This window comes from Oreochromis aureus, linkage group 6, assembly GCF_013358895.1.
Source record: "Oreochromis aureus strain Israel breed Guangdong linkage group 6, ZZ_aureus, whole genome shotgun sequence".
Lineage (NCBI taxonomy): Eukaryota > Metazoa > Chordata > Actinopteri > Cichliformes > Cichlidae > Oreochromis > Oreochromis aureus.
The window spans coordinates 33,416,229-33,560,003 of record NC_052947.1 but is presented as its reverse complement, the minus strand read 5'-3'; the positions used below and the strand labels follow the sequence as shown (position 1 = coordinate 33,560,003).

Below are 143,775 nucleotides of genomic sequence, written 5' to 3'. Positions count from 1 at the left end.
GTATCTTTCTGATTTTATTCTCACATCTGACTTCCATATCAGTCAGCCTACGCTAGCTAAACTGTTAGCTTAGCCAAAGGAGACAAGCAGAAACAACTAAATTGGCTACGTGTCTTTTGAAATTAGCCGTGCCAGGAAATAGTTATTACATTAATGTGTGTGTTTTAGAGAGATGACTTGTGACTTCATTCCATCCTCCCGTGACCAGTAGCTAAGCTAATCATCTCGTGGATCTATTTTTATAAAAATAAGACTCATGTCAAGCTTCCAATCTAGACAGTGCATCTGCAAGCATTTCAACATGTCTAAGACTCCCTCTAAACCAATTACATTTTCATTGTGGGTATCTAAAAACAATAGCATTAAAAAAAACACCCTGGCTGATTTCTGACCTGGAACTAATGCAGGGTTTTTCTAAAAAATTTTTTTTACATTAATCTAAGACTATAAAACATATTTATAAAGTTTCAACAACAGATACCAAGGTCTAGAAAAACAATACAAATGAAAGTTGGAGATGAAAGGTTTAGTTGATCCTAAGTCCTGAGCTACGAGCATGAGACGATACCCTGAGCCTGCTCACATGTTTCTGTGGGGCTGGAACACATGACTGCACCGCGGCAAATTCAACATCCAAGGAACATAATGGATTAAGAGCTACAGCGTATCAATGACATGGTGAGGTAGCTACATAAGCCCACATGACCCCATATGACAATTTATTTATTCAGTTGGAGTGTTATGTTCAAATGGGTTATTTAACCACTGAGAATCAAATTTCATACAGTGTTTAACCATAAAGGGAATATTTGAGTTCTCACAAAAAGCATGGAAGCAAATGAAATCACAAAACCAGGAGTCTTATTATGTAGACGACGATGATAATACCTGTGCAGGAGAGTTGACGACGGCCAAGTTATAGCCATAGAGCATAGAGCTGCCAAATGAGGCCAGGAAAGCCACTGCCAGCAGAGGCTTTGTAAGATGCTGTGGAAAAGACAAAGCAACACATGAGGGGAAAACCAAGCTGCAAACTGCAAACAGAGTTTACTGTCTAGTTCAGGGATGTCTAACTCATTTGACATTGTGGGACACATACAGTCCACTTTGATGTGAAGTGGACCAGACCAGTGAAACTCCCCTTTCTGTCAGTGTAAAGCAGTTTAACTATTCATTCCATTCAATTCAATTTTATTTATACAGCACCAAATCACAACAACTTTGCCTCAAGGCCCTTTATATTGTAAGGTAAAGATCCTACAATAATACTAGAGAAACCTCCAACAAATATTTGGTGACAGTGGGAAGGAAAAACTCCTTTTATGCCTTTTATAACAGGAAGAAATCTCCAGCAGAACCAGGCTAAATCCCAACTGGTCAAGGTTGGGGGTTAGTGAGGGAAGCCATTTCAATTTCAACAGCTTGTCTGTTTTTGTACATGATGAAGAAATGCTGTAGTGAATGAAAAATTGTAAGGAAGTGTATATGCAAGGAATAAAGGTGTAAAATCACATTAATTACATTAAAAGGTCTGCTATTCTCTCTCTCTCATATATATATATATATATATATATATATATATATATATATATATATATATATATATATATATATATATATATATATATATATATATATATATATATATATATATATATATATATATATATATATATATATATATATATATATATATATATATATATATATATATATATATATATATATATATATATATATGTATATATTGAGAGGAATAGAAATATTTTCCTGCTATTATTTGCTGCTATTTTTATAATCATCATTACCATTTCATGTGATGTTGCATTCAGATGCACTCAGATGTTCAAAATATATTGGTATTATATTAGTCTTTATTACAGGTTCAGTTATAATCAGTTGAATCTATAATTTAAAGGTTTTCGAATGTTTTATATTCTTACACATAGTCTTCAGTGGGGGAGAAAACTGAGTTGCAGGCTGACAGGAAACGGTGTGCTTTTGCAGAAGGTAGGGCAGAAATGCAGAAGTTGTGCCTGTATGAGTGACATTTTCTACAGGAAGTGCACTTGATGTTCCAGGGAGATAAGCGACAGCGAAGGCGGGCTAACAGGAAGCATCAGCCGTCGACACGAAGATGATGTTCTATGTTAAAAGTCATTGTGGTTTTGGTGTGACGTAAATCTGCCTAGTAACAGAAAAGGGGGCTGTACAATTCTTAACCCCATAAAACAGTTGTCTGAATATGAGAAAGACAGTTCAACACTGATTGGGTTGTTGAACTCACACATGTGTTCATTAAAATGCCGTCTAAATTGCACACGCCTGGATCTGTGGTTTTATGGATTCTTCTCTCAACATTGAACCCTAACAATATATATTTATATATATATATATATATATATATATATATATATATATATATATATACATGTATATATATATATACATTTTATCTAAACTCTAAAACCTATTTAAAACACAATTAAAAGTCAAAAACTAATGTGCTCTTTCACATTTTCTAAAGCCATTCAGTGTCAGATTGGAGTCTTTGCTTGACTGATTCTGGCCCAAAACTAAACAAACTGGAAGTGTAAACAATTACCCTAAATGAATATGTTAAAGCAGCTGACTACATTTTACAGTTAGTGATGTGTATTGAAAAATCAGCTAAATGATGTTTAGTTTTAAAAAGTCACCATGATCAACGGTACCTGACTTCATTTAGAATTTAAAGCTGTACAACAACAATCAGTCATAACAGATAAGACTCATAGTCTGACTAAAGCTAGTCAACAGCTCCTCTGAGCCATTGTCAGTCCTTGTAAATATAGTTCACAGGAGACATTGAACCCCACTCAGCAACAATTTATTCTGATTAAATATCTTATGTGGAGCTGCTCACATGTCACACCACTTTAAAATGAGACACGAGTAACTTCTCATTTGCCGTTTAAAAACACACACAGGCTACTTTTGCTTTTAAAGTCTCCTTTAGTCTTTTTTAACCTGATTTGTGGTAAATTGAACGATGCTTGGAATGTCATATGACGTGGTGACTGGTGCTATTGTACGAGTTTAGTGTGTCATGATGAGTTTTCCAAGGAACCCAGTAAGCATCTTATATGAACCATGACCTTGAACCAACGTTGTACAATGAGATTAGGAGGCATTCGCGGCATAATTCCAAAATCATGTGACTAATAAAAAGCGATCACTGGAAACGACCACACCGCCCAGGAATTAGATCTAAATTGGTCAAAATGCTTACACTTACCGAGGTGAGTTTTTCATTGTTTCCCTGTAACAGTTCCTCCGCCATTTAAGTCATAAATGATTATTCCCCTTGTGTGATTTCTTCGTCATCTGCAAAACTTTTCAAAACTCTTCTCACTGCATCCCCATTTGTAGAGTTTGAGCCGTGGTCGTGTACCGGAGAGGAGGCGTGTCGTGTTGATGGGCGGAATTTCCACGGTCGCTAAACCGCCTGCAAAGCAGGCCCATCCCATATTTTAATCGTTTTCCTTTCCTCAACAAAGATCGCGAGTGTCATCCTGCACCCTGGGATGATTAGAATAATCAGGATTACACAAAATCTACCCGGTTACATTTCGTGGAATTTGGTGAAGAAATTGATTGTATAAGAAAAGACTATTAATGACATAATGCATCAGATACCTACAGTTTTAAGATTTTATTTTTCCTTATGCACCTGGAGGTCTGTTGTTTAAATCTAACCTTGAACTGATTTTAAAGTTGCACTGAACTTTGCATTTTTTTCTGTTTAAATTCGGTTATCTTTTAAGTTTCATCTCCCCAACACTTACATGAAACAATCCAACTAATTAGAAGTGATTAAAAAAAAATCCAGTCATTGGTGCTTACAGCACTTGGTAGTCAAGTGGTAGCTGCACGATTTTACAGAACTCTATAAGTGCAGCTTTTCACTTCTGGTTAAGTAAGAAGCTTTCCATGCTGACGGGTTTAACAAAGTTATGAATAAATGTTGCTTTCTGTAACTTCCTTTAATGGAAATAGTTTGAAAAGAGTTTAAGTTTAATTTTGGACTTTTCTCTTACCTTTACTGTTTAATTAAAATACTTGGAGTAAGACTTGCATTTTTTGTGCTTCCCTTTTGGCTTTTAATTTGAAATGTTCTATAAGAATAATTATTCTACTGAGAAATGACAACACAAAGCCTACATTTCCAGGTGTAGACATCATTTTTTTTTTTTTTTTTTTTTACATCTACTCACAGTTTTGTCTTCTGCACACAAAACGCAAATAAATAATGTCAGTTAATGTTCACCAAAGTGATATGCTCAGCATCAGATCTTCACATGACTGTCTTGGATGAAGACCTGTTTGGCTGCCTTTTAATTGCCTTTAGTCACAGTACCATCTGCTTTACATATGATTCTTGAACAAAATGTCTTTATAAGCGGTGTCCAACTCCAGGCCTCAAGGGCCGGTGTCCTGCAGGTTTTAGATGTGTTCTTGATCCAACGCAGCTGATTTAAGTGGCTAAATTACCTCCTCAACATGTCTTGAATTTCTCCAGAGGCCTGGTTGTGAACTAATCATTTGATTCAAGTGTGTTGTCACAGGGTGATATCTAAAACCTGCAGGACACCAGCCCTTGAAGCCTGGAGTTGGACACCCCTGGTCTATGGTGATTTCACGATGAGATAATGGAGTTCCTTGCAAAAATGCAAAAGCCTTGAGCCACCCCTCATTTTTTAAATACATTTTCTATTACTAATTTAGTAAAAACATATGTATGTATGTATAACCATGCATGTGACAAATAATGAATCTTGAATCTTGGATCTTGAATATATATATGGCATATATATATATGGCATATATAACATGTAAATACAGAACAGTTTGTGTTTAGAAACTAAAAGCTGAGATTTGAAGAGAAGAAATCTGAATCTTTTACAAAATATGTAAAATACAGCTAAATCAGATGAAGTATATTGTGCACTGTGAGAAGTTTTAATTAAATAATAATAATACAGGGATATGTGAGTTGAAGTGGAGAATTTAGTCAGCAATGGACTACATAAAGTGGCACGAGATTTTATTTTATTTTTTCTTGGGGAGGGGGTGATGGCGACTTCACCGCCCTTACACCCTTTTGCTACCTCCATCAGATTTCTCCCTGCTGATATTTCCTGGTATGATATAGTATATTCCTTACATAGATTCCTCCAGTACACAACCAATGACCCTTTAAACATATGCTCCTAACTTTAAACCAACGAGCCAAGTTGAGACCATCATGCAGGTCAAATGACTTGTGTCATATGACTTCTAGAGCTGTGAAATTTATGCGGCATCATGCTGTTTTTGTGTATAAAATCAATTATGCTGGGAACAGGGACATAACTCACTGGGCTGACACCATAAAAGAAGAAAAGAACAAATGTGTAATGAAATGAAATATTATGAGGAGAAGGTGTGTGCTGACACTAAAAAACACTTGGTAAGACTTAAAAGTTTACTACGCAACACAAACTTGATATTTGGCATACATGTTCACACATATACATACACCAACTTAAAAATGACTGGGAAGCATAATTTTTGGTCTTTTTGTACAGTTTGACTTTTAATTATGCCACGTGTAAAACATTTGTGGGATTAGAACACAAACGCAAGTGTCTGAGCTCTTGTCTTTTCCCGTCCATCCATCCATCCATCCATCCATCCATCCATCCATCCACCCATCCATCCATCCTCTTCCACCAATTCAATCCAAGGTCACAGGGGGCTGGAACCTATCCCAGCTGAGAGCGGTGAGAGGCCAAGGACACCCTGTACAGGTCACCAATCTGTAGCAGAGCTCCTCCTTTTTTCAGTCACGTTTCAAGTGTCACCTACCAGCTCCTGCTCGCCTCCAGGTCCACAAAATTAATAGATCATTAATGTTACGTTCTTTGTCTAGGCGTGTATGAACGCAACATGGAGTTGGCCCACTCACACACCACCCAAGTAAATACACAAACAACAATATCTTCTAAAAGTGCTAGGCAGCCATTTATTTGCTTCAGCTGTGAGCAGTGCCAAAAATAACAAACAAAACTCCCTACTGGTCCCTGTGCTTTCCTACACAAAAATAAAAACCAACCAAAAGACAATCCACTTACCTAACTTTCTAACAAAAAACAGGAGAAAACCTAATCAACAAAAAATGGCTTCTCACGCCTACTAGGCTGCTGCAGTGAAGAATATATACAAGGTGAACAAAATACACGATTGCTACTTGACAAGACTATTTACAAAACTAAGATACTAACACCAGACACACGAGTGGAACATGGTGGATACACAGACGGACCAGCAACTACAAAGACCGAGGACGCGACTTAAATACACACAGAGAAACACAGGGAGATTACACACAGGTGGGGAACACAGCTGGGAATAATCAACAAGACGAGACAGAGGTAAAACTGAATACACTCACATGAGACGCAGACCTTCACAATAAAACAGGAAACGAGAACACTACACCAAGACGCAGACCTGACACTGAGTGACAGACAGACAGAATGACACATGGAACCTAAACTAAACTAAACGTGAGATACCACCGATAACAAATCCTTAAACAATAATAATCATCATTATAATAATAATACTCACAGCGCCCAAAACCACAACAATCCTCTGGTGGGAGGAGTCACGCATAAAACAAAACATTAGATCATAACTTTAAATAAATTTGTAATACCTTTTTTCATTATGAGAACAGAAAAAACTATTGCAAAAACAATTGAGGGTCCATAAAGGCAAAAATTTGGGTTTTGGACACTTATGAACAGTACAAATAAGTTAAAAAAGTTTGTTGTAGTTTGTTGTAGTCAGTCATGGCAAACCCTGCCATGTAAAAGGTAATTAGCTGACCTAATAGTTAATTAAAATATTGATTAGCGCAGCTTTAAATGTTTGCTGGTGATCCTGGTCAGCTGACTGCAGCAAATGAGCTACAGAGTAAGGAAAGTCACAGTTGCAGTGTTTTTATTTCTTTTTCTCTAAGTTGACTTACAAGATCCTCTGGCCTGTAGTAATTCACCAAAATGAAGTCCTAAATGCATCAAAACACATATTATAGAGCAACATTAGTTGGTCTGTTGTGCTATAAAGAGCAACACTTGATTACAGTAAACAATGAACAAATCTTTGCTTTTATAATAAGTAAATTTGGAGACTGAGGTCTGTGTCTCTTGATGGGTCTTGATCAATATCAGGTCTGTTTGTTTGTTGCTCATCAGGCTTCTTGGATCAAGGTCAAGAGTTCACGTTGAGGAACACAGATAAAATGTGAGACACTGATCAGAGTTCACGTGTTCATCTTTTTACGTTGTTTAGGCTCATGTGACTCGGAGGTTTATGCTGGTCATTTTTCTACTTAGGATAAGAACAAGTGGAATACTTGAACACATGAAAAGTGCACACCACAGCATCATATCGCAAAGACATTTTTTTCTCATCTAATGCCATTCTCAACATCTGATTGTGTCTGCTCATTAACACAATGATTAGGAGAAAAACCAGATAGAGACTCAGATGCTGACAAATAAAAAGCAGTGAAAAGAAATTAACATCTCCCTTACATAATTTACAATAGGGACATTTCATGATCATAATCAGGATGTGGAACTACATGATTTAATTTCCTCCCAGCAGTGAATAAGATGTCATTTGATAAATTACCCATCAATAGCAGACAGTAGGGGATGCTGTGCTGGGAAATGCAGCATGTGCATGTGCCTGTATGTGCCTCTGTGTGTGGTTGTGAGTGAGTTTTGTGTGAACGTGCACAGCCATGTTGTCACAATGAGGATGCTCAGTGTGTGTGTGTGTGTGTGTGTTGCAGGAAGCTCGGAATAACCTCACATTAGCAGCCCATTATTTCAATAAACCTCCTCTTGCATCCAGTTGACAGATCATCTGCCTAGAAAAGCAGATATTGTGGCCTTTAATCAGTCAGCCCCCTCTGAGCCTCCGTAGTCTCTTGTGCAGTATTTAAATTCCTCATTTACTCTGTTGCAGGCGGGACGTGCCTGTCCCCCATTGTTCGCTCTGAATAAACTGAGAAGCTGATCGTGTTAAGTGTGGCCATGATTGATGGCTGCTGATGAAATCTAATATACTCGCCCCATGCCATCGTTTAGCAGAAATAGGATTAGAGAAAAAGACTCCTACACCAGCTGATAAAAGGTGGAAATGTACTTAATGCACTTAATGCTTTTTCAGATTTTTAAAATTGAAGAGTTCTGGCAGTGGTCGAGTAACTCCAAGAGGAGTCTGGGACATTAACTGTTGACTGATGGCTGTGGGTTGTGGGGTGTGTGATGAAACTGAGTTAGTGAAATGAAGTGTGAGTGTGAGTGAGGTCAGGAGGCACAGATTATAAATCTAAAAACCATAAAGCAGAGTGACTGTCATCAGTCGTGTCATGATAATTATTTTCACGATTGTTATCACAGCTATTAAGCCTCCTTGTGTTCGTGGAAAGGTCAGTACACTGCAGTGGCAAATGGCACATGACTCTGTGATATAACTGCTTTAATGTGTTGATGAAATTTTAAGAGATGAGAGCGGAAGTGAGATTTTAGTGACCCCTTGTGGGGTGTGAGCTCCAGTTCATTATGGAGTGATTATCTTTATGAAAAAAGAAACTATAGTCTGTGTACTCTGTGTTAGACAGATTTTTCTTCTGGAAATATAAGTATTTCCAGCTAAAGAACACACAAACACACTGGTATTTAGATAGACAAACTATAATATACACACACAAGCACACGCTTTGCAGCCCAAATAAACCAGTTATAAGTTTAAGCGAAGCCCTGTCATCCTTCCTCTAGTCTCTTTTCTCCTCTGTTTTGTGTTTTACCCCCTTCACAGCTACATTATCACTTTATTTGGGTGTAATGGATCTCCCTCCTCCCCTCCCGACCGTTCCCATTGGCTGTGGCTGGCCTCCAGCCCAGCCCACCTGCTCCACAGCGCTCTCCTTAATGTGACTGGCCGAGGATGATGGATTGCCTACTGTCACTTCCACCTCCTCCTCCAATCAACAACTAGCCATGGAAATTGATTGTTCTAATTTGCTCTCATTATTATTATGATATTAAGCACAATATACAGACACAGCTCACTGTCAGATCTGGGCAACGCCATCATTAGTTACAGAGGCTGGAGAATACGCCTCAGTGCGGTTTTCTCCCACAGACGCCAAGATGTAAAGGAATCAGCGAGCGTTGGAGAAGCATACTGCTTTTTCTTAATAAGATTTGCCATGCAGCACCTCGCTGAGGTGATGTAGCATCTAATTAAGTTCAATTCAGTGCATCTGGGAAAGAGGAAAAAAAAGAAGATATGATTAAGTTCCTCCATGTCAAACGCAGCGTGTTCACGTGCAGCTGCCGGATCAGGGGAAATGGGAGGTGCCAGTGTGAGGAAAACACTCGTCTCTACATCTGCAATGACTGCAAATTGTACAAATCTACAGTTATTAAATGCTGCTCAGAACACGCAGTTAAGATGCAGGACTATACATTTACAATGTGAATGGTACTGAATAACAATGAGAGTGCACAATCTAGGAGCTTTCAGAAAAATCTCCATTTCAGAAAAATACTAAAAATGTACAGTATTTCTGTTTAAAGATAAAGTGTACACTATATGATGACCTTATGCATGACCTTTCTCATTCTTCATCTCATTAAACAGCTTCTGTCCTTCTCATCAGGCTTGAAGTTGAACAACCGAAGATCAGCAGTATCATCATTTTGAGTGCTTTAGGCCTTCTCCCCCCTCTGCTATATTCACAAGCCTGATTTGAGATGGTACAAATGAGACTCCAAAAGGCCAAAGCAAATACCAGAGAAATCTGCTGATCATGATATTACCAGAGCAGCCCCTCCAGCTGTATACGACTCCTGTGTTGCATGGACCAAAGTGTATCCCCAGCCATGCTGTTATCAGCCCAGAGTATATTGGATACTGCTTACATTAACACACAGTGTCTAACAAACCGCTTACGCTCCTTTAATTGGATTACAAGGAGTGCTGCATTCCCATTGGTGAGATTAGAAGGGTCCGGGCACGGAGCCGACTCCCCCTCCTCCGCGTGAGTAAGGTATCTGATTCGTCGTCGTCTCTAACGACCTGCAGATGCCAGATGTTTGATTGGTGGAGTGGTGCTGGCACGGGTGTTTATTGGTCCATGACAGTGTAATAAGGGCTATGCCAAGTCGACTGTCAGGGTGTTAAAGTGTCTACTCTGATCTAGGGGTGATTAATGAGGCTGTTTATTTATTTACTGGCCTTAAATACAGTTTGTGGAGATTCTTTTCTCTAAGTAGACTTAAAGGTCATTCTTGAAATTACCAGACAGGATTTAAGCATGTAAAATATAGCTTTTTATATTAAAAATGTTATGTTTGAAAACAACTTAATTTTACCGGTATTTGAAACTGTGAGGATAGAATAGAATAGCCTTTAGGATCCTGTTTAATGCTGCTGTTGGGACTTTGGGGGAGTTTTGATCCTACAGTTTAAACACTTGGACATTTGTAACACACATCTCACCACAGTTAGATCAAAACAAAATAAAATAGAGGTCCGTATCAATAGTTCCTGATATTAGAGACAAAGTATTGAGATCATTGTTTTAGTGATTTTCAATTTTAAGCATATTTCTATATTTTCTCCATTTGCCATTTTCTGCTTTTCATGTAATAATGATAAAATAATAATAATAGTAACTGGAAAGCATTGTAGGTATGTAAATATATATATATATGTATTTATTTTTACATTTTATGTATTAAATAAGCAGCAATATATTTGTTTGCCAGAAAGACAGAAAGACATCTCATATATGTTATCGTCCATCTGGGGTGAATTAAATCTTTGACATTCATTTTCTGATTTTATAAAGAGTGAGTTATTAAAGCTCCCAAAAAATGTAAGTCGAATGAATTTTTTTTACACTTGTCAAGGTAATTTCCTATCACAGTATGATAAGTACAAATGTACATGAGCTCAGAATTACATTAATTGCACTCATAAAACATACATTTAAGATAAAGCAGCTAAGTCTAAAATGACATCTAAAATAAGAGGTGCTTAACGGTTTCCTCGACATAGTATTAATTTAAACTTACCGGTTAGATTTAGATTTTTGAGCATATTTAATAGCTCAGTAGCAATATGCATGAAAAGCAAGATCATTTTTCTTTTTAACACTGGTGTATAACAGTGAAAACATAGATTTCCAGAATATCTCATTAACTGAAAAATTTATCTTAAGGCTCTGAATCTCAGATTTTAAAAAAAGAGGTCTTTTCATAAACAATATCCATATGCCAAGTCTGTTGACGGTGAACAAGCCTATCTCAGCTAACCGCCTAATAAAAATATTTTGAAGTCAGAATTGTTAAAATGCCTGCAAAAGTCTCCAAGTTATTTACAGGAATAAGAGGAAGTAAGACATATATTTCAGTATAGTTTGAGCTAACAGAACCTTAAATAATACATAAAAATGCATTAGCACGGAAACGGTGAAGCAGGATTCTTTCACATTAGCACAATGAGTGTGTGTCGTGTGTGTCCGAGGAAGCGAAGAGAAGCAAAGAGAAGAGAAAGTGCACCTTGTGACCTTCCACACTCAGACCTCCACCTCCGACCTCCGCTGTAATTCTTGTGGTTTTCAGCCTTTTCTACACACATCACCCGAACCTCTGACCACTAACTTATGTGGAGTCCCCGGTACAAGCTGCTGAAAACCTGGCAGCTGCTGGCCTCCTGTGAAGGAGGACCCTCTCCATCATGGTGGTGACACCTTAACTGTCCAGCTCTCGCTCAGTGAGGAAGGCCCCCTGCCACCACACACACACACTTTCTCTTGTGGTGGTTAAAGGACAAACACAATGACACAAACTGTAGCCAGTCACTTTCTTTTCTTACACAGGTGCAGTTGTGAATGTGTGCACTTGTACACCCGACACAAATATTCACACAGTGACATTCTCACAAACTTTCTTTGAATCCCAATTCCCACACCCCACACTCTCGCTACATGGCCAACAAAACAATTCTCCTTTTGATTCCCACTTTCACACACACACACACGCATACATGAATACACACACTGGAGCTCGACCATTATGCCTTAATGTACTCTGGCCTGTCCCTGCAGGTGACCTGACCCTTACTGTCCTGTCTGTCAGAGGGAGAAGAGCCAATTCAGCCAGATGGCAGTAGAAGCAAACGGCTCTGAACAACAGGCTGAGTTAATATGTAGCTTTAACCATTGTCTCCTCTGTCTGACAATGGGGTGAGCTGGGAGGGAGGAGCACTTGCTTGCGCTGCGGGTAAAGATGGACTCTGTATATTCTTGAAGGAGTTCATAAAAATGGCGCTAAACCCACTTTATTCATCACTGTCTCATTTGGGCAAGAAAGCAAATGGACAGAAGGGGGGGGGGGATACACTGTGCTTCTGCTGTACCTCTGTGGGGAGGTTTTATTATGTAGTCAGCAGTTAAAAGTGCAAAACACTTCAGTTTCTTTGCTTTTACAAGGTATTAAATCCATTTATCAGAGCTTAAACATAAGAAGATTTTTGTTGTTTCTATTTAGCAGCAAATGTCATGAAATATCTATTACAATAAATGCTCTAATTATGCTTCTACTGTCACATTAAATACAGAAACAGAGATCAAAGTGCTTTCTTTCCTCAGTAACCGCTGCAACAACGCCTGCTAACATCCCCATTGTCAGCCTCTGTTCCTTGGCACTATCACTTTCCTAAAGATGAGGGTAATTTTCTATGCAAATGTGGCGCCATCATTGTCCCCGCCTCGTTAATCTGGGCCTGGGCTCCTTTGACAAACCTCTCTCTGATTGATGAGGCCCTGACAGCTCCAATGTGTGCGTGCATTTTCACAGATTGACATCATCATTAAGGAGCGAGAGCAGGGCCTGAATCACAGCAGATTTACCACTGCCACCACCCCCTCTGCTACACGTACACACCTCGCTTTAGCATGCACACGAAAGGGTTGTGCGCATGCAGGAAAATACACACAGACACACAAAAAGCAGCACACCATCCGTCTAACAGCTGAGGTTTCCCTTCTGTACCCACAGAGTCAGGCAGGCGGCAGAATGCAAAGCGCTCACTCATTGGCTGCCTGAATCTGTCATGTTGAAGTTAATTGGTGTAGGCTTTAAGCAAATTTCCAGCATCACCCCCAGTCGCCGCACCACTTGATGGGTGAGTCACTGTCATATGGCACCTATTGATTCACCCAGGGGATGAAATGATTCCCATAAAGCTCGCTATGTCAGTGTCACCCTCTCGGAGAGCGGCCGATAGCCTCTCTCCTCCCTGTCTGTTAATGTAGATGTGAGAGAAGAGTATTTTAAATCATGCTTTATTCATATTCATTCAGTCTAGAGGGGATCTGCGGGCTGGGTTTTTAGTGTTTCAATCGGCTAAAGTCCATTTTGGAGTTCATTTGAAAATGGAAAAATCGTTACCTAATCCTATTGCTTTAGCCCTGAGCTACAACATAAGAAGCATGGAGTGTGCCGGCAGAGCAGGAAAAAAAGAAAAGAAGACAAGAGACACAAACCCTGACTGAGTGGAGGCAGCTGCAGATGAGCAAATAAAGCATTCAATATTTATGACTGAAATTAAAACCAGATAAAGATGTCACATATTACCGTGTCCCCACCCTCCTCTCCTCCCTCCCAGGCCTCTGGCCCCAACTCCGGTGCTCACAACTCTCTACTCTCTCTCAGTGCGAGTGAAAGAGAAGCATTATTCCTTCTCAGCCCAATGTCTTCAAAGACAGTAATGAATGCAATGCAGTGACCCAGAAAATGGACTTTAGAGAAGGAGAGGGAGAAAAAAAAAAAGCAATCTTGCGTTTGTGGCGGAGTATTATCACTTTACTCCCCTCCCCTCATCCTCTCCCCTTCCAGATTGGTGTGTGTGCTTATGGCTGTGTGTGCATGTGTGTGTGTGTGTGTGCACCTGCCATTAAGTGTGTGTCGACAGACCGGTGTGCCTAAGTGCATTCATGTGAATTTGTATGAGCGTGCACGCTTGCTTCTGATCGTGTGTTTGCATATGTGTGTGATTGCGTGTGAGCTGAAGTCTCCATCAAGAGGGAATGGGCACGGGCTGACAGGCAGGCCCATTGTGAGGTTAATTAAACACTTCAGGTTTAACACCCCGTCTCTGTCGTTAACCCAAACACTGGCTCATCACTCATTCCCGCCACACTTCAGTTAGAGAGCAGGGGGGTGCAGGAAGGGTGGGGGACAATGGAGATGTCACAGCGGGTGGGGGTGTGTTGGTGGTTGTATGTGAGGGTATCAGAGATGGTGGAAGTGGTGAATGTTTGTGTGATATATTATAAATGTAAGAAGATAGATGGAAACTAACCAGTATGTAATTCAATTTGCAGGAGAAGTGCCACTTAAAGTGAATCCGTAAGGCACGGGTTGAAACAAGCTTTCCTCCAAAAGACGCCATCGATTTGGTGTTTTGATGATGGTAGTGGACAGCACGTGCAACATTTCAATCTAATATTTATCCCAAGTGTTCAATGAAGTCAACATCTTAGGTGTGCAATTCAACATCTTGAAAAGAAACATCTTCATTCATACAAGCCTGAAAACCAGTTTGTCAATCAGGTTCTTACCAGAAACCACAGTGAGAACACTCATCAGAAAAGTTAAGCAGAATTTAAACCTCTGGCAATATGATGATGCTTGTGAAGCTGATAGGTCACACCCACATAAGAAACAGATTAGGGGATATATAAATATTTAACCTCCTGGACTTCTCAGGGCATATTTCTTTCAAAGAATTTAATATTTGAGAAATATACAAGTTTTTAATGGATGTACTGTTTGAAAAAAAGTCCCTGGAACTTGTAACATCCAGATACAACTTTCACACATTAAGAAAATAAGCAGTATATTTTGTTTAAATAAGACTAGTGCAGGTAACTCTGGTCATCTGCAAAAGAACCTACTGGCGCCTGCAGTGTAATGGATCCTCACACCACTAGATAGCAGTAGTTTACACTTCTGACAACTTAACCAGTCCACTCAGTTACCGCAGAGAAACTCATGGAGCCACTGAACAAGTGAAGGAGTGAATAAATGATAAGATGAATGTGTGAAGGGACTAATCCTGTCTTACTCATCAGCTGCTGAAGTCCACATAAAATTTAAGTTTTTGTAATTTGGTGTATTACAATTGTTGTATGTATGTATGTAGAAAGTATGAAAACGAGGAAACTTTCTTCATCTCAATCATTTGAGAGTCTCAATCAACCTTATAGATTACAAAAAGGTGTTTCTGTTATGCTTACTTTTATTTGCAAAAAAATTAAATAACAAATTACACGCCTGTAATCAATGTGATTTAACCTGCAATTAAACATATAAATAAATACATAAGCACGCAGACAGTCTGCAGACTTGTTCTAAACTAACTTTAAAAAGTTGTAATTTTTTGTGACTGGTATAAAAGTTTTGAATATATGCATTAAAAAGCCTTTTTTAACCATGCAGAATAATCCCTCTTATTCCATTTACGTCTTAGCAATGAAACATAAGCTGCTATCATCTTTGTACAATCACAGATACAAAATGTTTTTATCTCAGAAATAAAATCAAAGACGCTTTTATCTTTATATAAAGTTGTAAATGGCAGTGAATTACAGGACTGCAGGAATAATTTTTTTCAGTGGAGTATCTACATCTTCAGCAACGATTGTACACTCTGTGTGCCGTGATTGAAGTTTATGATGTTAAAAGGCTAAATGATGATTAGAAATAAACATTTTCCAAATATAGTGGCACAGCTGATTACTGCTGATCTGGCAAAGAAGATATAAATTTGGCTAGCTAAGTGTTGGGCGCGTGTTAGGCTGTGTGGGTTTCAAAATGGCTAAAGTAAATCTTTCTTCAGCAACTCATCTGAATATTCTTGAAATGAAAGCTATTCCAGTTTTCAAACGCTCAACATTTCATACTAGTTTATGAATTACTACAAGAGGACATCGGAATCTCTGGTTAAAGTAAAAGGACACATCATTGCTCCTACTTTGGCAGCTTCGTTAAATGGTATCCACAAAATAGTCCAACTTCTGTCACCATTAAAGAGAAGCCTGCTGGACGATGGTGTTTTGGTCAGAATATATGTGAAACTGGCCAAAAAGCAAAAGAACACAGATATTGAAAAACGGACAAAAAATAATGTGGAGAAAGGTGGTGTTTACGGGGGGAAAGGGACATTTGTGGAACACCGAACAAATTAAAATATACTGAGACAGAGCATTCAAACATTGCTTTGGTAGTAAAGTGAGAAATTTGTTGAGAACAAAATGGAACAAGTGAGGCTATCGCTCCATTTCTTAGCACCAACCCGTACCCTGTGGATGCTGCGTGAATGGAGCCAATTACTTCCTGCAACAGGACAATGACCCAAAGCACAGCCCCAATCTATGCACGAACTATTTAGAGAAGAAGCAGTCAGCTGGTATTCTGTCTGAAGTGGCAGTCAACCCATTTGAGCTGTTGTTGTAACAGCTTGACCATATGGTATGTAAGAAGTTCTCATCAAACAAGTCCAACCTGTGGATGGCGCTTCGGGAAGCATGGGGTGAAGTTTTTCCAGATTACCTCAACAAAATGACAGTGCGAATGCCAAAGCTCTGCAAGACTGCAATTGCTGCAAAGCCAAAAGCCAAGTTTGAAGGATAAAATAAGTTTTTCAATTAAGAATCAGTGCTTCTTATCTTACCAGTGTCTTGACTACATGACCTATTAACTTTATTATTCAAACTTTTTAGCAGAAGTGAGATGGATGTATTTTTGCATGGGTTTTTTTTCCAGCTAATGAAAAAAATAATTAGTTAAATTGCAGATTTAAGCAAGTAAATGAATCAAATGAACCACATTTCAGTGCTGTTTTGATTTTTTCTTACATAATTAAAACTGGCCGGGCAGATGTTAGCGAAACAGGTTTATACGACTAACTCTGGTATTCCCAGGGATTCATTAATGATAACGTGTTTTTTGTTACCATTTTGTCGTGTGTTTCTGTTATTGTGGAGGTTTGGCGTGACAGAGCCCACGCCCATGATGCAGCCTTTCCATTAGCCATTAGCCCATTAGCCCGTTAGCGCTCAGGCTGTTGGAACAGCTTGAATGTGTGATGCTAATGCTTCAGGGATCCAACCCAAACTGGAGCCTTGGCAAAGGGCCAAATAGGAGGAATGGTGCAACAATTTCCTGTACCTATTCTTCTCCTCTCTCTCAAATTATCAACTCACATTGTTGTTTCGGTGTTGTTGTTTTTTTCTTATTTGTCTGCTCTGAATTCTTTTAAGATGCAGGGTGCTTTAGCATCTTTAAGCTACACTTTTCATTGGAGGAGCAGCTCTTTTTCATCCCTGTGCCATATGTTAGTAAACAAGACTGATGAACATGTCTATCCAAATGTGGTGGAAACATTTTTCTCCTTCAATTCACTCGCCGTTGCCCACTGCAGTTTATCCCCGGTTTGTTTTCCAAGCATTTCTCATAAAAGTGATTTATCAAAAACACTTAATACCGAACTGCCGATGTTTCATCCTGAATGATTCCAAAGGCTGCTGAAGCTGGTGGTTTTTATGGCTCGGGCTGAAAAGGGTACCTCTCGGGGGCATGTTGTGTTAGCTTCTTGTAAAGTGGTAAGACACATACACACACATGCTCTCTAACACTATTGGTGTTGACTGGGGATGGGCGGCGGGGAAATGTCAGGAGGGATAGAGGTCATTGCCTTCCAAAGGGATAAACACACATTCCACATGGCTCCCTACTGCGTTATCATTTACTGCCCTATCGGACACATTTTGCCGCCTCTGAATGTATTTATATTTATAAACATATTCTTTATTTATTTTCTCTGAGGCCACTGTGCCGAGGAAATGATACTGAAATCTAACATTTGGAGAGCCATCGTGACTGCCAGAATGCAATTTGTGTTCTTTCTCCATGGAAAAAAGGGGGTCGTGATGCCCCGGGGCGGCCATTTCGTTCCCTGCAGTGACATTTTTAACAGGGTGCCTGCAGGACCCTGGGACGCAGCCTGAGCCACGCGCTCTCCGTCATGGCAGACGGCCTGCGCACCGTGGCGTGGACACACTCACTGTCTTTCCAGAGCTCTTTACCTGACTCAATATGTTGAACTGAGATTGGCTGCAAAAGGCTACGAATGCTGCAAAGAATCTCTATGAGAGGAAAGCATTTACAGGTCACTCCGTGTGCCGGTGCATTTTTGTTGGCGTTGAAAACTTGGGTAAGCGTGTAAAAGTATTGCATGAATGTCAAGCAAATGCTTCAATCATAGAGGCAGGTCAAACACTCAGTGAATACACAACAAAAGAACACTTTGATCTTCTCAGCAGCTCAGGACGCCGCTCTTTGTCGTCTCACCGTGCTTTCCATCCGCAAAAGCAGACCTACAGCCAGGGAAACTTTAACGACTACAGTTGCTTCTTTTCATTAACAATGATGTATACCAGTTTTGTGTGAGCTCCCTGTTCCTGCCTATATTTATCAAAGCAACATTAGGAGTGTATCAGCATCAATTTGCCATCATGAAGCATGGAGGCTGCATACCACTCATGTGTGACCATTATACTAATGAGGTTAATGGTTCAGCTGTGCTTACCATAAGATGGATGCCCCCCAGTGGAACCTGCCCCTTTGTGTGTGTGTGTGTGTGTGTGTGTGCATCTGCGAGCTCGTTTATGTGAGCCCCTGCTTTTGCGGCGCGCGGAACGAAGAAGCGAAGTGAAAAAGAAAAACTTCTTGTACTTTTTCCAACAAACAGGGTTTTGTCATGACATTTCATCTCCATCAACATTTCCTCACTCACAAACGCATGCTTAGCTGGAGCCTCATTATCAGTCAGAGCTATGTATTGCTCTCTCTCTCCACCGTCCAGAATTATCTTTGAACTTTACAAACTAATGCGATGAACTGATGACTTCTTGTAGGCTATTACGAGAGGGCGAATTACTGGTGTCTATTTTTTGCTAATTACAAATGGTAAAACCAGTGAAGCCTTTTATAAGCTAGGATACTGTTTATGCCGTGCCACATGCTATTCAGTCTAAAAGTGAAACAACCCTCAGGATTGAGATTGCACCATTTCTTTAACAGATGGGAAGCCTCAGCCATCTGTATTGTTTTCTTCTGTTTTTTTTTCCTTGGGATTTAAATGTGTTTTAAGGTTGAGAAATACTCAAACTCCAGCAGTCTACCTGCTAACTCTTCTTCAGCAGCTTTAAAATAACACAGGGAGTTGAGAGATATGAGCCCCACAATTCAAACAAAGCGATTCAACTAATAAAGATCCTTGTTATTGATTTTAACGCCTTCACACAAACAATTATCTGGGTTCAGATTTGTTTGTTTTAGTGCATTTCTAATTTGAATTTCTACATCCACGCCGGTGTTGTGGGCCAATACTTGTTTGCACACAACCCCAAAACCACAGTATTGCTTCTTAATTAGATTTACAGGATATTAAAAACACAGTAGGTGCTCCTAAACGATGATCATTGGAGACAGTGCTGAAATAGCAGGCTATCATACATCTTTTTTTATATTGCTAGTCGAACCGTAACAATATCTGTTTTTGTTTTTATAAATGTATTCAATTACCGCCACCAATCTCAGAAAATATGAAGAATGTCAAATTAAGAGTGCAAATTTGGAAATACATGCTGCTGACTATTATCAATTTTATCATCTTCAGAATGGCGCTTTAATGAACAAATGAAGTTGGCCTCATTTACTGTTAATGCAGTCAAATGCTTTTTCTCAGTGGGTGCTACCCAATAAGCTGAGGAGAGGAAGGGCATCGGGTCTCTGGAGGGGTACAACTTTAATTGGATGATCTGAAAGTCCTTTTTCCCAATTCCAAATGTAAACAAGGCATGTCATGGCACATCTAACACCAAATGAAGAAACCTCCTGAAAATGCCTCTCAGAAGTTTCACAGTTTTCTTCATGTTTAGTGTGTTTTTCTGCATCTTTTTTTAAACTTTCTTTCATGGCATATAGGCAACAAACTGTAAATCAGAACGGCTGCGACTCAAGGCAACACCCAGGGCTCTACACAGAGCCAAATATAACAACGAATCAGCCTTAAAGTAATCTAACTGTGTTGATGTAATTATCTTTTGGGGATGAACCAGTCAGTGAAGTAGATGAAAACGAAAAACTGCACAGAAATTAAGGATTATTATCGTTATTAAATAACTTGTAGGTTTTTTGGAATTACTGAAAATTACTGGGAAAGGAAAACTGCAACTCTCCAGACCCCCAGCTAATGTACCAAGAGTGCTTATTTTGTCTGAACAACCAACATGTTTTATAAAAAGGAGCAAAGTGTAAACTAAAAATTACTTTGATTGACAACATGAACATTAACGACAATACTAATTAGACATAATATGCACATTTAACCTTTATTGATTAACAACAACAACGATATTATTAATAATAATATTAAAATAAAATTTGTACTTTATGCTCAGCTAAAAATTCCAGTTCCACTTCATGTTTATCAGTTTAAAAAAAATCATAATGACAGCAAACTGTGGAAAAAGTACTCATCTACAACTTTTATGTTCATTAAGCAAATGGTATTGATATTTCTTATTTAGATAAGAATGATATTTTGATATTGTGGCATTTTTGATTTCTTATTTAAATAAATACATCATGACATCCATCCATGGTTATCATGACATTAATTGTTAGCATCTGTAATTCTCCATCTCTATACATATATGTAGTTAATATGTGATATCAGCAATGGATGTCATGATCTTTTACTCTGGAGTCTTGATCCAAAGGTAAAATAAACATGAAGTAGCTTAATAAAATACATGTGAAATTGTAAGGCTACAATCACTTGATGATTTTCGTCTGTGTTCTGCATCGAGTCTAAATCTTATATGTATTAACTCGAGTTTCAAGCTTTCATGCAAGTTTTTCCTTCCATAAAAGCTTCTCCAATTTAAAAGCAAATTGCACAGAAATATATCTCAAGCACGAAAGAGAAAAATGTTTGTGCTTTGGGACCGTTTTATGGCCAAGACTACACGCAAGACTAATACGCATTTTGAGGAGTTCAATTTCTTACCATGCAGATTATGAACTTGGAACAACAGAATCTAGTTGTTGTTCAAGGATGTAAATGCAGCGTTTTCTCTTTGCGAAATTCAGAGGTCAGATTTGAAATCGGCGCGATCATCCAGCTTCACAAGCTGTTCTTTTCATTTTGAAGCTTGAAATAGGAGGCATTACAGGTGAGCCAGTGTGACTGGATAAATAACTTACAACAGGCTTGAACGTTTAAAATAGATCAACTTGAAATGGAAAAAAGACCAAAAAAAAAAAAACCTGGCTGAAATACTACGTTAGGTATAATTATTACCTAATAATGGTACAGCAAAAGATCTGTTAGTCTGCAAAAAACACCAGTTACACTGAGGATACCAACAAATGTCTCCTATGCTGTTGTGTTGCACTCCTTGTCTACATATGGGTGATAATATTGGGCCTTTAAGTTTGTTTCCAAGTGCCTCAGCGAATGTGTTGAGGAACTGAGCTAAAGAGTGCTGAGGCAGTGAGTTAGCTTAGCCGACCCTTGGGCCTTTAAAGCTGCTGAGCACAGCACAGCACTTTGTGCACACATGCACACACACACACACACACACACACACACACACACACACACACATTCTCAGCCCTGATAGCACATAAAAAGTTTTCAACCCCTGAAAACACTCGTGTATGCACCGCTCCATCTCAGCTGAGTAATTTAACAAGACTTATATCAACGTCTCAAAGATGTGAAATATGCAATCGACAGACAACCAATTGTACAGGAAGAAAAGTGTTCCATAAAGTTCACGCTGGTGCCTGGTTTATTGGCTCTTTTAGGATCAGTGAAACTCATAGCCAATGGGAGAGCTGGAACACAGACGGCATATTAATTCATCGCTATTCGTTAGGACCGCCGCATGTGCTAAAGATGGTAATCTTAAGTAATTTGTTAGTGCTGCATCGGCGCTTTGACTTTTTAGAGAGCTACTTGACAGCAGCGTTAGCCCCTGGGCTCCCGTCTTGAAAAAAAAAGAAAAGAAACTATGCTCCAATTTGCAATTCATACACATTGGGGGAAATGTTTAATTCCATGGCCGTTATTCAACTCAGTTCATTAATTAAAGAAAAAACGCTACCATTTTCTTCTCTGCTTTCCCGCCATCTTTTTGATGAGCTTTCTTCAGGAGTAATTGAGTCCGTTAATTAGACAGAATTAGGCTCTAATTATTCTAAAGGCCCAGTGCCGGGGGATAGAAGAAACCAAATGTGCCATATTTCACCGTCTTGCCACTCCAACTGCTCTCACTGAATCCCCTTTAACTCTCTTTGATGTCCCCTACACCGCCGGTTTCACAAGAAATGGATTAGATATCAGGCCTCTTAATTCTGCCGCTCTGCTCAACAGGAGAGCTCTTTTGACATTTGTGCTCACTTCTGCCTGATTTCAAGCCTGTGCTGCAGTAAATGCATTTCATTACAATGAGGTGTTTTATTTTCTCCAGCTCAGTCTTTATGTTATATTAAAAGGGACGGGCATCCGTCTTGTTTATGTCCTCCTTCAGCCTCTCAGTCAGTGGCAGTGCTTTGCCATATCACATTTTTACGGCCATACCTTTAAACGTTTCTTTGTCACGCTGAGTCTTGGGTTTAAAGACAATGAATTAATCTTTTGGAGCAATGATTCAAAGGTAAGCTTTCTGTGCACATTACATATCACTGCTGGTGACTCTGTTTCACTTTTGTTTTGTGCTTTGAAAGAGTCACATGCCTGTGCAAATCACATACAAAGGCAAAAAAAAAAAAAAAAAAAAATCAGGGATCTCCAGCTGACTTAATTGCATGTCTTAAAACATGTTTTCATTTTTCCTCTCAGTCGTACAAAATGAGACACCTCTCCGAGGCGATCTCTGTATTCGTGGCCATGTCTGTCCAGAAACCATGAAATATCATCACACGGCCCTTACAGTCAGTCAGCCTTTGCTCATATGTAGTTATTGATTTCCAATATCATAAATCGCAACATATTAGAGAAAAACACAACACTGTGTTCCTCTACACTAAGCGCGCCTCCCTTCCTCCTGTCTTAATACAAGCAATGCTTTATTAATGTTGTAATATTGTCTTTAGTTTGTATCCATTTACAGGCCACCAATACAACCAGGACACACAAACACAGACACAGGAGCAGCACCCCCCCTCTACACAGCTGCTCTGCCGGAGTGTCTCATGCAGATGTTGAATTGGACAGACCACCCTGAAGCGTTGGGGCATACAGTGAGCTTCACTGCCGCCAAACCTGTCGTGATGGATCGGCCCGCTCTAATGCCAACTACGACTTGCTACGAGATGGTTCACTCTCATTGGTCCAACTCCAAGCGTTAATGGTTGTTCCCAGATTGTAGCAAGAAAAGGCCCTTTAGCTGCTCTCATAAATATGGTAAAGAGGTAAAAAAAAAAAAATGAACGAGAGAGAAAGACACTTGCACAAAAAAGCTCAGAATACAACCAGTGGTGATGATGTTAGAAAGAACACAATAATCACAGTGCATAGTAGAGCCACTGTTTTATATTGTTACGATTTTTGATTCAATATCACCTCAAGAATCAGTAAAGCTTATATATCAGCCTGTTATAGCGCTGTGGTTCTCCAAGCTTTCTCTTATGTTCAAGGGTAAAACTGTCTCCCAGTATGAAAACAGCCATAAACCAAGCATTGTTCAGAGGTATTTTCTTCTATTTTCAGATGCCAGATGCTGCATGTTATATGAAATGCCCCCATCGTATTTTTCACAGTGACAGCACCATAGCTTACTCTAAGGGGACTGGGGTTAGTTTATCCTCAACTGGTGTATTACTCTTTGAATGTCTCTAAGTTAAACTGCTGGTGACAGCTTATCAGTCAATGTAATGCACAATGCCTCTATGTGTGCGGAGCAGGGGAGTAATTCAATATCCCTATATGATTCAAGGCAAAAAGAGGGAAAAAGAGATTTATGCCTCCAACGGTGGCAAGGGACATTAATGTTGGTGGAGTCTGAACTTCCCGCAAGAAAAATCTAAGCCAGGCATCAGTCTTCCATTTGTAATTTATTCTAATATTAAATTGTGTTTGCGAGCAAAGACAAATGGAGAACTCAAACACATGCAAATCCGGGAGGGAGCCCGGATATGAAAATAAGGGCAGTAAATAATGTTAATATTTTTACTTTTTTTCCTCATGCTAGATGCAGTTCTTTTCTGTTTTGTCTTAGGTCCTAGTTTGTTGTATTTCAGGATTTTTCTTTACGGACAGACGGAACATACACTTTGTCATTTCTCTGTGATGTCGTTCCTGGTTATTCCTCTGTGTTTGTCCAGGGTTTCCATTTGGGATTCTCTTTGTTTTTGCACCTCTGCGAGGCTGTGCTCTCTCACAAGCGACCCGATCTCTGCCTTAGCCATCAAATCCCAGTGCCGTGACCTCTGCCCTACAACTAAACCCTTTCTCCAACACCAGCCCTGATAATAAACATGAGTATCAGGGAGCAAATCACTGTGGAGTTCACGTGTGCTGATATGTGTGCATGCCTGCACAACTTCACATTTCTTTGTGTGGATTTTCTCTGTTCTGCTGCATGTAATCTGAGTCAAAACTTTGCATGTGCATCCACCAAAAACTGACAACAGACTGAAATGGCACATGTAGGCCAATCGCACATACCGGCACATAGCACGCCAGACTTCTCCATCACTTCCAAACGTGGATGTTTGCCATTTTTTTTAATCCACAGCACTTTAGAGTTTATGAGCTGGGTCAAGACTGTTGGTCTCACAGGAACAACCTCGTCCCCTCTCACGATTTCGGAGTCAGAAGGAGAAGCACTTATAACGTGCTGCACTCATTTGAAAAGCTGCACCTGTTCCACCACATGGATGAACATAAAGGCCTGGTTATCTATTTTTACATGCAACTCCCACATTAGTAGAATAGAGGTGCTGCTGTAAAACATGCAATAGGAGATTCTGTTGATTGGCTGGTAACTGCTTGTTGATAATAAGCTCTTTGATCACTCTGTTTTAGTCATTTATTCACTCATCATTTGGTGAGCTAAAATCCTCATGTAGTGTAAGTGGTTTCATAGAACCAACTTCATGGTTATGGCTGTTTCTCCCTGCTTTATTAATGGTTAACAAATTTATTACAAAGATTGTTTATTATATTTCTGGATACGTTCCAGAAATATCAGAATATATCTCCACAAACTGCTGGTTTTTGGAGAAGCTTTTAACAAAAACAACTTTGGGTTTGACTATTAATCTTCAAAATTGTGATATTTTGCTTTTTTCTAATTGTTAACAAATGCCAAAGAATAACACCAACATGATCCTAATAATATGTTTAATCCAAAGCATGTTACTAAAACCCGATCTTATATCTTATTATCTTATTTGTCATAACATACCATAGAACTACACTTTTGTGTAGCTACATGAACATGTAGCTACATGAACATGGCCACATGCTCCTATAAATAAACAATCCAATAAACAGCCACACTGTAGTTTGAGTCAGTCCCACAGTTCTGCAGATGTGTATTAATCTGCAGCTGTAAATAGATCCTGAACAAATGCACTCTATATTTTGGAGCGAGTAACGTGCATTAAAAGATACAGGATATCTCAATATCGAGCAATAGAGTCTCTGAAATCTGCACTGGAAGGAGATTTGGAAATGCAGAGCACTGGATGGAAGCACTGAAAGAGGTACTTGCTGCCTCAGTTTGTGCTACACATGGCCTTATTTAGTGTAAGGCCACGTGTAGCTGTTGCATCATGTTCATTTTTCCATAGTTAAACTTTCTATAATGTCTAAAGTCACAGATCCAACATGTGACACATGCAGATTGGCTGCAAGCTCTTACTGGCAATGCCCTAATTTATTATTGTATCAGAGTTCAAACTTTAAAATGCTGTCAGACATTTTTGAAATGATGATTCAGATTATTCAACAGATTTTTTTTTTTTTTTAAACTAAGCTTAAAATAACCAAATTTGTCTCTTTAGCTTTGGAGGTTGATCAACACACATACAGTGGTTAAAGGAGATAATGCAACAAATTGCTGTCTGAAACGATTTAATGAAACCTGTTAGGTGTTAGGACTGTTTCATGGATCTGCCTTTTTGTGTAAAGTAACAATTGATTTGCTGTGTTTTGAAATTAATAAAAAGAAATCCAGTATCCACCTGTTTTATTAAATAATGTAGTGTTTGTTCAACTGTTTGGTTATTGCTATAGGTAATATACTTGGAGGTGTGAAAAATCAATGAAATTATTGAGGCACAAAAGTGGTCACTTCTTCTTGTGGTCTTTGAGTTTGCTGATTAATTTAAAGACCAAATAAAAAGATTTTTTTTAATGTGAAAATTCATTGTTCACAGGTGAAGGATGTTTTCATAACCAGGCAGTTTAAAAGTTCCTTAAAAACGGACGTTCATTTAAACTTGAAAATATAAAACGCTCCTAACCCAACAGCAGCAGACGGAAAGCAGAAAGAGGTACGAGATACTCTGGCAATACTGCAACACACACTCATACTCCCAAATGGCCACACCAGTGGGTATGCAGGTGTTTGTAAGCACAGCAACACAAGCTGTGCGGTTCCTCGCAGCAGCTGATGAAACACAGCCAGCCTCCACCATTTAGTCAGCAATGAACTCCACATAATCAGATTAGCTAGTTTCTCTTATCTAAACATCTACAAGTGTTACTAACCTAACCTAATGCCACCTTATAGCCTGAGAAAAAATCAGCACCCAGTTTCATGTTCTTTAAAGTGGCCATTGTCAGTTTACAGGCCATTTCAAATAATCGTGGTTAATACACATTGTTTCCAAAGGGCTTTTTCGAGAGCATGCCTGGAAGGAAAGCAGATACTCTCTTAATCCAACTGCCACTGAAGCATCATTAATTCCCTTAATGAATCTGTAACCTGAGAGCTGGTAACCTGTGAACTTGTCATCCTGGACACACATTTTGGAGTGAATCACAAAAAACAGGCTTATCTCTCATTCGTAAGGAACTGGCAGTGGAGGGCTTTGTTTTCCGGAGGGATATGAGCACGGTGCGGTCACGCCCATTAGTGAAGGCATTAGTGGAGTGGTGCGGCCAGGCCGTTTCCTGCCACACGGGGTTACGGTGTCACGCCTTGAGCTCTGATTGAGTTACAGTCCAGAGAGAGAAGGTCACGGTACCCCTCCAACACGTCTGCCACTCACATTTTACTCAGACTCTAGAGGTATGAAAACCCTCACATGACGAAATTACACACAAGTTACAGTCCCTGAAGAAAACCTCGGGTCATTTGAAACTAGCGAGTGCACAAGTTGTTTGTTCCAGGGTGTTTTCCAATGGTGCCATGTTTTATTAAAATTGGAGTTTAGTACAGCTAGGTATCAACCCTCAATGCGTTTTAATGCATCTGACGCAAAGTCTGTCAAACCTATGTTTGGATGATGAAACGCTTAAATCTGCGGACATGAAGGATAGCTCTAATAAGTTTGGTTCTGCTTGATGAACAGTAGCTGCAGTAAGCCTGGATTCACAAAATTCATGATTGCAAACCAAAGTGGAAAAATAAACTGATTTAACACAGAACCTCCTTGAACTGTGTTTCTCCTCACAAACAGTGCGCTCAATTCTCATTCTTAGAATTATCTCTAGTGTTATGTTCACATCATGGCAAACTAATAACAAGCAGCGGAGTGGGAGAAACCATTCACGCTGGTTTCAAGTCTTGGATGAGTCTTTGATTTCTCCCTTTTGGCAAAAAGGTTTTGAACGTGTCAGCAAACTCTTGGCAAAATTTCAGTTACAGCTGAGTAAAATCAATTAAAATGTTATTAGCTTGTATTAATCTAGTTTGATTTCTACCAGATACCCACTGTACTCATGTGATTTAGAGTATTTATGGCTTCACATTTAAAGTAAGATGTGAACACTCCCAGTGGGAGCTTTCCCATTTTGCCAACACTGCAACTATACTAAAGTGTGAAACTTCAGTTTATAGCAGGTAAAGCTTTTGGCCTTTACTAATGTTCCTTGTGTGCAGTTATCAAATTTCACACAAGACAGAAGGTTTATGTAACCACTTACATAAAGTAAGCATAGAAACTGAGAATATGCAGATAATGCTGTAGCAATGGTTTTGACATTTGTTGATTATCCTTTTTACCATGAAAGAAAGTCAATAAAGTCAAGACTGTCATAGTCCTAAAAGCATGTACATTCATATATATACATATATATATATATATATATATATATATATATATATATATATATATATATATATATATATATATATATATATATATATATATATATGTATGTATGTATATTACCATAAAATATCAATTCAGCAACTCCCAAATAGAGTGCACCAGTGTCAATCTCAGCTTTGAGGCAACATAATTGAAGTATGAGGGGGAATCAAACATACTGTTGACTGACATATCTACTATACATGTGGGTTCCCCACTGAACCAGAGCCTGAGACATCCACTAGTGACATGTTTTGTGTCAGGTAAAAAAGCCGAAATAAACTTATTTGACTTTTTTCCACAAATGAGGCGGATACGCCAAAGGGCAGGCTCTAGAGCTGAAAAATGATCTAACATGGAAAAAACAAACGCAGCAGTTCCTCTTGGTGCCACTTGAGACTGGTTCCAAAAGGTGCTCAATCCCCATAGACTCCAGTGTGAAAATGCCCAACTTTATAGTATGAAAAAGCATTTACAGTACAATGAATGCTTTTGGTCTCTATGGACCATTTCCTTTGACTGAATTTTTTAACTCATCCACTTGGATACTGGAGTTAGGGATGTGGCTATTTTGGTTAAGTGTCTCAACAGAAGCAGGTTGAGCCAATTGGAGTCTGCCAGGTCTCCTGTATCACCTCAAGTTATTAAATTGTTATTAAATTGGACCTGTTCACTGTGTTTGTGCTGCTGGTGCCTTTTGGAGCATTTTTAATGGATTATCTGATTAATGTCATTGCTTGTTTTGTTGCAGAAATATGTGTGGTACCATCTAGTACTTTGTTCTCAAGTTTTGTTGAGTAAAATTCAATGTTTTAATACACTGTTACTGGCACTAATGAGCAGATTTGTGTATTTGCACTCCTACAGTTTATGAATGGAGCTTGCTAACAAGCTAGATGGCTTGCTAACTTAGCACTTCACCCTTTCATTCTAATATGATCATGTCTAGCTCCAAAAACATCAACATGGGCATAGCAAAAATACCAACACTGAAGTCCTAAGTCAAAGAATGAAGTCACGGCGGTCATGCCCTTCTGTCTATGGGATGCACCAACTGAACAGAGCACTCTATCACTAAGCTAAATTAACCAGTTCTTGTTTACCTGTGATCACAAAACGTCTTTCAAGCAAAGAAAACCATATACGGCTGTCTAGTTTGAGGACCACATGTGAGTAAATACATGTCAAATACCATCTGCAAACAATGCATGCATCCACTTGCAGAAAACATCACACAGAAAAGGACTGTGCTAATTCTTGAATGTAGATGTACCTGCACACATGCACACACACACTCACACACACAATCAGATGATTGAGTTCTCTCCTCTTAATAAACCACTGATTCAGCATAAGTATAACCATTGATTGGTGACTTAATTCCCAATTCAAATTATCATCCTGGGTCCCTATCCAAGGTTGACATGAGCCTTGAGCTTCGGTGCGACTAAATTATACTCTGCTCCACTCCCTGTTAGCTACCCCCACCTCTCTCTTTCCCATACACACATACACACTCACATGCTCAGACTCCCAGTTCCCCCATCTTTCTCCCCTGTATACCTCTCTCTCAGTGCAGCCCAGGTGCTGATACAAGCAGAAATCCTCCACGCCCCATCACTCCCAGAACACATACGCACTTACAGACACACACAAACACACATACAAAGTAAGCACATACAAATACACCCCCACCCTGCACACACACACACACACACACACACACACACACACACACACACACACACACACACACACACACTCCATTCCCTACACCTCCTCAGAAAAGCCGAGGGGAGGCAGCATTCGTCTCCTCTCTATTTGCTGTGTTAGCATGGACGCGATATGAAGCACAGGATCACTGTAGTTTTTCTGCAGCATGCTGGCTGCAGTTTGTATGTGGAGGTGGGAGGCAGAAAATAAGAGATTATCAGTGTGATTCATTGGTGGCTGTAGTCTTAAGTCACCCAAGGTTGTGGCCCTTCTTCCTCAATGAGGATGTAGTGCCCAATAACAGCACTTTGTCAGAGAGAGAGCTGAAGGAGACAGAGGAGAAAAGACAAGCAGAGGAAGAGTGAAAAGTAGTAAACAAGATAAAGGAGGCAAAAGAGGAAGAGGAGGAGTGAATTGAGTCTGCTATTGTCTCTGCTTCATCAATATCCTCTTATATAAATGTCAGCTGTACCATTCCCTCATCACTGTTTCACCACCCCACTGGCTTTATCCTCTGGTACAAGGGGAGGGACATCGCTCTCTCTCATCTCTCTTTATCGCTTTTTCTCCCTCCCATCTCCCTAAATCGCTTTCCTCTTTCTCCCCTTTTACCCCTCTTTTCTTTCCCTCCTTTCTTTCTCTCCCTCTCCATGTGCCTCCTCTCTTTATCATTCTTCATCTCTCCTTCCCCTCCCTCCATCCTGTCTCTTTGCCTCTCATGGCGATGCGTCACTAGCCTGCCCCCATGAAACAAGTCAATTTTCTGCCAGCTCGGCGGATGAATAAATCTCCCTGGCTCTGCTCAGAGCGATGGGGATATTTATCTAAGTGGAGTGTGTCCTCCTCGGCTCAACGCCACCGACTTCTCATCTAAGCCCCCACCCTGTTCCCACCACCACCACTTTTTTTTTTACAGGAGGAGAAAAAAAACTATGGCGAAAGCAATTGCTAAGGAGGAATGTGAAAGGTAAAAGAGGTAAATGAAAACACAAGAGAAAGGGAAGTAGAAGTAGATGGCGAGAGGACAGGAGCAAAGAGATCAAGGTGAAGAGAGATGGGGGAAAGAATTATGAGGTGAAAATATGAAGAAGATGGATAGAGGAGGAAATAAAGGAGCTGCTTCAAACAAAGCCTATAAAGCAGCAGCGTGGCGGAGATGTGAGGCAGGGGCATTAGTTGAGCCTGCTCGGGTTTAAACGGCAGGAACAGGCACAGATTTGGATGAATGGCAGTCCTCCTCCTTCGGGCTATACTCATCTGTTCGGGAGAAAGAGACGCAGGTTATTGGGCTCGCTGTGAACAATACTGAGATGAGAGCGAAGACACAGAAACAGAGGAAGAGGCAGAGAATGAGCATTAGATTAAAAGTGATGATAGATAGTTGAGCATGTTGTGGTATTTTCCCTCCATTTGGATGAAAAATTACTAAAGGAGCCCGATAGGCAGCAACAGCAGATCCCAAATCCACTGATGCGTCCTGTGTTGATTGGCAGGATAATCAGCACAAGGTGGATTAGGGTTCAACTTCTATCTCTTAAATTTTTAATGCAATATTGTATTTTGCAGTGTAACAAGTCCAAGGATTTAAAAAAGCTCTGGGCAGTAGCAGGGGCATTTGCAAGGAAAGAGGGGGGTCGCGCTTGTTACTTGCCACAGCATTAAAGCAAAGTAAATAGCTGTTGTGTCTCATTACCATTCATTTTTTAAAAGGGGACTGTTAGTATAATAAATGCCTGTACTATCTTCTGTGGGCCCTCCCCCTCTTTCAGTATTAGGAAGAGTAATACTATCATTCATGCTAGATAAAATGCAAGCAAATATTTCCTTCGCAATTAAAATGGTCAATTTTGCTTATGCACAACAGGCGCCGTATAACACCAAGTTTTGGACTTAATTACCTACAATAACAGTGTGATATATTGGGTATATGGTTCTTTGCTGGGAGAGCATGATATGAAACAAGACGCTTTTAATAAAGTCATAAACACAAGCCTAGGCCCTGTGGAGCATATAATGTGTGAGTCTGCGTGGGAGTGTGCAGTCTTTAATTTGTTTGCACACAAAAAGACTTGGAGATGAAGACGAGCACCTGCATGTGCAATCACATGCACAGAAAGACACAAAAAGAGATTTTTGGTGATGAAACAAGATCTTGGCCTTGAACTTGATATTTTTTGTTGTTGTTGTGTGTGTTACATTAAAACAAACCATTTTCAATTGTGTTGCCTACAAACGCAGACTTGTTTTCCAATTATATTGGGGTTAAAGGTTGAGAACCTACCTCACCCTTGCTGCCTCAGGTTTTCGGTTGTTTATGTTCTTACTGATGGTTATTACCATTAACGCATTATAAAAGAGCCCATCAAAGCCTTTTCAAATAGGTCATATAATTAGTGCTGATTCTGAGGAATCTGTCATAGCAATTGTTTAATAAAGCTGTCGTACATACTAGGAAACGTATACACTTTTAACCTTTAATGACTGATCATTTATTTTTTATTATTATTAGCAGTAGGAAATTGTGCCATAAAAGTTGTTTCACATGTCCAAGTTTTGCTATATATGTGAGAAAATTCTCTTAAATTTAAAAGGAAAGTGGTGCGAGAATTATTAAGAATTATATTTTTTAAATTTTCAGTAAAAACAGATGACTAATTTTTCTGGATATTCAAAAGAATTTTTACTGGAACTCTTCCTGAAACTGACAAATTTATTGTTCGTCTTACTGACAGCTAGAAACCATTAAGAATCAGTGGGAAGATTTTTTTTAATTATTATTATTTGGGTAAATTGGCACTTTGTAATTATACGTTTAAATTACGTTAAATTGTTCTACCGCACATGCACAACCTGGCAACACATATGTTTCCCATTTTAATGTACACGTTTGGCAAAGCGCTATAGGTTGCTACGTGTAATATTTCTGCTGTCACCACATTAGCATGACAAATGCAGGCACTTTTCATTAGAGACAAATGAAAGCTGTTCTGACACAATTATGGCAAAAACAATAACAGCGCCGTGTGAGCCACTCTATGATTGATAATACTGCAGGGGGGGATTCAGTGGTGTTGGGCTTAACCAGGCTTTCCCTGAGGGGTTCTCCTTTGGCATTAATCAGACAAATCCCTTTGGCAACCTCTCCCCTCACCATTTTTATTCATAAGCATTTGGCCCTAAGAAAGACATCACCAAGAATACAACAAGAGGTCAACATCATCTTTGCGCAATGTTAACCTCTGCATTGATGAAGCTAATTCACATTTCCTCAGTGCAGCCTACGGGGGTTCAGGAGAAGAGGGGGAGGAGGAGCAGAGGGAGGCACCAGGGTGTGTGTATGTTTGCATGCATGTGTGTGCACGGGTGTGTGTGTCTGCTTGTGCCTCTGTGTGTGTCAGCAGCCACTTTGTAGTGAGACTCCCTCTTGACCTGGGCCCCTCCACATGGGGTTTGTATTGATAGTGTTAGCTGAAAGGAGGCGAAAGTGAATGTTGTCCGAGCTCATTGGAATGACAAAGGGGGCATATGGTTGTGTGTGTGTTGGTGTATGGTCATGGCAGCCACCATATTCCTCTGTGCAGGGTTGCCAGGTGCTTCATGAACAGACCCACTGAGAGTCGACAAATCATGCACAAATCCAACAGACTGGCTCGTGGCTCTACTACCCAACAGGGGGTTCTGTGTGGCTGTTTTTCTTCTTTTCCTTTCTTTTGCTGATTTTTCTTCTGACCAGAGTTATATAACAAGCCACAAAAAAAAGAAACCACACTAGAGATAAGTGTCAAACTGAGTCACTTGCTCATTATCTGTTAATCCTGCTAATCAGACGCCCCCCTTTTTTTAAACACGGTAAAAACTCCACAGAGAACAAGAGAATAAAGATAACCTTATGTAGCAGCATTCCCTCCCACACAAAGCCACTTCTTCTGTCATGAATAGTCAGCTCCACCCTAATGACTATTCAATACAGTCTGCAGGCTGCAGATGAACGGCCAATCCACAGCAGCATCTGCTGCAGGCCTAAATCGCCAGACGCCAGCCTTGTAAGAGGGCCATTGCAGGCTAATTGAAAGACAGAGGCCATCACTCAAAGACAGTGTTTGTGTGTATATGTGTGTGTGTGTTGAGAGGGAGACTTCACAGAGAGAGTGGTGAAAGAAAAGAGAAAAGTGAAGAAAATAATTGACAATGGATGGAGTGAAGGAGGAATAGGGAATGAGGAGGAGAACGAAAGACATTCCTCCTCTCGGAAAGAACAGCTGACCTGTCAGCATTTGGTCTCGTGCGGCCATCTTGAAAAAGCCCCTGCGGGCATTGAATTAACACAACACAAACCTACTTTATGTAATGAGAGTGGCCCTGTGATCTTCTCATATTATAAATACGTGTTTGCATTATATAAGCTCCGGTGTTTATGCATCATTTATAAACCTCTCTTCAATGGTTAAAGCTTGAGGTGATCAGATAACACTGATGATGAAGGATCACAGGTTAGAAAATGTGAAGCAGGTGATTGCAGCCAGCAACAAACAGTAAGTAACAAGTCATAAAAATCCAGTTTGATTTACAATGTTATATATGAGTAATCAACAGAAATGCAGCTGGTATTTACACTTGTGAATGTGACAAATTGGATTTTCGGTTGTTTTCCACCTCAAGGTCTCTTTATCCTCCTTTGCAAGTCTTTGCATCAAATAAGTATAAAAAGGGAAAAAAACAGCCTCCACAAACAAAAACTACAGGATTGTTGTCATAATTCTCCCCAGTTCTCCTCTGGCAGTTTTTATTACCAAAGGCTTTGAATAATCTTTTCCACCCTGCCCATTCCAAATAACACAATCCTTCAGCATCACTGCTTACTGTGTTTTATGGTGAAGTGTAGATGAGAAAGAAGGAACATTCAAATGAAGCACTATCTGCTGCCGCTCTATGGCATCCATAGCGGAGCGGAGGGATTCATCAGCCGCCCGAGAATCTGGGAGCAAAGGGAAATAAGCGTGTGGAAGCGTTTGCTGTAAAAGTGTAAAACTAGCTGTCTTGAAATAAAAAGGAACAGATTGTGAAAGGAAGAATAAAAATGAGGTGATACATGTTTTCAGTGAGGTTTAATGGTCAAAACTGGCATGGCATGGACGGTTTCTGATGGTCGCATATGTGCAGTTTCAGATTGTGCCTTCTGTAAATGAGGAAATGCTTATGTTCAGGCTGCGCCAACAACAAGTGTACAGGCCCCAAACCACACCAGCACGATCGGGAGCATGCAGCCATTCTGTAACTGGCTGGCAGAGCAGTGTGAGATGAGCAACTGTTCCACCAGGTAGGACACAATAAACAGATCTTATGGCCCCAGGTACAGTTGTTATTGTCATCGTAAGTAAACAAAGAATCCTGGCACACCCGACACCAGCTAATATTCGGTATTACAACAGCCAGAGACCCCTAAGAAGGTTTCTTCTAGAAGAGAAGAAGGAAATAACTCAGCATTATGCACCCCACATGGGGTAACTTTTGTGCTTCTTGTATTTCTTGGGCGACTGTGCACCTGTTTTTTCTTTTCGTGCCTCGGGGATAATGTCATGACTTGTAATTTATTGACTGTTGTGTCTGTCCCCATTTTATGTTCCTTTTTATTCATTTGTGCAGGTTGTGTGATGATAATCTGTCATTTTTAAAGGGACCGTTAAGACATTTTTCTTTTTTTAAATTAGAATATTGACCAGTAGAGAAAAGTAACTTTATATTACTGGCATAAATTTGAGGGCATTTGCTGAAATTTGCATTTCTTCTACTTTCCAGAGATAAATCATTTTCATTTTTTCATGATATTTATTAGACAGACACAAAATATTATTAAATAGCAAATGAAATATTTCAGAAAAAAACTTATTTTTTTGTGCAGTAGATAAAATTGCCCCTTTTAATGTCCAACTAATTTTAATCACAAAATTATGTTTTTACATGTCAAATACATTTCTTTGACAATATTTCCATAATTAACATTTTGAATGCACAATTTTAAATTATTGTGAACTGTTTTTGCATTATGGTATTTATGCTTACACTAAAGTTTTGTAGTGGTGGTGTTGGGGGGGTCTAATCTCTTTTTCACAGTTTTTGAAATGTGTTTGTGGATTTTCTGCTGCTCCCCATTAGGTGGAGATAAATTGAATTTCAACTGTAGTACTCAAAGCTTAAATTTATTTTGTTTTTAACAACAACATATTTTTTCAACGACAGTACCTGACCCTTTCTTTTTATACATAAGAAGTTGTTCCATTGTTATACAGAGATGTCACTGATAACAACAATGATGAATTTTGGATTTTATGTTACACAAACATATAAAACTCTTATCTGATTTGTTAAGGTTTTCCATTCTAATCGGTCATATTAGGCCAGCTGAGCTTTTCGCACCAAACGTGCACTCAGCTGAGTATTCAGGTTTTTTACTGCTTCGCAGGTTTAGTTTTTATTAAGATTTTTTTTTTTGATATGTGTTATTATCACACTCGGAAGTATTTCTTGTTGCACTTTACATCCATGTGCCACTACTGTATTGTTTGTTTTTTTGTTGCTGCTGTTTTGTATTTTGCACACTGTGCAATAGATGTATGCGGTGAATATCTGAAAATCTTGACACTTGAAAGCTAGACTAGCTAAATATCACTGGTGATTCGGGAGACCTCACCCTTAAATAGAATTCATGTGAAACTCAACAGTCTGCTGAGTGACACGGTGCAGCATCATAGTGATAATGGTGCTGCTTAAGATCCACTGTTGCTGTTCCAGCAGCACTGGCACTGCACTGTGAGGCAGGAAAAGCCGGGCCATTGGGGATTTGTCAGAGGCCTGTTATTACATCTCTAGTCACATAAAATATGGCTGCCTCTCTAGAGATCCAGCTGCCAGATAAATCCACTCTCCTCCAACCAGACTGGCCCTGGCGATGAAACCATCCAATAGGGTACCTCAGCGAGTGACCTCTGGTAATGACGTGTGATTTATACAGTACATGCTTTAAACAGAGAGACACATTTGAGCCAGGTTATCTCTCCCTCTCTCTATGTATCTATATCTGGTGTCATGTGAGATAACTGGCAGGCCTTTGGGAGACGAGGGAGACATGACACTTGTCTTTGGGGTCTCACAAAATGGCTACAATGTGGACAGTTTCCCCTGCAGCTGTCTAATCGCAGCCTAAGCCTGCAGTGAGCACTGTGTCTCCTCCTGCATGAGGTCACTAACACATATTGCAGGGTGGCACTTTAAGCTAACAGACCGCAGTGTGGATGGCCTAAATCAACACCTGGTTGGGAAGTAACAGAGCTATTGTATTCTGTATGCATTCATACATGTCAAGGAGCAGTAGACGAAGATATTCAGAGTGCATTAAACTAATACTGCTGGATTACAGTAAACCAATGTTTTCAGTGTTTATTACAGATAGACATTCAATAACCATTTATTCCAGTCTAATCAAAATTATAAAGCCAACATTAAGCTTTGGCTAATAAGAACATAAAGTGTGGATAGAGTAATTTTTAGGACAGTCACTGATGCAGTTTGTACTGCCAAGAAATGTCCCCTGCACAGTCTAGTAACTTAAGAGATTAAGTTCTCTGGCTAAAGGAGAGCCGAGAGGCAGGACATGTCATTGACCTTGGCAAGCAAGACACTGCAATGATGACACACCACTGCAAATATCTGTCTTTAATAAACAGGAGGGCATAGCACTGAACCAACACCATGATCCACCACAGCTTAGCTGGATAGAAGGAGACACATGTGAGGTAAAGTGGAAAAAATAAGGTGACTATATATTTTTCTTAATTATATAATTTCCTGCAAATTCACCAGAATGTTTAAATCTGTTTCATTTCATTCATGAATGTTTTTTCAGTCATATTTTTAGTAATAATAAAAATATCTAATGTTAATTCTTTTTGGCTGGGTTATTGCAACATTGTCTGTTTGTTAGCAATGGCTAATGTCCCTTCATATTACATACATCAATCAAACTCTGGTTTAAAAGCATTTAAGTTCATGTACATATTAGTTTTTGGCTGCCAATATTTTATTTTCACTATATGTTTTTTTTTTTTTGTTGTTTGTTTTTTTTTTTTTTTTGTCTATTGGTCTTTCTAAAATATTTATGTTTAAATAAAAGAAACTGGGAGAAAATGTGTTCAAAAATAGCTCCTTAAATTTCAACAAGCATCTAAAGAACAGTGACCACTGAAATTAGATCTTACCCCCCACCAGCAGCAAATATAAACTGTCTGCCTGATTTTTATTTCTTTTCTTTTCTTTTCTTTTTACAATCTGGTGAAGTTAAACAGATCATATCACTAAAAGTCTTTTGCAAACTAACATTGTTTTTTTTTTATCTCTTAATCTTTAAAAAAAATTAATAAATCTTAAATGCACAATTTTTTAAGAACAAATGTTTTATTTTAATATAAATATAATAGATGAGGAAGGAAGCAGGCTCATTTAAACAAATATATTTCACATCCAATTTGTTTTTCTGTTTCCTTCTGCTCATCGTGGTTTGCATTTTGTCTTCACCGCCATATATAAATTATATAAATAATAACCTGAATATACCGTTATTGCCAATGCAAGCTGCCTAGATAAAATAATAAGGTAATTTTAGAAAACACAGTCACCTAAGGATTTAATAAAACAGCTGAAAATAAAAATCCAAATATAAAAAAACACCAATCTTGTACTAATTTTCTCTCTGCACCACCACCGTCATAATTCTAGATATGATCATAAATTAAAGTATTTTACAGGGACTTCCATCACCGAAATCTATAATCACCACGATACTGATTTTTATTGTAACAAACATGATACGCAATTAATAGCGACAGAACTAATAGACTTAAAATTCCCCTATCCGCAATGTATTTGTAATTAACTTTGTTCATTTAAAGGACTAAAGGAGAAGTTAAACAGACTATAGTGAAACAAAAAACGATTTTTTTACCCTTTAAAACCACATCTTTAAAATCTGAAGTTTAATTCTAAATTAAAACAAACACTTTGCGGCACTATGCAAAATACCCTGCCGTCGATCTGTGTCCAGCGCCAAAATAAACCCATTCTGTCAAACCTGGAGGATGCGAGGAGATTTGAGAGGAAATGAAATATTTCTCGGAAGATATAAAAGGAGCCTTTTCGCCTGAGTTATGGCCCGGATTTGGCGTTGCTGAGAGGGATGCATGCTGCTCCTTCTATCTCGCCCCAGAGGAGGTATCATCAGAGCTGATATATAGCCCAGCTCTACATTACCTTTACAAAACAAAGGATCATCCACGCTTTGGGTCGAGGAACGTATTCTTCTGACTAAAGCTGCGGAATCTGTAACTGAGTCGACTTGTTTTTTGTTGTTTTTTAACCATCCAAATAGTCCAAATACTTTAAACAAACCTGCTGCTGAACTTCACTTTTAAAGCGTTAAAATTGGCTAAAGATTCTGATGTCTCTCAACCCTTCTTCCTTTTTCTTCCTCTCCCTCTCTCTGAGCTTCCCCTTATTTATCCCATATACCTATTCTGGTATCTCACCACACGACTAAATTAGACCAAAGATGATAAGAGCACAAAGCATTATAATTCCGCCCGGCTCCTCCTCCTTCCAGCCATGCGTCCTAATTAATGGGACACCCCCAGTTGCAAAAAGCCCTGCACTGGACTGCAACATAGTCAAAGAGTGAAAGGGAAGAGGGCGAAAGTGCCACTGGAGATAATTGATTACCCACCAATCAATGATAACTTGTTAGTAATCGTCAACTCTTTGGACCTCGCCATTTTCAGGGAGGCATCTCACTCCTGCGGACTTGCTGCTCGCGAGGATCGACACTTTGAACGCATCCCATTTTGGAATAAGATTTTCTTTCCCTCAATCTCCCCTCCTTATCTTTGTTTTTTTTTCTACCTCCAAACTGTTATGTGACTTTTTTCCCTCGATACGTTCGCTCGTTTGTAACTGCTTAATACTTCAACCAAGTCCTATAAACTCTGCGTACAACCAATGATGACATCCAAAGAAGTCGCCAAATGTGATGCAGTGGAAAACAGGAGGCGAAGTCCGCTGGACCACTTGCCGCCTCCTGCCAACTCCAACAAGCCGCTGACCCCATTCAGCATTGAGGACATCCTGAACAAACCATCTGTGAAACGAAGTTATACAATTTGCGGCACAGCTCATCTAATTTCGTCTTCTGAGAAACACCGTCCCTCCAGCATCCCTCTGTCCAACCGGGGACTCCTCACCCAAACCTCCCCGCTCTGCGCGCTGGAGGAGCTGGCCAGCAAGACCTTCAAGGGGCTGGAAGTCAGCGTTTTGCAGGCTGCCGAAGGTAAATCTACAAGATGAAAAAAAGCACGACAAACACGTTTTGACTAATACGCCTGGAACTAGATTTTTAAACAACAAAAAATCCGCTCAAACGTGTTTATTCAATAGCTCGAGACACTCTTTTCCAATTTAAGTGCGCATATTTTCCTTTTCACATGTATCTAAAAAAGGTACGTTATTTTTTTCCTGGGCCGCTCTTATCACCAGAGCCCTTTCTTTAATTTTATGGCCTCGTGTAAAGAGGAAGACCAATTGTCTGATGTTCAGTATTTCCCAGTGGTGTCTGTGTAATATTGTTGTAACTGTCTACCTATTCCCACAAGGACTGAGAGGCATTTCTGTTTCAAAGACAGCATCATTTTCGTTGTTATGTCTGCGTTATGGGTACTTTTACGCGCATACTGCAGCAGTGCAGAAAACGCCCTGCACCTGTATCTATCTATGATTTTCACTCAGCCTCTCCTCTCCCTCACAGGCCGGGATGGGATGACTCTGTTCGGCCAGCGAACCACCCCGAAGAAGCGTCGGAAGTCTCGGACGGCTTTCACCAATCACCAAATCTACGAACTGGAAAAGCGCTTCCTGTATCAAAAGTACCTGTCCCCAGCCGACCGGGACCAGATCGCTCAGCAGCTGGGCCTGACAAACGCGCAGGTGATCACGTGGTTTCAGAACCGGAGGGCCAAGCTAAAACGGGACCTGGAGGAGATGAAGGCCGACGTGGAGTCGGCCAAGGCCATCGGCCAGGTCCCACTGGACAAGCTCGCCAAACTGGCGGACCTGGAGAAATGCGCCAATGGCACGCTGGGCCACCCGCGAGCCGAGTCCCCCGCGCGGGGAGGCCAGCAGGAGCACGAGCTCGCTCAGAAACTGAGGACGTCGCCGCTGTCTCCATTCTCAGACCACACAACTAGTAAAGAGTGCTCAGAGGACGAGGACGTGGAGATTGATGTGGATGACTGATGGCGCATCGAGGAGCTTGAAGGTCAAGAAACACAAAAAGACGATAAAATAATCCCGCGGAGGACTTGTAACTTACTGCTTATATTGTATACCATATCTCGGAACATGTACCAAAATGTAATGACTTTTATATTGGCACAGATACTATTCATAGTGAAGCATGAACACAGAACAAGAATTATGCAGTGATATTTTACAATGTATTCATTAGCAAACTGTTACTTCTTTCGATCAAAGCAATATGGTCTGAAATGACATGAGTAACTTATTTTTTTACAGTATAAACCAACGCACACACACACACACACACACACACACACACACACACACACACACACACACACACACACACACACACACACACACACACACACACATTGTTTTATTGCTTTTCCCGATAGCCCTGTCCCCTCACATCACAGTGAAGTGCTCCAGTTTTCCATATTTTTGCATGTAAATGCATGATTTGATTTGTGATCATTATCTATTTATTTTTACTTTTTTAATTTAATTGCTTTTGTATTTTCTGTGAGCCAAATCGCGATTCAGTCACTTTGTCACTGCCGGCTCTTCTCCTCTCCATTATCATTATCATTTGACTGTAACCCCTGGCTTCAGTTCATATTCTGCGTCCCGATGCTGCAGTGCATGATGAAGACGATGATGACGGTCGGAAAGGCAAAACTCGGACACTCACAGTTACAACGCGTTTTGTGGAAATGCTCGAGCGATGGCGAGAAACAGCGGTTGATATTGCGGTGATTTTGACAAGCTACTTTTTAGATTTATTGTTTGGATACAATAGATTTACAGTTATAAATTTGTTATGTTTTGTACACCTGTAAGTGCCTTTCTAAAATCAGGACATTATTTGAAAACCAATGCACAGACTGTAATGTATATAGGCTACTATGGGAATAAAATGGCTTTTCTGAATAATTCTTTTATGTTGCAGTTCTTGAAATATTGTTTAGGTTTTTGTTGTGGATATAATAGCCCCTTTTAATTTATTTATTGAGGGCAGAAAAATGATTTTAGAAACGGCTCCCCTTGCCAAATCTGGGCGTGTAAGCTCATCAACAGCGGCCTATTTAGAGTTACTATTTTGTTCCTTTGTGTCCTTTTCTACTAAGATGCTCTAAACATTTTGTGGCCCGGAATCTCACATCCCCTTTCACATCCTAAATGCGTATCGTGGCTTCTTGACCCTTAGACGTGTTTCTCCATTCGTGGCAAAAATTTATGTGAGAAACACAAATCTGGTGCCGGAGAAAAAAAGACGAGGAAGCCACAAAAACACAAAGTTTTGGGCCAGTTTCCCCGGGCCTTTATAGACCTTTTTTGTTCTGCGGGACTGGGCCGTAATTTTGAGCGTAAAGCATGAAAAGTGGGGACAAATGAGCAGCGTTCCCTGATGGGACGAGCCACAAAGGAGCAGGGCCGGTCCCCCGCAGGCAGCAATACTGAGACAAGTGTGTCCCACCGCACAAAAAGGACGCAAACGTTTGGAAGCCATATGGTTTTTGAAATTTCCTCACAATTTCAGACAATTTGATGGATTGAGTTAACCCTCCTTTTAAACAGTTTAACTGGGTGCGAACAAAGGCCATAATGCCTACATAGACTCTCCCTTCATGAGGGCATCTGCGGCTATTAATGTCTAGCCCCTTTCTTTGCTTGGCGTTTTGAACAAGTCAATGAATTACAATGAAACTGCCCCTTTTTGAGAGCCGCTTGTCTTTCTGCGCTTTTTAGCTTTGGAATAATATGTTTGACTTCTGTCCAAGAACGTTTTCTAAACAAGAAATGGATTTTTGTTGGAAGTGTTTTTAATGTTAAGTAGGGAGCCATAAAGAGTTTGGGCTGTGACATTTATGCCAAAGTCTGGTTAGGGAGTCCTTTGTTTGTTTTCTTCTCATCTCTTTTTTCTTAGCCTGCCTTTTTATTTCTTTTGTCTTTAAGGAGTTTAATGAAGCTGAAAACATGGTGATGTGAGAAAGAAAGAGTGTCCAGAAGAGAAGCTCAAAAGGCAAACTCCCATTTAACCCTCTTTGTTAACAGAAACGATAAGTAGAGCTGTCTTCTTGTTAGATGTTTTATAGAGGTTGCTTTTTTATATTTTACTTTTATTTTAACCAAGTCAACCTAAATAAGCTAAATAAGTTTACAGGCCTGGGAGACGTTAATGTGACCAAAGCTTTTGTAAATTCTCTGCAGATAAATTAGAGTCTTTAAAAAAAATAATCATTAGCCTAACATTTGCTTTAATGCCCTTATACTGCATTTATAAATAGTACGGTTTATAACAGGGAGCAAATACAAGTGTTTATTAGTATAACTGCTCAAGTGGACAAACTGGAAGCTGATATATAAACTGATATTGAATTGTAGCCTAATAAACACGCTGATGATAACACAGAATATGCACAAAAGAAGAAATTTTAATTGCTGGCAAATATTGTACTGTAAAATTCACGGAATATTCTTCTAACTGCATTATATTGTTTTATAAATTATTTATAGAAAGATTATGTGTGCTTTATACATGCAAAATAAGGCGGTAAGGTGTTGTACATAGTATTTATCAAGGTTTAAATTCTAGACAACACTTCAATTGAAAAGTACCTCCAAAAGAAAAAAAATCAATTCAGTTCAATTATTCTGAAAATTGATCTGCAAATATGAACATGTCAGTCTTTAATTTATTTTGTGTGTGTATGTGTGTGTGTGTGTGTGGTGGGAGGGTGGCGGGTGCCTATGTGCGTGCTCTGGAGCCTATTCTGAATCAAGCATATTTATGAAGGGAGAGAGTGTTAAGGCAGGTAAGTTTATGGATTTCACTTGCTTATTTTATGAGGGGTTGTCAGGCGGGCCCGGTGATAAGTAATACTACAGTCTGAGGGACCACTTCGTGGTAATTAATCTGGAGGTCTTAAGTGTATTTCAGTATTTCACTTCAAGATAGAAAAAATCACTACTTCAATCGTCCGGAAAATTGAAGTTTGATGCATGAGTCCCTACTGAAACAATAGTACAGCCCTCTCTCTTTTCATCTCTTCCCCTCCCCTTTTTATACTCTCTCCTTTATTATTTGCACCTTGTGGAAAACAGTGTCAGGGGCAAAGTGTACACTAATATTTGAGGCAATAGTCAGGTGACAGCAAAGAGAGCACTGAAATTAACTTGTTTAATGTTTACCACCTTGTTGTCATCTAAAAATATGACACTAACTTAGAAGAAAAAGATTTTTTTTAATCTATTGTTTGATTATTTAAATTAATTATTTGAATCCATAGGCTTCAAATAATCCTTGAATGCATTATTTCTATTATTATTATTGTTGTTGTTGTTGTTGTTGTTGAATAAGTATTACAAAGGAGATCTGTAAATGACCTGATATTTGGCTTGAATTAAATGACTCTATATATCTAAATAGAGCCAAAATGTAGAGTTTTAATCATAGCCTTCCTGTGGAGCCAGTTAATACTTCAAACTTCAATTTTACGGGCGATTGAACTAAGCATGCTCCTGACAGAATTGATGTATGTATTAATTTCCTTTAACTGTTGATTAATTAGGCTGCGCTGAAGGCTCAAATGGAACGGTTTGTTCAGAAATTTGCATATTAATCAAATTCTAGTTGATCATTCAAATAATCAAGGCTGTGTGAATTCGGGGATGTAGCAAGAAAACATCAACTATATTTGGTCTGACTTAGCTTCTGCTGTTTGTCCACTGTACTATAATCAAACAGCCAGAAAGAGTCAGTCGGCTTACTTGGACTAAATTGCTAATCCAGAGTTTTGCAACAAATGTACAGATACATTAACTCAAAGAGAACCAAACAGAAAAACCTTTCTGTGCCTTGTAAATAAACAAGAATGGGAGAAGTGGGTGGCAGAGAAGAGAAGTGCTGCATCAAGTACTGCATTTTATACATTTTGCATTCTTAGAATTAGAATAAAATTAGAATAATAAAGATTTTTACATATTGCCACAAGGCTGGGTTTTCAAAAGGCTGCTTCAGATCACAGGTGAATGATTTATGGAGGAGAAAGGAGAGTTTCAAAAATGTTTTGCAATTATAGTTAAGCGCTGTGACTCATCTATAAGGTAATCAGAAGTCTGCAGGTAGATAAATTATAAACCATGTAGACCGCTTTACCTGAAAAAATGTAGGAGTTATTAAATTAAATGATTCATGAAGTGTTTACTGTGGAGCTTTTCTTCAACTAGTGATCATGTTCCAACAGCATCTACTTTTTGAAAGTATTTTTTTAAGCAGAAAAAATGCTGTAAAGAAACTCTTCTACACATTAAAAATAATCATAAAATCCATTAGCAGCACATGAATATATGTCCCTGGAGGATGAAGGATAAAGTAAAGAAAATGTTAGATCTGTTGCCTCAGGTGAGAGTAATTTAGCACATATATTGATGATTTCTATGTGGTGCACAGAACAAAGCATGAAAAACTACAACTGGAAAAAAAGTGCATAAAGTGCATTTTCACTAAAGTCATCTGGAAGCTCATCCAATTCTAAAAACCTCATCATTTAATCATATGAGGTCAAAATACATTTGGGTGAACAAAAAGCAAAACAAAAGCAAAACAAACAAACTTACTATGCATACCCTTACATGCCATTTTAAGCCATCCTTTAAAAAAAAGTGTAGATGATGACAGGCTACAAGCTGCAGCCAGCTCCAGCTTAGCTTCTGAGACAAACAGAGACACCTGCTGGTGTCAACGGGATAGTGACCTGCACTTCACTGAGCAGCAAACCAGCCATGCTGTGTGTAATGTGTCTGTGTGTGTATGAAAGAGTGTGTGTATGAGAGTGTGTGTATATTATAAAGCTGCAACTGAATTGTCAAATATAATACATATCTTTAGATTGCTTTATTTGAATGATCAAAATCAGGCTGGTGAAAGTGAAACAGTTCGTACAAGACTTGTAATGAAAACATAAAATTAGAGATGGAATGTAATCGTAATGGTAAACAGTATCTAAAAAGACATAAAGCAAGATTCAAAAGGAAGCAGATATTGAGCATGTAACCTCCATCGTCCTTAAGAAAATAGTGTTGTTTTTTTAAAATAAAAATAAAATAAATAAATAATAACATAAAAATAGTAATTTCTTGATTAGATGAGTATGAATTTAATAACCTGATTCCTATATCTTATTGACTCTCTAAGCCTTTCTTTCAGTGAATATCTCTTATCAGACTTACTGAAGAGCTAATGATGCCATATTCAGGATAATAACAGATTTCTTCTTTTACTTCTTACACTTGCATAAAACCATCCTCATTTCCTGCAGCCTTACTACATCTTCACCTTGTAAAAATCCGTCTAATGAGTTTCTACCCTGACATGCTCTTGGAATAATGAATGATATTAATACTACACACATGCCTTGCGTGTTGAAAGAACTATGAGTGTTGATCTTTTAATATTTTCAAAATAGAAATACCTCAGGTATAAGCCATTCTTTCAAAAGCATACATAAAGTGAAAATCCACAATTGTAGCACTCAAAGTATAAAAAGTATGTTTGTAGGTTAATGAATGGTACTCGCAGATTTGAGCAGGTCAAGTGGTGCTTAAGTAAAAGTCAAGATATGAACCTATGAAAAGTGCTAACTGTCATATTTAAATTATATAATACTGGATATTTTATGTAGTGTGAACTTGGGTACTTTAGACCACGTGCAATAATTTAACATTGCATGTGAATAACATTAAAACTTTGGTTTCATCAAAAATGTAACAATCACCTCATCCTCATCCTCTCACTACACACAGATTGTATTTCTTGGTCTTTCACAACCAGACATGCTTTCTATTTCCATTCTGTTGTTTTCTTGTTAATATGCTGTAATGACTAGTTTCACGCTACTTTACCTCAGCGTTTTTCACATTTGATCACTTCTTTATCACCATTTCTTTCTCACCCTCTCCCTTTTCAGTGTCTGTGATCTCATGTGTATATGACTATTTTCATGTGTACACGTTAGTTAGTGTTTGTATGCATTCTTGTGCCGATGAAAGGAGCCTACTAACATGCACATGAAAACATAATCGAGCACATGTGAACACACATCAAATATATAAACACATTTAGAATAATGAAAAATATATTTACTATAGATGAAATAAATGAAAATATTAAAATATTATTAAATATGTTAATAATATAAACACATTTATTAAGAGGAACCATTAGAATATCTGATAAACACACCTGTTCTAACATATGTAGGTAAGTTGGGCAGTTACAGTAACTAAAAATGCTTTTTCATAAACATTTAGTTTGTTTTTCAATATGTCAGCATTTTATCTGACATTAGAACATAGATTATAAATCATTATTCATATATATATATATATATATATATATATATATATATATATATATATATATATATATATATATATATATATATATATTATATATATATATATATATATATATACATGTTTTCTCGTTGATTTGACAACCTTATTGTTGACAAGTAAAATTTCACATGTCAGGCCTGTTACCGTGCAGTTTTCTGAACCATTCTCAACATCAGGTATTGCCATTGCCCATCTTAGCAATCTCAATAAACTCATTATGAACAAATGCTAAACACCAACTCCTGTGGCAAGAGTTCTGAGACAATCAACACTTAAACAGCCCATTGTACCTAATGGTCTAATCAATTTTTTCTGAGTTGATCCTACATAATTGTGTCAGTGTCCCAGTGGCAATTTGATGTTGTCACTGAGAAGGAGTTACTAAAATAAGTAAGCAATAAATAAGCATCTATCTAAATGTAGTTGGTATAAATAAAAAAAGAGTATTTTTTTCCCTCTAAAATATGTGGCCCTCCTTTGGGACACGTTTAATCAATAATTATCCATTTTATTTTATTTATTTTAAGTCTTCATTATTCAATGCTTTGTTTTGTTTTTTTAACTAATTTTACCATGTAATGTTTTTTTGCTTTGGTTGATAGTCAGTAGGGTTCAGACTTTTTATGTATTTTTTTTTTATTAAAGAGGGAAAAACAGCGCCTCGGTGTTCATGGCTCTGTAAAGATGTTTCAGTACTTACCCTTGCTTTCATTTGGGAAAACGGATACCTGGTGGGATCTAAAACTACGCAAAACTCATTTACAAACGTTTTAACAAGCTTGCGCATTTTAGCGCAACAATGGCGCTCACCAACATCCTTTCTGTCGCGGATGATACGTCATCAAAGTTGGCGGTATTTTGAAAAGCGAATAGCGTCTAGTGTTGTGGTCCGTGAAGTAGGGAACTGTTGTTAAACATGGTAAGACTGATCGTCGTCTAAAATAACTCTCGTTATTTACACGTGCTTAATATAACACACGATATCATATAATGTTCAAATGCCTTGCTAACGTGCGTTTACGTAAATGCAACTTTTCACCTTAGCCTGTAGCTAACAAGCTTTAGAAGAAATTGTACCTACTTGCACCGCTCCAGTTTTTCTTTAGATTGAAACGTACACAAATCTGCGTCTTTGTTGTTTACGTGTTCAGGCAGACGGCCGGGCAGCAGCGCAGCTGTCAGAGGCCGCCCAGTCTGAGCTGCTGGACATGTGTGAGGAGCAGTTTGCGCAGCTGGAAAAGGTACATGTGGATCCAGTGTGTCCAAATACTTTTTGTCATGGCATACATATTGTTTTGGGGGGATTGGGATAGTATGGAGCCACTGCAACAAGTGGGGTGACCAGGTAGTGGTACAACGTGAGAAATATATTACTGATGTTGATATGATTTTTTTTTTCCATTTTTAATTTCACTCAAATGTTTCTACATAAATAAAATTCAAAAAGTTGATTCTGTTCTTGAAGAAGTCACTTGGATTAGTGATGAAACATTTCTCCTGCTGAAAACTACATTTTTTAACTGGGTGATTGAGCATGCATCAAGATTTGTTACTACATTTTAATTCAGTACAGTTTTTCCACTTTCTTGTATAATTAGAAAAATACTATGAATAGAAACTAAATGTTTTTTTTCATAGTCTTATATGATAGGCCTATACTCTGTTGTTTAGCTGGTAACACTCTTACCTGTTATGTTGTATCTTAGATTTGGTTCTTTCAGGTAATCATCATTAGGTTTCAGTATCGATGCATTCAAGATCCGCAACTTTTCTTGAACCACGTTTCTTCTGAGAATCAAAATAGTCGACTAGGCTAGTAAACTAGAACCAACCAAAATCTGATCGCATCACATATGTAAATATGTTTTTAAATCTTGTTACTGTGTAGATAATTTCTCTCTAGCCCTTTGTCACATACTTTGTGATATTAGGCCATATTAAACTTCACTGAAAGGGTAAAAATGATAAACTGTGTTTCTGTCTTACAGCTTCAGAATGAGATTATACTGTGTGAGCCAGATTTTTGTGAGAATCCACAAGAACAGGTGAGATGATTGTTTCCAAATGTTCACTTGTTCATTACTTTCTCTGCTTTAACCTCTTAAAACCCAACCTCTTTCTCTTTTCTATTTGGGCTGATTGGGACCTGATGAATGTAAAAACAAAGAATTATCTTTTTACCTGATTTTCTCTACAAGGGCCTGATATCCACATAAGAGGATATTCAATTTATATTTCGATAGAACAGTGGCAGTATAATGTCCTTGTAAGTGGATATCAGGCCCTTGTAGAGTAAAATTTAGAAGTGTGGTCTAGACAACCCAAAATGTGATGTCCACATATGTGGGCGCCAGGTTCTAGGAGGTTAATGTTACAGAAAAAAATGTGGAAATTCTTGATTTTAAATATCTGAGAAAATTCATATTTTTTTAACATGGTTTTCATTTATCAGTTTTTCTTTAATGGGGTAAAAAAAATCAGTAAGAAAAGATATATATATATATATATACCACAGACCTGATATGTGAGTAATTCCAGTTTGTTACCTGAATGATGCATAAACATTACAATTTTCACCAGATAAACCACGTTAATCTCCATACTAATACTCCTACCTACTTTATTTAGGCTCCAGTAGCTTTTAATATCTCCTAATAGCCTGATACCCATGTATTAGGAGCAATTAGGAGCTTTTGTCTCGTAGTTTGTGTTGTAAATTGGAACTGTGATAAAGTATTGCAAACTCTTTTGTTGCAGTTTTGGTCTGGCTTTCAAAATTGTTACACCTCTGGCATTTCTTTACGTATCTGCTGATTAATTGGATGATGGTTGCCTCAATGGCTTCCATTGGCCGATCAGCAAATAAAATATATTAATCAATTGCAGCCAGTACATTACAGCATCCTGTGTACAGCATCAAATTTGTCTTTGTATGTGATCATTCAAAGAGGTTTCTTTATTTTCCCAACACAAATGAGAAAATGAACAACAAAACATTGGATTAATTATCAACCATACTGCAAATTTCAAGCAGCTACCAGCCCAGCATTTCACAATCTTTGCATCATTAATATTAATATCTTTTACATGTATCATGGGTACAGGACATATGAATTTTGCACAAAATAATTTAATGAAGACGCCAAGATGGCACCTTTGGTTTTTCAGTGATGCTCAAAATTAGCATTAATCATAAACATGTTGTATGTGAAAGGTGTTTACAGAGGCAAGATACGTTACAAAAAGAGCAATTTGTTTTAATAGTTTGTATAGCCATAAACAGCTCATTAGTGCTAAAATGTAAACATTGTGAGCATCAGCAGTGGCAACACTAAAAGGAACAACTGAGTGTGCTTTAAATGGTGAGGTTAGAGACTCCAGCTGGCAATAACATAGCATTTAATGCCTGGTCAAATGCACCCTTGGCTCCATAGTGTAGTGGTTTACACATTTGCTTAACAAGCAAAAAAACCCCTGCTTGATCCCGGGAGGAGATGCATATCTCTTTGGAGTTGCGTCAGGATGGGCATCCGGTGTAAAAACCTGCCAAATTAAATATTTGGAGAGCTACCTGCTGTGCCAACTCCTTGTAAATCAGGGAGCAACCAAGAGTAGCTGCTGATCAAGTGAGTTTTGTGTTTGTTTTATTTGATGTCAGACAGCTTCACTGTGGCTCATCATTGTAATTTCTATTCCTCGTGACTTTTTTTCCTCCTATAGTCAGTAAAAAGACTGATTGCAACAGAAGCTGAGCTGAAGCAGTGGTCGACAGTGGAACCGCAATGTAAGTTATCGGTTCTGGTCAATTGGTGATTTCAGGTTTCTAAAAAAAATAAAGAAATAAATCATAAATGTTGTGTACTTTATCTTTTAATAAAATTGACCTTTTTTATTTTTCATGCAGTGCTGGCAGAAAATTCAAAGATTTTGCTTGAAGCAGGAAAAGAAGAGGTGTGGTTAAGTGTAAACAGTGAACTATTCCTTTTGTTAATTTACATGCATCACTTACTTTATGTAATCTTTACTTTTTCCAAAGATGCACAAGCTGTGCTCTGAACTTGAGATGGTTGCTTCCTGTTATGAAGCCAAAAGAGACAAACTGAAAGAGACTAAGGAACTGTATGTAACCCTTTTGTTACACTGTACATATTACGTTACTTCCTCTCCTTCTTCTGGTTTTATGGATGCCTTTCAGGATAGAATGAAGGAGACCATCCAGAGATATTCTTGGTGTATAGTTGTGAAAATTTGATGCTTGTGTGTTTGTTTTTAGTGAACAAAAATGGCTGGAGGAGAAGAAACAGATGCTGGCTGCTGCCAGTGGTCACAATGAACGACTTCAAATTGAAAAGGAGAAGTTGTCAGAACATACGTGAGTAGGATGGCAGCGTCACACTAAACCAAAAGAGATCAGGTGTTTATTTACACAGAATAGAGCAAAATGCTTCAAGAGTAATACAAATTAATTCAGTTCAATTGAATTTTATTTCTGTAGCGCCAAATCACAACAGCAGTCGCCTCAAAGTGCTTTATATTGCAAGGTAGACCCTACACTAATACATTCAGAGAAAAACCCAACAATCGTATGACCCCCTATGAGCAAGCACTTTGGCGACAGTGGGAAGGAAAAACTCCCTTTTAACAGGAAGAAACCTCCGGCAGAACCAGGCTCAGGGAGGGGCGGGAGCATCTGCTGCGACCGGGTGGGGTGAGAGAAGCAAGACAGGAAAAAAAGACATGCTGTGGAAAAGAGCCAGAGATTAATAACAAGTATGATTCATTGCAGAGAGGTCTATTAACACATAGTGAGTGAGAAAGGTGACTGAAAAGGAAATACTCAATGCATCATGGGAATCCCCCAACAGCCTACACCTATTGCAGCATAACTAAGGGAGGATTCAGGATCACCTGATCCAGCCCTAATATAGGCTTTAGCAAAAATGAAAGCCTAATCTTAAAAATAGGAAATTAAAACTTATAAACTCAGAAGAAGAGTAAAATGTTGATGCATGTGCATGCATTCCACAGGGTACTGCAGGACATCAAGGAAAAAATACAGAAAATGAAGGTCTACCAGGAAAGGCTGATGGAGACCTTGGGGTACATCCTGGAGAAGCACATTCCTCTCCCTCAGGAGGATTCCAGTACAAACAAGAAGAAGAAGGTGTAGATTATGGCTTTGCATGTGAAAAGTGCCTTATTACAGCTCCATTGCACCTTACAGTCTTTTATCTTAATTTTCAGAACGTTCCACATGAGATTCATGAAAACTTGATTTCACTCAATGAAATTCTGGAGGTGAGTTTTCTCGAAAAAAATCTCAGTCTTTAGCTTTGGACATGTAGGTGAATGAAACAGGTGATGAGGTTTGATATTGAGGAGAGAAATGTGAAAGGAAAGATGGACCACATAGAGGCCCCTTGTGTTGGTGTTAGGGGAGAATGTAGCTTGGCAGCATTGGATGGTAGTCTGTATGATGACTTCGGGCATCAAGAAGAGGAAGCGAGTGAAGGGAAGTGGAAGAAGGAAGAATGTTGTGGAGAGTGCAGGAAGGGGTTGAGGCAGGCTGTCAGTGGTACGGAAGTGTTGCCAAATGGCTGGCAAAGTACAGCTAAGGTCCTGGGGGAAACTGCCCAAAGGGTATCCTGTGGACAGAAGAAAAAGGACAAGGACACTTGGTCTTGGAAGGAGGAAGTAAAAAAATCTGTTCAAATGCAGAGGTTAGCAAAGAAAGACTGGGATAGTCAGGGAGATGAAGAAAATGGATGAGTGCTGGGAGGTTAGCAATGAGAGAAGTGGCAAAGTACAAGGCTTGAGTTATATGTGAGGCTGGACACTAAGAAAGGAGAAAATGACTTGTATAAAGCATGTGATGTGATATGTAAGACGTTATCACAGAAATGGAAATGTGCTAACAAGTGAAGAGAGTGTGGTGAGCGCCTAAAGGAGCTCATGAATGAAGAAAATGAGAAAACACAATCCTGAAGAGTAAGAGGATCCCTGAGGAATGGACTACAGATTTTCAAATACAAGGGTGATGTGCATCTCTGTAGCAATTATAGAGGGATAAAGTTGATGAGGCATGCCTTGAATATATGGGAAAGTGTTTTCGAAACTAGGTTGAGAAGAGAGGAGATGATTGGTGAGCAGCAGCATGGCTTCTTGCCCAGAAATAGCACTACAGAGTCAATGTTTGCTTTAAGAGTATTAATGGAGAAATATTGAAGGTCAAAAGGAGTTGTACTGTGTGTTTGTATATCTACAAAAAGGGTATGATAGGGTGATAAGAGAGGAAGTGTGGTACAGGATGAGGAAGTCATGTGAGGCTGGTGCGAGCACAGCCAGACCTTGGTGAGGTGTGTGGTAGGAGTGAAAGATGCAAGGTGGGATGAATTACATTAGGGAATGGAGTAGTAAAACATTGGTCAGGAAAAAAAAAGCATATAAACTAAATTTTCATCCCAATATTTGAAATACTTCTGTTTTAAAGATAGCTTCACACATAGTGTTTCCTTTTTTTTTTTTTTTTTTTTTTTTAAACACATCAACCACTGACACTTTTCTAGGTGACTGAACAGTATCCTAGACATGGAGTTAAATGATAGATTTTGCTGAAGATAATTTTATTATCTCTGATAAAAACCCCAGTTATTAACCTCGAGGAAAGAGCTGGCACTCCGCCAGCTTTTATGGAAAACATATCCTAAGAGATGTGGTTCTTTAGCTGTGGCTCTTTTCTTAATGGCTACTTTTCTTGGGACGATGCTTGATGGTAGCATCAGTGTTGTTAACTGTTCAGGTGGATGCCTTTTGAGGTGTGCACATAGGAGAGGCATTTAACAAAACAGATATTTGACCTATTATAGTAGAATAAATATGTGTAATTATTAATTATTAACAGCTTATGTCGACAAGTCGCATGTAAATTAGTCCTACATTTGTTTGCTGTTGTGGAACTGGAAATGATAAAAACCCATTGTTAATGGTTAAATTTTCTATAGAGATGCTGTTTAAGGCCCTATTTTAACCACACAAGTGCAAAGAAAGCAGCAGGTCTGACCTATGTGGACTGTGTGGGTGTGTCATGCTGCTTTTGTTTATCAAAGTGAAAGGACAAAAAGGTTGACATAAGTGCTATAAAAGAGAGGGTGTAGTGATTAATCGATTCACAGTGATGATCATACATGGCGGCAAAAGCTGATGTGTACCAAAAGGCATGATATCAACCTAACCTTTAGACCTGAGGGCAGCTTTTGTGATTTTTTTCTTTTTAACTTGTTCTGTGATTGAATGTTTCTGTTCTTGATAATCATGTAAATATCCTATATTTTTTTAGAGGCCATCACCTATTCCTTCAATAAGTAAAGGCAAAATAGAACTCTAAACTTATAAAACTGTTTAAACTTGTACCTTTACTGCAAATATGCTTCACCTTGGTCTTCATCTCCCTTTTTATAAACCTGCAGATTCTCATGAACAAGGCTCTGAACACACCGCACGACCCCTATGTGGCGATAGATGACACGTTCTGGCCACCGTATGTAGAGATGCTGCTCCGTTATGGAATTGCAGTGAGACACCATGAGAATAACTTTAAGATTCGCTTGGAAACCTTTTTCTGAAGCACTGGTGCATTAAAAATCTAAAGCACTGTGCTTAAACTGAGTCTGCTTGTGCAGGGAAATCATTATGCATGTTTTTGTAAGCTAGTAGGAAGTCTGTGGTGGGGAAACAGTAATGCTAGGGCGTTCCTGAATTTACTATATGCATGTGTAACATTTGTATGTACATATTTTTTTATGGTTGTCTATTTAGACTTCTTAAATACTGTTTAGTTAAAATGTCTTGTAAGCGCACCTTTTTTTCTAGTTCTGTTTTTATGTATTCAAATGTATGAGTGTTTTATCCAAAGTATGTGTTTCTAGAAATCCCGTGTGCATGTCTGTTTTTCATGAGAATTCATATTTATCAGCGTAATATTAAATTGATCTTAATTTTGGTTTCATTTAACAGTTTTCCATTATGTATGAAAATTAGGAAAATATGTTCAGTAATGTTCTGTGTGGGCGTGTGTGTGTGCGTGTGTGTGTATATTTTGTTTGGGTTTATACATTTTCTTGTCCATGTTTAATAAATTTGGAAACTTTAGATGTGGTGTTGCTATGTAATCATTGTTTCGAAGAAATTATCTCTGGGTATCTTCATACTGTTGTACGAAAACAACTAGCATAATGTAAATGTTTTAGTGAGGTGATCATTTCTTCATGAAAATGTTTAAAACTATGTTTGTACTTACAAACAATATACAGGAAAAAAAATACGAATTGACAAAGTGAAATCGTGCATTCAGTCCACACAAAACACAATATATGCAATGATCAATGGTTGCAGCTACCGCATACTTAAAATACTTAGACGGGGTTTTTCTTGTTTTTTTTTTTATTGCAGAGATTTGTTTTTAGAGCCTTGCTTTTAAGGCTAAGCTTCCAGTTTCTTGGTAAAAATGTTAAAATTATTTCGTCAGAAACGTTTTGCGTCATACAACGTCACGCTTCCCATCCAATCCGGTGAGGCCGCCGCGTCAGCTATAGAATACCTGTGGGCGGAGAAGCGATTCCGGTTCCGGGTGTTTTCATATCCCTGTCGGAGGCGATCATACCTCTGATTATGCTATTTTATCGGAAACTTTTCTCGATTGACCACTGAATAAATTAGAATTCTTTTAATTAAGATTGCCCGATAAAAGCCGATACCATGGCGACACGCTCGGAGAGAGAGAAGGCCCAAAAACTCAACGAACAGCACCAGGCCATCCTGTCCAAAATGCTGAGAGAGGAAGACAACAAGTACTGCGCCGACTGCGAGGCGAAAGGTGCGGTGTTCGTTTTGTCGGCGATTTTATTATTTAACTGTACAAAGTTAGCAGTTTCATTCAGAATCAAACAGTAACGGTAACTAACAATATAACATCCGCGCTTCTTAGCTTAGCTTAGCTAACTGGCCCAAGCTAGTCACCTGACATTCTTCCCTTTAAGCTAAACTAAGTGGTTAACCAGCATGCTAACTTCTCTAAAGCTACATAAGCTCCCCACAGGGCTTCTCCCTCGTCGCCGTATGCTTAGTTACCGGGATTTGCAAGCGGTAAACAAACCGTGTCAGGTCTTTCTAAGAAACTTCAGCCAACTTTTTTTTTTTTTCTTAAATTAGATCATTGACAAAGAATGTAAAACTTGCAACCTACGTTTCAAGTCACAACAAAGACTAGCATGTTTGAGTGTTTCTTCGGGCGTTTTTGTACCTTCACATCCCAAACTGGGTTTAACTGTCATTAACAGGTCCAAGATGGGCATCCTGGAATCTGGGGGTATTTATCTGCATCCGGTGTGCTGGCATCCACAGGAACCTGGGAGTGCACATATCCAGAGTGAAATCAGTCAACCTGGACCAATGGACAACAGAACAAATCCAGGTACTGATTTCTTGTTTTTGCACTTTTCCTGTGTGCATTACTGAACTGACCTACCGGGCAGTAGCCCTGGGGGCTGAGAGGTCAAGGGACTCTGGGTCTAACTCCCTCTTTGGACTGATTTGCTTACTGGCACAACATGAATGCAGAAAATGCAAAACAACTTAAAGGTGTACCATAACTTCTCTACACTGAAAATAAATAAAGAACAAAATGTAAATGAACACAAGAACTTAATGTGTTTCTCCTTTTTTAAATGTGACATTTAAATGTCTTTGCCAAGTATTCCGTTACTGGTTCTCTAATCCTTTTTTTTTTTTTTATGTACAATAAGCACAAATATGGTTCGAAACTCATGTGAAATGTTTTTTGGATAGGGCATATGTGTTCTCCACTAAATGTAACCTTCCTTGATGATTCAAAGCTGTTACAGTATTGCTGATTTTTCATTTGCACTCCAGTAAACTCAGTGAACTTGCCAGACACAAAAACAGGAAATTCTGTTCAGTGGCTAAAGACATCATTTCTTGTCCGTGGGTTAAGCTTTAATTTTCATTATGCACTGTCATCAGGACTATCAATACCCTTCATTTATGTCATTTGGAATTTACCTTAATAACCACTCTTTAAACTGCAAATTACTGTACAAGTGAACTTGCTGTCATGCTAACAACTAGTTGACATTTTAATGACAGCTTCAAAATATCTAGGCTTGTGTTGTTAAATACTTAATTGCCAGGAATATTGAAGAAATATTGGTGTCCAACATCAGTCAACGACTAAAACCAAAACTGACTAATGTAATGTTGTCATGTGGGTGCAGTATTTTTAACCTTAACAATATGAACTATTCAGTCAAACTGCATAAGTTGTCTTATCACTTGGGGGTTATTTTCTCATATCTGAAAAGTGCCACATAACGTATTGTACACCCATTTTTATCTTTTGTGCTATATTTGTGATAAGCGAACATATCATGTGCTTAGTCAATTGATTGCCCCAATGTACACTGTATCCTAACGTTATCCATTTTGTTTACATCTTTGTCTTCTCTTCAGAGTATACAGGATATGGGTAATACCAAGGCCAGGCAGCTTTATGAGGCCAACCTTCCAGATAGCTTCAGAAGACCTCAAACAGACCAGTATCCTTTGCTTAGAGCAAATCCACAAATATAACAAAAAAGTGCCATGCAGCATATGTTTAACCATTTTTCCCTTTTCTTGGAGTTTTATTTTTTCTTAACCCTGACCTCAGAGCAGTGGAATTCTTCATCAGGGATAAATATGAGAAGAAGAAATACTACAGCAAGAATGTGACCAATGGCACCAGTGTACGTATCAACTAAACATTTCATGAAATTATTCATTTATTGTATTATTTTCTACATTTAGTCTGTTACTGTTATTATCTTGGAGCAAATGTAACCCACATAATTTCCTTAGTTAATAATAAAGTATTCTGACTCTGATTTAGATCTTCATAATGTTTTGTACTCACGTATTCTTCTTTCTTTTATTATTTTTTTTATCAGCCAAAAGATAGTAAGAAAGAAAGGGAGCCTGACAGAGGAACCAAGGTGTCATCTTACACCAAGGTAAGTCTCGCATGTATTCCAGTAATAATAAAGCTGTCTCAATATGCCCTTTAGCATTGTTTTCCTATCCACACTGAGTTTGTTCTGCTTTTGAATTTTACAACCATTTCATTTTTTTAAAGAGTGAAGAGTCCAAGCCAGTTCCCAAAATCAGCCCTGCTAAGACTGCAGAACCCTCTGTGAACCTACTAGGCCTTGGTGAGTGTGAAAATGATTCAAATTTAGCACCACAGATCAATTTACCGCCAGAGGGAATCCTTATTGGGGGATTTAGTGAGAGTAGAATGTGCTGTGGGAAAGTTCTGACTAATATATTGTGTGTGGAATTAGGCTAATTAATATGTCTGAGTTTATTTGTTTTTCATTTTTAAGTATACATAAGTTTCCAAGGTGATATCTGCATGTAGTACATGACATTTAGCAATCAAAATACACTGTAATTTACACTGTAAAATCACTGTTTATGTGATGGTGATTACCTCTACACTTTGCTCAGCTCTGCATCTTGATGCTGTGGTGTTACCTGAGATTGTTTACTTTTTGGTTCAGCGTGAAAGATCGTCTCCACCCTTAGCTGTGCCATGTTCTCATTTCAAACATGTGGCTCTGCGTGTGTTTACCAAACAATGGAGGAGAGAGAAAGTACCATATTTAAAGGGTTTGGTTGTGTCACCTATCAGCATATCTGTAACACAGCAACTACATCATCTCACTTGTAAATGATAGATAGCAACACCACTTCAGCGCTGACGTCTTTTCAACACGCTGCTGTTACTTGTGGCTGTGCTGTTATTTCTGTTGCTTTCAATTTAAAAACCACTGCAAGGTTTTTGAGTTGAAAAGAGGAAGTGCTTCAGCTGCTGTAGCAGACATGTAACTTCTTGTTTCTACTTTAAATCTTGATGTTTATCTAGAGTATGACTTTTGTTGGATCAGTATTAAGTAAGTGTAGCAGGAAATGGTGGAAATGGTAACATTAAATGCTGTTAGGAGAAGGGGCAACACTGGATTGCACAACATAGATATCTCTGCCATACTTGCACCAAGTATAGGTTTTCTTTTGGCTTGATTGCGAGATCACTTAAAGTAGGTCTTTTAGTACATGCAAGGTTTTCTGGCATGGATAGATTTTAGCATCTTTTTCCAAAGAGCTATTAACTAAAGCACCTTTTTTGTCTTTTGTAGAATTTATTTTTCATTTATTAATGCATTTTTGACATCTTCGATTTCTCAAATGGTCAGAAATAAAGGAGAATGCATAAACACATACTTGTTTCCTTTACACTATGAGGACAAGCTGTGTTTGCATAAATAGTCACTCCCCAAAAGCTCATTCTGAGCCAAGAGGAACTCTGATGTGAATGGAAATGGAAGTTATGTAGATTTTTCTGTCTTAATGTTCAACTGTTTTGTTTGAACAGTGTGCGCCTTTGTCATCAAATTGTGAAATCTTCACGTTAGTTCTTGCTTTAAAATTTCTGTACTTCTTAATTTTTTTCAGCATTATAGCTATGATCGGTTTTTGGTTCATAGGAATAATTCATTTTATTAAAGAGGCTTCCTTTATTTACAGTTAAAAGAAGATGGTGTTGTGTTTTTGACTGGCTTAAGGGTTGCTTGCATTATTTGGATATCATGTTTACTGTTATTTTTCTTTTGTGGCTAGTGAGCTAAATGGGCTAAGCTGATTAATTTTTTATTGCGCTAGCTGTTGTTCTCACTGCGTGGGCAGCTTTGTAGCTGTGGGAGGTTTTTACAGTTGAATATTTAAAAAATAAAAGAAAACACATTTTCATGAAAGCAGTTCTGTACACTTTTAATACTCTTTCTATGTCAATTAGCCCGTTCTATAAGGATTATATTCCTGAACTTTAAAAAAAAAATCTTTTAATTAATGCAGAGCACAATCAGGAAATGGTCAGTGGGTAGTGGGAACTATTGTTTCCTGATGTATTTTTTTTAAGTTCCACCTGTAAAACAAATTTTTCCTTCTTTCTGTCACAGACGCACCAGCAGCTGCATCAGCTAACAACGGTAGCACGAGCACAAGCCAGAACAATGACCTGGATATATTCGGCCCAATGGTCTCCAATCCCCTGCCCTCATCCACATCCACAGCTCAGTTTTCTCAGGTAAAATTGAGAAAGCATTCCCCAGTTCAGATTTAAATCCGAATTCCGATTATTGCTCAGCAGGGCTTAACAGTCACTGTTGCCTGGTTGTAAAACTGAAATTAAATGTGCAGTAAAAAAATAAAAAGGCAAATGATAACCATCAGCGTCAATAGCCCACATGACAGCAACACCAGTACTGAGAGACAGTGAGTTTAAATGAAAGAGAGGCAGAAACACACTTCAGAATATGAATGCAGTAAATCAGGCACTCTTGACTTAACATTGAAATGGGGCTTAATGCAGTGTTTATTTTTTATCACCACATTCATTGATTTTGATTAATCAAAGAATTTATCGGTAAGGTATAAGATTTAAATATATTAATCTTTAGTAAATTTAATCAAACAATAATTATCTTTTGTTACCTATATTATAGAGACAAAGCCTTCAGGGGGTGTTGGCTACTAACAGCTCACTAATAGAGCACAGCTGAATTATTCAGAGTAATCATGCTCGATAGGCCCATTTTGTATTTATGATCTACATTTATACATGGCTAAAAGAGGCAACTACATTTTTTTAATACCTATATATTTGCCAGACAACAGCTTGTAGCTGTTTGCAGTACTGGTAAAGTTACTGTCAAGTTCACAAGACCCCCAAACAATAATGTTATTGATAGATCTACTGCTGTTTGGTAATGGTAGTTGTCTGCTAGTTTGTAAATTTTGTTTAGTTGTGTTTGTACAGCACACAATAAAACTGTGTGAGCCATAGATTTGTCACAAAAATGGGTGCTTTTTTTGTCATCGGACCTTAAATCTTCTAAACATCTCAATCTCTTTCCTACCTCCAGGTGAGCTCCAATAACTCGGCAAGCACTCCGACACAAGCTCCAGCAGCTGGAGTGTCAGGAGCAGTAGCCAACTCAGGGTCATTACAGGGAGACCTCGACCTGTTTAGTGAGAGCTGTAGCACCACTAAAGCTGATGACGCAGCCAAGAAGCCCATGTCCAAGGACTCCATCTTGTCTCTGTATGGAACTAACAGCATGTCCCAGCAGGCCCCCACCGGTGAGGACGCCATTTACACACAAACTGAAATAATACCAGTGCCATATTTTCTTTACATATTGAAGTATTGGTGGTTTGATTGTAAATTCAATTTGAGTCCTTTTTGTTTTTATTGGATTATTTTAGATTTTTCGTGTATTTGTTTGTTCAGATTGACTACATTAGTCTACATTAATGGCTCTCCTTATGTCACCTAATAGCTGCAATTCTTTCCCTGCCATTGATGAGCTAGAAGATGCAGAGACCCTGGATTCTTATTTGGTTTTTAAATGCAGTGCAGTCTTTTCAGGTCATTGATCCACTGAATTGAAAATGAAACGGTTTCTTTTTTGTAAAAAAAATTGTAAACTGTCTCCTTTTACCTGCAGTACCTTAACAACACACCAGAGGGCCACAGCCCACACTTTGGGAACCACTGCCCTTGACTAATACTTTGCTTGCTAAAGTCATGCAAATATGACATCACATGATCCACAAGGAACAAGTAGATACCTGTATTTTGCAGCTCAGTCTCACAGGGCTTTGCTGACTTATCTTCCTGCTTAACTAACAGACTCCTTAAAACAAGTTTTCAAAACAGTTCCATACCTCAAAAACTAACTTGTGTTTTTTTTTTAATGTTCTTGCCTCCTCTCAGCTGGCATGTTCATGGGCCCCTCTCAGATGCAGTTTCCTGTCCAGGCAGCAGCTGGTTACCAGGCCTTCCCTGGTATGGGTACAGCCATGCCACCCACTACTGTCATGGGTGCCATGATGGCTCAGAGCGGTGCACCCATGATGGGGCCCAGTCCAGGAATGATGGTTGGGATGACGATGCCTAATGGCTTCATGGGGAACGCGCCAGCCACTGGTATGATGGGCATGGCCCCCAGGATGATGGGACCACAGGGTGGTGCAATGCCTACAGGCATGATGCCTGCTCAGGGCATGTACGCCATCCAGCCTGGCCAGCAGGCTCAGTGGAACATGGGTCAGGTAAGGAAATAGCTTAGCTGTACTGCAGCATTGTGTGCGGTTATTTAACAAGAGACCTCATGTTAAGACTTGTGCTACTGGTTTCAAGTATGTCACAGTGGCAGGAGACTTTTTTTTTCCTCTCAAATGTGACCACACCCAGAAGAGTTGGTGCATTGCACAATAGTCCATTGTGAAGCCCTCTACTGTACAGTTTGTAGAGATAGAGCATCCAGTATTCACTAGGTGGCAGCACAAGCATGCAGCAGATTTGTAACTATGCACTAAATCCCTAATATATACTGTAAGTAGTTTAGTTGTAAGTGTGGACACTCAAACTGAAGACTAAAGACAAACTCAAGATAAACTCAAAGCAATTTGTACACATGCTATAAAAATTGCATGCTGTCTGTACACAATTATTTCCCATAATGCAGTGTACACAGAAATTGTAGGAGCTGCTCACAGCTGTAAAGACTAATCTATTATTAGCATAAAACATTACATTATTTAGAGTTTTATTACAGTTAGCACGCAGGGTGGAATTGGGACACAGTCAGAACTTCAGTAATGAACTACTAGCGGGTGGATGGGTAGTAGTATAATGTTGTCCCAGTTAATCTTCAGTGATTATTTCTAATCCAGGCAAGGCGTGGTAATAAGTCAGATGAAGGTGATCCTGCTCTAGTGTTATTCACACTAACCTCTGTAACATCCCCAGGTCAACCAGCAGATGTCAGGGCTGACTCTGAATGGTGCAGGTGGTCAGATGGCCTTTGGTCAACCTCCGTCAGCTATGGGCGGGTGGGCTCCCACCGGTTCTGGCCAGACTCTGAGCACACAGCTATGGAAGTGAGCCTTCATGCGGGTCAGTGGTTGGGCAGAGTAAAAGTCGAGGTTGCAGGGTGTGCTTCTCCGTACCTCACTATGAACTGATGCCCATTTCAATCACGGACCAGCCTTCAGAACATGAAAATTGTATCTCTCTTTTTTTTTTCTCTCTCCTTCTCCCTTTTCTGTCTCTCTTTCTCTCTATTGTGTGAGTGAATTGGGAGTCATACAGGATTACAGCCTGGCAGTTTCTGCCTGTCGTATGGTTTTTGATCATAACTTTTATTTTCCTTTTTTGGAAAAAATGACAAGGAAACAACAGTCCCATCATCAACATCGACATATCAGAAAAGCTGCAGGACCAGTTAAACAAGCTTTTATTGTATCACTGTATCATTATAAGATTATAGAACATTTAAATGAATAGTATTTAAAGGGAGAAGGGTATGACTATGAGGTCAGTTGACACTGCTCCCAGATGTACAGCGCTGTATAACCTTCTTTTAAAGTACTTGTGGTTCCCCTATAAAATTAAAGTGATAATAAATAATTTCCTTTGACGTGTGTTCTGTAAAACAGATGTCAACTTTTTTTTATGTCTCAAATTGGTGAAATGTAATTGTTGCAGGGGCACGCCCACTTTTATTTCTCACATTTGTCTAACATTTGATCTAGTTCTGCTGTGGCCCTAAAAATAAACACAGTGAACTTAATAATCTTCACAACATGTACCCTGGATGCATTCTTGTTAGCGGACTCACACAAAGCACTTTCGCCTTGTACACAGATGAAGCACAAGTCTCCCTCTTCACAAATCCACGAGTCTGCATTCCTATAGTGCTTCTCGATCCTGGGCAAAGCATTCAGGCCCAAAGTTCATAAAATCATGAACTAAACTGAAGTTCCTGATTTGATGTATTTCGTTGGCTTTTCACACTTGGGTGGGGTTACTGATTACACTACATGCAAACTATTCCTGAGACCAACTGAACCACACCCAGAGCCACCCCTTCAAGCGGGCCAGTTCACTGTGTGCAACAGTCACATGGGAAGAGAACATTGTAGCTGCGAAATACACATTTTTATCATCAAGATGGACTGAAAAATAGATGGTAGGTACTTTGCAAAGCAAGAACAGCCTCACGTGAGGTGTTTACAATTCTGAACTAGTAATGCACACTTCCATCTTCTTATTTGAAGCAATACTTATTGAATCCCTTTAGGGAGTTTCTTCAAACTTGGCACAATATTTTTTCATGAGTTGCTATGACCACGAGTCACTTGAACTCATGGTCACTGTGTCTTGATTCTAATTTTTAATAACCATAATTCAATATTTCAAAACGATGACAAAATATCCTACAAATGTCTAATTGGATAAAGTAATTCTATCCAAAAGGTCAAGTATCACAGCTTGACATCACATTGTTCTGCAAAACATCTTTCCTAACGTTATCCACAACCTGAAATTTGGAATAGAATAGAAGGAATTCACCATATTTCACATTTGAAGTCATGATACTACCTACCTACACTCGAGTAAATTCTAATTTTACTGCTTTGTAGAGACATTTAGCCTCTGGTTGCTATTCTAATTCCCAACATTGAGAGTATCTGACATTTAGCACAGCACAGCTCTCTAAAAGACTATGCTGCTGCTGTCCTCTAGATGACAGTGTTGAGACAGTGGAAAGTTTTAGCTGGACAGAAGTATTTCACAGCGACTCGTGAAAAAAACGGATTTAAGACCCAAACTACACTGCACCATAGTGTGGACCGAGAGTCCCTGTGGGCTGTGAGTAGGTCTGTGAACCAAAGGCGTTTTTCTGCTGTGAGTCACTCATCCTCTTGTAGAGCAGAGTGGAAGAGGTTCGCTTGACTGTGGTCACATTATTTCAGTAACTTGTTCTCTGTGCACTGCTAGTAGTGCCAACACATTTTAGCCCTTCACTTGAGTTAGAGGAGAGCTCTGTATGGCAGCACAATGAATCTAAACCAACACACAAAGCATCTTCAAGTAAGTCAAGTTAGAGCTCGTCTGTTGAACTGTGATGGTTCATTTCAGCATCACAAAATAGATGTGACTATGCCATGCTCAGTTATACTGATTTAGTGTTATAAAGTTTAAATTAGGGTCATAAGAACAAGTCTCTCAGTGAAGAAGCAACTGCTTATTTACTAAAGTGTGGCGGTAACAAGTACCTGGTGGCAGTATAACATTCATCTTTGTAAGAGAAACCAAGTTATATGATAAGTCTTTGCCCCAAATCTCCTGTCTTAATATGATAACCTGTGTGCTTACTATTCTGCGGATATAAGCACATGGTGTAATGTGTATTTACGTATTTGATTTTATTTATAGGGGATTTAACTCACTAACTTGCTGAGTTTTCTCCCTTCCTAACATTGCTTGTGCAGTATTACATACAGTATATAAACTTTTTTATATAGCTGGTGCAGTGAATGCCCTTTTGTTGAAGTTAATTTGTGGGCCTTGCAGGAGCTGGAAAATCATAGTCAGACTATGTGTTTACAGCCAGTAGCAGTTTTGTAGGAAAATATGCTTCAGTCTGCCTCAGAGTAGTTTTGATCAAGAGGTTTTTGTTTTTTTTCATCCGGTAGTTACTCTGAGTTTTGTGTTTGTTAAATGGTATTTTAATTGTGTTCTTTTCAGTACACAGCACATGTCTTTTGTTTCTCCACCTATTGCATGCTAGGATATGCTCCTCTACACATCCACCCAGCTCATGGGAAACATTTAAAAGTGGATGTGGTTTGAAAAATCAGTTTTACAGTCATTGGAGAAAAATGCTACAGCATCAAAGCTATTCTTTGGGATAAGCTCCCTCTTTCTTAGTAGTAAACATTATTGTAAGCACAGCCTTGCCTAAATAGGTCCATACTGGTCTTCACGCTGTGGCTTATCAAACCAGCTCTACCTGTTAAACAGTCACCATTCAGTTAAGTCGGAAGGATATGTGTCCCTGAAAGGTGTTCAGTGGTGAGAATGTACTGAAAGCGAATACTCTGCTTGCACAAGAGGATCAAAACACTTACAGAAGCTTGAAAAATAACATGTAGCTCATGCTTGGCAGGGCTTGAAAGCCCCTTGAATTTGTTTGGCCTTGTTCCACTCTATCTCTCAACTCTTTCTGTGCCCTGCTGCAACTCCAACCCAGTTTGAAAACTTTCACAGTAAGGTCTGATGCCATAAAGCGTTTGAGACCTTTAGCAAAGAGGTTAGGCATTCCTCTCAGCTTGTGTGGCAAACTGTACAATGCTCCAGAATAGAGTCCGCCATCCGTGTGAAGAATGTTCCGGCTTTCACCAGCCCCTTAATGGACTTTTTGACCCTGAACCATTAACAGTGCTGCCGATTAGTACATCAGGCTGTTTCAGACATCTTTAATACTTAACCAAACGTTTTTCTGATAGGAAAGGTTAATGTAGTTTAGTTAAATTCCACATTGATATATAGCAGGCGTACTCAAGTGTTGAATAAACTCTGCTTGTTATCAGTTGGGTCCAGAAGTAGTTTTGAAAGGTTGCAGTAAAGCTTCTGTACTACATGTGTGCTAAATGTCTGCTAGCAGCCAGCTAACTTAGCTAAGCACAAAGACTGGAAACTGCTAGCCTGCCAGTCAGGAAGAAAGCAAAGTATTTTGTCAAGTGTGATGAATTGCTGTTGACTGTGGAATTTGATAACTGTGCCAATAGATAAGGTGTTATTAAAACAAATTATGACTACAACTAAAGGATACTGTTGCAGTTTATGTTAAATGTTACATGCAAGGTATTGTGTGAAGGTTTCTTGTATGGATTAAGACACTAATCATGATAACGCTGTTCTACCTTCTAGCTAATTTATGGTGAAGGGTAGGTTACCCCCTGGATGGGGCACATCTGACTATGAAGCCAAGAGACACTTCATGCTCATACTTTAATTTGTTACTCATGAAGTAGGCCTGCAGTAACACGCACCTTTCTTTATGATTCTATTTTTATCCTAATGGGGACCAGTATGGACGTCTTTTTAAAACCAAAATAATATTCCCCTTCTAGCAAGTAGAAAACATGTCTGTTTAAGATGCTTCCAGATTGTGTTCACTTTTCCCTTCAATTAACTTGAATATTCATCTTTTATATACAGGCTGTGATTCAGTGGATGGCGAAATTAGCTTAGCCTGGCACTCAGAAGGGAGTAAATATATCCCACCTAAAAGCTGTGATGCCATTTTCTGTCTAAGTTAAATATTATACCAGATAAGTTGTTAAAGCAAGTGGTGAACACAGCCAGAGATTAGATATACTATTGCAGGAGATGAAACCGCTGTATGATGTGGAAAAGTTTCTTTTACACAAAGACCAAAACCACTCAATTATTTAGCCGATGCTGACTTTGACGATCAGTTCATTATTAGTTTGATTGAGCAGAATTTTTGTTATATGCCAAGTGTCTTCCTCTTTCACTCTATAAGCCCCAGGCTAGCCTTGAATGGCAAGCAGCCACAGCAGCGGGAAAATACAGAAATCCCTGTTTGCAACTTGGCAGTGCTTTTTATGGGATTCCTTTATGTAGCCACGTGCAGACAGTTATTAACCTGTTCATGCTGCACATGACATGACAGCTATTTATTGTAACATTCATTATAAGGTGAGGCTCCTCTACAAATTAAACTAAATTGTTTAAACACTTCCTCTTCCAGTTATGTGGGAAAGTCAGTGGTTTATGAATCATTCATAAAATTGCAGTAAGAATATATAATGCTTGGTCCTCTGTTATAAAGTAATTGATTGTAAAGATTTCAGTCAATGTCATGGCCCACTTGGCCCAGATTATGGAGGAAACTTCTATAGACAGAGGGTGATTAAAATTTTTGCAATTCAGCCAACAGTGGATGTCTTCATTGCTGTCTTCAAATAGTTGACTTGCATAGCCCTTTAATGGTCTGCAGTAAATGTGGATATAAGTCTGACTGTTTTGCACTGTGGGAAGAAGTCAGATCACCCAGAATAAACCCATATAGACTCAGAGAAAACATGAAAACTCCACACTGAAAGGCTCCAGCAAGCTGGTAAATTCAAACCTATGACTCCTTGCTTTGAGGCAATAGTGCAAACCACTGTAATATTAATGCACATATACTGCTCTAAAATTAAAGGAAACCTTTTTAATCAGAGTATAGAATCAGCTCAGTTAAACTTCTGGGACATTGAACTGGTCAGTTAAGTAGCAGAGTGGGTTGTTAACCATGAGGCGGTACATGGCGATACAGCCTCTAGGATGGTGATACGTGCCATTTACAAAAAGTTTGCTGTGTCTCCCAGCATTAGATTAAGAAGCATTGCCACAACCATACAAAATGACTTGCAGTCAGAGACCATTGTTTGGTCTGTTACCAGAATTGGCAGGTCCATCACTGGCTCTCTGTGGTGTTCATAGATGACAGCAAGTTCACCCTGAGCACGTGATGCATTAACAGGTCAGGAGAAGTTGTGGAGAATGCTATGCTGCTTACAACAAAGTTAGCTGGTTTCGTGATGGGTCAGTGGGTCAGAGCTGACATTAGGGATCAGGATAAAATCCTTGGACCCACTGACGCAACAAAGCACAACAATGCACGACCTCATATGGCAAGAGTATGCAAGCAGGAGATTTCCTAGGTCACCATCCATCTTCTCATTAGGAGCACCGACATTGTCAGGCATGCATATAAGCACATGGGGGCCACACAAACTACTGTGTACCATTTTGAGTTGCTACAATGAAATTCTTGAAAATAGACTATCCCGCCGCGTCATGTTTGGTACAGGGCATTCATCTTCAATGCCCTGTACCAACATATAGCTGAGCAGCTACCTGAACGCTACTCCAACAGAGGTTGATTATCTAGTTAATAATTTTACCTCCTCACTGCGTACGAATCTGGATACTGTAGCTCCGGTGAAAACTAAGGCCTCAAATCAGAAGTACCTGACTCCGTGGTATAATTCTCAAACACGTAGCCTAAAGCAGATAACTCGTAAGCTGGAGAGGAAATGGCGTGTCACAAATTTAGAAGATCATCATTTAGCCTGGAGAAATAGTTTGTTGCTTTATAAGAAAGCCCTCCACAAAGCCAGAACATCTTACTATTCGTCACTGATTGAAGAAAATAAAAACAACACCAGGTTTCTCTTCAGCACTGTAGCCAGGCTGACAAAAGTCAGGGCTCTATTGAGCCAACCATCCCTTTAACGCTAACTAATAATGACTTCATGAACTTCTTCACAAATAAAATTTTAATCATTAGAGAAAAAATTACCAATGATCATCCCACAGATGTAATATTATCTACAGCTACTTTTAGTACCATCGATGTTAAGTTAGACTCTTTTTCTCCAATTGATCTTTCTGAGTTACCTTCAATAATTACTTCCTCCAAACCATCAACGTGTCTCTTAGACCCCATTCCTACAAAACTGCTCAAAGAAGTCCTGCAAATAATTAATGCTTCAATCTTAAATATGATCAACTTATCTCTAATAATCGGCTATGTACCACAGGCCTTCAAGGTGGCTGTAGTTAAACCTTTTACTTAAAAAGCCATCTCTAGACCCAGCTGTCTTAGCTAATTATAGGCCAATCTCCAACCTTCCTTTCATATCAAAAATCCTTGAAAGAAAGAGTAGTTGTCAAACAGCTAACAGATCATCTGCAGAGGAATGGCTTATTTGAAGAGTTTCAGTCAGGTTTCAGAGCTCATCACAGCACAGAAACAGTTTTAGTGAAGGTTACAAATGATCTTCTTATGGCCTCTGACAGTGGACTCATCTCTGTGCTTGTCCTGCTAGACCTCAGTGCTGCGTTTGATACTGTTGATCATAATATCCTATTAGAGCGATTAGAACATGCTGTAGGTATTACAGGTACTGCACTGCAGTGGTTTGTATCATATCTATCTAATAGACTCCAATTTGTACATGTAAATGGAGAGTCCTCTTCACACACTAAGGTCACTTATGGTGTTCCACAGGGTTCGGTGCTAGGACCAATTCTGTTTACATTATACATGCTTCCCTTAGGCAGCATCATTAGAAGACATAGCATAAATTTTCACTGCTATGCAGATGACACGCAGCTCTATCTGTCCATGAAGCCAGGTAACACACACCATTTAGTTAAACTGCAGGAATGTCTTAAAGACATAAAGACCTGGATGGCCGCTAACTTTCTGCTTCTTAATTCAGATAAAACAAAGGTTATTGTACTCGGCCCTGAAAATCTTAGAAATATGGTATCTAAGCAGATTCTTACTCTGGATGGCATTACCTTGGCCTCCAGTAACACTGTGAGAAACCTTGGAGTCATTTTTGACCAGGACATGTCCTTCAATGCACATATTAAACAAATATGTAAGACTGCTTTCTTCCACTTGTGCAACATCTCTAAAATTAGAAATATCCTGTCTCAGAGTGACGCTGAAAAACTAGTTCATGCATTTATTACTTCCAGGCTGGACTACTGTAATTCATTATTATCAGGATGTCCTAAAAACTCCCTGAAAAGTCTTCAGCTAATCCAAAATGCTGCAGCAAGAGTCCTGACAGGGACTAGAAAGAGAAAGCATATTTCTCCTGTTTTGGCTTCCCTTCATTGGCTTCCTGTTAAATCCAGAATTGAATTCAAAATCCTGCTCCTCACATACAAGGTCTTAAATAATCAGGCCCCATCTTATCTTAATGACCTTGTAGTACCATATCACCCTATTAGAGAACTTCGCTCTCGCACTGCAGGCTTACTTGTTGTTCCTAGAGTATTTAAAAGTAGAATGGGAGGGAGAGCCTTCAGTTTTCAGGCCCCTCTTCTGTGGAACCAGCTTCCAGCTTGGATTTGGGAGACAGACACTATCTCTACTTTTAAGATTAGGCTTAAAACTTTCCTTTTTGCTAAAGCACATAGTTAGGGCTGGACCAGGTGATCCTGAATCCTCCCTTAGTTATGCTGCAATAGACATAGGCTGCCGGCGATTCCCATGATGCATTGAGTTTTTCCTTTCCAGTCACCTTTCTCACTCACTATGTGTTAATAGACCTCTCTGCATCGAATCATATCTGTTATTAATCTCTGGCTCTCTTCCACAGCATGTCTTTATCTTGTCTTCCGTCTCTCACCCCAACCGGTCGCAGCAGATGGCCCCGCCCCTCCCTGAGCCTGGTTCTGCCGGAGGTTTCTTCCTGTTAAAAGGGAGTTTTTCCTTCCCACTGTCGCCAAAGTGCTTGCTCATAGGGGGTCATATGATTGTTGGGTTTTTCTCTGTATCTACTGTACAATATAAAGACGACTGCTGATGTGATTTGGTGCTATATAAATAAAATTGAATTGAATTGAAAGTTTTTCACTTTGATTTTCTTGGTGTCTTTGAATTCAGCCCTCTGTAGATTGATAATTTTCATGTACATCAAATGAAGTGGGATCCTCTTACTCAGTCCATGCCGGTATAGATATCCAGCATGTTGTTTTTTCCATTGAGACATGATTTTTGACCAGTATAAAGGATTGGTCTAGCCACCATGACATTTTGTAGCCTTGAACTGACATTGATCAACTTGTTATTCATAGGGTAGCCACACCCTAAAGCATACAGTGCCTCGTGTTTTACTGTTACTAGTTTCATAATTTACAAAAGCGTGCCATGCTGCATTAGATAGTGACTAAGATCCTAAACTCTTCAGGAAAAGTTTACTGAGGTGATAGCACAGTGGTGCAATGGTCAGCACTGCTGCCTCACAGCAAAAGGATCCTGGCTTTGAATCCACCGACCAGTTGGGGCTTGTCTTTATTGATTTGCATGTTGTCCCTGTGCCTGTGTAGGTTATTTCTGAATACTCAACCTTTCTCCCACAGTCCAAAAACATGTCTCTTAGGTTAATTTGTGATTCTAAATTGGCTGTAGATGTGAATGATTGTCTACCTGCCCTGGACTGGGGATAGACTGGTGTTGTACTCCACCTCTGGGATAGGCTCCATCAGTCTTGAACTGGTAAGCAGTGAAGGAGCGATAGAGACCATAAATGAGTTTATAGATCAAATGAGCTGTAGGGTCATATTTCACAAACTCCAGTGACTTTATTTTGCAATCAGAGTAGTCCCCCTTTTTCCGGTCATTAGAAAGAATGCAGGTTCAAAGCACTCAAACATGGGCTTCAAATTTCAGACCCAGATTAATCTTTTTAATGCATTTCGGTCTTCACAAATGCTTTCAAGCACACCAGCAGTATACTGTCATTTTAAGCAGTATTAGGCTGACAACCCTAAGGTAACATATGTAATGTAATGGTATAATATATTTTAATATGAGATTAGAACCTTTGGATTATTATTAGAACATGTGCATGTTAGGACACTTTGTATTGTCTCAATCTGAAACTCTTCAGAACTGCTGCTGAGCCCTCTGACACAGATTTTTGATAATGCACTACAAATATAAAAGTTGCTTGATTAAAAAAGGAAAGCGTCATAGCACATTTTAGTCACTGAAAAAAACATTCATTACAAACAGTCAGTTGCTTTCCAGAGTTTTCCAAAGATGGGTCCAGTGGGGTAGCAATAATCTGAGTAAAATAGTCTGGGGTTGGTTCAACGTGTTTTTATGATCCCTGCTTTGAATTTTTATCTTTATAACAGTGTGGACAGACTCTGATGTGCAACAAAAATGGGTCCAAATATGGGTGAGAGAATCTCCTTAGAGAAGGGTAGAAGTTGCAATTTAATCCTCTTCTCGTCTTGCCAACAAGCATTACACCATCACTTGAGAATTCCCTCCAATTTGAGAGGCTATGACTTAACACACACACACAAACAGGCAGAAATCTTGTGTCTCTTTCTTTCTTTCACACGAAACATACAACAAGCTAGCAGCAACCCCACCCTTAACAGTTTTTCATCATGACAGCCCACACTGGTCATTTGGCTTCCCTCAGACTTCATAAAAGGGGGCAGAGTTCAGTACTGATAGCACGGTGTTTGCACAATGACTCTCTTTGTTCATTTAAAGGCTGTTTGTATTTCCACTCTGTGTTTCTGTCCTGGCCGGTGTGTGTTCTTGTTTCCAGGTGACAGTAGTTACACAGACTTCATATAAGACTTTTGAAAACCCACATGGGGCAAGGATTAGTCAACCATTTGGGTGTGTCTTTCTCCCACTGAGTAAGACTTGGGATCATTTGAGCTTTTTGTCCTGTTTGAATTTTTCAAACATCGAGTTTGCCATAGATTACGGCCCGGCTTTCCACCCTGGAGCTGTTAACCATTGTTCACCCTTTCCTGACATCAGTGGTATTACGTAACACAGATTTCCACAAGCCCATATCCCACCTCCCAGAATTTATCGGTTGCCATTGCAACTGCATAAACAGAGCAATGTTATGGAGGGGGAAAAATGTGTGCTCTGAGTATGCTCAGAAAAATCAGTAAAGTCACAAAACAACACAACTCTTATATTCACTGGCAGATTTATTTTTCAGAGACATCACACACAAACACACACAGTACATCAGGAATTTCGTTTTCTGATTTGCAAACTTGGATCGTGAACTCTTAAACAGGTTTTTTTTCAACATTTTTCAGTACAGTTTCCTCTCATTTAATAGCTTTCACTTGTGGGAGTATGTGTGTATGAGTGTGCGTGTGTCTAAGAACAGCTTGTCCTGCCAGCTGGAGCTCCTTGCTGGAAGTGCGCACAGTGGTGGTTGTGACTGTGGTACTTGAGCCCCCTGTTAAAGAGAAGAAAAAAATTTAACGCTGTGCTTCTAGTTTTTATTACAGCAACTCATCAAGTCTTAATGGTATTTGATAAAGAAGACATCACCAATCGCACCAATTGGTCTAACAGTCAGAAAAGAAGTACGGTGCAAGAAAGGGGTGCATTTTCATGTAAAGAGTCTCAAAAGCACATTCACCTGTGTCTATCTGGACTCTTCTGATTCCAACAGGCTCCTGTAGGTTGCAATTTCCTGCTCCAGCCTTGACTTGATATCCAGCAGCATCTTGTAGTCCTGGCCCTGTTGCTCAATGCTGGCACGAACGTTGGCTACCTCTCCTTCAAGCATGTTGATTTGGCTCTGGAAGCCGGCGAGCATGGAGCTGTAGCGAGCCTCTGTCTCTGCTAACGTGTTCTCCAGAGCCCCTTTCTGTTAAAGTGGGAGGAAAAGCAGAATTAGGGCACACAAGTAGTGACGCCTACATCATGTTATCTATACGTGCAAACAATCCTGTGTGTTAGGTATATTTGTTCTTAGGTATATATGTTTTTGTATACTGTTTTATCTCCCTTTATGAAAGTATAAAAGGCAAATGCATTTGAGTGCATGTGTCTTTTTCTCCCAGAGTGTGTTTGTTGCAGGGAGTGTTCAGTGACTAACTCCAGCTGAGCACAGATAATCCATGGGAGTACAGCTTCTGAGCCATCCAGTTCAGCATTCCTTCAGCTTTCTTTAAACTCTTTTATGTCTCCCAGAATCTGGACAGATGTCTGTGAAATGTTTTCCTAACCATGAGGGCCTCCCTCCTTCCTTCACTGCTCCAATCATTCTTATCTCACTCACTCTCCCTCTCTCTCCTTCTTCATTCTTGCAAAAAAACCTTCCTTTCCTGCCCTCCCCTCTGTTCCACACCCTCTGTCATCGTCTCTTTCTCTATTTCTTTTAGACAAGACAGCAATGTGGGGATTTTGATCATATAAGGCAATATCAGTGACATGTGAACAGATGGTTTGGGATTTCATGTTTTTCTTACCATACTAAGCTGAGACTGCAGCTCAATCTCCAAGCCCTGCAGTGTTCGCCGTAGGTCACTGATCTCTGTCTTGGACGTCTGGATTGTCTCTGTGTGGATGGTTATCTCTTTTGTCAGGGTTGCCGACTAAAGCAGGAAATAAAGACAAAGTTAGATGTCTCTGTAGTTACTCATCTTGGCTTCACAGATTATGTTTAATTACAGGATAGACTGGTGCAGGCCTAAACCCAGTCATTTGCAATGTGTGGGATATAATGACTTTGTTTATGTGAAAATCTTTTTACCTTGTCATTAAACCAGGCTTCCTGATCGCGACGATGTTTATCAGTAATTGCTTCATACTGTGCACGGATCTCCTCCATAACTTTGTTCAGGTCTTGCTGAGGTGCGGCATCTACCTCCACGTTGACATTGCCTGTGAGCTGAGAACGCAGTGCTGCCAGCTCCTGAGCAAACACAGAGAAAAAAGAGGGATTTAGATCTGTTTGAGTGTTTGAATTGAATTCAGCTCTATAGAATAGATGATTTTTTTTTTTTTTTTACATCTAGCAGTGTGTATTGTGGCTTGTAAATTCAAGATATCTATAAATCACCTCTGCATGATTCTTCTTCAGGTAGGCCAGCTCATCTTGCAGGCCTTCGATCTGCATCTCCAGGTCAGCCTTTGTCAGGGTGGTCTGGTCGAGCAGGCGGCGGAGGTTGGCAATGTCAGCCTCAACTGACTGGCGCATCATCAGCTCATGCTCAAATCTAATAGTTTTTTAAGAGTAGAGAACACTGATATGAGACAACAGCCACTTTAAGCCATTGTGTTTGATCTTACAAGGACAGTCAGTCCACAAAATTATAACAGTTCTTGCTTACTTGGTCCTGAAGTCATCAGCAGCCAGTTTGGAGTTATCAATCTGGAGCAGGATGTTGGCATTTTCCATTGTGGCGGCATGGATCTTAAGAGAAGAACAACATTGTGAGTTGGTTTCGGTTACATCATTATAAACGAATTAGCTCAGGCTGGTTTTTGATTTTGATCTGTTGCTAGCTTTGCATACTTGTGTTATCTGTTAACATGCAGTGCACAGAGGTTAAATGATCATGCACAGTTTCACTCAAAATGTGTCAGTTTTCCTTGTTTAATCTGAGGTTTTGCAATTAATACATATTTGTTAATTGTCCACTAAAACACCAAATATTCAGTAGCACAATAGATTATGCAGTCTTTCATTATGCCTGTTCATTATGTCTGTCTTGATTTTGAAAATTCTTCCTGTTAACTATTTACAGCACAACAAATATTTGACTTCTCTGGTATTTAAGCAGTAGAAGCTTGCACATATGTACCTTGTCCCTCAGGCCATTGATGATGTCCCAGTATTTGCTGTAGTCCTTCTCAGCTGCTGGTCCCTTCTTCTCATAGTACTCTCTGATCTGCTTCTCCAGCTTGGCATTGGCTGCCTCCAGAGAGCGGACCTTCTCAAGGTAGGAGGCCAGACGATCATTCAGGTTCTGCATGGTGGCCTTCTCGTTCAGGCGCACTGTTCCCTGGTCCAGGGCGCCTGACAGGTCAAAGCCACCGCCACCCATGCCCAGGCTGCCACCAAACCCCATGCCGCCTGATGAGGACACAAAACGTGCACTGGAAGCAGCGATGCGAGGTGTAGATCTGAGGCTGAATCCCGACACACTGTGGGCCTTCTGGGGAGCAACACTTGATGTGTAAGTGCGGGTTTGTCTGACGATAGACATGATGGCTGTCTGCTGGTCAAGAGAGGACACTAAAAAGAAAGAACCGTTACACAGCTGTAGACTGCAGCAGGACTCTGGGGTTTGATGGAGAGAGGCAGGCTGTTGATATAGTGCTGCTGGTGTGGGGCGGGCCTCGATGGGAGGAGCAAGGTGGAGAACTGGGAAGGGAGTTTTCTGTTACAGTTTTAAAGCGACATTTGTTTTCTGTTAAGGACTAGGGTTTGGTTTCTGCACACCCCTGTGAGGGAACTCTTATGGAATGTGTGTGTGTGTGTGTGTGTGTGTGTGTGTGTGTGTGTGTGTGTGTGTGTGTGTGTCAGGGCTGTTAGTGTGTGAGGATTTCTGTAAGTGTGTAATACCTGCCAGTATAGTCATGATCACACCACCCATTTGATATCTCACTGTAAATGGAAAGGCTGTAGATTTATTTTTTTGATGTTCCACCATATGCCAACATTCATATGAGCACTTTGCTAAAACAAAAGTTTCCATGAGTGTCTGTCACTTTAAATTCCACATAATGATAAAATCAAGCTGTAGTAGAGTTAGTCCAAATGAAGCATTTAATCTCACAGCCTTTAACCTTGCAGTGCTTTTTATAGATGAACAGCTTGATTAATCTCCTGTTTGCAAAAGACATTGCTGTAACGTCCTGCATTTGTCTACACTGAACAGGTAAAGTTTTCGAACAGCTCTTCTTTTAAAGCAAAAAAGAATAATAAATGACTGTGGACTATTTAATTTAATTTATGACCAATGTTTTTCAGTAACATGTTAATTTGTGACTTTGACAGCTCCCAGTTAGATAAAAAGAATGTGTAATAAATAAATAAATGTGTCACTGGGTGCTGAATGCATTAAAACTTTCCAGCCTTGACCCACTAACTAACATTGTTTTCTGTATTTTCAGTCAAGAGAATACATCAGCACCGCATTGTTCACTATTATCACACGCAACATCCCCCCTCAGTCTTGTATCCTGTGTGTGTGTGTGTGTGTGTGTGTGTGTGTGTGTGTGTGCGTGTGTGTGCGTGTGCGTGTGTATGTGTGCGTGTGTGTGTGTGTCCGCTCTTTTTGTTGGTTTTGGACTGTGTCGCAGTTCTTGAGTGATGACACAGAGCCCCAAGACATTGTGCAAGCAACTTATGTGTTAGTACATGAATGTGTGGGTGGTTCAGTGTGCACACGTGTGTGTCTGTGTGCGTTGTCCTTATCTCAGTGTTGGGCTGTGGCCAGTTTCTGTGCTCTAACATCTGGTGTCAGCTGGGGGAAACGAAAGAGGCACAGGGGGGTCAGTTTACAGTCAGAGGGAAAAGTGAATCATGCTTCTTTTGTACTTTGTTTAAGGGGCAGAATTTGACCACTCTATACTTAGCTGGGTTACATAATCTACCTAAAAAATTACAGATACAGATTTTTGTCTGGACTATATCTGTACTGTTAGAAGCTCTTAAAGCTCATTTTAACCTTCAAACTACAAACTCACCTTTGCCTTACTTTACTTTTTTTACTTTTATGATGTTTTTTGAACGAATGAAACAGATTAAGACTCTTCTTTAGAAAAATCATGGTGGGAAATTTACAGTTAGACGAGTGCACCAATGCCACTTTCATGCCTATGCCCATAATATGATGCAAAAAGTCTCAACAGGTTGTTAATGCCTGCAAGACACGGGTCACATGACCAGAACTGGCCACAAAGCTATCAGTCCCACTACTTAAAATCTTGAAATGAATCGGTATTGCACAGTTTATTAGGAGCATTGGAGTGAAACATGCATCTTACTATAAATTCTACTTATGACATTTATAAAGATATATTTGTGGGCCAGAGTGCAGGAAAGCTGCTAGGCAACCAGCAGTAACTGGTCAAAGTCAAGCAGCTTTATGCTTAGAGTGTATATTTGTATTTATAGTGCAGTGTATGTAAGAAAGAGCAATGGTCTTTTTAGAAAGTATAAGTGTCCTGCAAAACCTAAAGCATAAAGCACCTTCCGGACAGGCACTTGTTTCTATCAGTCTGACAGCATCTTAATGTGTATGCTTCACGTCTGAATTAAAGGCCCGGTCGCCACGCCCAAGATCACAACTGTGCATGTCTGTGCGTATCCCACAATGATAAACAACAGAAACATACATTTTAAAATGTCTGTTTTGCCCCCAACTCCACATCATTTTAGCACTTCGTTTAAAGCATTCCTCATCTATGATGATTTTTTTGTCCTTTTTCTGAAAACAGATTCTTCTTTCAGAGCCTGTATGCAGAGGGTGGGGTCCAGCACAGACATCTAGACACACTCAACATTCAAAGGTGTGGTTACATTAAAGTCAGTGTTGAAGTTGCAAGAGCTTTTGTTCTCTCTGTCACTATCTTAGGTCTGAATAAAGCCCTGAGGGTCATTATAACATGAAAACAATGTGTATTTATGAGTAACAGAATGCTTCTGGTTCATCAGGTTGATGAAGCAATCAGTATTTCATATTCTTATAAAAACAGCTAAGGTTTAGTCCTGTAGTTTGTGCGAGAACAGTTCATCTCCTTATCAGTTCTACTTTGTTTTGCCAAAACACCTTTTAAGAAAATTAAGTCTTTGTGTAGCTGAAATAAGTTTATTTTTTTAAGCTTTAAAGACTATAGGTGTTTATTATAGCCTTTTACGGTCTTTAAGTGTCTGTGAGTTACAGTTTTCCCTTGATTTGAGTGGAGATAAAGACATATCTGGTCTATTTGTATAACCCTTAATCACCTTTAATATGTATAGTCTCAGCGGGCATGTCAGGACTCACATTATGAAAACAGTGAATGAAAGATGAATCCTCTAAACTAATATCCTCAGGGTGAGTATGTAAAAAACTCCCACTCGAAGCTCAAAGGGGGAAAAATGCACCAAACCCTGGGGGAGTTGGTGCTAGGTTTCTCATGAGCTCTGATCCTGTATACACAACATGCTGTCTAAACAACACCTGGAAAAAGAAAATTTAAACTGAGACTTCCTGGCATTGTAACTGATAAACCATGAATCAAACCTGGCACAGGTGCTGAGAAATATGCAGGTACCTGCAGATTCATTACCAAAACAGATGAGTGCACATTAGAAACGTGTTAAAGCAAAGTGGTTGACTTCATGTCTGACTTGGGTTGGTCAATCAAGGTGGGTGTTTTCACTAAAACGAACATTATGACTCATGTATTCACAGCAGGTTATAATCTCCATGACAGGCGACTCACACAGGCACTTTTCTTCTTAAGGTCCTCAAATTGATGAGCTTTTTGTTATTTAGCTGATGATGATTGAGAACAGTCTATGCTCAATGTTTACTCCAAAAAATCCAGAGTCCTTCATCAGTGGCTTAATAGATAAAGCTAAATAATTTTAATCCTGTTAACCGCTCCTTCTACCTTTGTAGCAATCCTAAGGTGTCTGAGCTTGTCCTTTATGACACTTTTATTCATACTGAGTAATGTATTATCTGACCCAATAAAATATTACTCCACCTCTACCTAAATCAAAACCCTTAGACAAATCGGCTTACTTACCAAGAAGTCAAAATGAAGATAAGATCACCTGATAAAGACTGTTTACAACCTGCCACCTGTTCAGATAACACTCTGTTTCATGACTTGCTTGACAGCTTTTGTGACTATTTTTCTATCACAGTAGTGCTTTTCTTTCTTTTTTATTTATCATGTCGTGATATAAGCTCAGGTAACAACAATGCACTCTAACCCCTGCAGTAGAGTCTTGTCTAAACTTCATTTAATTCGTCTGAATGAAAATCTGTTTTATGGCTATGTTACTGCCTTTCGTTGAGTTCCCACAGTTGCATTTCGTCTTAATAATGTAGACTGACTTAATATGAAATATGCGCTTATTTTTAATAGTCCGATCAGGATGAACTCAAGTTGGGCTGTATGTGGCTCTTAGACTAAAATTCATTTGATACCCATGTTTTAAGTCCTTACATCTTAAATAAACCACAAATAATGGCTGCATAGTGAAGCAACCTTGCAGCTAACAGTGACAGGGGGAACAATAAAGTACTCCATTCATTGTGTTCAGTTTCCTTTTCTCAGCTGTAAGGACTAATAAGATGGTTTCTATTCAATGTTAAAACAAAAAGAGTCACAACCTAAGAACATGAGAGGAAGTCCACTGTTCTCCTCAAAGTTACCATAGACTCAAAACATCAAAATACTCCACTATTTGGATGACTGTTTGTAGCATAGCAACTACAAGGATGGCAGAGTGCATGCGTCACTGTGTATACCTGAACCTTATCTATTGTATTCTGTAGTTCTCTGGATGGTTTGGATTCCTTCATCTGAGCATAACTGAGCAAAGTGTCCTTGTCATTGGTTTCGTTGTACAGTGAGAATCAGAGCTGGCTGGTGTTCCCATGTCTTTCACAACCAGACTACTTTCTTTATTAATAGTTGGCACATTATATGATGGCATATCAGTGCCGCTTTATTCTTTTTTATTGCCTCTTAAAATCTATTGCACAGATGGGCCGAATAAAGTTTAATTATTGCTTTTTTTATTTGCAGATTACACCGAATCAAATGTATCTCATCACACTTGATTTCTAACACATCTCTTGTATTTGATACCTGCACAACAATATATTCATCTGAGTTGGTTTTTACAACACGCTGTAGACAAACTGCACCGTTAACATCAGAATGGTGGTGTGTTCTCTCGTATTCTCTCAAGTGGTGGACTGGCACAATGGCATGTGTCAGACACGGTGACGCCTTCAAACTGGCCAGGTCATGTGAACTGCTGAAATCATTTAGCACGTTTTTAACAAAATGTTCACTTGTCCAATATTTTGATTTACAAGCAAAACTAATCAAATTCAGCTGCACCTTGTGATTTGTGATAACTAGCATGTACACTATAGATAGAAGGGTAATATATCCACAGTTATGTCACCTGGTGGTGTGTAAAGATGCAGCTTAGTTTAACAGAAGAGAGGACAGTGTTAGCTGATTTAGCTAGCTTTGTTGGCAAAAGGCAGAAAGCTGTATGGTTGCATCTATTAAAAGTACTATTTGGACCTGCATGAATGCAAATACTCCAGTTTTGCTGCCAACAGGATATCAGTGCAACTGACCAGACAGCAAGCCATAATGTGCAAAATAATTTTAGAGCTTTTCGGCACATCTTGGCTTACATTTCAAAGTAACCTCAAGTGGCCATTATAGGAAGTGATATTTTTGGCACATAATCATTGGATTCATTGTTCAGGTCGAGGTTGCTTAGTAAACACAGAAAAATACAATAAACAGTACCTGTGATAGTCTCATTATTGTCATGCTGCCATGCTGATGCTAGCATTTAGAGCAATACAACTAAAGCAATGGGACAAAAGACGCGGTTGAAAACAAAAGTAAAGCTGCAATTAAATAATTTTTTCTAGTTTCAACATCTGGTGTGCAATTGTTTTCAGGGAATACAAATTAAATAATTCGAGGTATTTGTGCAGCCTTACTGCACCACAGTGTATCGCTATTAGCTCAGCAGTTAATGACAACAGTGTCCTTGTATATTTGTCTGGATTTATCGTCTATGAGTGAGCTCCCAAGTTATATGAACAAGTAAATAAATAAATAAAGCATCTTCAACGTCTAGCTATGAATGCAACTACATCTTGGTTACAGATATACAATGCACAAACAGTAGGGAGTGGAGCTCATTGCAGAGAAAGTATGAATCACAGATGTGAGTCTGTCTGGAGCAACACAGTCCTTAGAGTCTCTAAATGTACCACACCCTTCTCCAGAGATTATCAGATATTCTTTAACTATCGAGTCTGTACCGCACAATCACCTCTAACTGTTTCTGACAAAAGTCCTGGGCTAATTTATTGACTGAACATTCACAGTAAAATGTGCTGAGTGTGTGAGTGTATCAACCTGTATGCATATGTGTTTGCTGGAGTTTGTGTGCTCGATTTATATCCACTCTCTCATCATGCAGTAAATCATCGGCTGTGCATATAGACTCACTCATGTCCATTCATCAACAGTAGTTTGAGCAAACTGAAGTGTGTTGACCCACCATGGTTCATTCCAGCAGTGAAGCCACTGTTTGATATGTTAAAGGAGAGCGTCTTCTCTTCTAAAAGTACTACAAGCACTTTCTGGATTCTACTGAATTACCTCACAGTTTGGTAAGTGCAGCTAATTTACTGCACCTAAAGCTACCCTCTGCAGAAAATGAAGGAAAGAAAAGTACAATTTAACTTCCATGTGCTTGAATGCTTGGTCTGCTGTCTATGCTAAAAACATCCAATACTAAATATATAAAGTAACTAATAGAACATAAAAATATTAGACAAAGAGACACGAGGAGAAGGTCAGATAAGGTCTTTATGGGCTGATGTACACCCTACAAAGGCTGTCAAAGGGCCACGCCCTGCATACAGGTGAGATTCTCAGTGGAAGTGCACCATCTAGTGATATCCAAAAGTATCACTTTTGTATCACACACAAAACTGCTCACTGTGTAGATTATTAAGCATGTTTTCAATGACTGCCACACCCAAAGGGTTCACGAAAGTTGTGTAAAGTGAGAGCGGCTGGTATGCTAAACTTAATTTTCCAAAAGACAATTCATCATAATCTTCCTCTCTTATTTACGCATCTGATGTATAACAACAGTTAATGATGAAAGGAAACTGATACTGTAACATTTTCAGTTTAATAACAGATAATCCTGCAGTTAAAGCATGAATATCACGACACAAAACAGCAACACATTCTTGCTCTTCCCTGAGACACAGAGTCACATACAAAGTGTGTAACTATTCAGTACACACTCATTCGCAAGTATGAGTGTGTACTGAGTATCCAACATGTAATGACAGAATGTTTCTGATTTAATGTCTAAAAGACGCTGAAGTTATGTAAAGAGTAAAAAAAAGACGCACAGAGGAGCTCTAGTTCTTTTTAGCAAGTCAAAATGTGGGCTCCTTTTGATCTGTCTGCCTGGTCTTCTTGTTGAAACAGTAAAATTAAGTGGGTGTGGAGAGCTGATGGAAGGTGGTGAGTCCATGCTTGGTCAGGATTTGTCTAAAGTTGAATCTTGTAAATTCTTTCCTTGCCCACCCTTTTAAACACTGGCTGATCGTTTAACCACACAGTGGGCCTAAAATCATTTAGATCTTGTTATCTCAGATTTAGGATGAGTGGGATTTAAACTGATAACGCTGTGACACTGGAATTCACTCTTCCTTAAATCGTTTAAATTTACCCTTGGTGAACAGCTGCTGTTACCATCCATTAACTTTTATTTTGAAAAAGTACTTTTAAAAAGTATGCAACTGTACCTTGATATGCAATCAGATACGCAAATCAGAGAACCTGTGGCTTCACCACAAGGCATTTACAGGAAGTGCGACATTTTTTTCATCTTAAGCTGAACTAAAAGATCTTTCAACAGTGACCTGAGGAAAAGTCTTTGAAAGGATTAAGGTAAAGTGAAAAAGTTGTCCATCAGGTCAATCAAGGCCATCAGGTTGCTTCTTCGCTGGATGGCTGTTAAGCCCCCAAGGCTTTGGGGAAAGCAGGCTGACTCTCCAAAACTGACTGTATTGCTCAAAATCAGTCAAAATAAATTGAACAAATAGGATACATAAGATATCCTATCTTGAACTAGATGAGAAGACATGAATAAAAAAACAGATTAAGAACTGAACAATTTACTGCAATGTGAACAAGATATTCTTGTATCCTCACCGTTTGTACCTTATAGTTACAGTTGTTTGCTGCCACTCATCATGAGCTCAGTCATGTGAAATGTTTTCAAAGTCTTGGTGACGTCATGTGAAAAACTAAATACCCAATGATTCAGTAGCTCGTTGAACCATCTTAAACAGCAATAAGAATAAAACAACTGCTTTTTGTATGACTTTATCAGTCTCTCACACTGTTGTGGAAGAACTTAGACCCACTCTTCTTTTGAGATTGCTTCAATTCATATGGTTTGTGGGTAATCATTTATGCACAGCTCTGTCAGTCTGGCTACAGCGTTTCATTCCAGTTGAGCACTGGATTTCAACTGGACCATTGCAACATCTTGATTCTTTTCTTTTTCAGCCATTCTGTTGTATATTTGCACGTATGCTTGGGATTATTGTTTTGCTGCATGACCCAGTTTGTGCAAAACTTTAGCTTTTGGACAGATAGCTTTACATTTGACTGTAGAATACATCTTTTCAGAAAGAACAGGCTTGTTGAGTATGACATGCTGATCAGGGGTTTGTTTCTGTTTCTCTGAGCTTTGCACAATCAGGGCTTGGGGTGAATTTTATGCGAGTTTCACTCAAGGAAAGACTGAAGCATTTTGTTAACACATAACTGAATACTCCAGACCAGCATACTAACAAGATTTGCTTTTTTTAAAGGTCATCACACTTGTTGATGATGATAAACGGATGATAAAGAGGAGTCACCTTATCAATAATTGTATTATTTATTTACAAAAAATACAGTTTGTAGTCTCTGTGCTTCTAATGCTACTTTCTGTATTGCAAAACAGACTGACTGCCATTCCTTAGATGCTAATCAACCCTCCCAGCTTATCAGTGTGACTGGTGAATGAGGAAGCTGAAGAACTCAAATGATGGCAGAGAGGCAGCCAGGCTATGTGATTGAATGAGAATGGGTCATAACTGCAAACCAGTAAAACCAGCTGGTGCTTTCTCAAAAGGTTAACATCTGACTTTTGCCAGTTGTTTACCCAGACCAATGACAAACAAGTCATTTAAATGGTGACTACTATTAATCAGTGAAACATATTCCATTTATGAGTAACCTACTTGCTGTGGGCCCAAAAGATTGCCAATACTATTATAAGACAATCAGCTGTAAGCGCTAATTAAAGATACATTTCTGTTAGGTATACTTTCTCTAAAATGCCAGAGACATTACACTTAGGACAAGTATGTGTTTTAGTGTCTCGCTCTGTGGATCTGTGGCTCTTACTGGAGGTCCCATCAGCAAATTTACATGCTCACAATGACAGTAGTGACAAGATAATGTTTGGCAGGTGTAATGTTTACCGTGTTCAACATCTTAGCTTAGCATGATCACTTAATAAAATGCTTCTTTAGTTAGCATCATCACTATGTAAATACTGCTGATTGAGCTCCTGGCTGTGTATTTGCCCACTCTCAGCTATATTACATTTAAATAGTCATTTTTATTTTAAAAAAATTAACAAACAAGATTTAAAATTGCTAATTAACACAGAACTGCTGGTGGCTCTTGGGATCAGCCCTGTGCTAGATTTTCCTTCCCTTTGTGTTTTCTCCTGTTCTGAAATTTGGAGTTTCTTGTATGTTTCTTGTACAGACAAGTGCTGCGTGCTTTTGTCTGTGTGATCATTTAAAATATAAACACATCCATTTATTTATTGTGTTACAGTTACATTGTCTAAGTTTTAATTGATACAGTCTTTTGTCTATTGCCTAGAAGCTTATGTGGCAAAAATAACTTCAGCTGACTTAGAGTACCACACAGGTGAAATTATCGTTGGTATGTGTAATTTTTTCATTGCTATGAGTAATTAGGGTGAGCAACTATTTTACAGGATAGCCACACACTGCAGTCTAAAATTAAACTGTCACTGTTTCATACATTCTCTGTAATATTATTTAACTTCTGAGTACTTAACAAGACATTCAACATTTTAACAAACTGCAGTTTATATCATTCTGTATTTCATATCCATACTTCAATGCAATTTCCCCCCTAGGATAAATATATTTTGAAATGTATGTTTTTCTCAAAACCAACATCTATGCAAACAAAAAAGGAGGGGCACAAAAACAAACTGATGAAAGGATTATCTAGAAAAGGGAATTTTCAACTAATAACTGCTTTCACTGCAAAAAAATGTGGAATCACAAGTTGGACTCGAAAAGACGTGAATGAACCCCTACCCACTGGACACCACACCCATGGTGATGGAGAGATTGCATGGGGGGGGGGGGGGGGATCTGTCAACTGCATTCTTACCTTTCAGCGTATGCGAGGCCCATCCCACTTTGCCACTATATAACTAAGGATGCCAAAGTGAGGCACTCAGCTGCAGATCAACTCCAGTTATCCTACCTGGTTCACATCAAGACCCTTCAACATGTCTTTCAGGACAAGAAGCTTCAAGCAGAACACCAAGAGTGTCTATGGTGGAGCAGGAGGTCGTGGAGTCCGTATCTCTTCATCCCAGATGAGCTATGGAACACCAAGCTTGAATCTTGCTGATGGTCTCGACCTCCATGTTGGAGCCAATGAGAAGGCCACCATGCAGAACCTGAACGACCGTCTGGCTTCCTACCTGGATACAGTGCACAACCTGGAGAAGGAGAATGAGCGCCTGGAGAACCTGATCCGGGAGTGGTACCAGAGCAGAAACGTGGTCTCCCGTGACTACTCTGGTTACTTCGCCACCATCGAGGATCTGAAGGAAAAGGTAAGAGAAAAGATACAGATAAGAGTCTGCCTGAGCGTTTCCTGCTTTATATATTTTCTTATTTTTCTCATGTCAATGTTCGCTGTGAGTGTAACAGAGGTATCTTTTGGTATCAACTTTAGCTAGATGAGCTCATTCATCACTGTCAAAGACTTAGATACTGACCCATAAGTTAGAACAATTGTCATTTTCATAACTGTCATACTAGATTCGCTCTAACTGTCAATCACATCCTGCTGAAAGTTCTGAATATCACAGTGTTAATTAAACAGAATGGCAGCACAGGTGTAGCGAGGAACTCAAATGTTGTTACCTGAAGTAAAAGCTTGATTGTTTTCTGACTGTTTCCATGTCGTTTTCCCCCTGTTAGATTCGTATTGCCTCCATGCTCAATGCCAAGATCACCCTGGACATTGACAATGCAAAACTGGCTGCTGATGATTTTAAAGTGAAGTGAGTGTGCCCTCTGTATGTTTATAACCCTTTTACATTCACATGTACACGTCTGACTGACAGCTCCTGATTGTGATAACCTGTTGACTTGTCCATCTGCCCTTTTGTGTGAAATTCACTCAGGTATGAAAACGAGCTGGCCCTGAGACTGGCAGTGGAAGCAGACATTGCTGGTCTGAGGAAGCTAATGGATGATCTTAACCTATTGAGGCTAGATCTGGAGAATCAGTATGAATCCCTGAAGGAAGACGTCATTATACTCAAGAAAAACCACGAAGAGGTGAGTTTACTGAGAGGGCAAACTTATGAGTTCACATCAGTTTTTAATTGCAAGCTTGTGTGGCAGGCTGTTCATAATTCACACATGACCCATGTTTTACCCCTGATAATACAGAGGAAATGCAGTGTTAGGTTAATGCTTTTAAAAACAGCTCTGCCACCTTCTCCTTTTCCCTTTGCTGCCATCTTCTCTCTGCACACTTCCATGTATTCTTCTCTTTCTCCATTACCTCATCGCCTCTGTTTGTTCAACACCCGCACCCACCACACACACATGAACACACATGCAGATCAAAGAGTCAAAAACATGCATGACTATCAAAACAGCAGGTAGATTATTTTGAGGATTTGTGAATTTTTTGTGAAATATTTTGTGAAATTTTATTGCCCTTTGACCTCTGCAGGATTTGGCTCTACTGAGGACTCAGATGGGTGGACAGGTTAATGTGTCCGTGGACGCTTCTCCCTCTCTAGACCTTAACGAGACAATGGCAGAGATCAGGCAGCACTACGAGGGTGTGATCGCAAAGAACAGCAAAGAGCTCGAATTGTGGTATCAAAACAAGGTGAGAAGTGAAGGAATTATTATTATTATTTCGTTTAAGTGATGTTTCAGGAGTAAAACTGGAGTAACACATTTATGCTGATGTTGTGTTTCTGCTCAGATTGCAGAAGTGGAGCAGGAAGTGCAAACACAAACTGAGGTTCTGGTCACAACACAAAGAGAGATTAAAGAGCTGAAGAACACTCTCCAGAGGCTGGAGATTGAACTGCAGGGCCATTTGACCATGGTAACACACATCAGTTTGATATCACTGGAACTGATGTCATTTTATCTGTCCATTAAGTATGAAGGGAATGTTAGCAGTATGTTCCCGTAACTTAACAATTACCATAAAGACGTCCCTAAGTCTGAGTTGGTTATCTCTTCCATGCCTTCTCTACTCTACTTCCACTCACATAATTGCTGACTGCCTATTAACTTAACAATTTTCTTCTGCAACGCAAACAGAAAGCATCTCTAGAGGGAACTCTGGCAGAGACCCAGGGACGCTATGCCATGCAGCTAACAAACCTCCAGAATATGGTCAAGAGCCTGGAGGATCAGCTGTCCCAGATCCACAGCAGTATCACCGACAACAAGCACAAATATGACATGTTGCTGGATCTCAAGACCAGGCTGGAGATGGAGATTGCAGAGTACAGGAGGCTGCTGGATGGGGAGGATGACAGGTAAGACCTAGTGAAGAGAAAGAGGCAGTGGAGAGAAATTAGAAAATATGATGAGAAAATCGTGAGTCAGGGGAGATTAGAGACAGAGGGGAACAAATCTACTTAAGTTGAAATTCTTTACGATATAGAATGATTCTAATGATTTCTTCTCCCCCCATCCCCGCCCACTCTTCATTGCAGCTCAAAACAAGGTAAGAAAGCTTTTTTTTTTTTACATCATTCTTTTTTTTTAATTGTCCAAATTATATTATAAATTTACATTTTTAGGAAATGTCTTGAGAATTTATCGTGATTGTTTTTCCTGTTCTTTTCTTCAGTGGTCACAAAGGTCATCACAGTGGTGGAGACAGTTGTGGATGGAAGGGTGGTGCAGACCAACGAGACCGTTGATGTTGATGTGGATGAAATTGAGTAAAGAACTGGAAGCATGAACAAAAAATAAAGAGTTGAATAAAAGTTTCATGTGTGGCGTCTACATAAATGTAAGATGAACAGATTGTGTAGGTTTTCATCTCTATTGTCACTCACTAATCAGTGTTTTGATTTTAGCATGTGGCATTAGTCAGTGTGTTTTTATGTAACATATGTATGACATGAAAAACCAGAAATAACTGTCAATCATGCAGCTTTACGGTGAATTTAAGCCCCTTTTCTGTAGCCAATTTCCTCCTTTCATAACAACTTAAAGGGGTTGATTTTTTTTAAGAAGCCACACTTTCAAATTGTAATAATGCTTTAATTTAAGCAGACAGGCTTTGAGGTTTTGGCTGACAGCTGGAAAACGTGGACGTGGCTGTAGCTGCTAGCAGTCTGTCAAGCTTTGCCTCGGCAAATTTGAGTCACTCAAAGTCATGTATGTTGTGTTGGTGCCTGTTGAAGTATTTTAATGAAATTCCATCTATTTTCTCAACCACTTCTCCAATTCAGGGTTGTGGGGTAATGGGGCTGGAACCCATCCCAGCTGTCAGGAGTGAAAAACGCAGTGAGACAGACAGACATTTAGGCTTTAAAACAGGGGTTCACAAATCAGTGCCTTTTTACATTCAGTCTGTGTTGAATACCAAGATATTTTATCATAAACGTGGACAAAGAAGAGGTTTATATAATGTAAAGTCTTTTCATGTTCCTTAAACACCTGGTTAATCAAATTCAATGAGTACCAAAAAACTGTAAGCTCAAACTAAACAACCTTTATACACATGAGACACTTCTTCTGACAAATAATAAGTTTATCTCTCCTGAAGACAAGTACAAGGAAAAAAATAACAAGCTGCCATCTGTTAAAATTTGTTTAGAACAGTTACTAAACAAATTCTCAACTCCGTCTCTACCAAGCTTGATTATAAACTTAGAAGTAAAATTGCAGCTTATAATAATAGTTCCTGCCTGGTGTAGGTACAGGGAGTGCCAGGAAGGAGTGGGTTAATGATGGAGTGACATAATGATCGGTTTATAGTAAAGAGATTCAATGATAATGATAATGTTGTTTCTTCTGGTTGCATAGACATTGTTTGCTTACATGCTTTAACAACTGTGCTGCTTTAGAGTTCACCTACCTGTGGATATACTAAGTTAGGTTTTTGGGGCATTTTGTCTCAGTGGACAACTTCTGTTCAAAAACAAAAACATTTACCCCAAGAGTTGCTATTTTAAAGACACATTTTTAAAAAACATAACTGAGCTTATCAGTATCCTTACATTTTTAATGATCTTTCTAAAACCTAGACAAACACCTTCTAGTGTTTAATTTTCTAAAATGCATACATTCTCTGCCCCCTAGTGGCAAAATGTTGGTTGATGCAGCTTTAATCACATGGGGACTGAGAAGTCTATCAGAATCCACATGGTGAACATTTTGCTCACATCACATATGTTCGGAGTGGGAAGATCCATTAATTTTAATGAACAAGAACTTGTTGATTCTTGATGTCATACACACGTTTTTCCAAATATGAAATAAAGTCTACACGCAGACTGTAACGTGTCTTTAAATGTTTTTGTGTCGTCGTGTACTGAACAGGTTCAGAAATGTTTTACTTTATTGCTCTCTTTCTAAAGGCTATAAAACATCTTGGGCTCGTGTGTCATAATGGAAATTTTGAAAAGAGGCACAGTCCTGAGTAATCATTACTTTTAGCTTTTCTAGCTAGCAATATGGCCTCAGGCTGCAACTTTATATGTACTGTTATGTTTGATTTAATTCTCAGCCAAGTTTATATCTGTACCTGTGAAAATAATAATATTACCTTAGTATTCACAAATGTCATGAAATAGCTTATGAAATATAAATATACCTTTTAAAAATACCTTCTTGGTTGATGAAAAACTGTGGAACTGTCACTATCATGACATTTGAAATTAAGCAGACACAAATAAGACAAAATTAAAGTCAGCAAACTGAGAGGCTTTTATTGCATCACTTTAGTATTTAAAGGAAGTAGTAGTGACTCAGATGTGGAATTTGTGTACTCCCGATGTTGTGCTGTGTTTGCTGTTTGAGACAGCTTAGGTACTGGTGGTGTGGGTACTGGAGGACACCACCTTGCCATCACTTATTTCCTCAGTGACCACGACCACTTTTTTATTGGTGATGCTGGAAGATCCAGTGCTTTGGATGCTGTGAAAAGTACAGAGCTGGTGTTAAAATCAGTTTAAGATTTAAATTTGCAGAACTAGCTTATGGCGAAAGGGCAGAATTCTTCCTTTTTCTTACCTGCCCTCTCCATCCAACAGCTTCCTGTACTGTGCGATCTCCATTTCCAGGCGAGTTTTGATGTCAAGGAGCATCTTGTATTCTTGGCTCTGGCGCTCAGTATCGGCACGCAGCTGCATCAACTGTTCCTCCAGGCTTGTCACTTGCATCTGGAGGCCTTGAAGCTTCATAGAATACCGTGCCTCTGTTTCAGCCAGAGAGTTTTCCAAACCTGCTTTCTGTTGAACAAAGGAAGAGGTAAAAAAAAGAGGCAAAAATCTGGAGCTGGGATTGACAAATGAGTTAAAGTAGAGTAAAGCCAAATGATTTTATTTACCATGCTTAACTGTGATTGTAATTCAATCTCCAGGCCTTGCAGTGTGCGACGGAGGTCAGTGATTTCTGTTTTGGATGTTTGCAGAATTTCTGTGCTCACTGTGATCTCTTTGCTCAACTCCTCTGACTGCAACAGACATATGAGATTCAATGCAAATTTCAGATATCACTACATAACTTTAAACAAAAGTCTATGCATTGAAAATCAGTCTTACCTTTTGATCAAACCAAGCTTGAAGTTCTTTCTTTTTTTTGGCAGTTATAGATTCATATTGGTCACGGATCTCAGCCAAAACACTGTTCAGGTCTTGTTGTGGTGCTGCATCCACCTCTACATTGATCTGACCAGTCATCTGGTTCCTCATTGCTGCCATTTCCTGGTGTACAAATGGTTTAGGCAAGATATTTTAACTGAGTTGGTTGTATAGTACAGTTGAATAAATTTGTTACATTTTTAATTTGCATGAATGACTGTTCAGTGTTTGCTACTGACCTCCTCGTGGTTCTTCTTAAGGAAGATGAGCTCCTCCTTGAGGCCTTCTATCTGCATCTCCAGGTCAGATCTGCATAGTGTCAGCTGATCCAATAGTCTCTTTAGCTCAGCAATATCTGCCTCCACTGATGTACGCATAGAAAGCTCATTCTCATACCTGTAAGGCCACAAGCGGTCAGATATTTCATCTCAACAGTTCTGTATTTACAGTTTTGTGTTTGTTTAGTGTAAATTCAAAATTCACAAAGTTCAGCAGCATTTAAGCACTGCTATCACTTACTTGGTTCTGAAGTCATCTGCTGCCAGCTTTGCATTCTCACAGGCCAGAAAGATGCCTCCATTGACAGAAATGGCATCATGGATCTGTGTGATTATTAAATACCATTTTTTAAATAACTACTACATGTCTTTATATTTGTGCAAACATTAAAAAACAACTGATGCATGTTGCATCCATGCATTGCATAATAAACTGAAACATGGTATTGCATTCAGATTCACTACTCATGCAACATACCTTATCTCTTAGGTCAGCTATAGTGGCCTCATAAGCTGAGTAGTCACGGGCCGAAGGGGAGGTCTTAGTTTCCAAGAACTGCCTGATCTTGAGCTCAAGTTCACCGTTGGCCTTCTCAAGCATGCGCACCTTCTCCAAGTAGGAGGCCAGACGGTCATTCAGGTTCTGCATGGTGGCCTTTTCATTGGCACCAACATTGATATCCCCGCCGCCACCACCAAATCCTGCGCCACCACCAAAGCCTGCGCCACTACCAAACCCTCCACCAGCACCAAAGCCTGCACCTCCACCAGCACCAAAGCCTGCGCCACTACCGAAACCTGCACCACTGCCACCTCCCATGCCAAAACTATATCCACCACCACCACCAGCAGAAACCGAAATTCTTGCTCCATGTCCACCTGCACCACCGTGCATGCTTGAAGCATACATCTTTCGGACACTGCCTCCACTTCCACTTATGCCTCCACCTCCGAAGCGCCCAGAATAACTGCTATTGGATGTTGACAAAGCCAGCATTGTGAAGGTTGCTCAGGTGGTCTGACTGCCTTAAACAGACGGAGATGGCTGAGATGCACAGCTCTGCTGCTGGGCCCTTTTTATGCTGCAAAAAGCTGCTGCTGCCTTCAGTGTGGGTGGTGTCATGCAGGCACAAAGGGAGGAGCATTACCTAAAATGGGAGTTCAGGCGAACTCTTCACAGACATGTGCATTTTGTGCAACCATAAAAAGAAGAATGTGGGATTAAGTATTTACTACATTTATAAAGTATCAAAAGTTCACAACTGGCTGCAAAATTCATGCTGAATATTGTCATTATTTCATTCAATATTATTCCACAGTCCATTGTTCCATATTAATGTGCATAAGGACACCAATATCTTTTATTTCTGCAAAATGTAGTGTATATTGTAAAACAGCCACACCCGTCAACATTTACCTCAAGTTAGTTATTCAGTCAAATCTGCAAGGTTTTAAATGTTGTGTGTTCTGTCAGGTGATGGGACTTCATTAATTTTGTAGCATAATTTTTGAACAAAACAGCCAAACCAGGCAAGCCACACCTATCTTGTTCCCAAGGGAATAAGCACTGCAAACACTGTCGAATGAATCCAGGTTTTTTCACTTGACTCTCAGCCAGCATACCTATTCTCACACACCTTTCTTTTTTCTCAGTGTTGCCTTAAAATATCATCTTTTATGTGTTTCTTTATTTTGCCCTGCACTAGCCTGCAGGTTTGCTTGGCAGCGGTATTATAGATGTCAAACAAGCCTTATTCAAGATTTGGCACTGCACTGCTGGAAAGCTCACCATTGATAAGCCTGCTTGTTATTTACTTTTCTTGGCATTGTACTTTGACGTGTGCATCATGCCCAAATAAGAACAAGCTCTTGCTTGTTTGCTTCTTTCCATCTCTCCACAGCAATTTTAAGTCATTTACAATACCCTGGGGGAGTTTGCTCAACGGTTCCACATCAGCCTTGTGCAAAGGTTAGAAAGGTTTGAAAAACTGCTAAACATTTAACTTTTCTCTTTTCTATATAGTTTCTTTATAATTCTGTTTTTTCATTTTTAATATAGAGCATGATTATAACAATGCATTTATTGTGTTTCTAGCAAGTAAAACGTTTCTCTTTGCTTCAGAAAAATGACTGTTGTAGAACTTGCACATACACAGTAGATTTAGCAGTTACCATTTAGCAAAACCAGATGCTGCTAATCATTTGCAAGTTGCAAACCTGTCTCCAGCATGTGCTAAACAGCTGTAAATTATATCTGAGATGCTGATTGGTTATTTATAAATGGGGATAATTTATGTGCATACAGCATAACAAACAGTACATTTGAACTACTTAGTTGAAGTTTATTCCTTCAATATCATTTCGTAATATGTATTTTTGGATTTTTTGCTGAATAACCTTTTAGAGTGTATAACATGCAAAAAGACTGGTAGGAAAAACAAATGTTTAACTTCCTAGGACTGGCATCCACATGTGTGGACATCACATTTTGGGTTGTCTAGACCAAAATATTAAATTTCGCTCTACAAGGGCCTGATATCCACTTACAAGGACATTATACTGCCACTGTTCTATCAGAATTTAAAACAAATGTCCTCATATGTGGATCTCATTTTTCTCAGAAACAAAAATCAGGTAAAAAGAAAAAAGAAAAAAAAAGGTAATTCTTTGTTTTTACATTCATCAGGCCCCAATCAGCCCAAATAGCAAAGAGATAATAAAAATGCATGGCATGAAAGAGTTGTGGTCTTAAGAGGTTAAGAAATAATAATGTGCCGTAAACTACAGAACATTTTTAGCAACAAGCTTCAGTGTCATGAAAGTGACTTAGCTTATGCTGTCTTACTATTTTACTACAAACACAATTGATTTAAAAAGGAATAAATTACTTGAATAGAAATAAATTTGTTACTATAAGAGTACAAAGGGACATTTATGAAATTCTAGGTATAAACATTTTAATAAAGTGGCTAATTGGCTGCTGTCAAGAATGCTGTCAAAATGATGAACATTGAGTCACGTTTCCTTAGGCGGTAGGCAAAACCTGCACAGACAGGTATCTCATACTCACTGATCTGTAGATCACAAAATCAATGGAAAGCTACACAACATGACAAAGTGCATTCACCTAAATATGTTTTACTGTGCTAGAATGAAATTAATGTCATTGATTTATTAATTCATAAATAAATTAACTAATTCAAATTAATTGAGCAGGTAACCTGATTGAGATGTTGAAATATCAAGAAGTAGCAGCATGTACAGGTAACATGTTTGAGGCAGGCTAAAAGTAGGTTTTAAAGGACAAGGACCTCATACTGTGAAACATGGTATGAAGAAGTGTTAGTATTATGGTCAGTATTATGTTAGTGATTAGCCAAGATGTTATTTCTGCAGCATAGCCACAAACTTCTACAGGCAATGATGTGCTTCCCTTTTTCATAAAAATTGATCTGTTGATGCAAACCCAAATGTAAAGAAAAATAGCATAAACAGTTATTTTATTCACAGTGGAACATAGAAATCGAGTCATGACATGTCAAACTGAGAAAACGTATCATTTTAAGGAAAATATGAGTCCATTTTGAATTGGGCTGCAGCAACACCTCTGTGAAAAGTTGTGATGGGGGCAGGAAAAGGCTGGAAAAGTAAGTGGAATTAAAAAGAAATAGGTGGGGGGGAAATACAACTAATCAGGTTAACTGGCAACAGTTCAGTAACATGATTAGGTATAAAAAGAGGGTCTTAGAGAGGTGTTTCTCAAAAGTACAGATCAGCATGGGTTCACCAATCTGGTGAAAAAGACAATTAATGTTACTCAATGTAAAATTCTGAAGCCATTGAATATTTCATTATCTAAAGCAAATAATATCATGAGAAAGACAATCTGGAGAAATCTCTGTGCACAAGGAGTTAAAAACCAGTACCAGGTGCTTGTGATCACCCTCAGGTGGTGCCCCATTAAAAACAGGCATGATCCTGTCAATTCGTTGTGCCAACCACAAATACAGGTTAAAGCTGGATCATGCCACAAAGAAGCAATATGTGAGCATGATCCAGAAAAGCTGTTGTGTTCTCTGGACCACCAAAGCTCATTTAAAATGGACTGAGGCAAAGTGAAAAACTGTTCCATGGTCAGACAAACATAACATAACATAAACCCTCCATTCTCTGGACTGAAGTAGAAAGGGTCCGTTCAGCTTGCCATCAACGCTTAGCTTGAAAGACTGCATCTCTGTGCATTGTGGGGCATTAGTTGCCATGAAATTTCCAGCTTGCACATCTGGAAAGGCACCACCAATGCTGAAAGGTATATACAGGCTTTGTGCTTCCGTTCAGGCGACAGCTTTTTCAGGCAAGGATTTTTCATATTTCAGTAAAGTATGTGTTTCAGTATAGTATCCTAAATCACCTGCATTCCAGTGCTTTCACCAATTCAAAACATCTGGTGCATCATGAAACAAAAATCATAACACTGAAGAGCCAGGACTACTGAGCAGCTAGAATTCTATATCAAACAAGAATGGGACAACAATCGTCTCTCAAAACTCCAACAACTGCTCTCCTCAGTTCCCAGGTGTTCATGGACTGCCGTTAAAAAAAGAGAGCCGATGCTACATAGTGAAAAACATTGCCCTTCTGTATTCAAATATAGGTTTAGGAGATTTTCTAAATCTTGCCATTCTGTGTCTATTTACATTTTACACTTTTTTGGAATTGGATTCGTAATTATGTCGAATAGATAAAAAAATCTAAATAAAAAATGAATTTTCACAAAGGTCTTGTTCAAGGTCTTGTACTAAATATACAAAAGTGTCAAATGTTTGCTTGTTAAAAAGTCACCCGTTGCCTTCGGGTGTGGGCCTACTACGCTCTTGTTGGTTGCGAAACAATTTGCACAGTTGTTTTCTTTGACAGTAAAGATCATGCTGTGGTTTCACATCAGTTTTGTTGATTAGCGTAATTGTATGTGTGGCGCAAGGTGAACTGTTGTGTGAAGTATGAAATTATGAATGAAGCATGAATAGTTGTAATTGACATATTCCTGAGAACCGGTGCCGATGCCATTCACTTAAAGGTATAATCAACTCTTAAGAAGATAAATATTTACTAGATTTATGCCCTTGTGGAAGACTATTGTATATAGCGTGAAGGAGAAATGTATTTGCGGTTAAACTTACTGGACTTTTGCCAAAAACCGTGTCTATAACTCTAACAGATTTACTGTGTCATCCAGGCCACGTTTCGTTGAAAAGGGAGGGACCTCTTGGAATGTGAAAGGCCTATTCAAGCCTGAGTATGAAGTGCCTCATTGACAGAAATAAGTGCATCTTGGGGTGAGAACAGGAACACTGTGTTTAAAATGTGCTGTGACATGATCAAATAGCTCAGAGTGCTTTTACCTGGGTGTGAGTATGTTACATATGAGCCAGTATAAAACAATATGTCCCTCCTTTAGGCAAGAAAGCGAGAGTTTTGATGATTCATTACAGAATCATTTGGGGGGTTTTTTTGCTCATCTGCCTTTCTCCATGTCTGCACTCTCAGATTTACACGTACAGCGAAAGTCCGTTTCATTCTCTACGGGTATAGTCTACACAAATATAACTATTGCGACCAGTTGTGTATACACTTTGTGGCTCATTTTCAGGTGCATTCAGGTGTATTGTAGCACAAAGTCACAATCCTTCCAGGAGTGGACAGCAAATACAGCCTAATCTGAAAACCTCTTCAGGTCTCAGCATGTTAAGTGTTACAGATCATAACAATTCAATACACTAAACTAATGTGGCTTGTTTGGAGGGGTTTTCAGGAGAATGAAGAATATGGCTCCATTGCTTAGGTTTGCAAAGTTGCATCTGAACAAACCACGAGACTTCTGGAACAATGTCTTGTGAAGAGGTAAGACCAAAAAAGAGATGTTTTTTCAGAATTCACAGAACAATTTTAGGCAAACCAAACACAGCATAAGCACTTCATAGTAACTGTCAGCATGGTCAGGGGTAATGATGTGGGGTTGTTTTCCAGTCACAGGATCTTGGCACCTTGCAGTCACTAAGTCGACCATATACCAAAGTATTCTAGAACTGAATGTGATGCTAACATCTAAAGCTTGGCCTAAATTGTGTCATGCAAAAAGACAATGATCCCAAGCACACTTGCAAATCTACAACAGAATGACTGAAAAAGAAAAGAATCAAGTTGTTGCAATGGCGCAAAATCCAGACCCCAACTTGATTGAAATAGTGTGGCAGGTCCTTGAGAGCTGTGCATGAAATGAACACCCACAAACTTCAAAGAACTGAAGCAACAATGTACAAATGAGTGCGCCAAAATTCCTCCACAAAGATCTAAAAAACAGATAAAGTCACAGGGTTACTTCAAGTTACTGCTGCTAAAGATGCTTCTACAAGCTAATGAGTCATGCTGTATACTTTTTTATCACTGCATATATGTGGCTTGTATATGAGCAGGAAACATTTGTAACGTACAAACCACAAAGGTACAAAACAGACAATGTCAAGGGTAAAATGAAAATACCACAGAGGCCCAAACTGGTTTCTGTTGCCCCTTCCAGTGCCCTGCAATGACTGGCCACACCCTCTATAGCAAGAAATATCTCATGCAAAGGGTCTGGAAATTTACAGCAGAGACAGCATAACAATGTTCACTGAGACAGATTTGCTTTTTTTACCATTAAAAAAAATGGGATATAGATAAAGAGACCATGTGCACACAGTCAAACACCACAATATCAATGCCATGCTGTACTAATATTCCTTCTGTAATGCAGGCAAGCAAGTAAAATACACAATTTCTGTTCCTTTTTATCAAACATACACAGACTGAGTGCAACAGAAAAGCACACGTGCACTGAGAATCTGCCCACCATATGTGACTGCATTTTGCTTTTGCAATTATGCATAAATTTGAACCCCTGAGGTAAATGTAACATTTGAGTTGCAATTCAAAACATGACTTTATGTACATAAATTATGCACACAAGTTGCATACTGTCCAACAATTGTACATTTTTAATGGGCATTTTTAATCTGTAGCTCTGCTCTAAAAGAACGTAGGTACCTGGGCCTGCCTAGTATCCTTGGAAAGGTAAAATGATTAGCTAGAATCCAAAGTGTATGACATCTCAAGGAAAAAAAAGCCCCGAAAAAAGCCCCGAAATGTGCGCTGCTTTTCGGTCTGGTTACTACCGTTTATGTCAGAACCGGTGCCGATACCGGTACCCATCTCTAATGACGAGTAGTATGAATGACTGCTTTGCCTTAACTTGATATTTCTTTGTGTACAAAACAGCTGAAACAGCAAGGTTCACTTTTACAATTAAGGGCGATAATTACATTTAATAGCACTTAGGATTGACCAGTGTGGTAAAGTACTGGAATACAAAAGCGGTGAAAAGAAGGCAGTTTTGGGTTGAGTCATTTTAACCAGCAGATTAACTCATCAAGGCACTGAGAAACTTTTTGTAGATCTCAAGCCTCCACTTGATTCAGCTCCACCCAAATAAAGATACCTGTGATGAATCAAACACCGTCTTTACCCATACTTAGAGCACAAGCTTGCATAACACAGGTATTCTGTGATATTTTCTTTCTTTCTTTCTTTTGTGTGTTTCCATGCCTGTGATCCAGTGCCACACATTTTTCCAACAGTTCAAAAATCGCATCTGTAATGCGCCTTGATTTTTATGCTCTTTGCAGATCTTTGTCTATTGTTCTGTAAGGGAAACTGATCATGCTTCTAAAAGTCTCTTGTGTAGCAACAATCTGTTTCCACTTTAGCAAAATAAGGTTATACAATCAATCCACTGAAGTTGGGCCAGGAACACTCTTAAAAAGAAAATAAAAGGTGACACCTGGTGGTTAAATATGAAATTACCAGCTAAATACATAATTTGTTTTCATATACTCTTATGATTTTTACCTCAGTAGCCAAACAAGAAAAGTACAGAACACAGTGGCTTTATATTTAAAAAAAATAATGATAGTGGTATTTTTTTCATTTGTGGTATGTATTGGAATGAAATACAATCGATCAGTCAATCATCATTTTTTTTTCAGCCTTTTATTCATAGTTTGGTTTCATACTTAACCAAAAGCTCATGCACCATGTAACGATTAGCATTTTCTGCGTTTTGCAGTGCTTACATTTATAATGAGATGAAAACAAAGAGAACTCCCCGGAAGAAACCACCGTGCATTTTAACAACTTAGACGCACAGGTGAGGGGAGCACAGGTTACTGAATTGTTTCCACTTGGGTGTCCTCAGAGGAGGAGATCACCTGTCCATCAACAATTTCCTCGATGATTGTCTTCACTCGTTTTTCAATGTGGGGTTTATGCTCTGCAAAAATAATGCATTGCGTCACTATAGTGTAAAGAGCTTAATTCAGTTTTACTGCGACAAGATCTGAAGTTCTGGTTTAGCAAGTGATGGAGATTCTTACCTTCCACTTCTACCACCTTGCTGATGACCACCACCCTAAGAAGAGCGTGAACAATATTTTTAAATATTTTTGTTAGCTTTAACTGATAATAGAATAAAAATAGATACATTTTTAATTTCTTACTCCTTTTTTTCATAATGCTCTCCTTCCAGCAGCCTCCTATATTCAGCAATCTCCATTTCCAGCCTCATCTTGATGTCCAGTAGCTCATTATATTCTGTTTGCACCCGCAGAAGAGAGGCCTTCAGTTCCTGCAGCTCACTCTCCAGGGTGGTGATGGTGATCTGCAGTTGTTGAAGCTGAAGACTATAGCGACTTTTCACTTCCTCCAAATTTTCCTGTAGGCATGTAATCTGCAGGACAAGAGGTTACAACAGCTCCATGTCAGTACAGTCAGTGGGAGGAATTACTTCCTCTGTGTTACAGCGAATTAATACATGTCCTGATATGTTTGGAAAAAACTGATTTAATTTTTTAATCATTCCCCTTGTGCTAACAATTAAAACGTTACGAACCTAATGTGCTTCAAATAGCAAAAGTAATTTTAACCAGGCTCGACATCTGCTGATGTCAACCAGCATGAAGCATTTCCCAATCAAATATAGTCAAGCTATATGTATATTTGTCCTTTATTTGTTTTATTAATTTTTTAAAAATTTGTTTGTTTGCTTTTTTGCAACATACTTTTTGGATATTTTCTCATTTAACTCGGCTTTTGAGCAGAAATACACCACCGACATTATTTTGAAATTCATAAGTTCATGAATATGGTTTTTCATGACTGTCATAAACAGGGGGAATTAAAATAGCAGATAACTCTTAATTCCTTGAACATTTAAGGGGTGATTAGCGTTCTGTTATTGTTTCAGATGATGCATTTTATATTCTAAGATTCTATTTTTTTTTCATTTGCTTGCTCAGTCACCTTTCTCACTCACTATGTGTTAATAGACCTCTCTGCACTGAATCATACTTGTTATTAATCTCTGTCTCTCTTCCACAGCATGTCTTTATCCTGTTTTCCTTCTCTCACCCCAACCGCCGCAGATGGCCCCGCCCCTCCCTGATCCTGGTTCTGCCGGAGGTTTTTTCCTGTTAAAAGGGAGTTTTTCCTTCCCACTGTTGCCAAAGTGCTCGCTCATAGGGGGTCATATCATTGTCAGGCTTTTCTCTGTATGTATTACTGTAAGGTCTAAGATAGTTCAGTTAATTAAGATACTGAACCATGTGATTAGATTTTCTGCATTTCACTGTGGATGTGCGCGAGTGTGTATCATTTAAAAGAAGGTGTGATGCAACATCTTGAGTTTCTTGCCACATTGCAAAATGTCACAATGATTTTAGTTAAAAAATATTGAAAAGTCATGATCACATGTGAGTTCTTAAAATACGGCAGTTGTGTTATGTCGTTATGTCAAACACTGATTTTCTCTTTTAAATGAGCTTCCAAGGCAATGTTTGTTTGTTGTCTCTTGTCTCCTTGTTTCTCTTTCCTGCTTCTCTGCTTGCAGCTGTGGCACCAAGATACCAGGGATAGGTACAATATGAGAAAAAAAGAGAGGGTCTGCTACTTCTTGGCTTCAGCAAGCTGAGTTTATAAGACCTAGCACTGTGATGTGCATTTGGCTTCAGTTACAAAACCTTCATATCCAGTACTTTTGGATTGTTATTCCATACCTCTGTGTGCGCGCTTTGCCGGCTTATCGTCAAACTTTGGTAGGTCTTCTTCAAATCGGACAACTCTTTGTGAAACGTTTTCACATCTGTTTGGCTAACAATGATTTCCTTCTGGAGAGTTTCCACCTTTTTAAAAGAAAGCATTCAAAATTCAGTAAGAAAATTTGAACTTTTTTTTCTTTTTTAAATGATCTAACGGAGTCGTTTTAAACATTTTAGGAACCTCACCTTCGACTGGAACCATTTCTCGACTTCCACCTTGTTCTTGCTCACCACAGTTTCATACTGCTCCCTCATTTCCTCCAGGACCTTTGTCAAATCTATAGAGTGTGCACTGTCCACCTCTACATTTACAGAGCCACTGCACTGGATGCGCAACTGGCTCATCTCCTGCAACATGCAAAAACAAACAAACAACCAAAAAAGTGTTTAAATCTCCAGTCCATCTAGAAGTGTAAGCGCTTCCACCACCAGCAGATGGCGACACTGCACCATGGAAAGCAAACATTGACTCACGCAATCTCTTTAGCAGTTTTTAATTTTATTTTTTTTTTCTATTATACGCCTTTTACCTCCTTGTGATTCGTCTTCATTTGCACCAGCTCTTTTTTCAGATCCTCTATGCTTAGCTCCAAGTCACTGATGCCAAGAGTCAAGCTGTCCCGGACTGCTCGGAGACGGGATACGTCAGCCTCCACCGTCAAATGCAAGTTCATCTCCATCTCATATCTACAGAAGAAAATGAGCCCTTTCAGATGCCATTATTTTCACGATTTTGATGGGGGTAACAATTGTAGGGTCTCAAAAGAAAAAATTAAATAAAACAAAAACTCCCAAATGTAGTGGGATTTCTTTTCATATTTGGTATAAAGTAATATGGGGTAGAAAGAAATACCACGGAGCAACAAAGGAATGTAAACCTACTTCATTTTAAAGTCTTCCGCTGCCAATTGAGCATTGTCAAGCTGCACGTGGATGGCCTGGTTCTCTGCAAATCTTCTTGCAATCTACTTGGAGAAAATGAACAAACTGTCTGAAATTCTGTACCGCGTATAGGCTATACTCTTCATTTATTGATATTAAGCAAATTATTTTGCTTTCCTCAGCAGTTCAGCTTTCTTTGGATGCCATCTATCAGTGACATTGGGTACAACGGGTTCTAACCCTTCAAATCCACATTTCAACATTAATTGGTGTCAATACTTGTTGTGATAGTAAAACAATGGAAAAATGTCTCAAACGAGCGCATAGATGTTTAGTTCAGGTGTTTGGTAAGCAGTCTTTTTGGGACGTCGTTTACACTGAATGTGTTCGAGGTTTCGTGTGTGCAGTGTAAAATGGTTTGCTTCATTTTTATCATTGTTTCAGTGTGTTGTGTTATGTAAAGTGTGGGAGGTACCTCGGCCCGCAGGTCACTGATGGTGGAAAAGTAGCCGCCGTAGTTCTTGGTAACAACGGTTGACCTTTGTTGACAGAACTCAGCGATGTTCTGTTCCAGCTGCCTATTTTTGGCCTCCAGAGAACGCACCTGCACATATAACCACATCTCATGAGTTTGGCCCCACACATGAATGCAATGCTTCACTTCATTTAATGTCACGACGAGGAAATATTGGTTCATTAAAGCAGACGATCATCATCTGTCTTAAATCAGCTGTTCTACATTTTTCCATTTGGTAAAATTTCTTATAGTTTTGTTATTGTTGTTGTTAGTTTGTTTTGGGGGGTTGTGCATTGCATTGATTTGTGTGTTCTTTATTGTATGTTGATCCTTTACTCACTACACTCACTTGTGGTTGTTTTAAAGTGCTTTATAAATAAAGGTGATGATGATGATGATACAACAATATAAATACACCTCGTTATAATTGCTACATGAAAAAATATCAACAAGATAAGAGATAAGATAAGAGAAACCTTTATTAGTCCCACACGTGGGAATTTTTCTTGGTCACAGCAGAAAGTACAAGTTTAAGAGCAGTAAAAATTAAGAAGAAAACAATCGAATAGGATAAGATAATTGAATAAAGGGGGTTAGGGTTAGGTCAATATATTCTGTTAGAAACTGTTATTTTACTATATGGAAATATATGTTATTATTTATTAACTGCAAAATGTGAAAAGTAAGTAAAGTGAAAAAACAATAAAAAGTAATTCTTGCAACTAGTCAGTAAAACCTACCTTTGCCAGGTAGTCGGCCAGGCGGTCGTTGAGGTCCTGCATGGTTGCCTTCTCATCACCGACTACAGAAGTCTCTCCATACGAGGTCAGGGACCCTAAAGAGAAGACAGAGTTGGACCTTGAGATGCGGGTTCCATGACCTCCAGCTCCGCCATACACACTGGGTGTGTAGCCGACAGAGGACGTGCCACTCTGCTTCCATCCGCTTCCGCTCAGGCTGCTGGAACTGTAGGTTCTCTGCTTAACGTTGTAGCTGCTCTGCTGGGTGAAAGAGGCTGCCATGGTGAGAGGTTGTGATGCAAGGCTGATGGTGAGCGCAGGAGGAACGTCTCCAAGGTGTGATCCTGCATGACACAGCTCGGTACTTTATAGGGCTCTTAGGGAGGGGGACAGTCTCAAATGCCATGCAACAACAACAGCGTGCGGTATGCAGATAATAGTTTTTGTTTTCTGTTTTTTTATCGATTGGGTGTGTAGGTCTACATGAGAAGAGCTTTGATGAAAGACAAGTGGAACATCTAGTCAGACAGCTTGACTGATAACTATGCTGAAGTCCGGCCAAAAACTAAGATGAGGTTAATTATTTTTTTTAACTCATTACACTACATACTCGTTACTTTATAGGGCACAGATGAGTGCAAAAATGATTTTAAGTGAGTTACCCAGAAGCAGCTCAAAAGACAACAAACTAGAGTAAAATATTTATACAAAAAATGGGAGAGAAGGTATTTGGATTAATTGATCAGTTTGTTTGTTTTTAAATTAGTTTCACTGCATTTGATACTTGTGGCCTTAATTGCAGTTCATTTTTTTTCTCTAAAATGCAAGCCAACAGGTGCATCACGGCAGGTAGTGTGATCGGGTTTTTTATGTTCACCCTGACTCAGAAGGTAAGTTTACATAAAGATCACTTTCACAACCACCTACAAGCAGTAATTATTCCTAAACCAGTGGTATCTGTGAAGTCTTTCTGGGGGTGTAAGACAGCTTCATCTACACACACCAAACAGTGAGTGGTATGTTGGTAATAGTTTTAATACAACCAATTTACAAAACCAATAAATACGCTCTGAGGTCTGACTTCCATGCTCAGAGAAACTGTAAAAACCCAAGAGCTATATCTCAGAGTCTGCAGGCCTCAGGTAGCTTGAGAAACATTAATGAAAAAGACTTGGCAGCAAAGTGGAAAGCCTCTTCTCTTTAAACAAATCTGCCTCTGAACAAACCACAAGATTTGTGTGACAATGTACAGATGCAATCAGCGTGGAGACGTCTAGGCATGATGCACGCAATATCAGTACAAACAGCTCATACCAGCTGTCAGGCACGGTGATGGATAGCTGAGGGTTTGGGCTTATTTTGCAGTCACAGGACCTGGGCACCCAAATTCCAGATCTTAACCTGATTGAAATGCTGGGACAGGACCTTAAAAGAGGTACACGAAAACGAATGCCTGCAATACTCAATAAACTCAATGTTGGAAAGAAAGGTGGGCCAAAATTATTTTGCAATGATGTGAGAGACTGATAAAATCATACAGAATACAGTTACTCCAAGTAATTACTGCTCGTTTTATACGCTGTTAAATCATAGGGTGTATTTGCATAGAGTGCATAGAGTACTGTGACAAGTTTCTTTTTCACTGTATGTATGTACATATTTCACTATTCCCCACTCGCCCCTGCGGGCAGTTTATCCTTCAAGCTCAGGTCCTCTACCAGAGGCCTGGGAGCTTGAGGGTCCTGCGCAGTATCTTAGCTGTTCCTAGGACTGCGCTCTTCTGGACACAGATCTCCGATGTTGTTCCCGGGATCTGCTGGAGCCACTCACCTAGCTTGGGAGTCAGCGCACCTCCAGTTACCACTGGGACCACTGTTACCTTCACCCTCCACATCTTCTCGAGCTCTTGTCTGAGCCCTTGGTATTTCTCAAGTTTCTCGTGTTCCTTCTTCCTGATGTTGCTACATCTACCACTACGGCCGTCTTCTTCTGTTTCTATATAGTTCGATAGATAGATTGATATAGATATAGATAGATATATAAATTATAATATAGTATCTTTAAAATAATAAGTAAACAGAGAAGCTCAGTAATCTGTGTCTGTGTTCTTGTATTATGTTATTAGTCTCCCCTCATCTCAAACTGCATCAGACAAAAGACACTTGTGGACACAATGAAAAGTATTGCATGAATGGGGTTTTACAGGCACTCATCTGGAAGAAAAAGGATTTAACCACAAGAAACTGGTTCCACTGCTCAACCATGCTTTTCCTTTGAGAGGCTAAAGCTATTTTCGTCCTGTGAATCGAAAGAAGCAGACATTAACATTCATAGTTGTTGGCACAGTAAATGATTTTAAAGTTATGCCTATCCAAACAGAGCTGTGAACTCTGTTCCAGACCACCACCCCCACCCAAACAAGCCAAAACAAAATGCTGTCACACCTTTTTCTTTGGAAGCTTAGGTAGCGTGTGGTCAGAGTAAACCTTCCTGAAGTGACTAACAAAAACCTGAAAATCATTTTAACCTTTATGGAACACACCCATACTGCTGACATGCACGACTGAGTACATTATAGCATTTTACATGCCACTAATTTGTGGAACCATCTTTCACCTGCATACAGACTTCACACCTAAATGTCAAATTCAGTATTTTTTTGCCACAGGTAAGATTATATGAAATAAGCTTTACCATATCGTTAAAGAACCTTTAATCACCCCTCACCGCGATTTGTCTGTGAGGTGCAATTCTGTAATACATTTATAACTTTTCACTAGCACGAAGGAATTTGCAGACACATACCTGAGACGAGACAAGAGAAAATCAGTGACAGTGACTAAAACCTGCATTGAACATCCGATGCCGCCTTGATAGATAGATAAAGTTTGAGTGTGTGGGCATGAATCTGAACCAAATAACAAGTAAAAGGAGCAGTCTCTCAAGAGCAGGTGCTGTCTGTCGCCATTATCAGATTTTGCTGATGGGTGTGTGTCCCACTAGTCTGCAGAAAACAAAAATGAGATACTTAGACCAGTACCCCAAAAGTTGATTCTGTTCATCTGGACGTAGCGTTTTAAGTGGGAGAAACATTGAGAGTCAAACTCTCATCATTGCTCTGATTCAGAGTCAACTCTCACCATCCACTGGAGCATAAACTGGGTGTCATCAGGACGCTACAGCGGCCAGGGAAGCTGAAGAACATCACATCAAAGAGGCCCTGAGTAAATGTGGTTATCCCAGCTGGACATTTGTCAAAGCTGGGAAGGCACCTAAAGAAAGTTTCAGCCGATCCAGGAGAGAAGGGCAACCGCTGCCTAAGTGAAAACCTGTAATGATCCCGTATGTGTCAGGAGTATCGGAACAGTTTTTCTAAACACCGCGTCTCTGTGGCTTTAAAACCCCAAAACACGCTGCGCCAAAAATTGGTCCACCCCAAGGATCGGGTCCCCCGACACAAACAGAGTAACATAGTGTATGCATCCTGGACAGGGATGACCGGGGATTCAAGGAGGCCACGACTCTGTGTAAAGGGAAAGACCATCTCTGAATCGAGGAGGGGGCCTAAGGGTACATCTTTCCCCATCTTACAATGCTGTGATTGCAGCCATTCCCCAACTCTCTGTAATGGTACTCATGGCCATTGATCAGTGGTTGGTGATCAATTGACTGAGCCTGCATTAAGACATTTAGACCAGTAATAATCTGTCTAGCAGTCTATTACAGATATTAGACCCAGGTTGGATAAAGGTCACATATGCCTTTCTATCAACTTGCAGGCTTGTGTTCTGTATGTATTACAAATTAGTTATAATACCCTGAGGGTACCCTGATCATTCATTGAAGTACATTTCCTGTTATGGCTTTTATTGCATAAATCAAAGCAGCAGAGAATCATTCACAGCTGACAAACCATACTTTCAATGCCTGAAAGAAAAATATTTGAAGGCTGAGTTTCTGCTGTTTCTGCTTTACAAGCAGTTAAACATCACACATTATCAGGGGACGCTGGATTCAGAGTAACTGCGACACTTGAAAAAAATCTATACAGTACTGTATGTAAACAGAGCTGATGTTATCCAAGCAAGTATGACTTTTGCTAAAAGCTGGTGTGTACGTCATGTGGAAAGTACAGGCTGCAGCATGACAGTAATAAATTATGCACATTTTACATTTGATTTATCACAGTTTAACCATGCTTTTTAAACATATGTGAAGAAAACCTTACACAGAAATAGTCCCAACCTGAACATTATGAAGGACATCTGTGTAACTTCTATGTAATTTTCAACTTTTTTTCTCTTTAAAGCTGCAGTAAATACATTTGATCCAAGGATGAATGAATATGATATGTTTTGTTATTTGTTTTTAAATGATGATTCTGATTCCTAAAATTATTTTTCTAAGATTATTTTTTTGTTGGCATTTTGTTTGCCCTTGCTTTACTTTCACTTACATAGTTCATGCTCATATGAATAAATAGGTGTGTATGTGAGTCTGAATAGTCTGTCTGTCAGGCTGGTGCATCACGCCTCTTGACTCTATGGTAGCCTCTCTGCAACTCTTTTAAGGATAAATGGAAGATAAGGGATGAAAATATATAAAAAGAGTAGCAACATAAACAACATATAATGGGCAAATTGAAAGACTTGTATAGCATTCTCAATAAATACTACCAGTTAAAAACACTGAAAGAAATGGTACATTGTTTTTTGTACATGTACAGGAAACCTGTGTTTCCTCCCTCCCTAAAGTTGACTTTTTCACAGTGTCTTTATTGTTACATCAGATTTGTATTGTTTTAAATGGTTTCTAAGGGAATATTGGATTTTCAGTGTAAACGCATCGAGTTGTTTTATTGTTATTGCAGTGCAAAAAAGGTCTTAAGTGACAAGTATAATGATGTGTTTCTCCATGTAAAGGTGTATAATTTCCTTTGCGCACATCCTTTTTCCATTGTATCCATCTCTTAATCAAACGCTCTGTGGTGAACACCATTATCAGTATTTGATTGAAAGCCATTATGCTGACACCAAACTTGGGTATAAAAGAGACAACCTGCTGAGAATCAGCAGTTGTACACTGGAGACATCAAGCTCATCGCACTTTGTTGTGTACATATCTCATCCTATCTTCACAGGTACAGTAAGTTTGCCTTTTTTGATACCTAATTATTTTAGAATACATCTCATGTTTACTCAAATGTTTCTTTCTTACTGCACAGAGACATGTCAGGAAAAGTTTTCGTGGTATTTGCACTGCTGGTTGCACTGCTTGTGTCTGGAGCAGCTTCCTCACCTGAAACCGGAGAAACTGAGGAGACAAATGTTCTCAAGCAGCTTCTAGCCAAACATGAGATGGCGAAAGACTCGGCTGGAAGACAGAGGCAAGCACCCCGCACTCACTCTGCACGGGTGGAACGACGGGCGCACCTTTCACATGATGAACGCGAGATAATGACCAAACAAATAATGCAAGCAATTTCAGGTATGCTGCAGGCTTGGGTGGGAAAGCTCTGTGATTGTCATCTTGTTTCACTTCAGCTAATTAGAGCAATGTGTGAATAGGCGGAGGTCCAAGACAATGCTCAGATTTGCATACTGAACCCTTTTGTGTGTGGTTCATGTACTGTAGGAATGGTTTGTTCACAGAGCTGATGAACTCCGAGTGCATGACGGATCGGGACTACCAGGGCTGGGTGGATTTTGGCCGCCGGGACACAGAATGAGGCACATCACAACAGCTGGAGAGCTCACGCACTGCTTTTTTGTTCAGGTTTTATAAAAAAGTGGACGTTTACTTCCCATGCAACTTTCGAAATAAACAGTTTTGCAGATTTATTGCACTCGTTTTTATTCAATATCTTTGGTGATGAGTGGACGGAGAGTCAAAAGTGAACTTGGTGGAAATGAAAACATTTATTCACAGGTGGTACAGTTTATGCACACACTGACATGTAGAGTTACAGCAAACAACAGGGCACAGAAACAGTGGTTTAGTTAATTTAAGTAGAATCACAAATCATCATAATCTCTGTTTATGAATTCTTCCCTTTTAAATCCACATTATCCTGTGCCACATTATCAAGAGCTGTTTGATCAACCAGAGAGGTGCTGTTTAAATTATCATGATAACTCATGTACTTATTAAATACTACTTATTGTGCTTAATGTCACAGATGTCACTCTGAAATGCCCAGCATGATTTCAGTTAAATTTAAATCCCAGTGGTTTAAAAATTCCCGATGGCATGATTTATACAGCAGATTTCTACAAACAAAACTTTGAGTCACTGCAGTCGACATGTTGCTTCACCGTCTTCCATGCAACATGCAAATCTGATTTGGTTTTGGTGAGGTTTGGCTCAGAAGTCCACAAAGGTGTAACTTTAAACAGCTTAGAGGTGAAATGGAAGTGTGCATGTGAGAGCAAGTAATGGACTGCAAGGCAGACTGCTCAATATTATTAACATTACTCAGTTCAGTCACTGCATAGTCTGGCTTCTTCTCAGTGCTTCTTTCTAAGTATAGTTTGACAAACTTATACACTATATGCTTTTGTCAACATAGCAGCGAATAAGCAGGAAGACCAGACTGTGTTTTAGTGCATTTTCAGTGACAGCACTGGTTTGTTTGTGGTTTCTGTACTCTCAATAATTTACAGCACATCGTCTTTTTTCATTTCCCTAAATGACAAAGTTATTATTTACACATAACTCATGTTTCTCTTTGGAAACTAATAAAATGACGAGTGAGGAGGTTTTTTTTAAAACCAGTGATGGGGGGTGGGGGAATTGTAAAAGGACAGTCAAAACACAAAAGTATAAAAGATTTTTTTCTTCATCATGTTCCTTTTTGTGTAAAAAGAAGCAACGTGTGAGTCAAACACAGCAGTGATCAGGTGGTTTTCCTGAGATGAAAATGTCCCACATGTAAAGAATAATTTACCGTGCACACGTTCATAGAAAAAGATTGTAATGCACACTACCAATAACTGAAAGTATGGCTCTAACACATTCTGTGGCTTTTCTTTTCAAGACACGGGTGCTGTGGTGGGCATTGAAGTGCACAGTAGGAATCGCATGGCTTTATGCAAAGTCACTATGGTGAATGAGAGAGGAGTGTGGAGGTGAATGCATCACACTTTCGGAGGAGGTCTGACTGCTTCCCTGTCTTTGCCACTGGGGCCCCTCATCCCCCAGGCTGCCACTCTGTGCAACCCGAGACTCTGAAGCTTCTCCACCAAGTTCCAGCTAAAAATGTTCCTTCGTCCCTCTCTGTGTGAGGAAAAGTCTCCTCTTTTGTCTGATATGATAGAAGACGAAGGTTTTCCACTGTGGCTATAGTGCAGGTTGTGGTGGGGATGACTGGAGGCTGAGATGCCGCGCTCTTGCAGCAGTTGCAGGAGTCCCAGTGATGAAGTGCTAAGATCTGTGGTGGTTGTCCGGCCTCCCTGGCCAAAGTCCTGCTGCAAGACCGGTGAAGTGCTCACGTGTTCACGGTCCCGAGAAGGTGGCAGGCCGAAAGAGTGAAGGCTATAAAAAAACAAAAGAAACAAACAAAATATTAAAACCAAATGACATAACATGTCCTCTACAAGCACATGCATATTCATATAAACTGACTGAAAAAGAGACGATGTGAGACGTTTTGGTTAGTTTAGCACATCAACACTAAAACGTGGAGAAACATGATGTTAATATCCCAGTGATGAGGAAAACTGATCTGGTGTGGAAGAAAGTGAAAGAGATGGTAGGAAAAAAATATGATAAAAAACCCAGTGGGGAGCAAAAATAAGTAAGAGCAGATGTTACAACGTTAGGCAGGCATTAGTAAAAGATAACATGCATAACGGAAGCAGGACTCATGAAACATCAAGCAACATTTACAGACCTTCCACTACATCATACTTAGCACCTAAAAACTGTAAACCAACTTTTTAAATTGTTTTACCATCGAAGGCAATGCAGTACATTAGATTTAGGTAGATCTCTGTTTTCTAAATACATTGAAATGTTTACACAGTAAACTCTTTCCTAGACTTATTGATCACTCATTCCATGCACAGAGTGAGGACTGGAAGTGCTGGAGATCATGCCTCTGTCGTTAATATTCCAGACACTAATCAAGCATTCAGAGTGCATTTATAACACCAGGCTCTTACTTTTCCCTGATGGCTCCTTCTAGAGTTGGAGAAAGAGCCTTGACAGACGTTTTCTACCATTGAGAGGGTAAAGAACGGAAGTTAGGAAAGACAGAGCAACTGTAATCTGTAATATCTATACCTGTTTAAAGTGAACCTATTGTGCTCATTTTCAGCTCCACAATTTTATTCATGGAGTCTAAATTAGTAGCCTTAGAGCTTTGGAGAGGTAATTCATTCAAGTCATCTTCTGTATAAAATAAGCCATTTTAGTGTTTTAGTGTAAGCCACCTTTTCTATAATACAGCTTACTTCTGATTTGCTGTCCCTTGCAAACAGAATACTTAAAAAGCAGGTTGGGGCTAAGACCTATGTGCCTGGGATGGCCATGGTGTTCTTCTCTGACGTCATGAAGAGCATACACGGTTACCTCATTATGTCAAACTTTGCCCGTATTTAGTATTGCTGAACACAATTTCACAAAATAAAGAAAACAAACAATTTAGGTCCACCTTAATGAAAGTGACACTGGAAAAAAAAAAAGTTTGGGTTAGTAAATTCCTTGATTTAGTTTAAAAGGTCCATCATGTTAATACAAAATCCAACTAACGGTGTCTAAGGAGTATTTACCTTGGTCAGAGCTGTGAAAAAACACAATGAGCAAAGACGAAATAACCCCAAAACAGTATGTTCTTACCTAGTGGAGAAGGAGGGGATGATTAGGGAGGGTTGGAGGACTTGGCAGGTGGTGATGGTATGTGTGGGAGGGGTCTGAGGGAGGTTGGGACCCGATGAAGAGACTGTGAGGTCATGGAGGGGAAAAAGGTAGGTTAAACTACACATGTAGGAAAGAAAACGCATCTAAAGAGTCACTAAAAGACTGAATGAAGATGGACCCTGCAGTAATTTTGCAGGGAATGGGAGCTATCCTCTATAATGAGGAGATATGCACTTCAGTAAATGTGTCATCTGGAATTGAGTAGAAATGAGACAACTAGTTGACTTGTGTGTATAGTGTGCCAATGTGTCGTACCCATGCTGTGAGTGCCAGAGAGCTGTGACAGGTCTGGCTCATCCTCCTCTAGGTCATTCAAGCTGTAGACGTGCTGTATGTCGACCTCGAGCTCCCTGAAGTCTTTAGTTAGGACTCCCGGGCGTGGATGCAGGATACCTCCCAGGTTTGGTTTGGCCAGCTGCTGCCACTGGTGCAGAGTCACTGAGCCTGAAGAGGAGAGATTCAGAAGGTGCTGTCACTGAAGTGTGTAGTAATAGAATATAGATGCATTACAAATACTGCTCTTTGAGCAGGGCAGCTTTTCATCCGTGGGATTTACTACAGAGGCTAAGGTGAAGAAGCTCATCATTTTCTGTCTTGTTTTATTTTCTTATGCTTCATCAAGACTGCACAAATGCTGAAACAGGTTTGAAGACATTGATTAGAGAAACATAAAGCTAAAAATTTTACCTTCCAGAGGTTTGACAATCTGCAAACGGTCAGGTAGGTAGGACCTGGATCCTCCCGAGGAGCCACAGGAGTGCCGTGAGCTACCGTTGGAGTAGTTGGTGCCTGTTGAAGCTGCTGGGCTGGAGGCCAGGCTGTAATTTGGCGTCAGGAAGCCACTAGAGCCCTCGCCTTCCTCACTGTCTGCTGCCAAGGCACGGAGTTTACGTTCGCGTTCCACATCGAAGAAAGGTCGGTCAGAAGAGTGGTTCTGCTGGCGGACTGAGAGTCTGCACAAGGCAGCTTCGAGATCCTGGCCTCCTGGTGTGCCTGGTTGACCTAAACGTTTTGGCCCACTAACGCTAAAAAGGAAAAATTAACAACATTATTTTAAAGTCAACATCCTACAGCTTCAAACTGTATCCCAAAAATGTAAAATCTGTGTCAAATCTTAAGGCAGTACTGTGGCATCTGATGTGCAGTCTTACCTGCTGTCTTCTTTCTGAGCAGGATTGGAGCTTGGCTTGTCTTCCAAGTTAAGGCTGGCATTATCAGACCCATAGTAGCTGGTCCGGGGGGTGCTGTTAGAGCTGGAAGGTGCAGACACCGGGCTGGAGCCTGGCACACCTGGTGAGTGGCATTGAGACCACTGCCTTACAGCCTTGTTCGCCACTTTCACGGTTTCAAAAACACGCCAGGGGTGGTTCCTGCCAGAGGAAACAGCAAAAGTAATGACACGAGTGTCTCTCTTACACATTCAGAACCCTCCAAAAAAATATTTATTCAGAATTGAAACTCCTCAAAATTTTATACGAGCTACAGGAGGGAAATTGTATAATTGCCATTCATTTAGAAGCAACAACAACAACAAAAAAAACTCAAACTTGAACTTAAAAGATGCTCCTCTGTTTGGAGACTGTTAACAAAAGAAACTAACAGGTAGCAATAACAGGACAGTACTGATAAACAAAAGGGGTCAGTGTTGGGATATACCAAGGGGTCATGCTGTGTCAGTTAAAATTTAGCTGTAACAGTTTTTACTTTTAGACTAAGTCCATTAGCGTAACAGGCCTGCTGGCAAAGTGAATGCCTCACTCTATGGATCTGAGGCTGATGCATAGAGTGAGGCAAGTCTGAGATTCTGTTTTCTCAAATAAAATGCGTTATTATATATCAGTGACGTATCTTTCAAATAGTATATGACATATTATTATATGCTGCCATAAGTTGAATAGATAAATGGTCAAATTTGTAATTGATTTTCACTTCAATTTGCATTTCAAATTCTGGTTCACTTTGTTTAACATTTTGGTTGATGATGTTCTTGTTATTTGTAGTATATTGTCTCCTAAAACAAAATAATTACCCAAATACGGGAAACACATCGATACAAGAAATTAAATGAACAAACTACAGATTGCTTTGAATGCGAAATGCCATAATTTTATTGTAAACAGAAAAAAAGATGCACAGAACGAGAGACAGATGAAAGGCAAGAAAGAGCAGATGTGCGTTTCATTTTTCACATTTCCTTTTTCATTTCTAAGGATCATTTTTCATGGGGGCAAAGTCCCTCTCTCCACAATTAATCTGTTTAGTATTTCACAGACTGATTAAAACATATTTGTGTTCTTCTTCTTCTTTGTTTATACACGAGAATGCACAAAAATAAAAATTATACTAGTCTGTAATCTCGATCTTCCTGACACCATCTAACACCTTATAAAAGCCTTAATTATTAAATACAAAACTAAAATTAAGCATTAATTCAGCTAAATCATGGATGGATGTCAAGTAGCTTCATTCCACACAATGGACATTGATGTAGTTCTTTTAACAGAAAACATTACGTACTAACAAAACTTCAAGTCAAGTAAAACTTGTTGATCCCTGAAATCCAAATCATAAATTTTTTATCTAATAAAATTACCACAACAACATATACACATGTAACATACTAAATCTTACTAGTAATTATTTTCAAGCATGCATCAACTCAGTCAGTACTATTGTACCTGCTGTTTTTTTTCCTCTGTAAGGAATGTGTCTAATAAAAGCTGAGCTGCTATAAAAGTAAAAGCTACTTGACAAAGGGAATTAAGTTTAAGGTGTGATGGGGCAGGGAGTGGAACTACCACGGAATTTAAGCACTTAAGGTATAAAGGTAATATCCCAGAGCTGAACTTGTTTAACCTTAGTCATCTTTGTAGTTCTAGAAAATAATCCTTATGAAAACAGGAACATGAAACTACAACTGCTACTCAATATTCATGGTACAATCTGGTCAATTTAGACCAGACAAAGTGGATAAGGATTTTGAGATGTGCATATAAGCCAAACAGTCATAAAAGAGTAGGTCATAGACTCACTTGTATTCTGAGGGAGCAGGGGTGTCTAGGCCTTTGCGGAAAGTGCCTTCAATCTCTGCTGCCAGAGAGTCCATGGGGAGGACTGAGGCCAATGAAGTGTACCGCTGCACGGTGCTATTCGGCAGGCTCTTGTTTCGAAGATTTTTAATGTCCTCTCGGGCTTCGTGGAGCATGTCCTTACACTCTGAGTACTTGTCCTGCAAGTCCTTGAGCTAGAGACAGGGGGTGACAAATCAGTCAAACTGTAGCTCAAGGGAAAAAAAACAAAGTCTCATGCCACTGACAAAATACACAGGAGCAGCTGAACTTAGCATTATATAATGCTAAGTTAAGCTTCGACACATACGCAGAAGAATTTGATAATAAACAAACAAGAGGTGCTGAAATCAGCATATTTATCTAAAGCCAAAAATGGGTTTCTGTAAACACCTCAAACTCTACATCTGTGTCTATATTAAGAGAGCGTTTCAGTCACGCACAAAGAAAAATCAAAACTGAGCTCATGTAATCATCTTAATCCAACACCAAATACACTGCTGAAGTCGCAGAGATTACAAAGTGAGTATCTTACCTCAGATTTCAGTTTTTGCTGGCTCTCACGGGAGGCATTCAGCTGGTGGTTTAACTCCTCGTTCTCATGGGTGAGCTAAACGGAAAGACAACAGAATTCAGAAAGTTTTAACACAAGTATTTAATATAATCCATAACAAAAGCTGTGCACATGTGTGAGCCTCTCACCCCTTTGCAGCGCGCCTGCAGGTCAACGATCTGAGCGAGCAGCGAGCTGATTTCCTCCTGCTGCCTGAGACAATCCTCTACTTTCCGCGCTAGCTCTTCCGACAAGTCAACCACCTGCCTATTGGCAGATGCTGAAACACACAAGTCCCATAAATTTCCTTGTGCCTGACTTATAATTCCCATTTTCATTGACTGAAGCATGACTGTGACACTTACAGAGCTCATCCACACACACCATCATCAGCTCCTGTTCTTGCTCCTCGTAGATTGACGTCTCTGTTGAGAGCTCAGTAGCCTGCAGAAAGAATGTCGCTTATTAATAATCAATTATCATATGTGATGCTGAACTGCAGTCTTGAAAACTCTGTGTGCAATGAACAAAGACGCACTGCATACTGTACTATTTATTTTCAAATAAATGAATAAACAAACAAACACATAACAGTGAACAGGAATATCTCTTTAATTTTAATGTCGGTGCATACCTCTAATCTGAGCTTGCGGTTCTCCTCCTCTAAACCTTTCAGTTTCTGCTGCAGGAAGTCATAGTGGATGAAGTTGGTGAGTGAACTGCACGATTCATTCCTTTTCATTCTAAGGAAAGAAAGAAATGCATTTATATTAAATAAAATCCAATTTTTTATAAGAAAAGTGATGAAAAAGAGTGATCAGGTGCTAAGCCCTGTATAAAGAATAGGCTATTTTTTAATATAATTAACACTCTCAAAATAATTAACATGGATCACTGCGATGAATCTAAGTTAACAGAGAGTAATAATGTATAATAGCAATGATTAAGTGCTGATGGGGAGGGTTTCACTAGCTGAAGACATTGAGAGGATCAGTGGGGATGTTCTGACGTCTGTTTACTTATGCATAAGCCCAAGGTAGTAACCAACAGTGTAAACACAATCCTTTATAGCGGACATTCACCATCATAAACACTGAGGAACCTTTTGGTACCACTGCAACAGGAAGTCCACTGAAACTACTTTGTGGTAACATCTTGAAGCATAGTTAGTATTTTTTTTAAAGAGTACAGGATGCATTGCACCTCTGTTATACACAACCTGCAAAACAGGTTGCCAGCAGCTCGTCATCATTCAACCCTGTGCGTTACACCACATATGCAAGTTTGTGTACTCACGGTGACTGCGACTGAGCGTTTTCAATCTCCTCAGTGCTCGCATAGAACTGAAGGAGGTCATCTCGCATCGAGAGCTCATGGCGCAGTTGAGCAATCTACAAAAACAAGTCACGATCACTTAAGCACAGCAGAGTGTGACACAACAAAGATTAAATATTTCCATCTCGCTATACAGGTGTGTATCAAGAGCCTCTCTTTTTACCTCCTCCTTTGCAATTTCAAGCTGTTCATCCAGCATTTCATTACGTGCTGTTAGTTCTTGGTTTTGCTTCAGGAGGGACTGGCCAATCCGTGCTGCCAATTCCAGATCACGCTCTTTCTGCAAAGTCATAATCAAACATATAAATGAATAAATACATTGAGATATGTTTAAGGTTTTAATTGATTTGATTACACTGTTCTGATTTAAACTGTAATTATGTAAGACAAAAATTTTAGTAGATAGCATTGAGAGGGGTGACAAAAATATACAGAAAACTGTGACAAACAGTGATGATCTGTGAGGCTGAAAAGTCTGATCCTCTTAAATTCCATTCATCCGCTGTGTGTCTCTGTCTTACCTCCTCCAGCAGGTGGGTGACTGCCTTAATATCATGATATGTCTTGGTGACCTGGCCAACTCTGTCTGAGGACAGCACTGAGGGAGGAGTGAGAGATGGATTTAGTGAATGAAGGAAAAGACATAACTGTAGGTGATAATGGAAGAGAACTGCAAGGAATCAGTCGTGCTAACAGTAGGATGGTGTAAGGCTAACTAGACAACAAGATGTCCACTAGAGTGAAGAAAGACCCGCCTACCTGATAAAGTTACATTATTGCTATTTATCATTAACCAGACCTAGAGACACAACATCTCCACATGGTCAGCCACAAACTGATCCTCTTAGCTTGATCCTTTTTAGCCCAGATAAGACACCGCTAAAGACCTCGTTCTCCTGGATGCTAATATAGGTCTATGTACAGGGACTAAACTGACAAGGTATTCACATCAGGAAAGGATAACAGTGGCTGGCTATTGACCTGTAACTTTGTTTACATCCTGTACAGTGAAGTAGACATAAACAAGCCAATTAAAGCTGAAGTGGTGAACAGGATTAATACGTCATTCGATTAGGACAGATAAGACAGATTTTAAATTAATGGCATTCGTGTAATCATCATTTCTAAATTTCAATAGGTTAATTTATTTTTCAGACATTTACTAATAGGTATGAGATCGTGGTTTCACTTTGTTTCTGTCTTTGCAATAATGGCTTTAATTGTAGGTACTGTTTAGCGGCATGCCTCATTTGTGTAAAAAGCATATATACAGTCTTTTAGAATCTGCTTAAAGATATGCAGACATTGGCTGGATAAGCCTACGATTCTGCATACAACATCTCTAAAGTTGCATAATCTTACTTCAGATGAAAGCTTAGCTAAAGAGATGGGAAGCTGCCTGGCACACAATTAGACTGAGTCCTGAATTTGGCCTAGAAACACAGTGATTGGATAGCTGTGTCAGTATCTAATCAGCCTAATGGAAGGAACCCAACCTTAGGGAGGACTGTACTGTATTGTTCTGTGTAAGCACATTTTATATTTGCCATAACTTATAGCATGAACCACATCTACAGGATTTAATTTTGCTAAGATCAAAGAAAAATTCGGTCACTGTTAAAATATGTGAGATCGGGAACTTTATTATTTTGTTGAACACTTCTCAGTAGCAGTATCAAAGCCATAAAGTTGATTCTAGGACACAGAGATGACAAATGATGCTTGCCACCCTTTGGATTTAATTTTAATGTTCACTGTTGGCTATGTAACAGGTCAGCTGGCAGGATAATATGTTTCTCTCAAGGACACTGCAGCAAGGCAAAAGCACTCGAATACCCGGGCTCCACTGAATGATAACACTAGCTCTGTGGAACAAGCCTGGATCATAAAAGTCAGGACAGAGATTCTGTCTAATATCTCGTAATAAAATCCAATCTCTTTAAAATGCGAGCATAATCAAACAAATGCAAGTGCTAAAAAAAATATCCTGAAAATTAATCTGCTAATGAAAAAACGTCACATGTTCAGCCACACTTCAACAATAGAGATAAGACTTCAAGGTCAATAATAATCCAAACTGGAAACAAAACAGCAAAGCGTCACAGTGATGCACGTCTACTTGTGCACTAATGTAATGACCACAATAGAGTCTTTAAATTAACAAAGGTTAATCAGATAATAGGTTAACTTCATTAAATCCTATTGTCCTGAAAGTGCAGTGCTAAAAGCAACGTCTGCAGCAGGACTACTGGTAGGAACACATTTATCTTTTTCACATATCCAAAACAATGACAAGTCACATGTTAAACCAAGAAGAAACACTCTACTTTTTTTTACATTTTACTGCCTAATCTCAGTGGTTACAAGAACATTAAACTGAAGTTAGAGTACTGTGTATTATTTACACCCTCTAGCCTACTAGCCAAAATACCTAATCCATTTCATCTTAACCCAGCTGTCACAGCACAGAGCAGATCCAGGTAGAGGTTTTGGGGTCTAGGCTGAGCTAAATCTAGTCAAGTTCAATGGACTGCAAGTCTAACACTGTTCCTTAATGACTTAGGTGCGCTTATGACGTCTGTTGGGTTGAGGGATCAGACGGACATAGATGAGCTCCAGGAATAACATTTACAGTGATCATTGATCTGTATTGTTCTGAAGGTGACCATTTGATAGGATTGGCAGGATAAAATATTTGTCTCACAAGACTTTCTAGTGCGATTCTGTCTGTACATTTTTAGTGCAGTTTAAGCAAGTCAATAACAGTATTAAGGGACAGATCTAAGTGAAAATACATGTCACTAAAAAGAAATATAGGACTTATATTTCTGAATAACATTTGGATTGCACCATCGTGCACACCCACACAACATGCAGCACGGGGGGGGGGGGACGGGACACAGCTATAAATGCACACATTAAATAAAAAGCCTGGAACATGTCACACAGTCACTCAGATAAAAACAAGCCCACATAGGCATACATTTATTTATAAAGTACTAGATTTTTTTGGTTTTAGCCCCTGAAATTATAGGATTGGAACTAGAGCAGCAGTACAGTAATGCACCTGCAGTTTTTGTTCCTCAAAAGCACACCTATTAAACAGTAGTCATTCTTAGAAAGAAATATGTCTAAATTCTCCAAGTTTTCCTGCAAAAACTAAAGCTAATTTTGCGTTTGCTTTTTTCCCCCATTGCTTGTTGCAGGAGGAAGAAAATATGCAAAACATATATAGTGTAACGCTGGATCCATAAAGTAAAAACAGAAAAAACAGAAAACACAAATTAGAATGACTGAGAATTATAATTTGATCGCTTGTATACACGGCCTGTGCTGCTGCAGCATGCATGGGCATACACACTCACAGGTACTCTGACCTTCACAACACTAAAAGGAAAAACTGAAACTGAATACACTTACAAAACTTTACACCTCTTGATGCTCTAATTTTGAACTAAAGCTTCAAGCAGAGTCTGCAAAGACTCGCTTTTTGTTAAAGGTTAATCTTCATTTGCACAGTGTATCTTCAGTGACACAACTGAACCCTGCAGTATACGCAGCTCACCATTAAGTATTAAAGTGCTTAGATAACAAGGACCATGACAATGCAACGTACCACAGAGTACACCGGACAGGAATATCTGAGTTGCACTTGATCTTGACCTTTAATACTATACTTCTACATTCTCTTATTTCTATTTTTTAAGTATGGGCTCTGCAGAACAGGATCAGCACATCTCACCTTGTGTCACCTCCCTGCAAAGGTTGTCATTGTTGTTGTTATTGTTATTGCTGTTGTGGCATTTGTTCTCCTCCGCTATTTCATCTAAAAGACTGGAATGGCTCCTCTCCTCCTCGTCTCCCTCAGATGCTGAGGAGCTCCACACCTCCATGGTGATGGATGAAAAACTGTTCTCTGTATCTCCGTCCATGGGTTAAATCCCTCGTTCTTCTACTTCTGCTGTCTGTCAGCTGTGCTGTGACAAACCATTTGTGTGTCTGGCATGAATCTGCTGGCGTGTGTGTAGGGTAAAGCAATATCAACTAGACTGTGTGAGGGAGTGAGCGTATACGCCTCTATTTGCGTGTGCATGAGAATCTGAGCTGCTTGGTGTTAATATATAATCCCTCAGACTGTAAGGGCCATCTGTCGTCATGCCTGCCTCCCTTCACCTGGCCACGTTGGACTACCGGGTAAGAAAAAAGGGAAGAAAAGGGGGAGGGGTAAAGGAGGCATCAAAGTCTAAATGGCAAGCCATAAAATCTGATATTTATTAATTATTGTTAGCAATAATTAAAAGATATGAGTGACACAAGACTACAAATGACAATAATTCTGGTTGGGGCATTTGGTGCAGTTCAAAAGGATGCTCCACAAAGCCCACCCACCCCTGTAAACCGAGCGAGATAGTAGCTTCCATCCATGCCAGTGGCTGGTCTAATTCTCCTCACATACGCAGTACCATAGAGGAGGGGGCTCTGCGTAATAGTGGTGCAGGCAGAGTCACACCCACCCCCACAGGGGACTGATGGAGGCAGAAGGCCCTGTTCTTAATTACTGAGTAAGTTTTCACAGATAATAATAAAAGGAAGAAGTATTTTTTTTCTCTGTAATAAAAATATTACAGACACTAAAATAATACAGAAATCACAAATATTCTACATCTTCATCATATATGTCTAGTCTGTGTATCTTGTGACTTCAGTTGTTGCCCAAGCTAAAGCAGTTTCTTACAATCAAATATTTACCTTCTAATTAATTTTTCACCCACAAACTGACTGTGTGCCTGTCAAATTTTGCAAAAGACAGCAGAGATAACGTTTGCCATCTGAGCTATCACGTTGCACATTCATGCATTTGTTATTCCCTGAAGAATGCACGTGAATTACGTGCACGTCCACTGAAGGAATGGTTCAACCATGAGACAAGAGACAACATAACTAAAAGAAAAACAGATGGTTATAAGGAAGTAATGATGTGTGGACTTTACCCTTAGTAATAAAAAAGTGGCAAAGCTTCACTTTCAAGTCACCAGCCAGAAACAAAAGAGAACCTGTAGTCTGGCACATTCATTTAAATAAAGAAAATCCTGCACATATATTTCTTAAGAACACCTTATAAACTTTGAGTAAGAGCTCAATAGCATGAAATAGGACCCTTGTGTAACTCATTGTGTGGTTCTTTGTTTACTAAGAGCCAAATGTTGCTGATAAAAGTCTGCAAAGTGAGAGCTGATATCGGTGATATGAGCTGATATGAGATCATATGCATGCGGGGGAACACCCTGGAAGGTCGCTTGCCACCTTGTTTTGCTTCAGGGCATCTACAGAAAAAACGTTGTGCACAATCATCACGTAGTGCTCGCATCTCTGGTTGTGATAACTTTATGATCATTTATGGAAAGGTCAAACATAGAGCTGGGCGATATAAGATTTTTTCATATCACGATGTTTTTTTCATTTCAGGCGATAACGATATATATCACGATATAAGCCAAATAACTATATTTGTAAGATTTAAATGTGCCGTTGCTCACAAGTAAAATGTGAAATAATTAGCAGCTTGTTTTAATTAAAATATTTATTTCCCATAATAAGTTCAACAGGGTAGATGTACTTAAGGAACATGAGACTTCAGTTTCAGATAAATAAAGGCAAATATTGCAAACTACACAAAAGGCAGCCGCTAAAGCGTTTAAGTTTCAAAATAGAACAAACAAAACAGACCACTAAATTGTCAATTCCACTTAGAAACAAAATATTAATTCTAAAAATAAATCTTAGGTCGTTTTACAGAAGAACAGACAAATTTGACTAACTTTTGTCAATATCAAATAAACTGAGAACTAAAAGGAACTTCTCAATCTCTCCTTGTTGTATAGCTTAGCTTTTCAAACAGTTTTAACAGTTACTTTAGTCTGACAAAAGCCAAATGATGAATTAGTACTTTCAGTCAGAGATTGAGCATGCACCGCTTTATTGTATTTCCAGACTTGCTTTCGGCACAATTTACAGTGCGCTACTCTGTTTTTTGTCAGACTTGAAATAGCCGAAATACCTTCACACTACGGAACTTCTGTGGCCCTTCCGTTCGACAAGCTCTCCGGCATTGGAACCATCATCTGTTTTTTCTTTGGTAACCTTCGCTCACGCTCTCGGTTGATTTTTCTCTAGTCGGCAAACTCATTTCCTTCATTACCCGGGCTGCACGGCTGCAAAAACAAATACACATGTGCGCCTTGGCGCTTGGGAATATTGTTTTATATTCCCATTTCCTGTGTTGTAAAGCACTTTGTGATTTTTATCTGTGAAAAGCGCTATATAAATAAATTTTACTTACTTACTTACTTACTTACTTGTGCTGTACGTAACAAGTCACGTGACGTGACGCTGCGGCTATGATTGGTTCGGCGCTGCGCTACTTAATTTGGATTGGCTGTTCTTTTCTTTTTTTTTTTTTTTTTTAAGAGGACAAGAGAGATGAGGCCTATCGCAATAGTTTAATTTTTCTATCGAGAAAAAGTTATTTCGCAATACATATCGTTATCGTTTTCTCGCCCAGCTCTAGTCAAACATGAATCAATATCCAAATATGCTGGAGAACAAAGTTTCTTATTGAACCAAAGAATCTCCTTTTACTGCACTGCATGCCTGAGCTGCTTCATGGTTACTTCCCATGCACTCCTTGTTAGGGATCATTGGTTTTGTGAATCATTACTGTTATTTTTGATAGTGCTAAAAAAATTGTCTTAATACTTCCTTGACAAACTGGCTATACTACCCATGGTTTGTTCAGTTCATATACATTTTTACATTAGGTTAAACAATTTCCAATGCTAAACAATTATATTTATTTTCTGACCAGTTACTTACAAGAAAGTCTAATTTTTAACTCCTATAAGTTCCACAATGTTACAAGTTGCTACATTGGTTCTTTAGAGCAAAAACTTAGCAGGTTTTTGGCTCTTTAGCTATATGCTCACAGAATGCAGAAAGAGCAAACTACAACAGTAAGGCTATAGGCTAACAAACCAAAATAATGAACTGAGTGGGGTCAACATCAATGATTATATGTGGATTTACAACATAGAGCACCTTGAGGCAACACCTGTATGTGGTTTGATCTACTATCGTTATATAAATATTATTAAACAAATTCAACAATCGGTGACACGCCAGATTTTTTTACACAATGCTAAAATATGCACCAATTTCAACATTAACTGTGATCAATATTTAGAAATAGATTTAATCTCAAACCTGATGATTGAAAAATGTTTTTCATTAACTAGCATTACATCAAATGAGTGCAAGACTGCAAATAAAACACAAAGAAAGAGCACAGAGGAGGAGGGTGTGAGCTTAAGTAAAGAACTCAAACAACACCATATGCCACCAGCCAAATAGAGTCACTGCAGCATGGCACAGTCTGCATGGGTCAGGTTAGTCTGTCCTGTTCTGTATAGCAATACGTGGGTTGGCATCACGTAGGTACAGCCTGTTTAGCATTATGAGGACACAAACATGCAATCCTATTACTATAAATCAGGGTTAGTTTTGGCTACAAAGTGTAAAAAGCTAAACCACTCTTTAACCCCCTTTTTTATTTTTAAAATATAGAAACAAGAAAAACACAATATAAGGTAATGGGGCACTTATTTACATATTTAGCTTTATATATAAAATTATTCCTTATGAAAAGAGATCCAACTATAATTACAGAAACATACAATAGTATAATAGTGTATAAATGTATTTAAAAAAAACTATGAATTCAATATTTAATACCTCAAAGAACTACAGAATAGAATTCTAGGATTCTCTCATCAACTCTATTTTATAATTTGAGACCAGGTCAACATGTTTAAGGACAATAACAATAGATCAGTCATGCAGCTATCTTACAGTAGTTCATGCTGACTTTATTTAAAACAGACGATGTATTAACATCAGTGCTGCAAGTGACTGCCAACATTGTCTTTGTAGTGATGTCAGAGTCGCCATTAGGATATACCGTTTGCGGAGCTGCAGCATAAACTGCTTAGAAGTCATGACTGCTTAATCGGATTAGTGACATTTGACATCTGCGACTCACCTAAATGTGGTGCAGGTGTGTGCGCGTGGAGGAGGTCAGGTGCACAGTACGACCAGAGAGATGGAAGGTTCTTTTTATTTCCTACCAGCAAGTTTAAACATTATGAAAAGGAGCTTCCTGAAATCTTTATTCTCTATTTAATATAATAAAATAAAGCATTTAGCATAAATGGAAATTAAAGGTTTAATATTTAATATTTCAAGTTTAATACTCAAAAACTGTAGGTTTGTATGACTAGTTAGTTTATCCAGTCTTTGATCAGAATGAAACCTAAATGCACTAAATATAGCAATTACACATTCACCAAACTTTATAGGCCATAAGTGATGAAACACAATAATGCAGCTTACTATTAACATTTTCATATTCACTCTTGTGAGTACTCTTCCCTTTATATCTTTACCAAGCAAACCGAAACGTGCTTTGTGTGCTGTAAAACAGCTAACTAGTCTGTTTTCGATTACTATGTTTACAGGCGCACCTTTACATTTATTGTATTACCTTCAGTACCTTGTCCAGTACAAAGCAGCCGTGAGGACATTCTTGGCCAGCCATCAAAGGTAACATATTAATGTTCAACGAACCAAACCTAAACTTTACTCAGGCAAAGACTGAGCTCTGAAAATAAAGGCTAAAAATTAACACAACGATTGTTTGACTTTTCTCTTGGGATAATCTCTACATTTTAATTCTTACTTCCCTGTGAAAATACGTGTGTTATTATTCTTGTGATGTTCTAAAGGTAAAAACAACTATGAGGAGCTGAAGTTAGTACACGTTTACTAAATTAAATAAACATTTTTTTCCCTTTGGCAGCAATGAAACATTTTGGGAGATTGAGCTCACTAAAGAGGCAGCAATTCAGGAAGGTGAAACACTAAACTTTAACACAACTTAAAATATTCTATCTATCATGTTTATCCATCATCTGTAAACACAAGTAGAACTTAATTTTGCATGAATCCATAGATACTACAGTTTCTGTTACAATGGCAAAACCAATTCTGCGTAAAGATAAATTGATTAACCACAAACATGCACAGTGAATAAAGACTCAGAGCTGGAAAACTGAAAAACGATTGGAACTTCTACAAAAGGTACTTTGAGTCAGGGGGTCATTTTCCATACTTGGATTAACGTTTCAGCTGGATTACAGCTTTGTTCACGATCTGACGTCATCCTGGAATTACCTCTTCTCTGAAACTGTTTGGTTGGTTGTCAAAGTGACATGTCAGTAAGGTCAAACCTACTCGGAAACAAGTTCATTGAACATAAACAAGATTAGATGACGGCCTTAAACAGATCTCTGTCAAAATATCTGCCCGACCATGGATCAAGCATTCTTCTAGAAGCAATACACTGATAGAAGGAAAAACATTTGAAATTGTAATTATACTGTACGACTTTAAATATACTTGTCTTTTTAAGCGAGAGAGTCACGCTAATTTAACTAGAAGAGACAAACTAGCATAGGGTAACTATTAGCACATCACAAAAGGAGCTTAGCTTGATGACATCTCCTGCTACTTCCCCCAAACATTTACGTATTAAATGAACGAATTACACAACAGGGCCTGTGATAATCATAGACTGTATATAAAACACAGACTTAAGGGTCTGAAGAGAGACATCAGTGCACATATATTTAAAGTTGCATTTTTTTCTAATGTCCTGCAGGGGGAGACTGTGCTAGCAAAAAGAGATGATTGGACAGAAGTACAAGATAACAACCTGATTGCACAATTCCTTTATCAATTCACGGCATATATATGTACAGAAAAAAAAAAGAGAGTAGCAAAATAAGGACATTTGTGTTTGGTTAATTATTCATTTGTTGCAAAAATGCTTCTTGGCAATAAATATAGATAATAAACCTTCCAAACTACTGTTGGAAAGTCTGTTTATTTCCCCTTAAATGTGCCACATCTGTAAGGAAAATGCATTTGTGGGTTGAGCAGCAGAGATGAGAATGTGGGCTCTGCCCATGGAAATCTTGGCAAATCTTCTCTACCCCAGTTATTCTCTAACCAGGCAGACCACACACCGCCAGCCTCTAATGTCCAGTCCAGAGAGGCCACCAGAGAAGCCAGGAGGCCTGCCATGACTACCCTTCATCATTCGGCCCGTTTGCACTGGTGTCATCAGCATGTGGACTAGAACCTGAAAATGTTAAGGAAAGTTATGTTCATGACTCCAGATTCTGCCAATGGCAGTTGGATCCTAGGGTCAAAGAGATGCTATGCTGATTATAGCACCAACAGACAATCTGCTTTTGTTATTGAAGGTGGTGTGATGGCGTGGGGTGACATCCCCCTCACTAGAAAAACAAGGCTTGTTTTGGAGTCATCTCAATGCAGAGAGATATCAAGATGAGATTCTGCAACCAGTGGCAATCCCATATCTCCACAGTCTGGAACCAAACTCTATGCTCCAAGATGACAATACTCGCCCCCATAGAGCTGGGTTTATTAGAGACTACCTCCAAAATCTGGGAGTGGAGAGGATGGAATGACCTGCCTCCAGTCAGGATCTCAACCCTACTGAACACCTGTGGAATCAGCTTGAGCTTGCAAAAGACAGCAGACAGCATTCGTTCCAAAATGAATAACACAATCAAACTGGCTGACTTTCAACAAATGCTGGCTGAAGACTGTGACGTTCTCCCACAGCTGTGTGTGACCAGCATGAGGAGGAGGTGTCAAGCTTTTGTGGCAGTGTATGGTTCCCCCACCGTTTGTTAAATGAATAAATAAATTGTTGCAATGTCTTGTTTCTTCATACTTCAATCTTCAAATTCAACAAACAACACCGAACAAAAGCTGTTTGGCATCAGCAGAGAAGATTTAACAAGTTTTTCATGGTAACAACCCACACGCTCAACTCCGCTGCTCAACCCAAAAATGAATTTCCCTTACAAATGTCATACCATTTAAGGAGAAAATCAACAGGCTTTCTAATAGTATAGGATTTATAGCAAAGAAGCATTGTTAAAAAACTAAGAAAAAAAATCACCCAAACACAAATTTCCTTACTTTTAGTGCAAAGTTTAGTTTTAGCAAAGTTTAGAGGTGAATGTCAACAAGGACAAAAAACCCTGGTGGCAACCAGTGCTACCCCTCAACTGTCTAGCAGATGCACCTGTGGTATTATTTTTGAAAATCCTGCATCTTGAATTATCTCATTCACAAGATTTTTTAGAAAATTTGACCCCTGACCTTGACCTTAGAGGGATTCCAAGATTTTTAGTACATGCACCTACAACATCAATCGCAAAATCCTGAGTTTCCTCGTTCTTGAGTTATCACATTTACAAAACTTGGGTGTCCACTCTACGCACCACCCAGTGGAGTGGCAACAATACCCATTCAGCCTTTAAGGGCAAAGAGGTAAAAACCCACAGCAAACAAATAATCAACCTCATAATGAATGAAAAAGAAGATAATATATGTTTTGGAATGACTTAAAGCAGGGGTGTCGAACTCCAGGCCTCGAGGGCCGGTGTCCTGCAGGTTTTAGATATCACCCTGTTTCAACACACTGAATCAAATGATTAGCTCATTACCAGGCTTCTGGAGAACTTTAATACATGTTGAGGAGGTCATTTAGCCATTTAAATCAGCTGCGCTGGATCAAGGACACATCTAAAACCTGCAGGACACCGGCCTTCGAGGCCTGGAGTTCGACACCTGTGACTTAAAGTAATAACTTTAATATAAGAGCTGATGGTTGTCAAACATTGACATTCCAGAGTATTAATTAACTGAAACAGTTTTGATGTTTAATGTTTTAAAATTCCTTCACTGTGCATGTTTCACAAACAGCTACAGTACAACAAGTTTGTTGCTGCTTTAACAAGAGTTAAAGAAGTCAATAATCCATTTTTATAGCCTTTCTAACAACAACTTTACAGTTCAGTCAGAGCTGAAATGAAACAGTACTCACAGAAGTATTTGAGTGTTTCCTCAATCTGGTCATGTGTGAGTCCCAGTACGACCTCTGGTGGCACCAGAGGGGTGTGCAGCCAGTCGTCGTTGTCATATCCAAACACACTGTCTGCTCGAAGAGTGTAGTTGGGTTGACCCTCTGATAGGAGGCTCACTATCTCAAGCTCTGGCAGATCTGAACAAAGGTCTGAGTGTGGGGATTGTTTGTGTGCACATTTATGTATTTAATGGAGATTGATGAGTGTATAGATTTATATGAGAGAGAGGAAAAACAAAGAAAGAAAGTGGACATTAAGACCCAAAACAAAGCCAATGTCACATGCAACTGTACACTGCCCTCTACTGACTGATGAATGAATCTGCAATGCAATGCCATCTCTTAATAGATGCACACTGAGTCAGAATTAACTGAAGGAATATGCAGATTAGATTAGTTCACTTGTATATTTAGGTGGGGCACTCACTTTCAAACTACCATTAAAAAAAATGACCTACCAGTTAGAGTAGACACATCATGGCGAGCTCGTTGTCCCAGGTCACTTAAGTACCCCTGTGAAGCAATGTGAAGAGGCTGAGGGTCCACGTCCAGGGACCCCGGCGCCTCCCCCTGCCCCTCATTGAGGGAGAAGGCTGACTGGGTGTCCAGATGGGCCTGTGGGGGCCAGAAGGGAGGAGAAAGAGAAGAACGAGGAGAAGAAGTGAGGGGGGTTGAGGCAGGGTGGGACAGCTTGGCTGGGGCTGGGGGGTTCAGGGTGAAGGTCAACTCAGAGCCAGGTGTCCCGCTTGGAGACTGAGGCCACCCCGGTTGCTCAGGGAGAAAACACAGGCATCCAGGGCATTGGGCTCTGACTGAGACTGAAGGTAATGACTAGAGAGAGGACAATGCAAAGAGGAAGAGAGGGGAGGAAACAAAAGAGAGTAGAAACATTAGAAGGTTTCAGAAACCATCTGCAGTTATCTCCATGACAAAAAAAAAACAAAAAAAAACAACAGTTGCAGCTAATGTTGTATACATTAGAATATGCATATATGTATGTACAACAGTGTTAATTTCGGTGGCCGCTAATTTCGTCAACAAAAGTAAGACAATACCTAAAGGTGGGATGAGTTTGGAAGTGATCCAATCAGGAGTAATCTCCTTGTGCAGTAACATTATATGTGTGAAAAACTCCGTTTTCCTGAAGAGCAGTTATATGGATACAAATCACATTTGATCTCAAGGAAACTACAACACTTTATAAACTGTGTGGAGAAACTCACAACACAACAAATTTTTAAAGTTTGTATTTTAGTCATTGGATCAGCTTTAGATTTAGTCAACAAATCTTGTGATATTTAGTCGACTGAAACTAGACTAAAACTAAAAGAATTTAGATACTTAAACTATGACCTAAATTATGACTAAGACTAAATCAGCATTTCCTCCATATGCATATATACATATATATACACACACACACACACACACACATACATTCTGTCTGTAAACACCATAGTTTGAAAAATGTTTAATTAAATCTGATAAAATGTTCTAGGGATGTAGAGTGGTGTCATGTTAACGATTTATTACAATTTGGCTCACGTCCACCAAGCTCTTCGAGGTCAACTCAGTGATTTGTTAGGTGGAAATTGAAAAAAAAAGCCTTATAAGTTATAACTATTATTCTTTTAAGTGTGGTGTGTATTGTCAGCATATAGAAGGCGCTCTATAAAGATTTAAAACATCAAGACACATTTGACTTCCGACCCGTCCTTCAATCAATAAAGTAATTTGAAGGTCAAAGTGATAACAATGTTATATAGAGCTATTTAAAATGACAATAGCTTTGGCACAGGATACTTTGAGTATAGTCTATTCCCTAATTTTATTATGACTTTGTTATAACTGATTAAATATATATCAAGTATTTTTGAGACAAAACAAAATAAACTTATGATCAAAAACTTGAAATTCAACAAAAATCCACATCAATAGAAAAAATAATTAGAATTATGTCAAGGATGTTAAAATGGGTTTTAACAGGGCACACATTTTCTCTATGCTTGTTTTTACCGCACTCCAAACTTCTTAAAGTACTTTTTTTTAAAAAAGAAGAAAACACAATAAACATATACAAAATACAATATTATTCCCTTAAAAGTAAATACACCCCAGAGAGTGAGCTGCCATGGTGGAGGTTTGTGCTCTCGGAGTGCTTTTTGATTTTTTAAGTAATGCAAAACAGCAAAAACTTGTCACAAAACACAAAAAGTATTGTTTTTTGGGACATGAGACAGTTTGTATTTTTAATTATTTGTAAATGCCCTCTATAATGTATTATGTTTCCATGAGAAAGAAATGCATAATAAAGCCTTCAAGAGTATTAGAAGAAGCTGCAAACTCCAGCAAATGATTGGTAGCACGCGGTGTAGCATAAATATCTTTCCTTATTTAAATAATGAAGTTTACCAAAAGACAACAAAAACAACAACAAAAACTAGCACTACATAGCATGTGACATTACAAAGCATAATAAAAAAACAGATAAGCTGGTACACACTGAGCTGGTTTTCTTTGCAGAAGTTTTACTATGTAAATTATTATGATTTATTTGACAAAAGAAGCAAACTCTCCCAACATTGTTCGGTTTTGATTAAAGAGTCTGTCACTATGAGCAAATCAGTGCCTTGCTGATGTTGTAGGGTCACAAAGATAAAGTTACCACTGCCTGAAGCTCCACAATGATCAGGAACAACCTAAAATTACACCACTTTAGTATGACTTAAACCAAGAGCTAGTAGATGCTACAGAATATGAATTACATAGAGAAACAAAATTGCCAGACATACAGTGTTCAGTGTGTTGATGAAGAGATGAATTATGTTAAAACCATTATTTGAAGCACTATGCTAAAAGCTTGTTTTATTACTCTGTGTCCCAGTCATTATCTTTATAGATACTACATCACCTCACCTTATCCGTCCTGTCTGAGTCACTCTGACTGCTGTGGGAAAATTTCCACAGAAACATTTTTAACTCTGTGTTTATAGATATTTGAAATATTCTCACAGAGCTCAAATAGCTTATATTTAGCACTGCATTATTTTTGAAATAATGCCCCTCTCATTAATTGAAGTCACAGATAAAGGCTTCCTAGTTTACCAGCAGGTAACAAAAGGACATTTGATACCTCGGCCAAGTTATTGCAGTCAATAAAACATGTTGGCCAGAGGGCAAAGGCTTAGAGCCAATTAAAGCAACAGCTACTAGTTCAGCTTGGGCAATATGCACATGACACAAGTCAAGACTGGCGTTCCACCATCAGACACACCTGTCTGATTACACACGAATTAAACCCCCCCGCCACGAGTATCCCTATCACCACCCCCCGGCAGAGACTCGATTTCTCTTTATCCACATTGGTGTCTGTTCTCCACTGCACAGCCATCCAATCAGGTGAATGCTTTGGTTTGTGGCCAACATGCTCCCATCAGTCCTCTCTCACACTATAGTCACAGACTTCAGCTTTCATATTGACCTAACCTGACCTGACCCACAATTTCTGACAATAAATCTATGAGAGGTTTGAGGAGAAAGTACAGGTTCTAACTAAGACTTTTTCTTAAAGCAATAAAATAAAACTGACCTAAAATGGATAGAATAGGTATGAATTAAATAAATTATTCAATACACACAAAAAGCTAAAAGAGAAGAACAGTCACAGCCAATGCAATGTCAGTTACAATTTAGCAGTTACACCACTGGTTAGTTACCCCTGCAGGCAAACAAAACCCCTGTCACACTGAGGGGTGACACTGGAGCCACGGTTATTAGTTATCTCCCTTTCCTTTGTATTTCTGTCTTTTTAGTGTGCCAGGCATAATGCCAGTCAGCTGATTAATCAGCTAGGACACGGTTCGAGCAGAAAATAATGAAACTGCAGAGATTATTGCACCAGCATCTACACAAAACAGGCTTAAAATGCCATCAGAGATTTTTGAAAATGTATCCACAACTGGGATAGGGGAAGAATTTAATCTCACAAAACAATGATAATTATGGTGTTTTGTGCTATTGGATTGAATCGAAATGGTGTGATACAAGCAGAAAATGCCGCCTTTGACCTTGGAGAATAGACTGAGATGAACTCAGCAGAGGTAAAGGGTGTTTGAAAAGCTCTACATTGGTGCTCTGTGCAAACAATGCCCTTCCAGGAGGGTGTGTACGTGAGCTGAGGCACACAGAGAGAAAGATAGAGCTAGGAGGGGGAGGGAGAGAGGACGCCTGGACTCGAGGCTTTCAAGGAAGAGTGCATTTGACACAGAGGGACTTAGGAGAAAGGGTAAAAAAAGACAATGAGTGTCAACACTTTCTTTCACCAGCGGATTTAATAAGGTAGACTCTGCACACTAGCTGAAAACTTCTTTTCTCTTGATCCCTTCTGCACTGCTCCTAACAGAAGTGGCCTAAAACTCAGTAAATACAAAAGTGCAAGTTATTTACACCATTTAACCCAAAGTAGCAGTCTTCTTTTTTTTGCTGGTTTTAATGTTTCAGATAAAGTATTATTTCATTTGACATTTCTTCCAAACTTTCAAACTTTCAAAGTAAAAGCTATGTAGCAAAGGAACTGTGAATAGCCTTAACCCAAAAAACTTTAATCAACCAGTTTCAAAGGAAACAGGCAGTTTTAATGATAGCCAGCGTTTTTTCTAAGCTTTCATTTTTATATAGTAAAGAGAAAAACAGGAAGGATGTGAAAGCAAAGTGAAAGGATTTGCAAGCATTTAACAAATCGATAGCAAAAATATCCCAGTAAGCCAGGATATTACCTAAAGAGCATGACAATGTTTGATAAAACAGTAAATATATATATACATAAATAATTTTAATATCCAATAACCTTACTCACCAATTCAGAGCAAGACATTTTTAGTAAAACTGTACGAAATGTAACTTGAGAACTCGTCTTCTTCAACACATATTTAAGTTTGGAATAATATTTTAAGAGAAATAGTTATAAGTATACATTTTTGTACATTTTAATATTTGTATTGTTTTTTGTCAAATAAAATAACTCTTTCTAATTTGACTGAACTCTGTAAATAAAACAATGTGAGGCATTCTGTGGGGAAATTGCTTTCTGAGTAATCAAAGATTTGAGCTGATTAGGGAATAAAGCTACATGCCACTTTGTTTGTAAGAGGATTTTATCTTGACCAAAGAAACAAACAGAAGTGTGCAAATACTTTGGCAACTTCACATGTGACCAGGGAAAGATGTAAAGTACAGTTCATACAGGGACACACAACAGCAGGGATCAGTCTTACTGCACTTAAACATCCTTTCCTTTCACAAAGAATGGTCCAGTGAAATGAAATGAAGCACTGGAACACCTTTCATTAGCATTTAGATCAGATGTCCTTAAAGCACTCTAGGGAGTGAGCATTTAATTGGAGGCCACACTGAAAAAATACACACACACCAAACACTTTGTTAGTGTTTTCTAAATGTTTGCTCAGAGCAATCTTGGCCGTTTTAACCAGCAGTCTCCCCCTATTACTTACACCGATGTTCATATTGAAGAGAAATGCTCCTTCTGTTTTGATCTATGCTGCTATATTACAGCTCAAGAGCCATACAATAGGTTAGCAACAGCTGCCACTGGGTGAACTTTGAGGTCTCTGGATTTGGCAAATTTGGCTTCTTATTGTGAGTATTATTTTATGTACCATTTCAAGAAGTTAGAAACCTGACTAAGCAAAATTTAATAAGTAAATATTAAAGGACAAAACTGGTTGTAACATAATGGAGTTAGCTTTGGATCTCACGAGGACACAAATAACCTACTTTCTGAATATTTTTCGGAGGACTGTTGCCGTTTTAAAAGGCAAAAGATGCAGGTTTTCTCCATTTACTGCACTTTGTAAGAACAGATAAACATGGGACAAATATGGTTAAGAGCAAAGGAGGAAAACAAAAACATAGTGTTATCACTCAAACAAGATACACAAGTAGCTGTTTGCTTGCAAAGCTTTCAGGGCAATCTGGTGTCCAAGGACAACACAGTTAATAAAAGCTATTTAAGACAAACTGAGAGATTCTAGAAGCTTTAAATAAAAATAATGAAAACGTGCGTGTCATAAGAGGATGAGTCAAGAGGCAGTGTATTATAAAAAATGTTTTATGATGTTTTACTTCCTATACTGTGACCTTGTGATATTATAAAGCTACCATCACAACTTTAATGTTTTTAAGTTGTAAGTTATTTAAAAGCTTCATCGATTTTCACGAATCATTCTGACATCAGTGATCTGTTAAAAAGTCAAGATCCAAACGTCAGGTTTGATTAAATATTTGAACTTTATCAGCTGGGAGGATAAGATGACCTAACAGTTCGTCTACAGCACAGATAAGTGGACGTGCATCAGTCCACGCGCTAAGGGCACCATTAAGACAACAAACAATACCTACAAGCCGTTCAGTCACACACACACACATACGCATGCACACATATCACAAGACTTTTATGGTCCAATCCAACTGCAATATACTCTTTGACAAGAAGTGCATGCACATCCGTGTTACCAGCATATGCGGTAATCTGCTGCTAAGGTTACAGTATCTGTGATGCTCACCAAAACTGAAAGTCATGGTTTAATTTCATATTTTCCTTGTGACATGGCAGGCAAAAATATAAGAATGCATATAAACAGAAGACAAAAAGTGAAAAGACCCTAATAATAAAACACCAGAGCTACTATAGCCTGAGCTGCAAAGTTTAAAAGTTAATGAAGAATTTTTATATTTTAACAGTGAAAATAAATAATGACAATAACAATATTTCTCACATAATCACACACAAACTATTTTTACCTAATATGAAATTAATGTGTCAGTCTGATAACTAATTCCATAAATATCACGTAATCGTAGTAATTACTGGACATGTCAGCTGTTTTGAAGCACCGAGCTTCACCATAGCAATGAATTAGGAGGGCAAACTGTGTGGTTAACCATTAGCAACCAATACCTAGCATGTTCCCATAAAAGGACACGTTTATTAGTCATAAAGGAGACAGAGATAATGCCGTGAAATGGGAGTTTCAAGTTCACACGAACACGGTCAGGTAGACTTGTGTCATCGGATCATTTGACCAACACAAATACAGTGCGAAATTACATCTATGGTACTATTAATAACACATCTATATACAATTACATCCCACAAATCTGCACAATGTAAATACAAAGTCTACATAATGACAAAAGACAGGTAGCGATGCAAATACATAACAAATGTTGAAGTGCACCAGATTTGAAAGTAGGGCTAGGCAGAGTATCAGGTTCAAGTGAAATATAGGATGAGACGTCACTATTCAGAGTCATGTGAAAAACTGCACCTATACACCCTCACGGCTTCTACAGGAATTGCGAGGATGAATCAGATGCACTTCTTTAATTGATCATCAGCAAGTGTGACCCCCTTTATAAAAAAGGACGTTTTTGCAGTCTAACTTATTCAGGTGTTTGCTAACATCTCCATAAGGAAGACGTCCACAAGGAGCGAATGTCCCAGCAAACCCTCTCCAAGGTCAGACTGCACAATGCTCAGATAAATTGAAACTGAAAAAAATCTATAGCTATATCTCTGATTCTAGACGACTCAGTTATTAAATGTTAAAGTTCACGACAGTACAATTAAAAAAAGACTCAACAAGTATGTCTTAATGAGTACCAGATGAATGCTTCTTCTCTCTTAAATGAACACAGGCGAACAGTTACTGTTTGCAAAGTTGCATCTGAACAAACTACAACAGTTCTGGAACAAGGTTCTTTGGACAATGAGACAAAAGGAAATGTTTGGCTAAAATGAACAGCGGCACATTTGTCGAAAAAAACCAGCATATTAGCACAAGCACCTCAACTGTGAAGCATGTACATGAACTCCTCTGTATACCAAAGTATACTGGAGTCAAATACGATGCCATTTGTCCAACGCCTCCAGCTTGACTGAAACTGGGCCTTGCAACAGGAAACTGAGCCCAAACTTAGCAGCAATTCTACAACAAAATGATTTAAAAAGAAATCAAACGCGTTGCAAATGTCCCGACCTCAACCCAACTGAAATTCTGTGGCGGCTCCTTAAGAGAGCTGCGCATAAACAAATGCCCAACAACCTCAAATAACCGAATCAATGTTGTAAAGAAAAGTGTGTCAAAAATCCTCTTCAACAATGTGAGAGACAGAAAAAATGTATTGTTTCATCAAGTTATTGCTGTTAAAGGTGGCTCTACAAGCAACTGAATCATCGGATGTACTTAGCTTTTCAGAGGACTCTATGAGGTTCTCTCTTTTTCATTGACTGTATGTCAGGATTGTATGTTGGTTTGATGTTGCATGTCATAACTTAATTGTTTGTTTGTTTGTTAACCCGTGCCAGTGTTTGCATTTATCTGTGTCTGAACACTTCAGTGCTTGAAATGCTTAAAGTGGGCAGCTAAAGAATCCAAGATCTTTTTTTTTTTTAATGGTTATTACTTAATCGTAACAAATTGGATGAAATGATCTTACTGACCTAAAACTTCTAAAAATTGCAGTGACTCCGGCCTGCTTTTTCTTTTCCTTTTCTGCTTTTTATTGCGATCAAAGTGCTTGTAAGATTCCGTGTGTACTTTTCCACAAATCTGAACAATTAACCGACTTTATAGAAAGTACCAGCATCGGCCTAAAATGTTTCTTGGTCTGTATTGTCGACTGAAAAATCGCAGAATTCAAGAAGCAGTCCTGATGACAAAAAGTGAAGGAAAGAGGGAAGGCAAGTCTTATATTTTTAAATAATAAAGACTGAACATGTGAAAACTTCATGTAAAAAAAAAAAAATCATGTTGGTTTTAAGATCGCATGTCCACATCAGCTAAGAGCGAAACAGGTCGTTATAAATAAACATGGAGATGAAATAGAAATCACATAGAATAGAATAGAATAGAATAGAATAGAATAGAATAGAATAGAATTCAACTTTATTGTCATTGCACATGTCACAGGTACAGGGCAACAAAATGCAGTTTGCATCCATCCAGAAAGTGCTTTAGTCGTGATATAGAGCAATAATAGAGATGTGTAAGTATACACAGAAGAGGCACACAGGAAACAACAGGGGATTTTACTGTGAGCAGGAATGTCACCCTGACAACTGGGAGAGTTATATCTAGACAGCAACTCAATGTGAAAGAAAGTGGTCACAAAAACCCAAATACCAAACATTCACTCTCTGAAGGGGAATCTGCTCTGTTCACTCAATATGTGGTCTGCTAAAAACTACAAGGATCTGCTGTTAGGAGATTTGCTCTTCAAGTTAGTCTCCACAACGATACCTAAGATCAGGAATTACAACTATTCTGCATTAAAAAAGTAAGTAAAAAAGTAAGCGATTATTTTGTTACTGACTGGTAAGACCTTCAAGACAGAAACACTGCTGGAAGAGCAAAAGGCAAGGCCAGAATAATTAATTCAGACTGTAAAGTCTCATCAGGACTATCCAAAGTCCTAAGTCAGGCAGTAAGCAGGATTACAACAATCCTAATTTTTTGAAAGACGTCATGATGCAAGTTGATTAGTCACACATTCAAGAAGGACCTTTGTAACTGAGAACCAATCCAATGTGCGATACATTTGTTGAGCTGCATTGCAAACATTGTATTACAAACCAAGCAGCCAACAGGTCTCTGCACAACTTTTATTTTCAGATAAATATGGTGCGTTTGATGGCATGTTTTATTCTTAATTTATAATCCCTTCTGTGATAATTTAAACAATCAAGAGACTCTATTGCAATATCCAATCATTTGTAATGACAGAGGCCAACTTTTTCAGTCATTAATACTGAATGGATGTTACACCTTAATACCCGTCACACAAATGCCTGAAGGCAAGGCTAGAAAGGGTTTGGGTTTTTTTTTTTTTTTTTTTTAATAATGGAGGTCTCACTTACATTCATCACATTTGACAGAACTTGAAACTACTGTGTGACATCTAATTTTTAGGGCTGTTTCAAAAGAACAAAGACACAAGCCTAAAGCGAAGTTTTAAGAACTGCTGTGACTGATTGGCAAAGATAAAATAATCAACAGACTTGAATAGCTTGTGGCAGTTAATCGTGTCCTGCTTTAAGCACAAAGCAACATCATTATACAAACAAAACATCCTTTCATTGACTTCAATCATGCTGAAAAGTACCAGGAGTGGATGAAAATAAACAGATCATTTCTTTGCTGCTTACATTAATCAGCCCACTAAATACAACAGGACAGCTTGCTAGAATGCTAATAACAGCAGACAAGCTCATGAGTATTCAATATAAAACCATGAAAAATACTCACCGGGGTGCTGCTGTAGTAGTTTTCTTAGCATTTGATTTTTTGTGTGCAGTGGGTAAAGGTTCCTTTATTGTTTCCTGATCAAACGACTTGCTTTCTCATGCTACTGCTGGTTTACCGGCCGGCTTCTGTCCTGTCAGTAAGAAAGAGAGCAACAGTGAGGCAGGGTGGAGGTGGGGCTGCAGGGGCAATGAGAGGGAGGAGGAGGAGGAGGAGGGACGTCCAGGCAAAAGGCGTGCTGGTTTACCATGCTGTGTGCCTGAGCCACAAAGAGCAGATAAAAGCAACTTACAAGAAGGAAAGGACACAAGTCTGTCAGTTACCACGTGTTTCGGTTATCGTGATAAGGCATGACAGGACTTCCCTCTTCCTCATGTACATAGTGATTTGCATCATTCAAATACCGCAGGGATCCAGGCTCTAGCCTTAACTGTATTATCCCAACTAGATTTAATCGTATAGCTGGAGAAACAATAACAAGTTTCCTAACAGTGCAGGTAACAGATTTATAGCTAGTGATCGGTCATTGATTATTTACTATCTTATAATATAATCTATGGACATAGATTTAATCTTAAAGTTTGAAAATAATTACTTGTAAAAGGTTAATTAGAACAAATGTTTACATATAAGTCATCAGCAGTGGTGTGTGTACCGTAACTAATGTAACGTGCAGCTCACCGGATCACACAGGCCTCCACAAAACATAGTGTACCAGTTCAGACAGAACCACAGAAAAAGAATGATTTTTATTAAAGTCCATGCCTCCAAAAAACACTTCTAACCGGTTTTGGTCATTTTTTTCTCCACTTAGTCTAAAATAGCGGCATGACTGCCACAGTCATGATATCATAGAAAATGGATATATATTCAATGAGATCACATAAAATGTCCTTCAAAAAGCATGGAGGAAGAAATTCCTTAGCTGTGCTGAATACGTTTTTAAAGGAGCAACATTAAACATTCTTGTTTACTGACTGAAGGAAAGAAAACACTGTAAAATGAGAACTTTAGGTAGCATTTAAGATAATAAAAATTGAAATATAACACCATGTAGAAGTTTCTAAGAAAAAAAAAATCTCGAAAGAAATAAAAGAAAAAAAACACTCTAGTCTCACAAATTTGGGAATAGAAGCATGAATAAAGTCAAACTTATAAGTAGAGACTAAAAGTGAAATGAGTGGCCCAAAAACCGCTGTTTTTCTACTGTCATATCAGTATGAGATGGACTACTTAATTATTGATCAGTTATTGATTGGTATTATCAGTTTTCATTTTATAAAGAGAAACAAAAGTCCTTAAATGTTATAAACACAATGCTGCATGCTTACTCAGACAAACTTTTTAGTTACAACTTTGAATTTTAGCAATTATGACAACAGGATAATGAAGATAAAACTATTTTGGATTCACTGTGAAACTCCAGTGGAACCCTAAAAGGTTTGTGGATTGATCGTTAGTGGTTGTTTGCAGCTTTTGGAAGGTCTCTCATCTTTATGTTCAGGAACTTCAACTACTCTAAGCCTTTATATAAATTAAATTATATTCCAAATTTACAATAAAAAGTTCCATAAATCCATTATGTTTTTTTAACTAAAGGAATTATCATGCTAAAAAAAAAAAACATAATTATAACTGCAAAATTTT

At 39.0% G+C, this 143,775-nt stretch overlaps 10 protein-coding genes across 10 annotated transcripts in view; 5 read left to right on the top strand and 5 right to left on the bottom strand.

Annotated features, from left to right (window-relative positions):
* Positions 1–3,431, bottom strand: part of slc2a15b (solute carrier family 2 member 15b) — a 16,641-nt gene extending 13,210 nt beyond the window's left edge. The window contains exons 1-2 of the mRNA XM_031753613.2: positions 3,278–3,431; positions 889–987 (exon numbers count right to left, since the gene is read on the bottom strand). Coding sequence (XP_031609473.1) covers positions 889–987; positions 3,278–3,322 — 144 coding nt within the window. The 5' untranslated portion in view covers positions 3,323–3,431. The remainder of the gene's footprint in view (positions 1–888; positions 988–3,277) is intronic.
* Positions 3,432–40,277: 36,846 nt separating this feature from the next.
* On the top strand, positions 40,278–41,564 carry lbx1b (ladybird homeobox 1b). Its single transcript, XM_031752935.1, has 2 exons — positions 40,278–40,602; positions 41,077–41,564. Exons 1-2 carry the CDS (start codon positions 40,278–40,280, stop codon positions 41,562–41,564), a joined length of 813 nt encoding a protein of 270 aa, XP_031608795.1.
* A 7,235-nt stretch (positions 41,565–48,799) lies between these two features.
* On the top strand, positions 48,800–56,117 carry cenpk (centromere protein K). The gene is made up of 10 exons (XM_031752738.2): positions 48,800–48,888; positions 49,121–49,210; positions 49,958–50,014; positions 51,690–51,753; positions 51,874–51,920; positions 52,006–52,088; positions 52,243–52,341; positions 52,998–53,133; positions 53,214–53,267; positions 55,436–56,117. The coding sequence occupies exons 1-10, from the start codon at positions 48,886–48,888 to the stop codon at positions 55,589–55,591; spliced, it is 789 nt and encodes a 262-aa protein (XP_031608598.1). The 5' UTR covers positions 48,800–48,885; the 3' UTR covers positions 55,592–56,117.
* A 424-nt stretch (positions 56,118–56,541) lies between these two features.
* LOC116331064 (stromal membrane-associated protein 1-like) lies at positions 56,542–64,569 on the top strand. Its single transcript, XM_031753598.2, has 10 exons — positions 56,542–56,841; positions 57,305–57,438; positions 58,494–58,579; positions 58,693–58,768; positions 58,970–59,032; positions 59,155–59,230; positions 61,037–61,164; positions 62,003–62,219; positions 62,857–63,194; positions 63,895–64,569. Exons 1-10 carry the CDS (start codon positions 56,724–56,726, stop codon positions 64,027–64,029), a joined length of 1,371 nt encoding a protein of 456 aa, XP_031609458.1. The 5' UTR covers positions 56,542–56,723; the 3' UTR covers positions 64,030–64,569.
* A 9,910-nt stretch (positions 64,570–74,479) lies between these two features.
* Positions 74,480–77,615, bottom strand: LOC116331057 (keratin, type I cytoskeletal 13-like). Its single transcript, XM_031753584.1, has 7 exons — positions 77,119–77,615; positions 76,645–76,727; positions 76,374–76,530; positions 76,065–76,226; positions 75,781–75,906; positions 74,946–75,176; positions 74,480–74,759 (listed from the first exon to the last, which is right to left on the bottom strand). The coding sequence occupies exons 1-6, from the start codon at positions 77,521–77,523 to the stop codon at positions 74,952–74,954; spliced, it is 1,158 nt and encodes a 385-aa protein (XP_031609444.1). The 5' UTR covers positions 77,524–77,615; the 3' UTR covers positions 74,480–74,759; positions 74,946–74,951.
* A 10,000-nt stretch (positions 77,616–87,615) lies between these two features.
* On the top strand, positions 87,616–90,425 carry krt98 (keratin 98). Its single transcript, XM_031753573.2, has 8 exons — positions 87,616–88,004; positions 88,375–88,457; positions 88,581–88,737; positions 89,141–89,302; positions 89,402–89,527; positions 89,749–89,969; positions 90,150–90,160; positions 90,287–90,425. Exons 1-8 carry the CDS (start codon positions 87,672–87,674, stop codon positions 90,382–90,384), a joined length of 1,191 nt encoding a protein of 396 aa, XP_031609433.1. The 5' UTR covers positions 87,616–87,671; the 3' UTR covers positions 90,385–90,425.
* Positions 90,426–92,352: 1,927 nt separating this feature from the next.
* On the bottom strand, positions 92,353–94,588 carry LOC116331041 (keratin, type I cytoskeletal 13-like). The gene is made up of 7 exons (XM_031753561.2): positions 94,008–94,588; positions 93,771–93,853; positions 93,491–93,647; positions 93,213–93,374; positions 92,999–93,124; positions 92,683–92,900; positions 92,353–92,586 (listed from the first exon to the last, which is right to left on the bottom strand). The coding sequence occupies exons 1-7, from the start codon at positions 94,524–94,526 to the stop codon at positions 92,475–92,477; spliced, it is 1,377 nt and encodes a 458-aa protein (XP_031609421.1). The 5' UTR covers positions 94,527–94,588; the 3' UTR covers positions 92,353–92,474.
* A 7,007-nt stretch (positions 94,589–101,595) lies between these two features.
* Positions 101,596–106,196, bottom strand: LOC116331035 (keratin, type I cytoskeletal 20-like). Its single transcript, XM_031753549.2, has 9 exons — positions 105,856–106,196; positions 105,074–105,202; positions 104,599–104,681; positions 104,247–104,403; positions 103,903–104,064; positions 103,675–103,800; positions 102,121–102,350; positions 101,998–102,032; positions 101,596–101,894 (listed from the first exon to the last, which is right to left on the bottom strand). The coding sequence occupies exons 1-9, from the start codon at positions 106,135–106,137 to the stop codon at positions 101,788–101,790; spliced, it is 1,311 nt and encodes a 436-aa protein (XP_031609409.1). The 5' UTR covers positions 106,138–106,196; the 3' UTR covers positions 101,596–101,787.
* Positions 106,197–110,953: 4,757 nt separating this feature from the next.
* On the top strand, positions 110,954–111,655 carry LOC116330576 (gastrin/cholecystokinin-like peptide). Its single transcript, XM_039613115.1, has 3 exons — positions 110,954–110,995; positions 111,080–111,342; positions 111,507–111,655. Exons 2-3 carry the CDS (start codon positions 111,084–111,086, stop codon positions 111,581–111,583), a joined length of 336 nt encoding a protein of 111 aa, XP_039469049.1. The 5' UTR covers positions 110,954–110,995; positions 111,080–111,083; the 3' UTR covers positions 111,584–111,655.
* Positions 111,656–112,376: 721 nt separating this feature from the next.
* Positions 112,377–134,779, bottom strand: hap1 (huntingtin associated protein 1). Its single transcript, XM_031754418.2, has 16 exons — positions 134,723–134,779; positions 132,265–132,637; positions 131,768–131,956; positions 120,252–120,328; positions 119,894–120,010; positions 119,692–119,786; positions 119,030–119,138; positions 118,761–118,839; positions 118,545–118,675; positions 118,378–118,452; positions 117,807–118,018; positions 115,926–116,144; positions 115,462–115,799; positions 115,030–115,218; positions 114,694–114,796; positions 112,377–113,388 (listed from the first exon to the last, which is right to left on the bottom strand). Exons 1-16 carry the CDS (start codon positions 134,777–134,779, stop codon positions 112,992–112,994), a joined length of 2,760 nt encoding a protein of 919 aa, XP_031610278.1. The 3' UTR covers positions 112,377–112,991.
* Positions 134,780–143,775: the final 8,996 nt, after the last annotated feature.

Excerpts from the sequence above, each read along its gene's own strand:
- lbx1b (XM_031752935.1), top strand. The coding sequence starts at position 40,278 with ATGACATCCAAAGAAGTCGCCAAATGTGATGCAGTGGAAAACAGGAGG. Across the intron at positions 40,603-41,076 it reads CGTTTTGCAGGCTGCCGAAG|GCCGGGATGGGATGACTCTG; the intron begins GTAAATCTACAA and ends TCTCCCTCACAG.
- cenpk (XM_031752738.2), top strand. Across the intron at positions 50,015-51,689 it reads GTGAGAATCCACAAGAACAG|TCAGTAAAAAGACTGATTGC; the intron begins GTGAGATGATTG and ends TTCCTCCTATAG. Across the intron at positions 52,342-52,997 it reads GAGAAGTTGTCAGAACATAC|GGTACTGCAGGACATCAAGG; the intron begins GTGAGTAGGATG and ends TGCATTCCACAG.
- LOC116331064 (XM_031753598.2), top strand. The coding sequence starts at position 56,724 with ATGGCGACACGCTCGGAGAGAGAGAAGGCCCAAAAACTCAACGAACAG. Across the intron at positions 58,769-58,969 it reads ATGTGACCAATGGCACCAGT|CCAAAAGATAGTAAGAAAGA; the intron begins GTACGTATCAAC and ends TTTTTTTATCAG. Across the intron at positions 59,033-59,154 it reads AGGTGTCATCTTACACCAAG|AGTGAAGAGTCCAAGCCAGT; the intron begins GTAAGTCTCGCA and ends ATTTTTTTAAAG.
- LOC116331057 (XM_031753584.1), bottom strand. The coding sequence starts at position 77,523 with ATGTCTATCGTCAGACAAACCCGCACTTACACATCAAGTGTTGCTCCC. Across the intron at positions 76,728-77,118 it reads TCAATGGCCTGAGGGACAAG|ATCCATGCCGCCACAATGGA; the intron begins GTACATATGTGC and ends TCTTCTCTTAAG. Across the intron at positions 75,907-76,064 it reads AAGCCTGGTTTAATGACAAG|TCGGCAACCCTGACAAAAGA; the intron begins GTAAAAAGATTT and ends TTCCTGCTTTAG.
- krt98 (XM_031753573.2), top strand. The coding sequence starts at position 87,672 with ATGTCTTTCAGGACAAGAAGCTTCAAGCAGAACACCAAGAGTGTCTAT. Across the intron at positions 88,005-88,374 it reads TCGAGGATCTGAAGGAAAAG|ATTCGTATTGCCTCCATGCT; the intron begins GTAAGAGAAAAG and ends TCCCCCTGTTAG. Across the intron at positions 88,738-89,140 it reads TCAAGAAAAACCACGAAGAG|GATTTGGCTCTACTGAGGAC; the intron begins GTGAGTTTACTG and ends TGACCTCTGCAG.
- LOC116331041 (XM_031753561.2), bottom strand. The coding sequence starts at position 94,526 with ATGCTGGCTTTGTCAACATCCAATAGCAGTTATTCTGGGCGCTTCGGA. Across the intron at positions 93,125-93,212 it reads AAGCTTGGTTTGATCAAAAG|TCAGAGGAGTTGAGCAAAGA; the intron begins GTAAGACTGATT and ends TGTCTGTTGCAG. Across the intron at positions 92,587-92,682 it reads CTGTTGGATGGAGAGGGCAG|CATCCAAAGCACTGGATCTT; the intron begins GTAAGAAAAAGG and ends TACTTTTCACAG.
- LOC116331035 (XM_031753549.2), bottom strand. The coding sequence starts at position 106,137 with ATGGCAGCCTCTTTCACCCAGCAGAGCAGCTACAACGTTAAGCAGAGA. Across the intron at positions 104,404-104,598 it reads GCGGAAGACTTTAAAATGAA|ATATGAGATGGAGATGAACT; the intron begins GTAGGTTTACAT and ends TTTCTTCTGTAG. Across the intron at positions 102,033-102,120 it reads GAGCATTATGAAAAAAAGGA|GGTGGTGGTCATCAGCAAGG; the intron begins GTAAGAAATTAA and ends CGCTCTTCTTAG.
- LOC116330576 (XM_039613115.1), top strand. The coding sequence starts at position 111,084 with ATGTCAGGAAAAGTTTTCGTGGTATTTGCACTGCTGGTTGCACTGCTT. Across the intron at positions 111,343-111,506 it reads AATAATGCAAGCAATTTCAG|AGCTGATGAACTCCGAGTGC; the intron begins GTATGCTGCAGG and ends GTTTGTTCACAG.
- hap1 (XM_031754418.2), bottom strand. The coding sequence starts at position 134,779 with ATGTTTCTGTGGAAATTTTCCCACAGCAGTCAGAGTGACTCAGACAGG. Across the intron at positions 118,840-119,029 it reads ACCGCAAGCTCAGATTAGAG|GCTACTGAGCTCTCAACAGA; the intron begins GTATGCACCGAC and ends TTCTTTCTGCAG. Across the intron at positions 115,219-115,461 it reads GATTGTCAAACCTCTGGAAG|GCTCAGTGACTCTGCACCAG; the intron begins GTAAAATTTTTA and ends TCTCCTCTTCAG.